The sequence below is a fragment of the Ranitomeya imitator genome, chromosome 2, assembly GCF_032444005.1.
Source record: "Ranitomeya imitator isolate aRanImi1 chromosome 2, aRanImi1.pri, whole genome shotgun sequence".
Classification (NCBI taxonomy): Eukaryota; Metazoa; Chordata; class Amphibia; order Anura; family Dendrobatidae; genus Ranitomeya; species Ranitomeya imitator.
Window position 1 is genome coordinate 394,945,940 of NC_091283.1, and position 125,654 is coordinate 395,071,593.

At 45.1% G+C, this 125,654-nt stretch overlaps 1 pseudogene; it reads left to right on the forward strand.

Moving 5' to 3' along the window:
- The first annotated feature begins 6,696 nt into the window (after positions 1–6,696).
- LOC138666665 (zinc finger protein 420-like) lies at positions 6,697–110,925 on the forward strand (annotated as a pseudogene).
- The last annotated feature ends 14,729 nt before the right edge of the window (positions 110,926–125,654 follow it).

Below are 125,654 nucleotides of genomic sequence, written 5' to 3' on the forward strand. Positions count from 1 at the left end.
GACGGCATCTATCAGATGCCATAAATTCTAAAGCCCTTTCTGCTTCAGCTGTGTCCAGACACTTTTACAATGTGCACAAAGGTACCGTATTTTTCGGACTATAAGATGCACCGGACTATAAGGCGCACCCAGGTTTTAGAGGTGGAAAATAGGGAAAAAAAATATTTGAAGCTAAAAAATGTGGTAAAATATTTAATACCATAAATGACATACTATTATATGTGGTGTTATTATATATAATAGTATGTTATTATGTTGGAAGCTGCGGGACCAGTGTGGTGTCTGTAAAGTACTATATGAAGATGCTGGAGGGTGAGTATAAGAATGGGGGCACAGGGCTTATATTTAAAGCACCACTCCAGCACTGCAAAATAACACTGGAGTGCTGCTTTAAAATCCCATGGGAGAACTATAACTCCCAGCATGTCCTGCAGATCCTATGACATGCTGGGAGTTATAGTTCACCAAAGGAGTGGCAGAGTGCTTTATTGTGTTTTGTAAAGACTAACCTCTTAAATGTGGCAGCCAGCCACACTGTGGTGAGGTTAAAGCTGGAGCGTCCCATGACTGCACACAGAGTAGTCCCTCTTTCCTTTCCACAGCACAAGTTATGAGGAAGCTGCAGATTCTAGTGGAGACTGGAGAGCCTGAAGGACCTGTGATGATGTCAGGAAGAGGGAGGGCTCTGAGCTGCCATGTGATGCTCCAGCCCGCCCACTCCTGACATCATCACAGGTCCTCCTGCACAGAACTCAGCGTCCAGCCCAGGCATGGCAGGCAGGTATGCAGCCATCTCCTCTCTCCCTTGGCCCCTGCTGCTGCCTCCTCTCCCCCAGACACACAGACCTGCCCAGCTGCTGCAGGAATCAGCGCTGGAGAAGCCATGTGTGTCCCTGCTTAAGCATTTGCTGCTCCCGGCTCACTGCCCAGCTGATAGGTGGGCGGGGAGCCGCTAATGAATATTCACTGCACTTAATCATCGGGAGCACATGGTTTCTCCAGTGCTGATTCTGGGCAGTGGGACATCCTGAAGTGGGATAAAAGTGCGATCCCACTCACTGCTGCCCCCCTCCCCACATGCTACATCCGTACCATAAGACGCACCCACACTTTCCTCCCAAATTTGGAGGAAAAAAAGTGCGTCTTATGGTCGGAAAAATACGGTAATTTAACTAGTCTTAGATTTTGTGGAATAGAAAAGGTTTACAAACCCCAGCGAGGAGGTAATTTACAGCAGAAACTTTTCAATCGGGAAACGTATTGGATGTTTATGCTTGACACATGTATTCCCTATGGTCTTAATGCTAGACATGATTTAATAAAACAATACTAATTAATGTTTAAGTAATGTTCAAGCAATGTATCTTAAGGGTATTTACTATGTCAATTTAAGTTATTTCTATGATATTCTTAACCGGTGATTACTTCTCTATACATTTATACATGCTTGTTTGCATTTTTAATTGTCTGTCCAATCAATGTCTTGTGCACACTATATATATGTTTTCATTGCACTATTAGGTAGATCATGAGTAAGACTTCATAGTTGAAACGCGTTGATCCTCCTTACTAGTTTGCCAGGTGTTTGCTATGCAAAGACTTTTTTAAAGAACGATTTATCGCTTCAGTTGTCTAATAAAGTCTCACAAAGTTTGAACCACCTCCGCCTTCAGCTGGATCATTTCTCCTCGTAGTAATGAGTTCTCTCGATTTATTTTCTGTAATGTTAAATGTGCGATCAATCGTCCAACTAGGGTATTTTCTATCCATGAGACGTTTTTTAATACTCCTTTTTTTCCGTGTTAAGTGACAACTCTTTACCTCAGTTTGTTTTAGACCTTAACCCCTTTCCGACATCGGGCGTACGTTTACGCCAATGTCGGACTCCCTCACGTTCATGTGGATTCTGGCGGTGAGCCCACATTTTTCCTGACACATGTCAGCTGTTTTGAACAGCTGACGTGCCTACAATAGCCGTGGCTGGAATCGCAGTAACCAGTAAAATGCCGCTGTCAAACTGACAGCGGCATTTAACAAGCACTTCAGTCATTCGCGCTGTAAATCCACCTTTAGTATTAGCTATCCCTCCTAGCTTTGTGTCATCAGCAAATTTAATCAGTTTACCCTCAATTCTTTCATCTAAACCATTGATAAAAATGTTGAATAATACAGGGTCCAGGACAGAGCCCTGTGGTACCCCAATTGAGACATTCTTCCAATTGGATGTGCAGCCATTTACGACAACTCTGTAGGTCCGATCACTAAGCCAGTTATGAAACCAACTAACAGTTGCTTTGTCCATTCCATACCTAGTCATTTTTTTCATTAAGGACAGTGTGAGATACTTTGTCAAATGCTTTGCTGAAGAAGATATATACTCTATCTACAGCATTTCCCTGATCCACCCAGTCAGCGATGCTGTAATATAAGGAAACTAAGTTAGTCTGACATGACTTATTAGTTACAAACCCATGCTGACTCTGGTTAATCACTTCATTCTTATCCAGTTACTGTTGTGAATTCTGCTTTTGGGTTCCCTCCAGTGGTTGTAGGTGGGAATGCAGTTGTCCCTGAGTCGCAGTCTTGGCCAGGTGTATCTGCTGATTGCAGTTCTGACTGGGATATTTGGGTGTGCAGGATTCATTAGTCCTTGCCAGTTGTCCATGATTCTGGGAGGAGTAGGTTCTCTGTCTGGTTCCTCTTGCCTTGCTGCTAATTCAGCAAAGATAAGTGTTTGTTTGTTTTCCTGTGGCCCACTTGCTGTGTGCTAATAATTTTGTGCTATTCATTTGTTTCTTGTCCAGCTTAGATTGTGTCAGTGTTTTCTCAGTCTAGTTAGATTCTCAGGAGTTGCAGATATACGCTCCACATCTTTAGTTAGATGGTGGAACTTTTTGTATCTGCTGTAGATATTTTTTGAAGGGTTTTTTACTGACCGCTTAGTATTCTGTCCTATCCTTTCCTATTTAGCTAGAAGTGGCCTCTTTTGCTAAATCCTGTTTCCTGCCTGCGTGTGTCTTTCCTCTATTACTCACAGTCAATATTTGTGGGGGGGCTGCCTATCCTTTGGGGTTCTGCTCTGAGGCAAGGTAGAATTCCTATTTCCATCTATAGGGGTATTTTTAGTCCTCCGGCTGTGTCGAGGTGTCTAGGGTTTGTTAGGCACACCCCACGGCTACTTCTAGTTGCGGTGTTAAGTTCAGGATTTGCGGTCAGTATAGGTTCCACCAACTCCAGAGAAAGTTCCATGTGGCTCCAAGGCCACCCGATCATAACAGGTACTTACATATTTAATAATTTGCTCAAAGATCTTTCCTGGTATAGAGGTCAGACTCACCAGTATATAGTTCCCTGGGTTCACCTTCTTCCCCTTTTTGAAGATAGGAACAACAGTTGCTCTTCTCCAGTCTTTTGGGATTTTTCCAGTTCTCCAAGAATTTTTAAAGATTATGGAGAGTGGTTCAAAAACGTCTTCTGCTATCTCCTTCAGTACTCTGGGGTGCAATTCCTTTGGATCTGGAGACTTGCATTAATTTATGTTAGCTAAGTGTTTCCTCACTATCTTTCTATTTATAGATATCCTGGATTCTTCTATTTCTTTAATTGGACAGTGAAGATCAGTTGATGTTGGATCACTCCAATTTTCTTTCTGAGTCCCTTAAAATCTGCCTTTCTGAAATCTAACCTTGAAGTCTGAGTCTTCACAGGTCTTCCTCCTCTAGTTATCCAAAATTCTAAAATAGCATGGTCGCTACCTCCTAGTGTCCCAGCCACTCTTACCTCCTCAACCATTCCCTCCTTGTTTATAATGATTAGATCCAAGGTAACAGATTCCCTTGTTTTCTCACCTACCTTTTGGAAGATAAAGTTATCAGCAAGAGAGAATAAGAATTAGCTTGACCTGTTAGTTTTGCCTGGGAGAGATTCCCAACAAATGTCTGGATAGTTGAAATCTCCCATAACAACTATGATTTTTTTGGAGAACTTGGCAAATATGAAGAACTGCTTAAATTTTTGCGCCAGAACCAGTGTGAAAGACTGGTGGAAAGCATGCCAAGACGCATGAAAGCTGTGATCATAGTTATTCCACAAAATATTGATTTCTGAACTCTTCCCGAGTTAAAACATTAGTATTGTTGTTTCTAAATGATTATGAACTTGTTTTCTTTGCATGATTTGAGGTCTGAAAGCACTGTTTTTTGTTTTTTTTTATTTTGACCATTTTTCTTTGTCAGAAAAAAAGTGCTGTTCCATGTACGTTGTTATATGTTACTCTGCTGCCACCCAATGGCCTTTTTACGTATGGCAGCTTGTTATTCATTAATTCTTGTGGGCATGTCTTTCACTCCAAGTTCAGGGGTCAAGTCTTCTCTTCCTCTGGCAGCCATTTCATTTTCAGTTTACTTGCTGTTGTGAGAGGACACGCTTGAACCGGGTTTAGGAAGTCATCAGTCTTTCGACCTCTTGCTGCTCACACTTGCGGTCATACTTGGTGCTACATCTTACTGTAACAGAAGAAAAAAGAAATCCAGCTCACCACAGTAACAGTCCCAGGAGGCTCGGAGCACGGAAACACTGTGTCAAGGCGTGCGGAACCAGGAGAAGAAAAAGGAATTCCAGCTCAACGAAGCGGTGAAAAGTAAAAACTAAATACTTTATTCACTTCATATAAGAAGCAGAGGATAAAACATCAGCACAATATAGGTAAAAAACACTATCTACGCATTTCAGGTGACGCAGCACCCTTAATCATGATACAGTCCATCATGATTAAGGGTGCTGCGTCACCTGAAATGCGTAGATAGTGTTTTTTACCTATATTGTGCTGATGTTTTATCCTCTGCTTCTTATATGAAGTGAATAAAGTATTTAGTTTTTACTTTTCACCGCTTCGTTGAGCTGGAATTCCTTTTTCTTCTCCTACATCTTACTGTACCTTGTCTACACCTGCATTTCTGGAGAAAGTTCGGTATTACCAGTAATACGCTGTATGTCCAGATCTACAAAATAAACAAGTCTGGATTGTACAATCCCTGGTGTGCATCATCTCTTCGGACGCTGAGCAGCATCGGTCCTGTCTGCCCTATAGCGAGGAAATACTGAAGGTACGAATCTCTCTCACAACCCTTAATAGTCAACTACACCTCCATTCGCCTCATGTGGGGACAGAACAGTCGAAAGCCTGCTTCGAAGCCTGGCCAGAATCATCCTTATATCCCTATCCATGTGCCCAAGCTCTGCCTGCTCACATACTGCAGCCCTGCTCTGCTAAGAAATCTCCTGCAGCATCACCTCAGACCGCATTGTGCAAAAAGACTCTGTATATTATACCACATCGCTGCAGATTGTCGGACTGCAGAACCCCACAATTCTCCAAAAACACCTTGGGAATCTTTTCAGGAGGTCGCTACTAAGCTGCACTGCGATTTCCAGCCCCCAATTTAAACGTTCAGTTTCTTAAAGAGACAGCGCACCTTAAATCAAAATGGCCGAAAAGGACCTTACGCAGTTCCCTAATGCTGAAACAGAGCAAATACAACCCGATACAGTCCATTATGAAGACTGGGAAGCAGAGCCCACTTCCGCAGCAGACCCAGATGCACGACCAGTACGCTCCATCAAGCCAACACTAAATGTCTTTGAGAATTACCGTTCCACAAGGGATGAGTTCAATGACCACCTGGACGACCTATGGGAATGAGTTGCCTCCCTCATGTCAAAAGTCCAACGCCACAAAGATGATGCAGCGAGTTTACAGGACACTATAAGACAGCTAGTCATGGCCCACGGCAGATACAAGAAGACTGTCCGCAAAGTATGCTGCCTTCCTAAAAGACTCCAAAATAGATGAAGCCCTATCAGAGTTAAGCAAGGCAGATTCCACAGACAGAGAAAGGGACGCCGCCGTGCAAGTCACCAAAGTTAAAGCGGAGCTTCGTATCGCCCATCTGCAAGAAACTAGATCGCACAGGTCAGCCTCATCCAAACACTCTGTTCGGTCATACAAATCATCCTGATCAAGAACTTCAGCCCTCAGTGACAGAATTCTAGAGGCCCGTTTAAACACAGAGCGGTCCAAACTAAGACGTTCATACACAGAGAAGAAAGCAGAAGCAGAGGCAGAAGCCAAAAAAGCAGAGGCTAGAGCAAAGATTCATCAAACAGAAGAAGAAGCGAAGAAAGCAGAAGCAGAGGCTCGAGCAAAGATTCTTCAAACAGAAATGGAGAAAGAAATCGCGTTAGCTGAAGTAAAAATACTCGAGCAAGCATTGAAGCAAAACTCAACCCGATTTGCCTGCCACCACAAGAAGAAGATGACCCAGTTGTTCGTACCAGCGACTACGTACAGAAACAGATACCTGCAGCGCACACCTTCCCCAGCGACGTTCAACCAAACATTGCGGAAACGTCCAAGTCAGCCCAACCTATGGTGCCAGTATCGCCCACAGCCCCTACAGAGACCCAAGACCAACGCCCCCTCAGGAGCAGTCATCACCGCAAGACGACTGCGAGGCAAACTCCTGCCTGCCTCCACAGTTCAAGCAGCAGTCATCGGAATCTCCAGAGGTTAAACCACAGCTCAACCCTGCAGCGACATCATTCTACCCAGGAACAATTCACCCTTCCACGCCACACAACTTATACGCCTGAGGGGCACCACAAGCTAATACGTTAATAAGGAGTGAAGGATTGGACATGTCCGAGTTTGCCAGGTTCATGGTGAGCAGAGAGCTAATCAGCACTAGCCTCTCAAAATTTGACGACCGTGCAGAGAACTACAGAGCCTTGAAAGCAGCCTTCAAGGATGCCATTGCTGATCTCAACCTATCTGCGGAGCAGAAGCTCGACCTCCAGGTAAAATGGTTGGGTTCCGAATCCACAAATCGTATTAAGATTCTTAGGACGGTCTATGTGGGGCAAGCTGAAGCAGGACTCGCAGCTGCCTGGCAGAGACTCGAAAGAACCTACGGCAGCGCTGAAGCCATAGAAAAGTCCCTATTCAAGAGACTGCAGAATGTTTCAAGGATCAACCTTAAGGAGGCCCACAAGCTTCTGGACTTAAGTGACCTGCTTATGGAGCTGGAACTTGCTAAAAGAGACCCTCGTCTGTCTGGACTGTGCTACCTGGACGCTGCCCATGGTGTGAACCCAATCGTCTCAATGCTGCCACATAGTCTGCAAGAGAAGTGGGCAGTGTGCGTCTCCAGGTATAAAAGGTCACATGACGTCACCTTTCCTCCATTCATTCAGTTCTGCAAATTCATTGACGAACAAGCCCAAATGAGGAACGACCCTAGCCTCGACTTCCTGGAGTCTAACACTGCAGCTCCAGCAACACCTTCATCAAGGTATGAAAGCGTAGCACATAGACGCAAGGACTCGAGGAACAGTGTAAGCGTCAGAAAGACTAACCTGCCATCACCTGCAGTACCTGCCGTTAGGCAGTACACTATTCCGTCGAGTCTTTCAATCGTGAGTGTCCCATTCACAAAATACCACACTCCCTGAACAAATGTAGAGGCTTCAGGTCAAAAACCATGCAGGAGCGCAAGAAAATCCTCAGCGAACTTGGGGTATGTTTCAAGTGCTGCGCTTCATCAGAACACATGGCCAGGGACTGTAAATCGGCCATTAAGTGTGAAGAGTGTCACAGCGACAGACACCGATCAGCCTTGCACCCAGCCTCAGCCACCAGCGATCCAGGAGTCGCAGTTACCTCTAGTCCCGCAACAAGCCATGGCGGGGAGCCACAGAATCACGCCAAGTCCACTACAGCTGTTTCCTGCTCATGCTCAGAGGTATGTGGGGAGAATCAAAGTGCTAAATGCTGTGCCTGATATGCCTAATCAGAGTTTATCCAGAAGGGCTAACAGAGAAGGCAGTAAAAATGTATGCCATCATTGATGATCAGAGCAATCGATCCCTAGCTGGACCTAAGTTCTTCGAAGCCTTTAGAATCAAGGGACCAGCAACGCCCTACACTCTGAATACTTGCTTGGGGTGCATAGAGACTATCGTCAGAAGAGCACAAGGTTTCATTGCTTCTCCTTTCAATGGAGATATAGAAATACCCCTACCTACGCGAATCGAATGCGATCAAATACCAGACCAAAGGGATGAGATCCCTACCCCGGAAACTGCCTTCCACCAACCACACTTAAGGCGCCTAGCCAGCATTATCCCACCTTTGGACACAGATGCTAAAATCCTACTTCTGCTTGGCAGAGATAATTTAAGGATACATAAGGTCCACCAACAGTGTAATGATCCTGACTATGCCCCCTACGCCCAGAGACTTGACTTGCGGTGGGTAGTCATAGGAAATGTAAGCCCTCTGTGTCTGTACTGCTACATACTTAGGCAGGTAACTGGTTCATGCAGCTTTACATGAACACCTGAGCCTTACACTATAGCTGGTCCGAATAACTAAAGCAATTGTTACCATCCACCTCTCGTGTCTCCCCTTTTCCCCATAGTTTGTAAGCTTGCGAGCAGGGCCCTCACTCCTCCTGGTATCTGTTTTGAACTGTATTTCTGTTATGCTGTAATGTCTATTGTCTGTACAAGTCCCCTCTATAATTTGTAAAGCGCTGCGGAATATGTTGGCGCTATATAAATAAAATTATTATTATTATTATTATTATGCTTGGACCAAACAGGAGTCCATTCCTTTAACATACGTACGCCGAGACGGGTGCACTACATTCTGCAAACCATGTCCTCATCACTATGAGGTGAAGGAAAAGCTTCCAGATCCTGTACAGCTGCCTGATGTTATCCCTTCTCCCTATGCAGATCACTTGGGAAGATCGGTGTTTCGTACCACTAAGGATGACAACAAAGTAGCCCCGTCTATGGAAGACAAGGAATTTGTCAGGATATTGGACAATGACTTCCTTAAGGACAAGACCCTTCCGAGCTACCAGGGTAAGGCTCCCAAACAATCGTGAACAAGCTTGTCCAGATTCAGCTCTCTCCAGTGCACACTAAGCAATAATCCGGAGATGAAAGAACACATCGTCACCTTTATGGGCAAAATATTCCATTACAACCATGCGGAGCCAGAGCCTCCCTTAAAGGAAAACGAGGAGTTCTGGTACCTACCCTCATTTGGAGTATATCACCCGAGGAAACCTAAACAAATTAGAGTTGTCTTTGATTCAAGCGCCAAACATCAAGACGTATCTCTCAATGATGTCCTGCTGACAGGTTCTAATCTGACAAACAACCTAGTAGGAGTGTTGATGAGGTTCAGGAAAGAGCCCATTGCCATCACTGCCGACATTGAACAGATGTTCCATTGTTTCATAGTCAGAGAGGACCACTGGAATTTTCTCAGGTTCCTGTGGTACAAGGGCAATGTCCCCAGCAAAGAGATGGTGGAATATCGCATGCTGGTGCATGTATTCGGGAACAACCCTACACCCGCAGTGACAGCATATGGCCTGGGTAGAACCGCACTAGAAGGAGAGTCCGAGTATGGAACAGACGCCAGAGACTTTGTAGAGAAAGACTTTTACGTAGATGATGGACTAAAATCTCTACCCACAGAAGAAGTGGCAATCGACCTACTTCAAAGGACCCAACATATGCTGTACCGAGCTAAGCTTAGACTGTACAAAATTGCTTCAAACAGCCTGGCTGTCATGAGAGCCTTTGAGTCAAGTGACCACGCACCTGGATTCAAGGACATAGACCTGGGACCAGACTGTCCGCCTATGCAGAGAAGCTTAGGCCTGAGGTGGAATCTGTCAGCCGACACCTTCAGTTTCCAAATCAACTGTGCAGACAAACCATTCACTAAACGTGGTGTCCTGTCAGTGGTAAATAGCTTATACGACCCACTGGGATTCGTAGCACCAATTACCATACAAGGTAAATCCTTTCTGAGACAGCTTTCCGAAACCGTCAAGGACTGGGATGCCCCACTACCTCCTGATAAGGAACCAAAATGGGAAACCTGGAAGCAGTCTTTGTGTGCCTTGGATAAAATCCATATACCGAGATGCTACGCCGGAATCTCACTTGCTGCTAGCACTAGGAAGGAACTCCATGTGTTCTCAAATGCATCCATGGAGGCCATTGCAGCTTTTGCCTACCTGAAGGTAACGGGATCCGACAATCAAGATCATGTTGGGTTTGTTTTCGGCAAAACTAAGTTGGCTCCCAAGCCTGACCACACTATTCGCAGGCCTGAACTCTGTGGGACTGTGCTTGCAGTAGAACTTGCAGACTTTATACAGCATGAGCTGAACACCGACATAGATGACGTGCACCTTATCACCTTACCTGTACCAACTTGTGTGAATAATCATTGTTTGGTCCGAGCTTTGCTCTTTACCATTGTTGGTTTTAACTTATTGAATAAAAGTTAATTTTTAAAAATAATTAGAGTCATAGAATCATAGAATGTTAGAGTTGGAAGGGACCTCCTGGGTCATCTGGTCCAACCCCCTGCTCAAAGCAGGATTCACTAAATCATCCCCCTTGAGATATTTGTAGACAGCTATTAAGTCTCCTCTCAGTCTTCTTTTTTGCAAGCTAAACATTCCCAAATCCTTATAAATGTTGCTCATAGGACATGGTTTGCAGACCAGTCACCATTCTGGTTGCTCTTCTCTGAACTTGCTCCAGTTTGTTGATGTATTTTTTAAAATGTGGTGCCCAAAACTGGACACAGTATTCCAGATGAGGTCTGACCAAAGAGAAGTATAGGGCAATAATGACTTCACGTGAACTATTCAACTATCACTGCAGCCCTCCACTAGTTGGGCCTATATGGCAGAGTGGCTCGACTGAAGCCTCTCCTCAATACAATAGATATGAAAGCCCGCATGGAGTTTGCTAAGAAACACATGAAGAACTCCCAGACTATGAGAAATAAGATTATCTGGTCTGATGAGACGAAGATAAACATTTTGGGTGATAATTCTAAGATGTATGTGTGGAGAAAACCAGTCACTGCTCATCACCTGCCCAATACAATTCCAACAGTGAAACATGGTGGTGGCAGCATCATGCTATGGGGGTGTTTTTCAGCTTCAGGGACAGGACGACTGGTTGCCGTTGAAGGAAACATGAATGCGGCCAAGTACAGAGATATCCTGGATGAAATCCTCTTCCAGAGTGCTCTGGACCTCAGAGTTGGCCGAAGGTTCACCTTCCAACAGGACAATGACCTTAAGCACACAGCTAAAATAACAAAATAGTGGCTTCAGAACAACTCTGTGACCATTATTGACTGGCCCAGCCACAACCCTGACCTAAATCCAATTCAGCATCTCTGGAGAGACCTTAAAATCGCTGTCTGACAACGTTCACCATCCAACCTGACGGAACTGGAGAGGATCTGCAAGGAAGAATGGCAGAGGATACCCAAATTCAGGTGTGAAAAACTTGCTGCATCATTCCCAGGAAGACTCACTAGGTCAAAAGTGTGCTTCTACTCAATACTGAGCAAAGGGTCTGAATACTTATGACCATGTGATATTTCAGTTTTTCTCTTTTAATAAATTTGCAAACATTTCTGTTTTTTTTTTTCAGTCAAGCCAGGGTGCAAAGTGTACATTAATGAGAAAAAAATGAACGTTTTTGAATTTACCAAATGGCTGCAATGAAACAAAAATTGAAAAATGTAAAGGGGCTCTGAGTACTTTCCGTACCTACGGAAGCACTTAGCTTGTTGGGTGTATGGACTAATTGGGGGTACGTTAAGTGTTCAATTTGTAGTCTTAGAGATGTAAGTGTGAGATTGACTTGTAAAGTGATGTGAACCCCTTACAGTCACCCCTATCCCGTGTCATGGTGGTAGCTAAGTGAGGGCCTGACCATGACAGTGACTATATTTTGATTGTGTGTTATACTGGGGCAGGATGGAGCTCATGACTGGATGTACTGATCATGTGAAGCCGGTAACAGCTCTTCAGATTTCTTACATAGGATCTTTATGATATTACAGTACGTCGTCATCTTCTCCCTATTCAGGTCCCTACAATATCGGATCCTCTCAGTGGAGATCTTCTATATGAGAGAATTTTCCTGACTGACCTTACAAGAATGGATAGAGACCAGGACAAGATGGCGGAGAGGATATTACACCTCACCCTAGAGATCCTCCTTCAGCTTACTGGAGAGGTGAGAGATTCTGATGACATCACATTACATCATTCTTATCTATGGGAATAACAGATGGACAGAACTGGAGAGGTGAGGACTCTGGAAATGTCTGTAGTGAGATTTATTAATGTGTCTCTCCATAACCAGAATTACACAGTAGTGAAGACCTCTAGTGAGCGCTGTCAGGACCCTGTGTCTGAGGGAAGTGGAAGACCCCCGAGAATCACAGGGCTTCCACCTCACCCCCTGATACATGAGGACATCGATGAACAAAAGATCCTAGAACTCACCTATAAGATGATTGAGCTGCTGACTGGAGAGGTGACACTGCTGGGAATGTTGTGACATTATACAGTAACGCTGTGAAGGGATCGAGGGATAACGGTATCATTGTATGTGTCAGGTTCCTATAAGGTGTCAGGATGTCACCGTCTATTTCTCCATGGACGAGTGGGAATATTTAGAAGGACACAAAGATCTCTACAATGACATTATAATGGAGGTTCCCCAGCCCTTCACATCACCAGGTAATAGTCAGGACTAAATACACACATCCTATATGTATGTGAATTAAATTCATGTATGTGTTTCCTACAGATTTAGGCCGGCGTCACACTTGCGAGTTTTACGGACGTAAGAGCGCAGAATCTACGTCCGTAAAACTCGCAAAAAATACGGCACAATTATTCTCTATGCCCCTGCCCCTATTTGCCGTATTTTACTGATCAGTATTATACGGCTTTCTACGGCCGTACAAAATCGCAGCATGCTGCGTTTGTCACCGTACTGCGCAAGAAATACGCCAATGAAAGTCTATGGAAGCGTGAAAAATACGGATTACACACGGACAAGCAGTGTGACTTGCGAGAAATACGCAGCGCTGTTAGAGAGAAAAGCCTATTCTGGCACTTGGCCACTCTCTTCCCATTCCCGTGTAGCGGTGGGATATGGGGTAATGAAGGGTTAATGCCACCTTGCTATTGTAAGGTGACATTAAGCCTAATTAATAATGGAGAGGCGTCAATTATGACACCTATCCATTATTAATCCAATTGTAGTGAAGGGTTAAATAAAACACAAACACATTATTTAAAATTATTTTAATGAAATAAAAACAATGGTTGTTGCAGTATTTTATTCAACGCCCAATCCAGTCACTGAAGACCCTCGTTCTGTGAGTAAAAAAACATAATAAACCAACAATATACTTACCCTCCGCAGATCTGTAACGTCCAACGATGTAAATCCTTCTGAAGGGGTTAAAACATTTTGCAGCAAGGAGCTGTGCTAATGCAGGCTGCTCCTCGCTGCAAAACCCCAGGGAATGAGGCTAAAAATAGATCAATGATCTATATTTAGCTTCATTTGCGGTGAGGCGCCCTCTGCTGGCTGTTCATAGATCGTGGGAAATTACCTAGAAAGCTCCCTGGCAGATGTTTTTAGCCAGGGGGGGGCCAATAACCGTGGACCCTCTCCAGGCTATTAATATCTGCCCTCAGTCACTGGCTTTACTACTCTGGCGGAGAAAATTGCGCGGGAGCCCACGCCAATTTTTTCCGCCATTTAACCCTTTATTTTAAGAGCTAGAACGGCCAAATTTTGCAGATACACACTACTGACATTAGTGTGGAATCTGCAAAAAAAATGGAGAGAAGACATGGTTTACTGTATGTAAACCATGTCTCAAATCATGTCGGGTTTTAGGAAGGAGAAGGAGAAGGAAAAAGCCGGTAATTGAATTACCGGCTTTCAAGCTGTCTAGCGCTGGAATAAATATTAATATATATACATATATGTGTCTCACTGACATATATATATATATATATACCTATTCTATGTGTACACATTTACTCTACCTATTCTACTGTAAGCTGTCAGTGTGATTTTACTGTACACCGCACTGAATTACCGGCTTTTCTCTCTAATATATGTGTCTACTGACATATATATATATATATATATAGACAGTATATATATATTTTCTTTTCTTTTTGGGACACATGGATCACTTCTATAGCGGTATGTTGGTTTTGCTAGCCTGCGAGAAAACCACGCAGTACGGATGCCATACGGATTACATACGGAGGATGCCATGCGCAAAAAACGCTGACACACCCTGCCTACGGAGGAGCTACGGACCACTTTTTTCGGGACTTTTCAGCGTATTACGGCCGTAATATACAGACCGTATTGTTTTACGCTGTGTGTGACGCCGGCCTTATACAATAAGAGAACAGCACCAGAAAGATGTTCCCATCGTCTTCTACCACAGGACTGTAAACAAGAAATTCAGAATGTTCCTCAGGATCATCAGGTAGATGGTGTAAACAAAGCTACTCATTTGGGAACAGGATCAGGTATCACTGAAATTGTTTCTATTTAAAAGTCCGGCTGGTTTATTTCGCTCCTCACAAACCACATTACAGGAAAACTTAAATACAGCGCTTGTCCGGCACAAAGTGAAACATAAAGTAAAAGCTCCATACAATAGTCCAGCTTCTTAGTGTTTTAGCAAAGGGACACAATCCTGGAGGCCTACACACCTCCAAACACAGACCATGTGTGAGACAAACCGGTCCCATTTTACAATTTGAAAAACACCCAAGAGTGGAGATATTATGAGCAGCTGTCCAGCTCAACTCTTCAGCTGCTCACATTGAACCTGGCCCTGTCATGGCTGATTAACTCCTCTTAGTACTATGTGTACTAGAGCATTACTTCATATTTACATCACAGATTACATTCACCTCTGTGATACATATCTCCCATCCACTATGTGTCCGGCAGCTAACTTACAATGGAAAGAAAGTGTCATGGAAAATCCCCTATAGTGTGTAGAAACTGTGAAAGTCTTGTCTTCAGTTTTGTTTTATACACCAGAATTATACACCAAATGGCCAATTTATTAGAGATATCTGCTCTTTCCCAACTGGAGGTTCAATGTGTGGAAATTAGGCAGCAACCCTTTCTCATCTGTAACTTATTAGTCACATGACCGTGCAGTATGAAATGATCAGTTTTCAGAATGTGAAGATTAAGTAATCTGAATTAGAGCTGAGCGACTTTTACTTTTTTAGGGTCGAGTCGGGTTTCGCGAAACCCGACTTTCTCAAAAGTCGAGTATAATCAGCCGATTATCGCGAAAAGTCAGGGATCGATTGAAACACGAAACCCAATGCAAGTCAATGGGGAAGCATAGTCGGCAGTGAGTGGAGGCCAGCAAAGCATCTACAGTGCCCATTTTAATGGCAAAAAATCCATTGTTGTTACTGAAGCTTGTCAATCTTAATTTATCTTATAATAATAGTTAGGCATTGGAAATTGGGGGTCAAAAGTTGTGGGGGGTAGGGCTGGTTCAAGTTTTTATTGGGCCCAGGAAACGTGGACTACGTCACGGCGGTGGAGCAGGGAGAGGTAAGTATTTCAACTTTGCAAGTGCTATGATCCTGAGCAAGCAGGGGGGGCCCACTCGTTGGCATTGGCACTGGCACAGGGCCCCTCAAAGTACGGCGGTGTGTTTGCATGGTGGGGTCGCCTCCCACCGGCAGCGACACTTTTGCGTACTATGAGGGTCCCACATCGCCAACGAGTATGCCCCCCCACCTGATGAAGGAACCTGCATTTTCATCTGCACCTTCCTCTTTGTCCCCGTGTAAAGTGGTATGGTATGCGGGAATAGGAACCTGACTTTCAGCAGGATCAGATTCTGGCTGTGTAGCGTGCAAGGGGAATGTAGTGGTCTGGGTCAATGTACCAGCAGACTCATCTAGCACTGGCTGGGCAATGGGCAGGATGAGGAGGAAACACAGATATATGTCCAAATAATAAAGTGGGCTAAATGCAGTTCAAAATTGGTAACAGTAGTAAACAGGCGGCACTGCTTTGTTCAGTGGAGGAGAACAGCAAGGAGCGGCAGACACCGTTAGTAGGCCCAACCAAACTTGTAGGCCAAATGCAGTTAACAATTTGTAAATATATGCCGAAAGCCTGAAGATTGAAGGTCAGCTTTGTTCAGTGGAGGAGAAAAGCAAGGAGCGGCAGACACCGTTAGTAGGCCCAAACAAACTATTAGCCCAAATGCAGTTTCATATTAAAAATATATGCCGAAAGCCTGAAGATCGAAGCTCAGGAAAACAAACCAGGAGAACACCAAGGAGCGGCAGACAACGTTAGTAAGCCCCAACCAAACTAGTAGCCCAAATGCAGTTTCTTATTAAAAATATAGGCTGAAAGCCTGAAGATCGAAGCTCAGGAAAAAATACCAGGAGAACACCAAGGAGCGGCAGACACCATTAGTAGGCCCAACCAAACTAGTAGTCCCAATGCAGTTTCCTATTAAAAATATAGGCCGAAAGCCTGAAGATCGAAGCTCAGGATAAAAAACCAGGAGAACACCAAGGAGCGGCAGATGCCGTAAGTAGGCCCAACCAAACTAGTAGCCCCAATGCAGTTTTCAAATTCCTATAGGCTGAAAACCTGACAATTGAAGCTCAGCTTTTTTCAGAGGAGGACAGCTGTATTGAGTGGCGCAGACAGACACAGGTAGTAGGCCTTAAACAAAAAAGTTGGCTCAATGCAGTTTTAAAAAAGTTACAGGGGTACAGGGGCAGCATTGGTGTGGTCAGCGGAGGACGATTGCAAAGAGGGACCGCAGACAGACGTACTAGGCCTAAAACAAAAATGTAGGCTCTATGCAGGTTTAAATAGGTTACAGGGGTACACAGGCAGCATTGGTGTGGTCAGCGGAGGACAATTGGAAGGAGGGACCGCAGACAGACTTACTAGGCCTAAAATAAAAAAGTAGGCTCGATGCAGGTTTAAATAGGTTCCAGGGGTACACAGGCAGCATTGGTGTGGTCAGCGGAGGACAATTGGAAGGAGGGACCGCAGACGGACTTACTAGGCCTAAAATAAAAAAGTAGGCTTGATGCAGGTTTAAATAGGTTACAGGGGTACACAGGCAGCATTGGTGTGGTCAGCGGAGGACAATTGGAAGGAGGGACCGCAGACAGACTTACTAGGCCTAAAATAAAAAAAGTAGGCTCGATGTAGGTTTAAATAGGTTATAGGGGTACACAGGCAGCATTTGTGTGGTCAGCGAAGGACAATTGGAAGGAGGGTCCGCAGACAGACTTACTAGGCCTAAAATAAAAAAGTATGCTGGATGCAGGTTTAAATAGGTTCCAGGGGTACACAGGCAGCATTGGTGTGGTCAGCTAAGGACAATTGGAAGGAGTGTCTGACACAGTTAGTAGGCCAAAATAATAAAGTGAGGTTAATGTCTGGCAAAAATAAAATTTCACAAATAAACAGGTGGCATACCTAGGTACAGGGGTGGGCTCCTCAGCTGACTTGCAGACAGTGGTATTTGGCGCAAAATATTGGTGTAAATGTAGGACAGGGCCCCTGAATATTTTTACTAACATCATACATGTCAACAAATTGGTATTGGCAGTGCCATTGAATGATTTAACCGCACAGACTAAACAGCGGTGAAGCAGTGAGAGATAATTTTGCAAGTGGTAGAGCACTGTTTGAGCTGGGGGGGGGAACACTCTCTTGTGGGCAGCGGTACTGGCCCAGGGCCCCTCATGTTACGACGGTGTGTCTGACGTTGGGTGCGCACCACCACCTCCAGAGACACTTCATTGTACTATGAGGGACCATGTGCCAGTGCCGTCACCCAAAAGTGGGCACACCCACCTCTTCAGCCAAATGGCACTCGCACGGATGCTTGCGCCAAGTGGTGACCACGGCCCCCTTGGGGGGAGTCAGACCGTTTAGGGAGGTGTAGAAATGGCGTATGCTGGACATACAGCAGCTGCAAATGGAGAAATTGGAGCAGTCATTAAGACCAGTCCAAAAGCAAGACCTTTTTACAGGAAAGCTAGGTGTCAGCCGGGAAAGGTGGGGCAAAATAATTAGAAATCCATGATTGGTTCATTTTAATGAAGGTTAGATCATCAACAATTTGGGTAGCCAGACAGTTCCTTTTTTTGGTCAGTATTGAACCAGCAGCACTGAATACTCTTTCTGAAAGCACACTAGCTGCTGGGCAAGCAAGCACCTGCAATGCATATTCTGCCAATTCAGGCCAGGTGTCTATTTTGGATGCTCAGTAATCAAATGGGAATGACATGTGAGGGAGAACATCGATAAGGGAGGAAAAATAGTTAGTAACCATACTGAACAAATGTTGTCTCCTGTCACTTTGAATTGATGCTGCAGTACCTGTCGTGTCTGCGGTCATTGCGAAATCACTCCACAACCTGGTCATAAAACCCCTCTGTCCAACGCCACTTCTGATTTGTGCACCTCTAACACCTCTGCCATGTTGCCCCCTGCAGCTCGTGTGAGAACCATCACCGCGGCTGTGTGCTGGGAATGCCTGAACCAAACTGTCTACAAGAGTTGCTTGTTTGGTAGCCAATATTTGCTCAAGGTTCTCATGTGGCATGATATTTTGCAATTTCCCTTTATAGCGTGGATCCAGGAGGCAGGCCAACCAGTAATCGTCATCGGTCATCATTTTGATAATGCGGGGGTCCCTTTTTAGGATACGCAAGGCATAATCCATATGGTACTGTAAAACCAGTTAGAAGGTGTACGTAAACTTGTTGTGAATTTAAATCTCCCTTTATAGATGTGTGAGACTGCTGGGAAAATCAGGCCCATTGTATTACACTACACAGTTTCAGTGTCAGAAAGTGGCCGACAGATATGCCACAAACAGGACTGACGCAGGTGCACTTAGTGGCAATAGAAATTTCCCTTTATAGGTGTGGGAGACTGCTGAGAGAATCAGGCCCACTGTATTACACTACACAGTTTCAGTGTCATAAAGTGGCTGACAGATATGCCACTAACAAGACTGACGCAGATCCACTTAGTGGCAATAGAAATTTCCCTCTGTAGGTGTGGGAGACTGCTGGGAAAATCAGGCCCACTGTATTACACTACACAGTTTTAGTGTCAGAAAGTAGCTGACAGATATGCCACAAACAGGACTGACGCAGATGCACTTAGTGGCAATAGAAATTTCCCTTTATAGGCGTGGGAGACAGCTGGGAAAATCAGGCCCACTGTATTACACTACAGAGTTTCAGTGTCAGAAAGTGACTGACAGATATGCCACAAACAGGACTGACGCAGATGCACTTAGTGGCAATAGAAATTTCCCTTTATAGGTGTGGGAGACTGCTGGGAAAATCAGGCCCACTGTATTACGCTACACAGTTTCAGTGTCAGAAAGTGGCCGACAGATATGCCACAAACAGGACTGACGCAGGTGCACTTAGTGGCAATAGAAATTTCCCTTTATAGGTGTGGGAGACTGCTGAGAGAATCAGGCCCACTGTATTACACTACACAGTTTCAGTGTCATAAAGTGGCTGACAGATATGCCACTAACAAGACTGACGCAGATCCACTTAGTGGCAATAGAAATTTCCCTCTGTAGGTGTGGGAGACTGCTGGGAAAATCAGGCCCACTGTATTACACTACACAGTTTTAGTGTCAGAAAGTAGCTGACAGATATGCCACAAACAGGACTGACGCAGATGCACTTAGTGGCAATAGAAATTTCCCTTTATAGGCGTGGGAGACAGCTGGGAAAATCAGGCCCACTGTATTACACTACAGAGTTTCAGTGTCAGAAAGTGACTGACAGATATGCCACAAACAGGACTGACGCAGATGCACTTAGTGGCAATAGAAATTTCCCTTTATAGGTGTGGGAGACTGCTGGGAAAATCAGGCCCACTGTATTACGCTACACAGTTTCAGTGTCAGAAAGTGGCCGACAGATATGCCACAAACAGGACTGACGCAGGTGCACTTAGTGGCAATAGAAATTTCCCTTTATAGGTGTGGGAGACTGCTGAGAGAATCAGGCCCACTGTATTACACTACACAGTTTCAGTGTCATAAAGTGGCTGACAGATATGCCACTAACAAGACTGACGCAGATCCACTTAGTGGCAATAGAAATTTCCCTCTGTAGGTGTGGGAGACTGCTGGGAAAATCAGGCCCACTGTATTACACTACACAGTTTTAGTGTCAGAAAGTAGCTGACAGATATGCCACAAACAGGACTGACGCAGATGCACTTAGTGGCAATAGAAATTTCCCTTTATAGGCGTGGGAGACAGCTGGGAAAATCAGGCCCACTGTATTACACTACAGAGTTTCAGTGTCAGAAAGTGACTGACAGATATGCCACAAACAGGACTGACGCAGATGCACTTAGTGGCAATAGAAATTTCCCTTTATAGGTGTGGGAGACTGCTGGGAAAATCAGGCCCACTGTATTACGCTACACAGTTTCAGTGTCAGAAAGTGGCCGACAGATATGCCACAAACAGGACTGACGCAGGTGCACTTAGTGGCAATAGAAATTTCCCTTTATAGGTGTGGGAGACTGCTGAGAGAATCAGGCCCACTGTATTACACTACACAGTTTCAGTGTCATAAAGTGGCTGACAGATATGCCACTAACAAGACTGACGCAGATCCACTTAGTGGCAATAGAAATTTCCCTCTGTAGGTGTGGGAGACTGCTGGGAAAATCAGGCCCACTGTATTACGCTACACAGTTTCAGTGTCAGAAAGTGGCCGACAGATATGCCACAAACAGGACTGACGCAGGTGCACTTAGTGGCAATAGAAATTTCCCTTTATAGGTGTGGGAGACTGCTGAGAGAATCAGGCCCACTGTATTACACTACACAGTTTCAGTGTCATAAAGTGGCTGACAGATATGCCACTAACAAGACTGACGCAGATCCACTTAGTGGCAATAGAAATTTCCCTCTGTAGGTGTGGGAGACTGCTGGGAAAATCAGGCCCACTGTATTACACTACACAGTTTTAGTGTCAGAAAGTAGCTGACAGATATGCCACAAACAGGACTGACGCAGATGCACTTAGTGGCAATAGAAATTTCCCTTTATAGGCGTGGGAGACAGCTGGGAAAATCAGGCCCACTGTATTACACTACAGAGTTTCAGTGTCAGAAAGTGACTGACAGATATGCCACAAACAGGACTGACGCAGATGCACTTAGTGGCAATAGAAATTTCCCTTTATAGGTGTGGAAGACTGCTGGGAAAATCAGGCCCACTGTATTACACTACACAGTTTCTGTGTCAGAAAGTGACTGACAGATATGCCACAAACAGGACTGACGCAGATGCACTTAGTGGCAATAGAAATTTCCCTTTATAGGTGTGGAAGACTGCTGGGAAAATCAGGCCCACTGTATTACACTACACAGTTTCAGTGTCAGAAAGTGGCTGACAGATATGCCACAAACAGGACTGACACAGATGCACTTAGTGGCAATAGAAATTTCCCTTTATAGGTGTGGAAGACTGCTGGGAAAATCAGGCCCACTGTATTAGACTACACAGTTTCTGTGTCAGAAAGTGGCTGACAGATATGCCACAAACAGGACTGACGCAGATGCACTTAGTGGCAATAGAAATTTCCCTTTATAGGTGTGGAAGACTGCTGGGAAAATCAGGCCCACTGTATTAGACTACACAGTTTCTGTGTCAGAAAGTGGCTGACAGATATGCCACAAACAGGACTGACACAGATGCACTTAGTGGCAATAGAAATTTCCCTCTATAGGTGTGGGAGACTGCTGGGAAAATCTGGCCCACTGTATTACACTACACAGCTTCAGTGGTAGACAGTGGCTAGCAGATATATATATATATATATATATATATATATATATATATATATATATATATATATATATATATATATATATATAGGGACTGTGCTATAATAACAATCTCCCTACAATGATCTCAGGACAGGTATGGCAGCCACCAGTAAAAAGGACTGTTGCACACAAAAGTGTGGACAAACAAAGAAACAAGAGAACTGTGCAGAAACAAGCAACAGGAGTTTTGCTTTCAAAAAAGCAGTTGGTTTGCACAGCGGCGTACAAACAGCAATGCAGCTATCAGGGAGCCTTATAAGCTACAGAGCTGATGCACAGAAATCTAGCCTCCACTGTCCCTGCAAAGAAAAGGTGGTGTTGGACAGTGGAAATCGCTACAGCACAAGCGGTTTGAGGGTTAATCTTCCCTCCCTAACAATATCCCTGCTCCTGACGAAGCTGCAGCAACCTCTCCCTATGCTCAGATCGGCAGAAGTAAGATGGCGGTCGGTGTGCACGCCCCTTTATAGCCCCTGTGACGCTGCTGAAAGCAAGCCAATCACTGTCATGCCCTTCTCTAAGATGGTGGGGACTGAGACCTATGTCATCACGCTGTTCACACTCTGCGTCCACCTTCATTGGCTGAGAAGTGGCACTGAACGTGTCATATGAAACGCGACTTTGGCGCGAAGATCGCCGACCGCATGGCCGATCCCACGCTGGGATCGGGTCGGGTTTCATAAAACCTGACTTTGCCAAAAGTCGGCGACTTATGAAATTGACCGATCCGTTTCGCTCAACCCTAATCTGAATTACTTCACACAAGGTCATCACTGCTAGATTATGGAGTTTTTACTTTCAATGTTGTCAAGAGTATACTGAGAATAGTGTGATAAAAGAAAAACTTCCAGTGTTATTAGATCTTATAGAGATAAGAAACTCATCAACCAAGATATCAAAAATTGTTCTGAGAATAGGTGGTGCACAGTCATTCCAATTGCAGATGAATACTAATGTGTCCAGACGCTCTCACCATTGCTTAGCACAATTGGGCTATTGCAGCAGATAAACTGATTCAGTGCCATTGTTTTCAGATGGTAAGCAAAAACCTTCACTTGGCAAAAGAAAGCTGCAGTAATCTCATAGAGCAGTGGAAAACAATCTGCTCAAATGAGATTTCTGTTGCACTGTGCTGATGGAATGGTCAGAATTTCGTGCAAGCAGCATGAATCCACGTTCCCTTCTTGTCAGGTGTCAACATTTTTGGTTGGTGGAGGTGGATTAATGGTGTGGAAAATATTGTCTAAGCACATCATGGGTCCTCTGATACCTGTGGATGAATGTTTGGATACTAGGTCTTACCCGAGTAATGTTTCCTACCAAATACATCTCTTCATGTCAGCTGTTGACTCTGCAGTTTAAGTACAATGACCTAAGTTACAAGGGTCATGTAGACATGGATTTCTTACAGTATTAGCAGGGGCTGACTGGCAAATTTTAGCCTGGGGGGCAAGTACACAGCAGTGGCCCATGAGTAGCGGCCCATCCTTAAAGGGGTTGTCGGATCTTAACCCCTCTGTGACCTTAGACGTACTATCCCGTCGAGGTGCCCTGGGCTTATCTGACCCTGGACGGGATAGTACGTCATAGCGATCGGCAGCGCTCACGGGGGGAGCGCCGCCGATCGCGGCCGGGTGTCAGCTGCTTATCGCAGCTGACATCCGGCACTATGTGCCAGGAGCGGTCACGGACCGCCCCCGGCACATTAACCCCTGGCACACCGCGATCAAACATGATCGCGATGTGCCGGCGGTGCAGGGAAGCACCGCGCAGGGAGGGGGCTCCCTGCGGGCTTCCCTGAGACCCCCGGAGCAACGCGATGTGATCGCGTTGCTGCGGGGGTCTTACCTCCCTCCCTGCCTGCTCCAGCCCCGGATCCAAGATGGCCGCGGATCCGGGTCCTGCAGGGAGGGAGGTGGCTTCACAGAGCCTGCTCAGAGCAGGCACTGTGAAGGCTGCAGCGCTGCATGTCAGATCAGTGATCTGACAGAGTGCTGTGCAAACTGTCAGATCACTGATCTGTGATGTCCCCCCCTGGGACAAAGTAAAAAAGTAAAAAAAAAATTTTCCAAATGTGTAAAAAAAAAAAAAAAATTCCAAAATAATGAAAAAAACAAACAAATATTATTCCCATAAATACATTTCTTCATCTAAATAAATAAAAAAAAACAATAAAAGTACACATATTTAGTATCGCCGCGTCCGTAACGGCCCGACCTATAAAACTGGCCCACTAGTTAACCCCTTCAGTAAACACCGTAAGAAAAAAAAAAAAAACGAGGCAAAAAACCACGCTTTATTATCATACCGCCGAACAAAAAGTGGAATAACACGCGATCAAAAAGACAGTTATAAATAACCATGGTACCGCTGAAAACGACATCTTGTCCCACAAAAAACGAGCCGCCATACAGCATCATCAGCAAAAAAATAAAAAAGTTATAGTCCTGAGAATAAAGCGATGCAAAAATAATTATTTTTTCTGTAAAATAGTTTTTATCGTATAAAAGCGCCAAAACATAAAAAAAATGATATAAATGAGGTGTCGCTGTAATCGTACTGACCCGAAGAATAAAACTGCTTTATCAATTTTACTAAACGCGGAACGGTATAAACGCCTCCCCCAATAGAAATTCATGAATAGCTGGTTTTTGGTCATTCTTCCTCACAAAAATCGGAATAAAAAGCGATCAAAAAATGTCACGTGCCCGAAAATGTTTTCAATAAAAACTTCAACTCGTCCCGCAAAAAACAAGACCTCACATTACTCTGTGGACCAAAATATGGAAAAATTATAGCTCTCAAAATGTGGTATTGCAAAAAATATTTTTTGCAATAAAAAGCGTCTTTCAGTGTGTGACGGCTGCCAATCATAAAAATCCGCTAAAAAACTCGCTATAAAAGTAAATCAAACCCACCTTCATCACCCCCTTAGTTAGGGAAAAATAAAAAAAAATGTATTTATTTCCATTTTCCCATTAGGGCTAGGGTTAGGGCTAAGGTTAGGGCTAGGGTTAGGGCTAGGGTTAGGGTTGGGGCTACAGTTACGGTTGGGGCTAAAGTTAGGGTTAGGGTTTAGATTACATTTACAGTTGGGAATAGGGTTAGGGTTAGGGCTAGGGTTAGGGTTGGGGCTACAGTTAGGGTAGGGGCTAAAGTTACGGTTAGGGTTTAGATTACATTTACGGTTGGGAATAGGGTTGGGATTAGGGTTAGAGGTGTGTCAGGGTTAGAGGTGTGGTTAGGGTTACCGTTGGAATTAGGGTTAGGGGTGCGTTTAGATTAGGGTTTCAGTTATAATTGGGGGGTTTCCACTGTTTCGGCACATCAGGGGCTCTCCAAGCACGACATGGCGTCCGATCTCAATTCCAGCCAATTCTGCGTTGAAAAAGTAAAACAGTGCTCCTTCCCTTCCGAGCTCTCCCGTGTGCCCAAACAGGGGTTTACCCCAACATATGGGGTAGCAGCGTACTCAGGACAAATAGGACAACAACTTTTGTGGTCCAATTTCTCCTGTTACCCTTGGGAAAATACAAAACTGGGGGCTAAAAAATAATTTTTGTGGGAAAACAAAAAGATATTTTATTTTCACGGCTCTGCGTTATAAACTGTAGTGAAACACTTGGGGGTTCAAAGTTCTCACAACAAATCTAGATAAGTTCATTGAGGGGTCTAGTTTCCAATATGGGGTCACTTGTGGGGGGTTTCTACTGTTTAGGTACATTAGGGGCTCTGCAAACGCAATGTGACGCCTGCAGACCAATCCATCTAAGTCTGCATTCCAAATGATGCTCCTTCCCTTCCGAGCCCTCCCATGCGCCCAAACGGTGGTTCCCCCCCACATATCGGGTATCAGCGTACTCAGGACAAATTGGACAACAACATTTAGGGTCCAATTTCTCCTGCTAACCTTGGAAAAATACAAAACTGGGGGCTAAAATATAATTTTTGTGGAAAAAAAAATATTTTTTATTTGCACGGCTCTGCGTTATAAACTGTAGTGAAATACTTGGGGGTTCAAAGCTCTCACAACACATCAAGATGAGTTCCTTAGGGGGTCTACTTTCCAAAATGGTGTCACTTGTGGGGGGTTTCTACTGTTTAGGTACATTAGGGGCTCTGCAAACGCAATGTGACGCCTGCAGACCATTCCATCTAAGTCTGCATTCCAAATGGCGCTCCTTCCCTTCCGAGCCCTCCCATGCGCCCAAACGGTGGTTCCCCCCCCACATATGGGGTATCAGCGTACTCAGGACAAATTGGACAACAACTTTTGGGGTCCAATTTCTCCTGTTACCCTAGGGAAAATACAAAACTGGGGGTTAAAAAATAATTTTTGTGGGAAAAAAATTTTGTTTTATTTTTATGGCTCTGCATTATAAACTTCTGTGAAGCCCTTGGTGGGTCAAAGTGCTCACCACACATCCAGATAAGTTCCTTAGGGGGTCTACTTTCCAAAATGGTGTCACTTGTGGGGGGTTTCAATGTTTAGGCACATCAGTGGCTCTCCAAACGCAACATGGCGTCCCATCTCAATTCCTGTCAATTTTGCATTGAAAAGTCAAACGGCGCTCCTTCCCTTCCGAGCTCTTCCATGCGCCCAAACAGTGGTTTACTGCCACATATGGGGTATCAGCATACTCAGGACAAATTGGACAACAACTTTTGAGGTCCAATTTCTTCTCTTACCCTTGGAAAAATAAAAAATTGGGGGCAAAAATATAATTTTTGTGAAAAAATATGATTTTTTATTTTTACGGTTCTGTATTATAAACTTCTGTGAAGCACTTGGTGGGTCAAAGTGCTCACCACACCTCTAGATAAGTTCCTTAGGGGGTCTATTTTCCAAAATGGTGTCACTTGTGGGGGGTTTCAATGTTTAGGCACATCAGTGGCTCTCCAAACGCAACATGGCGTCCCATCTCAATTTCTGTCAATTTTGCATTGAAAAGTCAAACGGCGCTCCTTCCCTTCCGAGCTCTCCCATGCGCCCAAACAGTGGTTTACTGCCACATATGGGGTATCAGCGTACTCAGGACAAATTGGACAACAACTTTTGGGGTCCATTTTCTCCTGTTACCCTTGGTAAAATAAAACAAATTGGAGCTGAAGTAAATTTTTTGTGTAAAAAAGTTAAATGTTCATTTTTATTTAAACATTCCAAAAATTCCTATTAAACACCTGAAGGGTTAATAAACTTCTTGAATTTGGTTTTGAGCACCTTGAGGGGTGTAGTTTTTAGAATGATGTCACACTTGGGTATTTTCTATCATATAGACCCCTCAAAATGACTTCAAATGAGATGTGGTCCCTAAAAAAAAAAATGGTGTTGTAAAAATGAGAAATTGCTGGTCAACTTTTAACCCTTATAACTCCCTAACAAAAAAAAAATTTGGTTCCAAAATTAGGCTGATGTTAAGGAGACATGTGGGAAATGTTACTTATTAAGTATTTTGTGTGACATATCTCTGTGATTTAATTGCATAAAAATTCAAAGTTTGAAAATTGCGAAATTTTCAAAATTTTCGCCAAATTTCCGTTTTTTTCACAAATAAACGCAGGTACTATCAAAGAAATTTTACCACTATCATGAAGTACAATATGTCACGAGAAAACAATGTCAGAATCACCAGGATCCGTTGAAGCGTTCCAGAGTTATAACCTCATAAAGGGACAGTGGTCAGAATTGTAAAAATTGGCCTGGTCATTGACGTGCAAACCACCCTTGGGAGTAAAGGGGTTAAGCTACATGTCTACAGTCACTATGTGTGAATCCTCATATCGTGCGCACTATGCTCTGTGAGGATTCTCCGGTGCCTGCGCCGGGAACAGGTTGTCCTGTGACGGCAAACATGCGAGAGAGAGATATATATATATATATATATAGCACACACGCACAGTCCCAATGTATAATTGACACACGCACAGCCCCACTGTATATATAGTGCACACACGCACAATCCCACTGTATAATCACACACACACACACACACACAGGGCCGGACAGGGACAAAAAAGCAGCCCTGCCACAAAAAACCCCACCAGTCCACATACTCAAACACTCCCCACCCCCAATCAGTGAATTTTGCTATACTTTGTCCTGCCCTTCAACACTCCTCTTAAAGGCGTTATTTGAAGAGCCACATGTGAATGGCGCCGAAGTGCGCATGATCGACCACAGGTCCATTTACATGGTGCTCTTTAGCCACGTAGCATATTGCCCAGCCACGTAGTTCACGTAGTATATTGCCCAGCTACGCACAGAGCCACGTAGTATACAGCACAGAGCCACGTAGTATACAGCACAGAGCCATGTAGTATACAGCACAGAGCCACGTAGTATACAGCACAGAGCCACGTAGTATACTGCCCAGCCACGTAGTATACTGCCCAGCCACGTAGTATATTGCCCAGCCACGTAGTATATTGCCCAGCCACGTAGTATACAGCACAGAGCCACGTAGTATACTGCCCAGTCACGTAGTATATTGCCCAGCCACGTAGTATATTGCCCAGTCACGTAGTATATTGCCCAGCCACGTAGTATATTGCCCAGCCACGTAGTATACAGCACAGAGCCACATAGTATACTGCCCAGTCACGTAGTATATTGCCCAGCCACGTAGTATATTGCCCAGTCACGTAGTATATTGCCCAGCCACGTAGTATATTGCCCAGCCACGTAGTATATTGCCCAGCCACGTAGTATACTGCCCAGTCACGTAGTATATTGCCCAGCCACGTAGTATATTGCCCAGCCACGTAGTATACAGCACAGAGCCACGTAGTATACTGCCCAGTTACGTAGTATACAGCACAATCACGTAGTATATTGGCCAGTCACGTAGTATACAGCACAATCACGTAGTATATTGGCCAGTCACGTAGTATGCACCATATCCCTGTTAAAAAAAAAAGAATTAAAATAAAAAATAGTTACATACTCACCTCCTGGAGCCTCCGGATCGAAGCGTCCGTTCCCCGATGCTTGGCGCGCGGTCCGGTCTGAAGATTGCATTGCGGTCTGGCGAGAACGTACGTCATCATCTCGCGAGACCGCAATGCATGCAGCGGTCACCGGGACGTCGCGCGGAGCGGAAAAGGCCGGTTCCTGATCCGGGGAGGACACCGGAGGGTGAGTATGTAACTATTTTTTATTTTTTTATTATTTTTAACATTAGATATTTTTACTATTCATGCTGCATAGGCAGCATGAATAGTAAAAATGTGGTCACACAGGGTTAATAGCAGCGTTAACCGAGTGCGTTACACCGCGGTCAATGCTGCCATTAACCCTGTGTGAGCGCTGACCGGAGGGGAGTATGCGGACGCCAAGCACTGACTGCGGGGAGGAAGGAGCGGCCATTTTCTTCCGGACTGTGGCTGTCGCTGATTGGTCGCGGCAGCTATGACAGGCAGCTGGCGAGACCAATCAGCGAATGAATAACCGTGACAGAAAGAAAGAAGGACAGACAGAAGTGACCCTTAGACAATTATATAGTTAGTATATATATATATATATATATATATATATATATATATATATATATATACACATATTTAAGACAGCATTATACTATGTTATGATGCATACATCACATAAGAGACACCGCGACTGCTGAATATATATCACATTGAAACTACTGTATATACAATATATAGTTGATACTGCGACTGATGTGTATAGTTGTAGTATTACCTATATATTGTATGTGATACTGTGACTGCTGTACATACATTATATAGGTGAAACTGATTATATATATATATATAATTGTTGTCTAAGGGTCACTTTCGTCTGTCTGTCTGTCACGGTTATTCATTCGCTGATTGGTCTCGCCAGCTGCCTGTCATGGCTGCCGCGACCAATCAGCGACGGGCACAGTCCTTACTCCCCGCAGTCAGTGCCTGTCGCCCGCATACTCCCCTCCGGTCACCGCTAACACAGGGTTAATGCCGGCAGTAACGGATCGCGTTATGCCGCGGGTAACGCACTCCGTTCCCGCTGCTATTAACCCTGTGTGTCCCCAACTTTTTACTATTGATGCTGCCAATGCGGCATCAATAGTAAATAATGTAATGTTAAAAATAATAATAAAAAAAACGGCTATACTCACCCTCCGTAGTCGCTCGCGCCGGCCGCCTTCTTCCGTTGCAGGTTCCGGTGGCAAAGATGGTATGGGAGAAGGACCTGCCCTGGCGTCACGGTCATGTGACCGCGACGTCATCACAGGTCCTGCGCTCATACCAACCCTGGGACCGGAAGCTGCCGTGGACTACAAGGGGCCCTCGGAAAGGTGAGTATATGTTTATTTTTTTAACCTGTGACAAAACTGCCTGGGCAATATACTACGTCACTGAGCAATATACTACGCGGCTCTGTGCTGTATACTACGTGGCTGGGCAATATACTACGTGGACATGCATATTCTAGAATACCCGATGAGTTAGAATCGGGCCACCATCTAGTGTGTGTGTGTGTATACATATATAAATATATACTGCGACTATACACAGCAGTGTCGCCTATATAACGTATATGCAGTAGTCTACATATTATACAGGTGATACTGCAAATGTTGGATACACATTATATAGGCGATACTGCTACTGCTGTGTATGATAGTATCACCTATATAGTGTATATACAGCAGTCTATATACATTATATAGGCAATACTGCTACTGGTGTGTATATACATTATATATAGGTGATACTGCTGTGTATATATGTACGTGTGTGTATATATACACACACACACACACACCAGTATCGCCTATCTAACGATATACAGTATATACACAGCAGTATCACCTATATAATATATATACACATCAGTAGCAGTATTGCCTATATATAGACTGCTGTATATACATTATATAGGTGATATTGTGATTATATACAGCAGTAGCAGCCAGTATCACCTATATAATGTATATATAGCAGTCTGTATCTTATATATGTGGGCAATACTGCTACTGATGTGTATATACGTTATATAGGTGATACTCCTGTGTATACAGTGGTGTGATATATACACACACACCCCCCCCACAGTGTCACCTATATAAGGTATATACGCATCAGTAGCAGAGTGTCACCTATATAAGGTATATACGCATCAGTAGCAGAGTGTCACCTATATAACATATAGACTGCTATACGTACATTACATAGGTGGTATAGTGATTATATACAGCAGTATCACCTATATAATGTATATATAGCAGTCTATACACATTATATAGGTGCAACTGCTGTATATAATCACTATACCACCTATATAATTTACGTATAGCAGTCTATATAGGCAATACTGCTACTGATGTATATATGTGATATAGATGATACTGCTGTTGTGTATACATGTACATATATATATATATATATATATATACATAAACACACCCCACAGTGTCACCTATATAAGGTATATATGCATCAGTAGCTGTCACCTATATAAGATATAGATTGTTATACATACATTATATAGGTAGTATAGTGATTATACACAGCAGTATCACCTATATAATGTATATATAGCAGTCTATACACATTATATAGGTGCAACTGCTGTATATACATAAAAAAAAATTCATCTTGGGACTCACCCAGGTCCCTGGTGAGGTCGGGAGGATGAAGGGCTGAGGTGGGATGGGTCCTGTCCAGCGTGACAGCGTCAGCGGTGAAGAGGATCCCCAGGCATTGGTGAGCAGTTTTCTCTGACGCTGGTGCAGGCCGGCCAGCGTCAGACACACACACAGTCAGGTGGAGGCGCCGGACATTTCAAATCTTTCAATGCGCGCGCGTGGTCTGATCTCCTGCATGCCCACGCTGGCACAGGCAGCAGACGAGCGCGCGCAGGACCTAGGAACGTGGCCGTGCTCGTGCACTAGCACGGCCGCCGCGGCGCTTCTCAGCGCCGGCAATGCGCGTGCACACACTCACACAGGACCTGACTTTACAAGATTTAAAGGGCCGGCTGGCGGAATGCGCTATGTATTAAAATCGCTGCCGGTCCTCCAGCGGCCCTGCCCAGCTGCTCAGGCACCGGCCCGGGGGGCATATGCATTCCTGCCACCCGGCCCAGTCCGCCCCTGAGTATTAGGGTCGTGTAACGTGGCATGGGGTGGTAACCATGGATGAGTTACTCATTTCTGATGCCCCGACACATTATATGAAGGTGGGGATTCTGCCTGGGTGTGTGGGCTTTCGCTGTGTGGGTGCTACACCCTTGCAGGCCTCATGTTACTGATGACTTTGGTTGACCACGACCAGATGGTTGACAGTGCAGTGACGGAGACCATCAGTCAAAAATAAACTTTTTACTAAATGAACATTTTGTGGACATCATATTCACACTAGATAGCGGGCACTCAACTTTATGAACGTTTCCTACACAATACAACTCATTTTCCACATGCAGTTCCAATTCCTTCCTTTTTCTCATGTGTCCTACAGTTTCACCTTTCCTCTTTACGTCACCACAACCCAGCACAGTACTATAGCCCAATAAGCAAGAGTCCTATTCTTAACCTGTGGTTCCGTGTCTTCTTTCCCTTCTAGAGAACTTTATTGCCAGTATGGCCAGTACTTAACTTCTCTGTCACTGACGCCTTGGAACTCCCGCCCAGGCCACTCTCTTCCTCTCATGTACTCTGTCCCATCTTGGCCTGTTACCTCTCGGAGTATTAAACTCTGGGCCATACTACTTGGTGTCCTTTTCCAGGACTTCTCTCAGATCAATCACTCTGTTCTTCGGGCACTTTCTTCCACTATGATTTCGCTATCCACTTTCACGGTCTTCTCTCACATTGGGGACACCACGCCATGTGGCACTACTCACTGATCAGACCTTAGGTTTGCCTTCTACTCACACTGGGCTCTATCTGATGTTCTGACAGGAAACTGTGTCTGTCCCTTCACATTAGCACCTCAAACTCTGGCCAATCTTTAATTCTAACTCTCCCTACCATCAGGCAACACACTGTACCGACATCATTAACACATATTGCAATTAACATTACACAGAATAAATTACAGTTGCTCTTAAAAGAACATCTCCTTACATTTCCTCTTTCTTTAATGATGGCCATCCAAAACCTGAAAAACACCAATACACTCTCCTGCACATAACTTATATCAGACCAGTTGAAGTCCTTTTCTTTTCCGCGAGACAGACCCAGTTTTACTTGGTTAGGACTCTGGAACCGCGTCCATTCGAGTAACTTTTTTAATTTTGTCCCTAACTTGCCACCAGGCCTTCTAGTTAAGACTGTGGAGACCTGGGTGTCGTAACCAGTGCCTTCCCCCCCTCCCATCGCTCCCGTAATGAAGCAGACACAGTCCTAGGTGGGTTGAACAGGTTGGTCACAGTTTATTAATTAAATAATCAGAGAAAGGCAATTACATATCGCAACGGGCGGCTCGCGCCGAGCTCCTGTCCGTGATCAACAGGGGAATTGGCCCAATGAGCGGTTACGACCTTTGCCCTCCTCCGCTGGTGGTGACGAATCACGATACTGCCTCTTCCTCTCACATATTTTCCAATCCGCGCATTGAATTTACTCCTTGTCCGCTCTATGGCTTTTTTTTTATCTCTTGCTCCTCTCCAAACGACACGTGGTGTTATATCCAACCACACCAGTATTATGTTCCTGAATAGACAGCTGAACCATTCCATGTCCGTTGTCATCCATTTGTACAATTCGGCCACCTTTTGTTTACCTAGGTCATTGCCACCCGCGTGTAACACCATTATCACTGGGTGTTCCGCCATCCTTGCTATGCCAACCATCTCCTTGAACACCTGTTTCCACTGGAGGCCTCTGATACCCCTCCAGTTAACTTTTATGCCCGGGAGGTAAAAATTTGTTCCTCCTGGCCGCAGTTTGGCCCTCTTTTCGGCCCAGTATACGTAGGAAACTCCTACAACCCAAACTTCAACCCCTGTAAGAGACAACATATGTTAATAAAGCAAGTCGGGTCTTATGTATCTGGTGAAGCATGCGGACTTCCAACGACCCATTCTCTGCACTTCGGCCTCTGACACTCCTGCCCTAGCTGCTTCTGTGGCCGCCCCTATCCGGAACGAATGTGTTCCGTACTCCTTTGGATTTGCGCCGTTTTTTTCCAAGTATAGCTTGAACATTGCCTGGAATTGGTACTTGGTCAGAGGGGACCCGTCTGTATGAGCGAAGAAAAATCTCCCTGTGTGTCTTATTACGGCGTATCTTTCAACAATTTCTAGCAGGCAAACTGGGCCATCTGTAGAGTTAACTAGGACCCATGTGCCCCTACCGTTGGGATCGTATTTGGATTTTCTAACCCTGATGCGCAGGGCGTCGCTGCATATAACTATGTCCTCATTAATTAGGCCTCCTTCCGACACGGGGTTTTTTTTTTTGTGACCGCAGTAGCAATTCACTAATGCGCAGTGCTCCAAAAAAGACGGTCACAAAAGCTGCCGATATGAGGGCCCCCTCGTATTGCGACGAGCGGACTGACGGGGATATCAAAATCAGGTCATGCAATAGTCTCAGAGAAATGGGGCGGCGACATTCTTGGCTTGGCTGAAGCCTTTTCCAACCCTTAATGGCTTGTTTTATGCAGAAGTACTTAGTTACATCTACCCATCCCAATAATTGAAAGAAAAATGCTAGCCCCGATAATTTCCGTCGTGCCGAGGTGCCCGATGCCCCGCCTTCCCTCATCCGTAATAGAAAATCAGTCGTCACCACGCTTCGTGCTCGGTCGCATTTATAAACTGGCCTACCCTGAATTATTGAGCCCCACTCCTCCCAAGCCTTACCATACACCTGCCAGGTAGCTGGCGAAACGGAGGCCCGAATTAAGGGCATCAATGATTGGCCACTGTGTCCCACAGGGACGGTGGACACATGGTTGCGCGCTGGGCTGCTGGATTCTGAAAGCCTGCCAATTGGAAAATAATAGTGGGTTAATGATTTTATCATCTACTTCCGCCACCATGGTGGCTCTACACCAAATATTGTTTTCAAGGCATATCAGCGCCCCTGCGCAAGAGATCGAGTATGGGCAAGGATGAAGAAGACATGTGATTTACATTCCTTGCTGTTTTTGCATTTCTTATTTGGAAACAAATGTTCATGTTTCTCAACTGATCGGCCCATATCTCCAGCGCTGCTACTACTGCAAACAGTTCCCATAGGGCTGGGTCTTGCCCCCACTTTGCTGTCGTCCATTGCTCCGGCCAATCAGATTTGCACCATTGGTTTTTATAAATTGCAGCAAAACCCACTTTTTTGTTCCACCCTATTATCAGCCCTAATTCCTTGCTTGCAATCTCTCTAGCCATGACGCACGTGTGACCGTTGTACGATTGTAAGAATGTCTGCCATACTAGCAGATCTGCTTTTAGCGAACGAGTGAGCCTAATTCTATGGCCAGGCTGAGAAGCACCTTTTGTTGCCAAAGAAAGTCTGCGCGAGAATGCTCTGCCAACCGGCATTACGCGGCAGGCGAACGTCAGTAGGTCCAATAATGCCTGCATTTGCTGTAGGGTTACCTTGTTAACTTCGCGAAAAGCCTTTCAACATTTGCTGGGTTTTTTAGTATTTTATCCTTTGGTAAGCGGAAAACCATCGAATTGATATCTATTTCGATGCCCAAGAAAGACAATACATTACATGGTTCCTCCGTTTTCTCCGGTGACAATGGCACGCCGAATTTGTGTGAGATAGATTTGAATTTTTCTAGTCGATCGGAGCAGAGTTTAGAATTTCTGGGGCCGACGAACAGGAAATCGTCGAAGTAGTGAATTAGGGATTTGCTACCGGTCTCGTACCGAACTACCCAATCTAGGAAGGTGCTGAATAGCTCGAAATAGTAACATGAGATGGAACATCCCATCGGAAGGCACATGTCGAAGTAATAGAGCTGGTCCACTTTGCAGCCCAGAAGGTGGAAACATTCGGGGTGCGCGGGTAGTAAACGGAATGACGATTATATGACGGGTTCGCTTTTTGGTATAATGCCTAACGGTAATATTTTAATGTTTTTGAAGGGAAGTGAATGAAAGGGGCCTTCTATTCTACCCAATTCTACCTCCTTTTCTATTTTTTGTCTAAGTATTTGAGGGAATTCGCGAGAATCCCATTTGCAGCTGCTGTGCCACTTTCTTATTGGGGTAGAGATTTAGCCTTGTATGGCTGACGAGTGCACCTTGACGATGGGTGTCCCCCCCGCAAGCGGAGCAATCATGTCTGAATTTGCATAACGCATGGAAACGGCAGTTTCCCTCATTGAATAACCAGCAGGCCCCGGGTTTTCGCACGACCACTGAGTTCTGACCTGCGGATGCGGCGTAATTAGTGGTCGTGGCTGAAAGCGGGGCTGCTTTTGGGGCAGCATCAGTCGCAACCATATGTCTGTTGCTTTAACTCCCCAGCCTAGATCGGGCTGTAGGGCCAGACGCCTGCGGAACTCCTCGTCATACCGCCGCCAGGCCGAACCGTCATGCGACTTGTACGAACTATATATCATGTCTTGATATATAAACAATTCGAAGCGGTGTTCCAGATGTTTCTGGCCCATAATACAGCCCAATACTGCGAAGGCCTGGAGCCACTTATTCATAGTTAAAGCGATTTTTTGATCGACTCCTATCGTAACCCCTTTCGTTAGCTTTATCCACCGTTTGTTGGTCAGCTGATAACAGCGACCATATGTCAATATAATCGTTGCTCCAGGTTTTCTGTCTAGTTTCCTGATCTATATGAGCGCCTAGCTGGCTGATCCTTAAGGCGTCGTTATGTAGATTCGGTGACTGTGGTGTTGTATTAATCACCACTTCTCCACTCGGATGTGATAGCTGTAGGATTAACTCCTTTATCGCTGAGGTTAGCTCCATTTCCTTTAATTTAACCCCTTAGTGTAACATTTCCTCGCTACCCTTGGAACACTCACCGCTGTGTGACTCTGGATGAGTGTACTCCGATCCTGGAGGAACCCCGGCTCCCGCTGATGTTGACGGGGTGATGTCACAGGACAGGGAAACTCTGGCTCCCGCTACAGCGAGGGACTGGCCGATGTGCTGGCCGATGCGCTGACTATCGTGCTTTGGAGCCTGATGACAACCACGTAGTGGCGGATTAACGGCTCTGTCTTCAGCGACTGCATGGCAGTTGTTGTGGCTGGAAGCCGCGGGGTATTGTTCTCCCCGGCCGATAGCCCTAGCATGTGCATGTGATTGAAAGGATTTGTCACATGCACGATAACTTCTATCCGGTCTCTGCGATACTTCGGACCCCTCGGATGTTGCTGATGACAGCCATCCTGAGGCCGGCGCTCTGCGTCGGCTCCTATGGGAGCTTCGTCTGCGTCGGTGACGGGAGGGGCATTTAGAGAGGTAGCGAGAATGGCGATGGGAGTTATCAGAGGAAGATTGGGAGGATGTTTGGCGTCTACGCCTTTGTCCGCTGTGCATGTTTGACTCGTGCGCTCGAGCCTGATTACAACCATGTGATGGCGGATTTACGGCTCTGTCTTGTGCGACTGGATTGCAGTTGTCGTGGCTGGAAGCCGTGGGGGATGGTTCTCCCCGGCTGATAACCCTGGAGGGTGCACGTGATTTAGGGGGGGGTTTGCTGAGTGGTTACTGGCTGAAGTCAGCCCAGACGTGCTGCTTAGAAGGGGGGTGTTAGGCGGTAACCGTACTCAAAGCCATTGCGGGATATGACAGGGCAGGGGTTAATGGGACGTCTTTATTAGGTATAAATGTGTCGGTGTTTGGTGCCATGATTAATATGTCACATTAGTCTACATTATGCAGCTGTGGAGCGCTCTGATCGGTCTGGTTGGACCGAGCATCGTGCTCCCCATCTGTCATATTGTCTCTACCGCCTATACCAATCTGGAGGCTTGGCCCGTTCTGGGCAGCAAATGAGTGCACTGCTCGGTCCGGTTTGACCGATCAGTGCGCTCTGGTCGGTGTATGAACAGCGCTCCTGCCAGCCTCCAGGCTACCCCCTGCGGGCGGCATCGATGTGCCCGTAGCGAGGGTAAAGGAGGACAGGCCAGCGCTGCTCTCACTCTCACACGGCGGGGATCGGAAGTGATGCCCGGGCTGTGCCGACCGGAGGGATGGGAGGAAGTAACGGGCATGTTGATGGGGCCCCATGCTGCTGACAGGGGGCTGGGCTGGAGGAGGTTGCTCGCACAGGCGATGCAGCGCGAGGATACTGGTGATGGGCGGAAGTGAGCGTTCCTAAGCCAGGACGCGCCGATGCCTGGGCAAAAGATGGGGACAGCGGACCGGAAGCGACAGGGGCCTGCTCGCCAGCAGAGGAACAAGCCCGGCGCGAACGCGCCCAGTGACCGGGCCTCCCGCCACAGGCAGCAGCGTCTGATGACAGCACCGAGATGCCCGCCGCGGGCCCCGCAGCGGTGCACAAAACCGCAGCACGGGTCCGGCGACTTCCAAACGCCGGCCCTCCGCCGACATGCAGACGCTCGGGAGGGTGGCCAGAGCGCAGCGAGGTATGTGGGAGCACAGGCGGCCGAGGACGGGGCTGCATGCCTAACCAGGGAGGCCGGATCTCCCGTGGGCGCTGCAGCGGACGGAGGCGAGTCCACGGACAGAGGAGGGGGTCCGGCGGCCGCACAGAGGGGGCAGCAGGAGCCCGGGAGACGCCGACCGGGGCGAGACCAGAAGAGGGAGTCAAAGGGGAGGCCAAGGAGACGTGAGGGGACACAGGAAGGTGAGCACCTAGGCCAGAAATCAGGGATCGTAACCATTGCTCACCTTCCTGTGCAGCCCTCTGCCGCAGGGCCTCAATCAGACATGGTTGCAGGGAGATCCGGGCCAGCTTCCACAAAAGCTTCCAGGTGTCCGCCCGGGAGGAAAAGAGGAAGTTCCCGGCTGGACACCTGTATTTAACCCCAGTAGGAGTGGCCGTAGGACCCCTCCCCTCTAGTGACCACTAGCCGGCTGGGGGTCTCCTAATTAGTGCATCACTAAAGGTACCTTCACACATAACGATATTGTTAACGATATCGTTGCTATTTGTGACGTAGCAACGATATCGTTAATGAAATCGTTATGTGTGACAGCGACCAACGATCAGGCCCCTGCTGGGAGATCGTTGGTCGCTGAACAAAGTCCAGAACTTTATTTCGTCGCTGGACTCCCTGGAGACATCGCTGGATCGGCGTGTGTGACACCGATCCAGCGATGTCTTCACTGGTAACCAGGGTAAACATCGGGTAACTAAGCGCAGGGCCGCGCTTAGTAACCCGATGTTTACCCTGGTTACCATGCTAAAAGTAAAAAAAAACAAACACTAGATACTTACCTACCGCTGTCTGTCCTCCAGCGCTGTGCTCTGCACTCCTCCTGTACTGGCTGTGAGCCGGAAAGCAGAGCGGTGACGTCACCGCTCTGCTTTCCGGCTCACAGACAGTACAGAAGGAGAGCAGAGAATCAGAAGCGCAGCGCTGGAGGACAGACAGCGTTAGGTAAGTATCTAGTGTTTGTTTTTTTTTACTTTTAGCATGGTATCCAGGGTAAACATCGGGTTACTAAGCGCGGCCCTGCGCTTAGTTACCCGATGTTTACCCTGGTTACCGGCATCGTTGGTCGCTGGAGAGCGGTCTGTGTGACAGCTCTCCAGCGACCAAACAGCGACGCTGCAGCGATCCGGATCGTTGTCGGTATCGCTGCAGCGTCGCTTAATGTGAAGGGGCCTTAAGGGGGGAGCGATGCTAGGGGGGAACTGGCACTGGCATCCTTTTCATGCTGCTCTCTATGTGTGCTCCCCAGTCAGAGGCGTGCACCCTATTCAGTACCGCACCTGCCATTTGGCACCTCAGAACAAAGACCCTCAATCCAAAACAACATGGCACAGTCCTTCCCATTTAGTGCAGATCTTTCTGCTGAGGGCACATCAGTCCTTAGTATGATGAGTCACTTCTCACTGATAAGTCGTGAGTCGGAATAATCAAGGAGTCCGAGATCAATAGCCAGGAAGATACGTCATAAACAGAGGGAAGAGACAGGGTCGTAGTCAGTTAACGGTTCGAGGCCAAAATACCAGGAGAGTGGATCAGAGCAAAGGGGTTAAACAGACGGATGGTCAGAACGAAGTCTAAGGTCAGGCCATAGATCAATGAAAACCAGTGTAGAACCATTCAGTGTCTGTATCGTCTCTTAATCCAGCAGGGAAATGCGCAATGAGCACAACAAAAGAAGGGGAGGAAATACACTTCTGTAGTGTTGAGCAATCTAATACTGCAATATCGGTTGTCGGACAATATTCGTGGTATCAGAGTTCCGATACTGAGTTCCGATACTTTTAGAATATCGAATACCAGAATCGGAAGTTCCCATAATGCAATGAGCCAGTTTGATTTTATTCAGCCAAAGAGGAATCCTAAGAAGTGTGGGGACATCCTGTTATGCATGTTATGCATGTTAACTAATGGCATGGCTGTGATTGGCTGCTGAAATGATGTCATGATGCACTATAATGGAGTGTGGGCGGTGCGAGGGCGGAGACTGCGTGTCTGTGTGTGCGGGTGGGGTCTGTGCGGGCCTCTTGGGGGTCTGTGCGGGCTGTCGGGGGTCTGTGCGGGCCTCTCAGGGGTCTGTGCGGGCCTCTCGGGGGTCTGTGCGGGCCCCTCAGGGGGTTTTGTGTCTGTGTGCAGGCATCGTCCGATGGGACCACAAGTCCCATCGGGCTATGCCTGCTACAGTGACAGTGATTGGCACATTAGCCAATGATGGGACAGTAGTAGTCCCATCATCCGGCTAATGTGTTGAATGTAAAAAAAAAACCACAAACATGCATATTACATACAACATACTACATACATACAACATACTACATACATACTACATACATACAACATTCTACATACATACTACATACATACAACATACTACATACATACTACGTTCAACATGCTACATACATACAACATACTACATACATACTACGTACAACATACTACATACAAACAACACACTACATGCATACTACATACATACTATGTACATACATACTACATACAACATACATACTACATACATAATACATTCATACATTACATACAATACATACCTATAGACATACAGAACATACATATAACATAGAGTACATACTCACCATCACTTGTCACTTTGATCCCCGAAGCCAGTGTCACCTGTAAAAAATGTTAAAATAGCAAACAAACAATATACTCCCTGATCCGCAGAAATCCACGAGTGTCCCACGATGATCTCCCGTGGAGAGAAGCAGCATCAGCTGATGCGACCGCTCTCTAGGAGCTCCAGGAATACAATGACGGGAGGAAGATATCCTTCCGCACTGTATTCCTCCGCCACTGTAAAAAATAGTCCCTAGTCTCACTTTTGGCACTGCTGTGTGAGAAAGTTCCCACGCAGCAATTGCCATAAAGTGAGACCAGTGAACTACAGTAACCTCTCAGTGAAGCACTGCATGAGCCATTGTCTCCTGTCAGTGTGTCACTGGAGGTCCTATAGAGCAGTGACATCACCCGATGTCACTGTTCTATAGGGGTGATCGTCGTGGGACACCCGCTATTAATTGGACCACTGCAGACAGGTAGTATACGGTTTATTATTTTACATTTTATGCAGGCGCTGAAGTATGGTAAGTATGGTTAAATTAAGAATAATAAAATACTTTTTTCTGGTTGTGTCTTTAGTTTGTTTTTATTTTTCAAAAACCTGACCTGCACATCCAAACATAGAAGTGTGAACAGGTGCTGAACCTAGAGTCGCCAACTCGTATATAGTTAAATAAATAAGGCAGCACACTGCAGCGCTAGAACATACAAACTTGAAATACGAAATTTGAACTGCATTACTGCACTAGAAATATGAAAAATGAGAGCGTTTAGCGCATAAAAATGGCCAATTTTATGTGTACCTGGTAGCCACTTTACGGCATCTCTCTTATACCAGGTCCTACGCTTGCCTTACCTCGCTGAGAATAAACGTCTACATCTGAATGGGTACATGTGAAACCTCTTCCTAGACTAAAATTCTCTCTCTCTATGGAGGGGTATTGGACCTGCTGTAATTAAAACACCTGTGGCTAGAAGGCGGAGTGCCATCTATACACCACGACTAACATGGGTGAGGTCCAGTCCTATATACTGTTGTAGGTTACACTGTTCATAGGGATTGTCTATGTGCTTTTACATACAGAAGGACTCGGTTAGTGAACTTGTGACCTCTGGTCGTATACTCTGGGTGTGATATTTGGTGCCTGTTACCTATGTCCGTTAATCACAATATTATTCAATTACGATTATGAGTTTTCTATATGTCATTTGACTATTTTATTGTTATGAGTACAAATAAATGATGGATTTTATACACCTTTAAATGGCAGTTTGGTGACTCCTTCTCTGATTATATATATATATATATATGTGCACACATTGCGGATTAGGCTTAGGAATTTCTGGTGCAGATTCTGCCTCTCCTGCCTCCGGATTTGTCACGTTTTTTGTGCGGTTCCGCAGCGTTTTTGTGTGTTTTTGCTGCGGTTTTCTTGCGGATTTGCTGCGTTTTTTTTACCCCTGCGGTTTTCTATGATGGAATGGGTACAAAAACGCTGCAGATTCACAAAAAATAAGTGACATGCTACTTCTTTTAAACCGCAGCGTTCCCGCAGCGGATTTTCCGCAAAGTGTGCACAGCATTTTTTTTTCTCATTGATTTACATTGTACTGTAAATCAATTGTGGATCTGCAGAGAATCCGCAACGTGTGCACATACCCAAATTGCACCAAAACGGCATCAAACACCGCACCAAAAACTGCATCAAAACTGCACCAAAAACTGCACCAAAACTGTATCAAAAACTGCACCAAAACCGCACCAAAAACTGCATCAGGCTGTGTGCACACGATGCAGATTTAGTGCAGATTTAGTGCAGATCTGCAGCATTTTTTTTCCACGCAGAAACGCTGCAGATCTGCACTGTGATTTACAGTACAATGTAAATCAATGTGAAAAAAAGCTGTGCACATGGTACAGAAAAATCCATGCAGAAGCGCTGCATATTTCAAAGAAGTGCATGTCACTTCCTTTGTGCGGATCTGCAGCGTTTCTGCACCCCTCCATTAATAGAAATCTGCAGTGGTAAAAACTGCAGAAAATCCGCACAAAAACGGCAGCAAATCCACAGCTGCGGATTCTGCCAGGAGATGCGGATTTTGTGCGGAAAATTCTGCACTTCTTTTCTTACGTGTGCACATAGCCTCATAACTGCACCAAAACTGCATCAAAAACCGAATCAAAAACTGCATCAAAACTGTCAAAAACTGCATCAAAACTGAATCAAAAACTGCATCATAACTGCACCAAAAACTACATCAAAAACTGCACCAAAAAACGGCATCAAAACTCCATAAAAAAACCGCACCAAAAACTGCATCAAAACTGAACCAAAAACCGTATAAAAAACTGCACCAAAACTGCATAAGGCTATGTGCACACGTATAATGGTCCACTGCAGATTTTTCTGCAGCAGATTTAATAAATCTGCAGGGCAAAAACGCTGCGTTTTTGCTGCAGATTTATCGCGGATTAACCGCAGTTTTTCTGCGGATTTCACTGCGGTTTTACAACTTCGGTTTTCTATAGGAACAGCTGTAAAACCGCTGCAGAATCCGCAGAAAGAAGTGACATGCTGTGGAATGTAAACCGCTGCATTTCCGCGTGTTTTTTTCCGCAGCATGTGCACAGCGTTATTTGTTTCCCAAATGTTTACGTTATAATGTAAACTCATGGGAAACTGCTGCGGACCCGCACCTGCGGAAACGCTGCAGATTCGCAGCGTTTTCCTCGTCGTGTGCACATTCCCTAAAAACTGCTTCAAAAACTGCATCATAACTGCATCAAAAACTGCACCAAAACTGCATCAAAAACGCATCAAAACTGCATAAAAAACCACACCACAAACTGCATCAAAACTGCACCAGTTTTTGATGCAGTTTTTGGTGCCTTTTTGATGTGTTTTTGATACAGTTTTGATGCAGTTTTTGGTGTGGTTTTTGATTCAGTTTTGATGCAGTTTTAGTGCAGTTATGATGCAGTTTTTGATGCAGTTTTTGGTGCGGTTTTTGATGTGGTTTTTCGTGCGGTTTTTGATGCAGTTTTTGGTGCAGTTTTGATGCAGTTTTTGGTGAATAATAAATAATAAACGGAAAATGTGCATGATTTGAATGGTAACATGCATGAAAAAACGGATTCGGAGGATGGATTAATCATTTCACATCTCAGTTTCATATGTTTTTCGCTGGATCTGTCGCCGTGCGTTTTTTCGGCTGACAGAAAAACCGTTCCTCTGTATGTGTTTTCCATCCGGCGGAAACAGCTTTTTTACGGATCCGGCAAAAAACGGATGAAACGTGTGGCCATCAGGCGCAATCCGGCACTAATACAACTAGGGTTGAGCGACTTTTACTTTTTTAGGGTCGAGTCAGGTTTCGCGAAATCCGACTCTCAAAAGTCGAGTCGAGTGAAATCGGCCGATTATCTCGAAAAGTCGGGGATCGACCGAAACACGAAACCCAATGCAAGTCAATGGGGAAGCATAGTCGACAGTGAGTGGAGGCCAGGAAAACACATACAGTGCCCATTTTAATGCCAAAAACATCCATTCTTGTTACTGAAACTTGTCAATCTTAATTAACCTTATAATAATAGTTAACAGACATAGGCCCACATAATAAAGTGGGCTAAATGCAGTTCCAAATTGGTAACAGGACTAACCAGGCGGCATTGCTTTGTTCAGTGGAGGACAACTGTAATGAGAGGCTGACACAGTGAGTAGGCCCAAATCAGTAAGTAGGCTAAATGCAGTTCAAAATTGGTAACAGTAGTAAACAGGCGGCACTGCTTTGTTCAGTGGAGGAGAACAGCAAGGAGTGGCAGACACCGTTAGTAGGGCCAACAAAACTAGTAGGCCAAATGCAGTGTTATATTAAAAGCAATTTAACAAGAGCCTGAAGATTGAAGCTCAGGAAAGGCAACCTGGAGAACACCTTGGAGCGGCAGACACCGTTTGTAGAACCCAACCAAACATGTAGCCCCAATGCAGTTGTTAGATTAAAAACTAATTAACGAGAGCCTGAAGATTGAAGCTCAGGAAAGGCAACCTGGAGAACACCTTGGAGCGGCAGACACTGTTAGTAGGCCCCAACCAAACTAGTAGCCCCAATGCAGTTGTTAGATTAAAACTATTTAAAGAGAGCCTCAAGATAGAAGCTCAGGAAAGGCAACCTGGAGAACACCTTGGAGCGGCAGACACCGTTTGTAGAACCCAACCAAACTTGTAGCCCCAATGCAGTTGTTAGATTAAAACTATTTAACGAGAGCCTCAAGATAGAAGCTCAGGAAAGGCAACCTGGAGAACACCTTGGAGCGGCAGACACCGTTTGTAGAACCCAACCAAACTTGTAGCCCCAATGCAGTTGTTAGATTAAAACTATTTAACGAGAGCCTGAAGATAGAAGCTTAGGAAAGGCAACCTGGAGAACACCTTGGAGCGGCAGACACCGTTTGTAGAACCCAACCAAACTTGTAGGCCTAATGCAGTGTTATATTAACAACTACTTAATGAGAGCCTGAAGATAGAACCTCAGGAAAGGCAACCTGGAGAACACCTTGGAGAGGCAGACACTGTTAGTAGGCCCCAACCAAACTAGAAGCCCCAATGCAGTTGTTAGATTAAAAACTATTTAAAGAGAGCCTCAAGATAGAAGCTCAGGAAAGGCAACCTGGAGAACACCTTGGAACGGCAGACACCGTTTGTAGAACCCAACCAAACTTGTAGCCCCAATGCAGTTGTTAGATTAAAACTATTTAACGAGAGCCTCAAGATAGAAGCTCAGGAAAGGCAACATGGAGAACACCTTGGAGCGGCAGACACCGTTTGTAGAACCCAACCAAACTTGTAGGCCTAATGCAGTGTTATATTAACAACTGCTTAATGAGAGCCTGAAGATTGAAGCTAAGGCAAGTAAACCTGGAGAACACCTTGGAGCTGCAGACATCATTTGTGGAACCCAACCAAACTTGTGGCCCCAATGCAGTTTTCTAATTCCGATAGGCTGAAAACTTGACAATTGCAGCTCAGCTTTTTTAAGAGGAGGACAGCTGTATTGAGTGGCGCAGACAGACACTGGTAGTAGGCCTTACACCACAAAGTTGGCTCCATGCAGGTTTAAAAAAGGTTACAGGGGTACACGGGCAGCATTGGTGTGGTCAGTGGAGGACAATTGTCAAGAGGGACCGCAGACAGACTTACTAGGCCTTAAATTAAAAAAGTTGGCTCGATGCAGGTTTTATTAGGTTACAGGGGTACACAGGCAGCATTGCTGTGGTCAGCAGAGGACAATTGGAATGAGGGACCGCAGACAGACTTAGTAGGCCTAAAATTAAAAAAATTGGCTCAATGCAGGTTTAATTATGTTGCAGGGGTCCACAGGCAGCATTGTTGTGGTCAGCGGAGGACAATTGGAAGGAGGGACCGCAGACAGACTTAGTAGGCCTAAAATAAAAAACATTAGGCTCAATGCAGGTTTAATTATGTTGCAGGGGTGCACACGCAGCATTGGTGTGGTCAGCGGAGGACAATTGCAAGGAGTGTCTGACACAGTTAGTACTCCAAAATAATAAATAGATGTTAATGTCTCACAAAAAAACAAAACAAAAAAAAAACAGGTGGCATACTTAGGTACAGGGGTGGGCTCCTCTGCTGACTTTCAGACATTGTTATTTGGCGCAAAGTATTTACTGGTGTAAATGCAGGACAGGGCCCCTGAATATTTTAACTAGCATCATACATGTCAACAAATTGGTATTGTCAGTGCCAGGCATTGAAGAATTTCACCGCATAGACTAAACAGTGGTGGAGCAGTGAGAGATAATTTTGCAAGTGGTAGAGCACTGTTTGAGCTAGGGGGGGCACTCTCGTGGTATGCATAAAAAAATAGAGGTACAGCAGAAGTATATAAAACTCAAGCTTTATTAAAGTATCAAATATACAAAACAAGTGATTATTAAAAGTAACGTAATTGAGACAAAACGGGTATTGAAGAGGAGCAGTTAAAAAATGGCATGTAATAGATGGTAAAAATACAATGCAAAAAGATAACATGAAAGAAATTAGAGCGTCCTTCTCTGCCTGCAGACCCATAGATATAAGATGGTGCTCTGGGGTAGTACTCCCAAATATGCACAGGATATAAGAGATAAATATACCCCTATCGTAGTCTCCCAGACATGGTAGTTATCAGAGCAAAGGCAGCGACGTTACAAATACAGTGGATAAACTGAGACATGATTGCGATCTGAGGCAGGGGGCTGCGGGCAGAGAGGGAAGAACCTCGACGCGCGTTTCACCTGGATGGCTTCGTCAGGAGGCGTGGCCATTAAAAGAGAGGCTGGGGTATATGTAGTGGATTGAGTGGGCTAATGGTCCAATCGGCGCACCGCCCAGAATGATGTGGTTACCCACGGGCCGCTGAGCGAGACGCGCGTCACAGGACATGGGCGGGAAGACAAACGTCATCTCTGCCCATCCCCATGGCAACGCGACCGACTCGCAAAGCCGCTCAGGGAACCAAAGTGCATGTCTGAGGTGCGTGCAGACCAGAAGCGGCAAGGAGGTACAAAGGGTGAATACCAGGTAAATATGCAGGAGTGAGGGTATAAAAGGTCATGGTGAACTGAACCGTTGCTCCCTTTATACAACATACGGTCCCGCACAGCTGACAGAATCGGCCGCGTATGACAGTACGGGGGCGGGAACTGGTCAATAGTCCCGCCCATAGGTGGGATAGTCCGAACAATAAACTTAAGCGCTACAGAGGATAGATAAGTGCATACATAAAGCGCCTAGATAGAGCGAAAAAGAATAAAATGTCTGGCACACTGCAGCAGATGACAGCTGCGCATGGATAACTGATATGGGACGAAAAGTAGTAATAAAGATAACTAAATAGTTGTTACAAATGCAGGTAATTAGTTAACGGAAAAAGTAATTAAAAATAAAATAATAATAAATGATCCGATTAATATCCACATGAAAAGCCCATATTGATAGAAACAGGTGTGGGCATAAGCCCACAAATACAGAAACCCTCATACCAGCTATATAAGAAAAAATACAAAAAATTGAACAATCACGTTACGCCGGACATATCAATTGGACTACTGCCGCTGTAGATGATTCCTGCGGTAGTGAATCCATAAACAAGAAAGCAGTGGAACATAACACAATAGACTCCATAAATGCAGAAGTAACAAACGTATATATAAAAATATTATTGCTGGAGATAACTTCCGTTACAATGTCGTCTGTAGTCTTTCACGAAACAGTCCGGGAAATTAGGGCGAAAAGGAATATAAATGCACCATGAATAATCCCGGTTTATAGATCAACATAATTAAAGATGGAGCATAAATCCAGGGAAAGGATTAGACTTTAAAGCATCCTCCATAGGTACCTCCCGGTGATGGACGGGATGAAAAATGAGATAAAGTGATATCTAGATCAAAATAAGATAGCAACGCAAGTTAGTATCAATCTAGAACACAAACAGATAATGATACGAAACATAAAAACAAAGAACACTAAATAGACATAAAAGATGATAATAAAATAACCCCAAGCCTAACACAATGTTAAAAGAAAGCTCAATTTTACAAAAAAGACTTGAAGCTGATGGCCTCGTTGAGGCCAGAGGGTGAGAGCGTATTTAACGTGACCATCCAACGTGTCTCTTTTTGTAGGAGTCTCTGTTTGATATTACCCCCCCTGATCCCTGTGTAGACATGATCAATCCCTCGAAAATTGAGGCCTTTAGGGCTGCTGTTATGAGCCTCAAGAAAGTGCCTGGGGATGGATTTTAGTAGGGCAGGGTCAGGACACTTCGCCGAATTGTTGATGTCTCTGATGTGCTCCTGAACACGGACTTTAAAGGATCTTGTGGTCATGCCTATATAAATCCGGTTACAGGGGCACTGGGCATAGTAGACAATGGCCTCCGTGTTGCAGGTAATATGATGTACTATCCTGTAGTTCTTGTCTCCAGCAGAGTTAGAGAATTCTTTTGTCCTGCAGATATATCTGCAGGCAGAACAATTTCCACAGGGAAAGCAGCCCCAAGGAGGACCCTTCAGGCGAGTACCGAAGGGATTACCCCTCGGGGGTACATAGTGACTATCACACAACACGTCACCCAGTGTACGGGATCTGCGCCATGTGATAAGTGGGTAGGGTGTTATGAAAGGTAATTCAGTACCACAATGGACATAGGTCAGCGCACATTCAGTGACCTGGCAATAACCCAAAAAAACAAGAACGAGCTCTGAGATGTGGGAACTCTGTTGACCGCAATCCCTAATCCTCTCCAACCACACTAAAGGCAGCCGTGGATTGCGCCTAACGCTCCCTATGCAACTCGGCACGGCCTGAGAAACTAGCTAGCCTGAAGATAGAAAATAAGCCTACCTTGCCTCAGAGAAATACCTCAAAGGAAAAGGCAGCCCCCACATATAATGACTGTGAGTTAAGATGAAAAGACAAACGTAGAGATGAAATAGATTTAGCAAAGTGAGGCCCAACTTTCTGAACAGAGCGAGGATAGGAAAGGTAACCCTACAAAAACCACGCAAAGGGGGCAAAAAGACCCTCCGTACCGAACTAACGGCACGGAGGTACACCCTCTGCGTCCCAGAGCTTCCAGCAAGCAGTAAAAAAACAAATTGACAAGCTGGACAGAAAAAAACAGCAAACAAATAGCAAAGAGGAACTAGCTATGCAGAGCAGCAGGCCACAGGAACGATCCAGGAGGAAACAGGTCCAATACTAGAACATTGACTGGAGGCCAGGATCAAAGCACTAGGTGGAGTTAAATAGAGCAGCACCTAACGACTTCACCACTTCACCTGAGGAAGGAAACTCAGAAGCCGCAGTACCACTTTCCTCCACCAACGGAAGCTCATAGAGAGAACCAGCCGAAGTACCACTTGTGACCACAGGAGGGAGCTCTGCCACAGAATTCACAACAGTACCCCCCCCTTGAGGAGGGGTCACCGAACCCTCACCAGAGCTCCCAGGACGACCAGGATGAGCCATACGAAAGGCACGAACAAGATCGGGAGCATGGACATCAGAGGCAAAGACCCAGGAATCATCTTCCTGAGCATAACCCTTCCACTTAACCAGATACTGGAGTTTCCGCCTTGAAACACGAGAATCCAAAATCTTCTCCACAATATACTCCAACTCCCCCTCCACCAAAACCGGGGCAGGAGGATCAACAGATGGAACCATAGGTGCCACGTATCTCCGCAACAATGACCTATGGAATATGTTATGTATGGAAAAAGAATCTGGAAGGGTCAGACGAAAAGACACAGGATTAAGAACCTCAGAAATCCTATATGGACCAATAAAACGAGGTTTAAACTTAGGAGAGGAAACCTTCATAGGAATATGACGAGAAGATAACCAAACCAAATCCCCAACCCGAAGTCGGGGACCCACACAGCGTCTGCGATTAGCGAAACGTTGAGCCTTCTCCTGGGACAAAGTCAAATTGTCCACTACATGAGTCCAAATCTGCTGCAACCTGTCCACCACAGTATCCACACCAGGACAGTCCGAAGACTCAACCTGCCCTGAAGAGAAACGAGGATGGAACCCAGAGTTGCAGAAAAACGGTGAAACCAAGGTAGCCGAGCTGGCCCGATTATTAAGGGCGAACTCAGCCAAAGGCAAAAAGGACACCCAGTCATCCTGATCAGCAGAAACAAAGCATCTCAGATATGTTTCCAAGGTCTGATTGGTTCGTTCAGTCTGGCCATTAGTCTGAGGATGGAAAGCCGAGGAAAAAGACAAGTCAATGCCCATCCTACCACAAAAGGCTCGCCAAAACCTCGAAACAAACTGGGAATCTCTGTCAGAAACGATATTCTCTGGAATGCCATGTAAACGAACCACATGCTGCAAAAACAATGGCACCAAATCAGAGGAGGAAGGCAATTTAGACAAGGGTACCAAATGGACCATCTTAGAGAAGCGATCACAGACCACCCAAATGACTGACATCTTTTGAGAGACGGGAAGATCTGAAATAAAATCCATAGAGATATGTGTCCAAGGCCTCTTCGGGACCGGCAAGGGCAAAAGCAACCCACTGGCACGAGAACAGCAGGGCTTAGCCCGAGCACAAATCCCACAGGACTGCACAAAAGTACGCACATCCCGCGACAGAGATGGCCACCAAAAGGATCTAGCCACTAACTCTCTGGTACCAAAGATTCCAGGATGACCAGCCAACACCGAACAATGAACCTCAGAGATAACTTTATTCGTCCACCTATCAGGGACAAACAGTTTCTCCGCTGGGCAACGATCAGGCTTATTAGCCTGAAATTTTTGCAGCACCCGCCGCAAATCAGGGGAGATGGCAGACACAATTACTCCCTCTTTGAGGATACTCGCCGGCTCAGATACACCCGGAGAGTCGGGCACAAAACTCCTAGACAGAGCATCCGCCTTCACATTTTTAGAGCCCGGAAGGTATGAAATCACAAAGTCAAAACGGGCAAAAAACAGCGACCAACGAGCTTGTCTAGGATTCAACCGCTTGGCGGACTCGAGATAAGTCAAGTTCTTATGATCAGTCAAGACCACCACGCGATGCTTAGCTCCTTCAAGCCAATGACGCCACTCCTCGAATGCCCACTTCATGGCCAGCAACTCTCGGTTGCCCACATCATAATTTCGCTCAGCAGGCGAAAACTTCCTGGTAAAGAAGGCGCATGGTTTCATCACCGAGCAATCAGAACTTCTCTGCGACAAAACAGCCCCTGCTCCAATCTCAGAAGCATCAACCTCGACCTGGAACGGAAGCGAAACATCTGGTTGACACAACACAGGGGCAGAAGAAAAACGACGCTTCAACTCTTGAAAAGCTTCCACCGCAGCAGAAGACCAATTGACCAAATCAGCACCTTTCTTGGTCAAATCGGTCAATGGTTTAGCAATACTAGAAAAATTGCAGATGAAGCGACGATAAAAATTAGCAAAGCCCAGGAACTTTTGCAGACTTTTCAGAGATGTCGGCTGAGTCCAATTATGGATGGCTTGGACCTTAACAGGGTCCATCTCGATAGTAGAAGGGGAAAAGATGAACCCCAAAAATGAAACCTTCTGAACACCAAAGAGACACTTTGATCCCTTCACATACAAAGAATTAGCACGCAGGACCTGAAACACCGTTCTGACCTGCTTCACATGAGACTTCCAATCATCCGAGAAGATCAAAATGTCATCTAAGTACACAATCAGGAATTTATCCAGGTACTCTCGGAAGATGTCATGCATAAAGGACTGAAACACTGATGGAGCATTGGCAAGTCCGAATGGCATTACTAGATACTCAAAATGGCCCTCGGGCGTATTAAATGCAGTTTTCCACTCATCGCCTCGCTTAATACGCACAAGATTATACGTACCACGAAGATCTATCTTGGTGAACCAACTAGCCCCCTTAATCCGAGCAAACAAATCAGATAACAATGGCAAGGGGTACTGAAATTTAACCGTGATCTTATTTAGAAGGCGGTAATCTATACAAGGTCTCAGTGAACCATCCTTCTTGGCTACAAAAAAGAACCCTGCTCCTAATGGCGACGATGACGGGCGAATATGCCCCTTCTCCAAAGACTCCTTCACATAACTCCGCATAGCGGCGTGCTCAGGCACAGATAAATTAAACAGTCGATCTTTTGGGAATTTACTACCAGGAATCAAATCGATAGCACAATCACAATCCCTATGCGGAGGTAGGGTATCGGACTTGGGCTCATCAAATAAATCCTGGTAATCAGACAAGAACTCAGGAACCTCAGAAGGGGTGGATGACGAAATAGTCAGAAATGGGACATCACCATGTACCCCCTGACTACCCCAGCTGGACACAGACATGGATTTCCAATCCAATACTGGATTATGGACTTGTAGCCATGGCAACCCCAAAACGACCACATCATGCAAATTATGCAACACCAGAAAGCGAATAACCTCCTGATGTGCAGGAGCCATGCACATGGTCAGCTGGGTCCAGTACTGAGGCTTATTCTTGGCCAAAGGCGTAGCATCAATTCCTCTCAATGGAATAGGACACTGCAAGGGCTCCAAGAAAAACCCACAACGCCTAGCATACTCCAAGTCCATCAAATTCAGAGCAGCGCCTGAGTCCACAAATGCCATGACAGAATACGATGACAAAGAGCAGATCAAGATAACAGACAGAAGAAATTTTGACTGTACCATACCAATGGTGGCAGACCTAGCGAACCGCTTAGTGCGCTTAGGACAATCAGAGATAGCATGAGTGGAATCACCACAGTAGAAACACAGCCCATTCAGACGTCTGTGTTCTTGCCGTTCAACTCTGGTCAAAGTCCTATCGCACTGCATAGGCTCAGGTTTAAGCTCAGGTAATACCGCCAAATGGTGCACAGATTTACGCTCGCGCAAGCGTCGACCGATCTGAATGGCCAAAGACATAGACTCATTCAGACCAGCAGGCATAGGAAATCCCACCATGACATCCTTAAGGGCTTCAGAGAGACCTTTTCTGAAAATAGCTGCGAGCGCACCTTCATTCCACTGAGTGAGTACGGACCACTTTCTAAATTTCTGACAATATACCTCTATTTCATCCTGACCCTGACACAGAGCCAGCAAATTCTTCTCTGCCTGATCCACAGAATTAGGCTCATCGTACAGCAATCTGAGCGCTAGGAAAAATGCATCGATATTACTTAATGCAGGATCTCCTGACGCAAGAGAAAATGCCCAGTCCTGAGGGTCGCCACGCAAAAAAGAAATAACGATCCTAACTTGTTGAACTGGGTCACCAGAGGAGCGAGGTTTCAAAGCCAGAAATAGTTTACAATTATTTTTGAAACTCAGAAATTTAGTTCTATCTCCAAAAAACAAATCAGGAATAGAAATTCTCGGTTCTAACATAGAATTCTGAACCACAAAGTCTTGAATACTTTGTACTCTAGCCGTGAGCTGATCCACACATGAAGACAGACCTTTAATGTCCATTGCTACACCTGTGTCCTGAACCACCCAAATGTCTAGGGGAAAAAAAAGGCAAAACACTGTGCAGAGAAAAAAAAAATAGTCTCAGAACTTCTTTTTTCCCTCTATTGAGAATCATTAGTACTTTGGGCCTCCAGTACTGTTATGAAAGGTAATTCAGTACCACAATGGACATAGAGGTCAGCGCACATACAGTGACCTGGCAATAACCCAAAAAAACAAGAACGAGCTCTGAGACGTGGGAACTCTGTTGACCGCAATCCCTAATCCTCTCCAACCACACTAAAGGCAGCCGTGGATTGCGCCTAACGCTCCCTATGCAACTCGGCACGGCCTGAGAAACTAGCTAGCCTGAAGATAGAAAATAAGCCTACCTTGCCTCAGAGAAATACCCCAAAGGAAAAGGCAGCCCCCACATATAATGACTGTGAGTTAAGATGAAAAGACAAACGTAGAGATGAAATAGATTTAGCAAAGTGAGGCCCAACTTTCTGAACAGAGCGAGGATAAGAAAGGTAACTTTGCGGTCAACACAAAACCCTACAAAAACCACGCAAAGGGGGAAAAAGACCCTCCGTACCGAACTAACGGCACGGAGGTACACCCTCTGCATCCCAGAGCTTCCAGCAAGCAGTAAAAAAACAAATTGACAAGCTGGACAGAAAAAACAGCAAACAAATAGCAAAGAGGAACTAGCTATGCAGAGCAGCAGGCCACAGGAACGATCCAGGAGGAAACAGGTCCAATACTAGAACATTGACTGGAGGCCAGGATCAAAGCACTAGGTGGAGTTAAATAGAGCAGCACCTAACGACTTCACCACATCACCTGAGGAAGGAAACTCAGAAGCCGCAGTACCACTATAGGCTGAACTGGATGGACAAATGTCTTTTTTCGGCCTTACTAACTATGTTACTATGTTACTTTCCTCCACCAACAGAAGCTCACAGAGAGAACCAGCCGAAGTACCACTTGTGACCACAGGAGGGAGCTCTGCCACAGAATTCACAACAGTAGGGAGTTATTTGGCTAGACAGATCTCTGTCCGCGAGAAGGATCGGCCAATGTCTTCTAAAAATATCGTTGATTGCCGACCAGTTTGAATTAAATTGAGTGATGTATCGTGGTGCTGAGTCGGTGCTTTTAGAAGACTTCTTTGGCCGACCTGCCAGCAGAGAGGGTCTGTCAGAATGTAAGGCACGGGAATAACCCCTTTTGATGTCTGCATACTTATAGCCTCTGTTTTTGAAACGCCGTGTGAGATCGGCCGCCTGTTAATGAAACGCGCCATCGTCAGAGCAAATGCGAAGCATCCGCAAAAATTGACCCACTGGTATGGAGCTTTTCAATTTAGGTGGATGTGACGAAGAGAAGTGGAGGAGCGCATTCGTGGAAGTGCTCTTACGGAAGACATCGGTGGTAATAAATCCTTCAGGAGTTTTTGAAATAGTCAGGTCTAAAAAGTTAACCGAATTTTGACTATATGTCCAAGTGAGTTTGATGTTTAGAGGATTAGAATTTAGGTGGCTTAGAAATGTGTCCAAACGCGACGTGGAGCCCTGCCAGATGAAGAAAATGTCATCGATATAGCGCAGCCACGAGATGACGGAGCTGTGTCCAGGTGTGTCAAGGACCGTAACCCTCTCCCACAGCCCCAGGAACAGGTTGGCATAGGAGGGCGCACAGGACGCCCCCATTGCCGTGCCCTGGAGCTGTAGGAAGGGGCGGTCCTTGAACACGAAAAAGTTATGAGTGAGTATAAATTGTAACAGCTCTAAGATGAAATTAATGAGCTCTGGTCCTAAATTAGTCATATCCAAGAAAAACTTGGCAGCCCGCATCCCGTGGCTGTGGCCTATCGACGTATACAGGGACTCCACGTCGCAGGTGACAAGCCACATGTCCTCCTTGAGCACAAGACCATCAATCCTCAGGACATCAGTCGTGTCCTGATCGAAGGACGGAACGGTCTCCACACACTTCTGAAGATAGAAGTCGATAAATTGGCACGAAGGTTCACAAATACCCCCATGCCCGAGACAATAGGTCTGCCCGGGGGGCATGCGGGGTCCTTGTGAACCTTAGGCAGGAGATAAAACGTAGGGACAATGGGAAAGTCAGGACAGAGGGCCTCTCTCATTTTGTTGGTAATTGCTGAGCACTCCACCCCTTCATCCAAGAGACTCTCGAGTTTCCGCCGGAATGTGGAAAGTGGAATAGAATCGAGTTTTTTATAATGTTCAGATTTATGAAGCTGACGGAAAGCCTCAGCCTCATAAAGTGACACCGGCCAGATCACAACATTTCCCCCTTGTCGGTCCGCTTAATCACTATGTCTTTCATAGCTCTAAGTTCTTTGATAGCTTTCCTTAAAGGGGGGGTAAGGTTATCGTGACCAACGACAGGATTCAGATTCTTCAGCTCCTCACGAACTAATTTAACAAAAATTTCCACTGAAGGGCAGGCGGACAAGGGGGGAAAGAATTGTGAACACCGGTGTAAGAATGTAGGTACTAAAGAGGAATCGTTCTGAACATTCTCGGCCTCCAGACCTTCCAGGTCAGTCAAAACCTGTAAGTCAATAGTCGACAAGGAAGGATCACGTTTGGGAGCAAAGTACTTTTGCAACACTAATTTTCTGGCGAACAATTCTAAGTCCTTAATCAGGGTAAAGCTGTCAGAGCCCTCAGTGGGCGAAAAGGAGAGACCTAAAGATAGAACCTCTGATTGAGGTTTAGTTAAGGTATGTTGAGATAGATTTATTATCTTTAAAATCTCTTGGCTTTCTTGTCTCTCGTATTGTATTGGTGTCTTTTCTTTTTGGCTGCCGGTGTGAGGGAGAATCGCGGATGAGGGCCAGGGCCTGGTCCGCCATCTATGGGAGTGGGTCCCCTGTCTAAAAAATGGTCTCCAGTCTCCACATGTTCCTTCTGAGGCTGTGGATAGGCTAGAAATTGATTGAGATCTAGATTGTTTTTTAGGTGGTTTTTGACGCCACCGATAGACTCGGTTAAGTTGGTAATCCTCTAGGTCTCGTAAATACTTTTTAGTTTTATTATTTTGAATTTCCACTTCCCACTTGGAAAGTTCCTCTTCCAGAGACAAATCAAATTTTTTGCACTCGTCACCAGAGAGATTATTTTGAATCTGTTCACGTGTCGTCTCAATCTCTTTCTCAAGAGTCTCAAGAGATCTTTTGTCAACTCCCACCAGTAACTCCAGTAAAGTCCTTGAGCACTTGGTGAGGGTTTCCTCCCACTTGGACGTGAAAGAAGAGTCCTCCACGTCTAGTGTAGGAAATAATTGCACACGCAGTCCCCTGGGGATGATATCTTTTTGTAAATAGTTTTCTAGGGCTGCCTTGTTCCACCAGATTTTTGTTCTCTTTTTGAGAAGATCCCTTATTTTCAGCTTCAAGTCTTTAAGATCATGTGTATCTCTGTCATTCGACTGCTTCTCACCAAACACCGTTCCGAGTTGTGTTACCCAGGTTTTGTCCCGCTTCTTAAAATCCATGTAACCTATGGGAGGGTCTGTAGACACAATGAAGAGTCAGAAAAAAACTAAACAATGGTGCCCTCTCGGCCAACAGGGGGCATACCTCTAGGCCTGAACATATAAACCTAAAAATACCCGCACCAGACCCATCAATAGAACCTAGATCCACAGAGTCATCAAGGAGAGGGTCATAGACCAGAGGTCTATGCATAAAAAATAGAGGTACAGCAGAAGTATATACCACTCAAGCTTTATTAAAGTATCAAATATACAAAACAAGTGATTATTAAAAGTAACGTAATTGAGACAAAACGGGTATTGAAGAGGAGCAGTTAAAAAATACTATGTACTATGAGGGACCCAGTGCCAGTGCCATCGCCCAAAAGTGGGCACACCCACCTCTTCAGAGAAACGGCACTCTCACGGGTGCTTGCGCCAAGTGGTGACCACGGCCCCGTTGGGGGAGTCAGCCCATTTAGGGAGATGTAAACATGTCGTATGCTGGACATAAAGCAGCTGCAAATAAAGAGATTGGAACAGTCAGTAAGACCAGTCCAAAAGCAAGACCTTTTTACAGGAAAGCTAGGTGTCAGCCGGGATAGGTGGGGCAAAATAATTAGAAATCCATGAGTGGTTCATTTTAATGAAGGTTAGATCATCAACATTTTGGGTAGCCAGACGAGTCCTTTTTTCGGTCAGTATTGAACCAGCATCACTGAATACTCTTTCTGATAGCACACTAGCTGCTGAGCAAGCAAGCTCCTGCAATGCATATTTGGCCAATTCAGGCCAGGTGTCTATTTTGGATGCCCAGTAATCAAATGGGAATGACAGGTGAGGGAGAACATTGATAAGGGAGGAAAAATAGTAACCATACTGGACAAATGTTGTCTCCTGTCACTTTGAATTGATGCTGCTGTACCTGTCCTGTCTGCGGTCATTACGAAATCACTCCACAACCTGGTCAGAAAACCCCTCTGTCCAACGCCACTTCTGATTTGTGCACCTCTAACACCTCTGCCATGTTGCCCCCTGCAGCTCGTGTGAGAACCATCACCGGCGCTGTGTGCTGGGAATGCCTGAATCAAACGGTCTACAAGAGTTGCTTGTTTGGTTGCCAATATTTGTTCAAGGTTCTCATGTGGCATAATATTTTGCAATTTCCCTTTATAGCGTGGATCCAGGAGGCAGGCCAACCAGTAATCATCATCGGTCATCATTTTTATAATGCGGGGGTCCCTTTTTAGGATACGCAAGGCATAATCCACCATGTGGGTCAATGTTCCAGTTGTCAATTCACTGCTTGTGCAGGGTTGAGGAGCACTTTCGGGCAAATCAGCGTCACTTGTCTCTCTCAAAAACCCTGAACCTGGCCTTGCAACGCCACCAGTTTGTATTGCCCCCTGAGAAGCTTCCTCATCCAAAAATTACTCATCCCCATCATCCTCCTCGTCCTCCTCCTCTTCGCCAGCCACCTCGTCCAGTAAACTTCCCTGACCAGACAATGGCTGACTGTCAACAACGCTTCCTCGTCCTCGGCTGCAGACGCCTGCTCCTTTATGTGCGTCAAACTTTGTATCAGCAGACGCATTAGGGGGATGCTCATGCTTATTATGGCGTTGTCTGCACTAACCAGCCGTGTGCATTCCTCAAAACACTGAAGGACTTGACACAGGTCTTGTAGCTTCGACCACTGCACACCTGACAACTCCATGTCTGCCATCCAACTGCCTGCCCGTGTATGTGTATCCTCCCACAAATACATAACAGCACGCCTCTGTTCGCACAGCCTCTGAAGCATGTGCAGTGTGGAGTTCCACCTTGTTGCAACGTCGATGATTAGGCGATGCTGGGGAAGGTTCAAAGATCGCTGATGGTTCTGCATACGGCTGAAGTGTACGGGCGAACCCCAGATAACTTTTCAGGAAGCACTGCACCACCAGGTTTAAGGTGTGAGCCTGGCAAGGAATGTGTTTCAGTTGTGAAAGGGCTATGGCAGCCATAAAATTCCTTCCGTTATCACTCACTACCTTGCCTGCCTCAAGATGTACACTGCCCAGCCATGACTGAGTTTCTTGCTGCAAGAACTCGGACAGAACTTCCGCGGTATGTCTGTTGTCGCCCAAACACTTCATTGCCAACACAGCCGGCTGACGTCACTAGCTGTTCCATAATGGGACACCTCGTGTGCAACAGTGCCTGCTGCGGATGGAGTGGTCGTGCGACTGTGGTCTGTGGACGAGCTCTCGCTTCTGCTGGAGGACGAGGAGGAGGAGGAGGGGTGGCGAACACCTACAACCAACTGTTTCCTAGACCGTGGGCTAGGCAGAACTGTCCCAATATGGCTGTCCCCTGTGGACCCTGCATCCACCACATTAACCCAGTGTGCCGTGATGGACACGTAATGCCCCTGGCCATGCCTACTGGTCCATGCATCTGTTGTCAGGTGCACCTCTCTACTCACAGATTGCCTGGGTTCTTGGACAATGCAGTCTTTTACATGCTGGTGGAGGGCTGGGATGGCTTTTCTCGAAAAGAACTGTCGACTGGGTAGCTCGTAGCGTGGTACAGCGTAGTCCATCAGGGCTTTGAAAGCTTCACTTTCAACTAACCGGTAGGGCATCATCTCTAACGAGATTAGTCTAGCCATGTGGGCGTTCAAACCCTGTGTACACGGATGAGAGGATGAGTACTTCCTTTTCCTAACGAGAGTCTCTTGTAGGGTGAGCTGGACTGGAGAGCTGCATATCGTGGAACTAGCGGGTGTACCGGTGGACATGGCAGACTGAGAGAGGGTTGGCGATGGTATTCTTGCTCTTGGTTTACATACAGTGTTTCCTACCACGAACCTGGTGATTCCCTGACTGCTTTGGCCTTGCGACGAAACCTCCACATTTGCTGCAGGTGGTGTGGTAAACGGTGGGCTTACAGTGAGGGAAGGAATGTAGCGTTGCTGACTAGCTTCATTGTGAGAGGGTGGAACAACGTTAAAGGGAACCTGTCACCTCGAAAATCGCGGGTGAGGTAAGCCCACCGGCATCAGGGGCTTATCTGCAGCATTCTGTAATGCTGTAGATAAGCCCCCTGATGTTACCTGAATGAGGAGAAAAAGACGTTATACTATACTCACCCAGGGGCGGTCCCGCTGCTGGTCAGGTCGGATGGGCGTCTCTGGTCCGATCTTCAGCCACGGCTCCGGCGCAGGCGTACTTTGCTCTGCCCTGTTGAGGGCAGACAAAGTACTGCAGTGCGCAGGCGCCGGGCCTCTGACCTTTCCGGCGCCTGCGCACTGCAGTACTATCCTCTGCCCTCCAGAGGGCAGAGCAAAGTACGCCTGCGCCGGAGCCGTGGCTGAAGATCAGAAGAGGACGTCTTGTAATGAAGATGGGAGGCGCCGCAGCGGACCAGAGACGCCCATCTGACCTGACCAGCAGCAGGACCGCCCCTGGGTGAGTATAATATAACGTCTTTTTCTCCTTTTTCAGGTAACATCGGGGGCTTATCTACAGCATTACAGAATGCTGCAGATAAGCCCCTGATGCCGGTGGGCTTATCTCACCCGTGATTTTCGGGGTGACAGGTTCCCTTTAAGGGACGTTTCGTAGTTAGTCCAGGCTTGCAAGTGCATGGTGGTTAATTGTCTACGCATGCAACTTGTATTTAGATTTTTAACATTCTGACCTCTGCTGAAGGTCCTTGAGCATTTCTTACAGATGACTTTGCGCTGATCATTTGGATCTTGTTTAAAAAAGTGCCAGACTGCACTCTTCCTACTATCGGATACCTTTTCAGGCATTGCACACTGAGCTACTTTAACCGGATGGCCACGCTGTCCTACAACTGTTTTAGGTTTTGACACACGTTTTTGGCCAGATACGGGCCTGCTAGATGGAAGCTGTTGTGATGTCGATGCCTGCTGCGGCTCCTCCTCTGCTTCAGAGCTACTGCCAGTGGCACCCTGTTCCCCCAATGGCTGCCAATCGGGGTCAACAACTGGGTCATCTATGACCTCCTCTTCTATTTCCTGTGCACCTTCCTCTGTGTCTCCGTGTAAGCCGGTGCTATAGCGTTCGTGACGGGGCTCCATAGTCTCATCAGGGTCAGATTCTGGATTAGCACACTGCGAGGGCAATGTTGTGATCTGAGTCAAAGGAACAGCATTATAATCTGGCTGTGGCTGTGCATCTGTGCACTCCATGTCCGATTCATCTTGTAATAGGCATGGCCTGTTAACAATTTCCCTTTCTAACCCAGGCACGGTATGTGTAAAGAGCTCCATGGAGTAACCGTTTGTTGCCTGACATGTTCCTGACCGGGAACATCCACTGACGATGCGCTGCTTTTAAATTTTGAACTTTCCAAAGAGGAGGCGAAAGAGCTAGAGGCAGAGTCAGCAAGGAAAGCCAAAACTTGTTCCTGCTGCTCCAGCTTTAAAAGCGGTTTTCCTACTCCCAGAAAAGGGAGCGTTCGAGGCCTTGTGTAGCCAGACGATGACGCTGGCTCAACAACTCGAGACTTAGGTGCTATATTGCTTTTCCCATGACCACCTGATGCTCCACCACCACTGCCATCATTACCAGCTGGCAATGACCGCCCACGGCCACGACCTCTTCCACCAGACTTCCTCATTCTTGGAAAAATGTAACCAAACTAACAAATGTTATATGGTACTGTAAAACCAGTTAGAAGGTGTACGCTAACTTGTGAATTTAAATCTCCCTTTATAGGTGTGTGAGACTGCAGGGGAAATCAGGCCCACTGTATTACAGTACACGGCTTCAGTGGCAGACAGTAGCTGACAGATATGCCACTAACAGGACTGACGCAGATGCACACACTGGCAATAAAAATCTCCCTTTTTTATATGGGAGACTAATGAAAAAATCTGGCCCACTGTATTACAGTATAGTTTCTGTGGAAGAAAATGACTGACAGATACCACAGACAGGACTGGCACAGATGCACAGATTTGCCAATATTAATCTCCCCTTTTTTATATGGGAGACTAGTGAATAAATCAGGCCCACTGTATGACAGTATAGTTTCTGTGGCAGAAAATGACTGACAGATACCACAGAGAGGACTGGCACAGATGCACAGATTAGGCAATATTAATCTTCCCTTTTTTATATGGGAGACTAGTGAAAAAATCAGGCCCACTGTATTACAGTATAGTTTCTGTGGCAGAAAATGACTGACAGATACCACAGACAGGACTGGCACAGATGCACAGATTTGCCAATATTAATCTCCCCTTTTTATATGGGAGACTAGTGAATAAATCAGGCCCACTGTATTACAGTATAGTTTCTGTGGCAGAAAATGACTGACAGATACCACAGACAGGACTGGCACAGATGCACAGATTAGGCAATATTAATCTCCCCTTTTTTTATATGGGAGACTAGTGAAAAAATCAGGCCCACTGTGTTACAGTATAGTTTCTGTGGCAGAAAATGACTGACAGATACCACAGACAGGACTGGCACAGATGCACAGATTTGCCAATATTAATCTCCCCTTTTTTATATGGGAGACTAGTGAATAAATCAGGCCCACTGTATTACAGTATAGTTTCTGTGGCAGAAAATGACTGACAGATACCACAGACAGGACTGGCACAGATGCACAGATTTGTTAATATTAATCTCCCCTTTTTTATATGGGAGACTAGTGAATAAATCAGGCCCACTGTATTACAGTATAGTTTCTGTGGCAGAAAATGACTGACAGATACTACAGACAGGACTGGCACAGATGCACAGATTAGGCAATATTAATCTCCCCTTTTTTATGGGAGACTAGTGAATAAATCAGGCCCACTGTATTACAGTATAGTTTCTGTGGCAGAAAATGACTGACAGATACCACAGACAGGACTGGCACAGATTAGGCAATATTAATCTCCCCCTTTTTTTTTATATGGGAGACTAGTGAAAAAATCAGGCCCACTGTGTTACAGTATAGTTTCTGTGGCAGAAAATGACTGACAGATACCACAGACAGGACTGGCACAGATGCACAGATTAGGCAATATTAATCTCCCCTTATTTTTTATATGTGAGACTAGTGAATAAATCAGGCCCACTGTATTACAGTATAGTTTCTGTGGCAGAAAATGACTGACAGATACCACAGACAGGACTGGCACAGATGCACAGATTAGGCAATATTAATCTCCCCTTTTTTATATGGGAGACTAGTGAATAAATCAGGCCCACTGTATTACAGTATAGTTTCTGTGGCAGAAAATGACTGACAGATACCACAGACAGGACTGGCACAGATGCACAGATTTGCCAATATTAATCTCCCCTTTTTTATATGGGAGACTAGTGAATAAATCAGGCCCACTGTATTACAGTATAGTTTCTGTGGCAGAAAATGACTGACAGATACCACAGACAGGACTGGCACAGATGCACAGATTTGTTAATATTAATCTCCCCTTTTTTATATGGGAGACTAGTGAATAAATCAGGCCCACTGTATTACAGTATAGTTTCTGTGGCAGAAAATGACTGACAGATACTACAGACAGGACTGGCACAGATGCACAGATTAGGCAATATTAATCTCCCCTTTTTTATGGGAGACTAGTGAATAAATCAGCCCCACTGTATTACAGTATAGTTTCTGTGGCAGAAAATGACTGACAGATACCACAGACAGGACTGGCACAGATTAGGCAATATTAATCTCCCCCTTTTTTTTATATGGGAGACTAGTGAAAAAATCAGGCCCACTGTGTTACAGTATAGTTTCTGTGGCAGAAAATGACTGACAGATACCACAGACAGGACTGGCACAGGTGCACAGATTAGGCAATATTAATCTCCCCTTATTTTTTATATGGGAGACTAGTGAATAAATCAGGCCCACTGTGTTACAGTATAGTTTCTGTGGCAGAAAATGACTGACAGATACCACAGACAGGACTGGCACAGATGCACAGATTAGGCAATATTAATCTCCCCTTTTTTATATGGGAGACTAGTGAATAAATCAGGCCCACTGTATTACAGTATAGTTTCTGTGGCAGAAAATGACTGACAGATACCACAGACAGGACTGGCACAGATGCACAGATTTGCCAATATTAATCTCCCCTTTTTTTATGGGAGACTAGTGAATAAATCAGGCCCACTGTATTACAGTATAGTTTGAGTGGCAGAAAATGACTGACAGAGATACCGCAGACAGGACTGGCGCAGATGCACTGATTGGCAATATAAATCTCCCTTTTTAGGTGTGAGACAGTGCAGAAAAATACAGGCCCACTGTTTTGCACTACACAGTTTCAGGGGCAGAAAGTGGCTTGAAGATATATATATATATAAAAAAAGGGACTGTACTACAATTACTATCTCCCTACAATAATCTCAGAAAAGTATGGCAGGCAGTAATAAAAAGGACTGCTGCACACAAAAGTGTGGACAAATAAACAAGATAGCTGTGCAAAAAGGAAGGAGCAACAGGATTTGTGCATTGAAAAAAGCAGTTGGTTTGCACTGCGGCGTACAAACAGCAATGCAGCTATCAGGGAGCCTTCTAGGGCAGCCCAATGAGCTACAGAGCTGATGAAGAAAAATCTTGCCTCCACTGTCCCTGCTAAGAAAAAGTCTTTAGAAATACCCTGGTTTAGGGAAAGAGGGGAAAAAAAAAAAAGAGACAAGTGCGGCGCTTCCTCTGAGCATAATACGTTTTTACCAACAAGTTAAAAACATTTCTTTTATTTGTAGTTATGCTCACCTTCTATCGGTAAGAAATGCACGTTGAGATTCTCAAGGAATCAATTCTTTAGGCAACTCTTCTTCGTATGTTGTATAATCCAATAAGGTGTGCAGCTCACTTTGGAGAACTATGTGTTGATCCTGCTTCAGATCCACATAGGTGGCAATTTCAAAGAGAAAAAAAAAAAAAAAAACTCCAAGTAAATGTGGCGCTAAGCACCTACGGATTTTTTGAATTCATCCACTTCAAGTGAAAAATGTTAAAAAATTCATTTATTTTCTCAAAATAAAATATATTTGTAATTTTTTTTTTTAAAAAAACAGTACAACGCGTTTCGGCTGCTATTTTTACAGTGCAGCCTTCATCAGGTAGTAAAAAAACAAAAAGAACAAACAATACAATAAGCACTATAAAAATATAGTGCTTATTGTATTGTTTGTTCTTTTTGTTTTTTTACTACCTGATGAAGGCTGCACTGTAAAAATAGCAGCCGAAACGCGTTGTACTGTTTTTTAAAAAAATTTACAAATATATTTTATTTTGAGAAAATAAATGAATTTTTTAACATTTTTCACTTGAAGTGGATGAATTCAAAAAATCCGTAGGTGCTTAGCGCCACATTTACTTGGAGTTTTTTTTTTTTTTCTCTTTGAAACCTGCTAAGAAAAGGTGGTGTTGGACAGTGGAAATCGCTACAGCACAAGCGGTTTGGGGGTTAATGTACCCTGCCTAACGCTATCCCTGCTTCTGACGAAGCGACAGCAACCTCTCCCTATTTTCAGATCAGCAGCAGCAAGATGGCGGTCGGCGTGCATGCCCCTTTATAGCCCCTGTGACGCCGCAGAAAGCAAGCCAATCACTGCCATGCCCTTCTCTAAGATGGTGGGGACCAGGACCTATGTCATCACGCTGCCCACACTCTGCGTCCACCTTCACTGGCTGAGAAATGGCGCTGAACGCATCATATAAAACGCGACTTTGGCACGAAGGTCACCGACCGTGTGGCCGACCCCACACAGGGATCGGGTCGGGTTTCATGAAACCCGACTTTGCCAAAAGTCGGTGACTTATGAAAATGACCGATCCGTTTCGCTCAACCCTAAATACAACTCTATGAGAAAATACGGATCCAGCAGAAAAAAACGGATCTTTTTTTTTCAAAACTCGCCGGATTGTGCCTGATGGCAAAAACCTGATGTGTGAAAGTAGTCAGATAGATATATGGATAGATACATCTATGTATCTATAGATATATCCATAGATAGATATATCCATAGATAGGCCGATGTTGATTAATGAACACAAAGAAAAAAACGGGGAAAAAATGGCGTGGGCTCCCGCGCAATTTTCTGCGCCAGAGGGGGAAAGCCGGGGGCCAATATTTGTAGCCTGGAAAGGGGGTAATACCCATGGCCCCTCCCAGGCTATGAATATCAGCCCGCAGCTGTCTGCGTAGCCTTTACTGTTAAAATAGGGGGACCCCCCAAAAAAATGACGTGGGGTCCCACTATATTCTATAGCCAGAAAGGCTACGCAGACAGCTGCTGATATGATAGCCTAGAGAGGGGCCATGGATATTGCCCCCCCTCCTCCGGCTACAAATACCAGTCCGCAGTTGCCCCGATACGCCAATTCCGGCACTTAGCCCCTCTCTTCCCACTTCTGAGTAGCGGTGGGATATAGGGTAATAAGGGGTTAATGTCACCTGGCTATTGTAAGGTGACATTAAGCCGGGTTAATAATGGAGAGGTGTTAATAAGACATAACATAGTAACATAGTAACATAGTTAGTAAGGCCGAAAAAAGACATTTGTCCATCCAGTTCAGCCTATATTCCATCATAATAAATACCCAGATCTACGTCCTTCTACAGAACCTAATAATTGTATGATACAATATTGTTCTGCTCCAGGAAGACATCCAGGCCTCTCTTGAACCCCTCGACTGAGTTCGCCATCACCACCTCCTCAGGCAAGCAATTCCAGATTCTCACTGCCCTAACAGTAAAGAATCCTCTTCTATGTTGGTGGAAAAACCTTCTCTCCTCCAGACGCAAAGAATGCCCCCTTGTGCCCGTCACCTTCCTTGGTATAAACAGATCCTCAGCGAGATATTTGTATTGTCCCCTTATATACTTATACATGGTTATTAGATCGCCCCTCAGTCGTCTTTTTTCTAGACTAAATAATCCTAATTTCGCTAATCTATCTGGGTATTGTAGTTCTCCCATCCCCTTTATTAATTTTGTTGCCCTCCTTTGTACTCTCTCTAGTTCCATTATATCCTTCCTGAGCACCGGTGCCCAAAACTGGACACAGTACTCCATGTGCGGTCTAACTAGGGATTTGTACAGAGGCAGTATAATGCTCTCATCATGTGTATCCAGACCTCTTTTTAAGACGCCTATCCATTATTAATCCTAGAGTAGTGAAAGAGTTAAAAACAAAATAAAGACACAGCCAGAAAAAAGTATTTTATTATTCTTAATTTCACCATACTTACCATACTTCAGCGCCTGCAAAAAACGTAAAATAATAAACCGTATACTCCCTTTCCGACGCAGTCCAATTAATAACGAGTGTCCCACGACGATCTCCCCTGTAGAACAGTGACATCGGGTGATGTCACTGCTCTATAGGACCTCCAGTGACACACTGACAGGAGACAATGGCTCCTGCAGTGCTTCACTGAGAGGTTACTGTAGTTCACTGGTCTCATTTTATGGCATTTGCTGTGTGGGAACAACTTTCTCACACAGCAGTGCCAAAAGTGAGACTAGGGACTAATTTTTACAGTGGCAGAGGAATACAGTGCGGAAGGATACCTTTTTCTCATCATTGTATTCCTGGAGCCCCTAGAGAGCGGTCGCATCAGCTGATGCTGCTGCTCTCCACGGGAGATCGTCATGGGACACTCGTGGATTTCTGCGGATCAGGGAGTATATTGTTTGTTTGTTATTTTAATATTTTTTACAGGTGACACTGGCTTCGGGGAACAAAGTGACAAGTGATGGTGAGTATGTAATCTATGTTATATGTACTGTATGTCATATGTATGTATTGTATGAATGTACTGTATGTATGTATTGTATGTCTATATGTATGCAGTATGTATGTTGTATGTTCTGTCATATGTTGTATGTACTGTCATATGTTGTATGTACTGTCATATGTTGTATGTACTGTCATATGTTGAATGTTGTATGTACTGTCATATGTTGTATGCTCTGTCATATGTTGTATGTTTTGTCATATGTTGTATGTACTGTCATATGTTGTATGTTGTGTCATATGTCGTATGTTGTATGTTCTGTCATATGTTGTATGTACTGTCATATGTTATATGCTATATGTATGTTATATGCTGTATGCTCTGTCATATGTTGTATGTACTGTCATATGTTGTATGTACTGTCATATGTTATATGTTTTACGTACTGTCATATGTTGTATGCACTGTCATATGGTGTATGCTCTGTCATATGTTGTATGTACTGTCATATGTTGTATGTTCTGTCATATGTTGTATGTACTGTCATATGTTATATGTTGAATGTTCTGTCATATGTTATATGTTGTATGTTCTGTTCTATGTTCGTGTTTTTTTTTTACATTCAACACATTAGCCAGATGATGGGACTACTACTGTCCCATTATTGGCTAATGTGTCAATCACTGTCACTGTAGCAGGCATAGTCCGATGGGACTTGTAGTCCCATCGGACGATGCCTGCACGCGCACACACCCCCAAGGACCCCCCCACAGCCCGCTGCAGACCCCTGACAGCCCCGCACAGACCCCCCACAGCCCGTCGCAGACCCCCCACAGCCCGCCGAAGACCCCCGACAGCCCGGCACAGACCCACCACAGCCCGGCACAGACCCCCCCACAGCCCGGCACAGACCCCCCACAGCCCGGCACAGACCCCCCACAGCCCAGCACAGACCTCTGCAGAGCCACGACAGCCTGGCATAGACCCACCACAGCCCACCGCAGACCCCTGACAGCCTGGCACAGACCCCCCACAGCCTGGCACAGACCCCCCACAGCCCGACACAGACCCCAGAACAGCTCGCCGTAGACCCCCCAGAGCTCGCCGCAGACCCCCGACAGCCCGCCGCAGACCCCCAACAGCCCGGCACAGAACCCCCACAGCCCAGCACAGACCCCTGACAGCCCGCCGCAGACCCCCAGCAGCCCCACAATCCCCACAGACCCTCGCGATCGTCGCACACAGACACGCACATCTTCCCCGCACACACACAGTCTCCGCCCACGCACCGCCCACACTCCGCCCACACTCCGCCCACGCACTCTTCCCCCCTCCCGTTCTGCAGCGTTTCTCAGCAAAACCGCAGATCTTTTTTAACCTACAAGGAAAGAAGGGGTTTATTTTCATTCTGATATTTGTGTCCCATTGACTTGCATTGGTTTCCGGTATCGGAATTGTCGATATCCGATATTTTTTGGGTATCGGTCCGATCCGATATTTCACCAATATCGGAAGGCATCGCTTAACACTACTCTTCTGCCATCCATGGCCATTAACATGGGGGAGTCCTAGATGCATATGGGTTCTAGAACAGCTGAACTGTGGCCTTTAAGGACCCGAAACTGTCCCAATCATTAGGTGCAACAAGCACAACATGGCCTGTTTCAGTCTCTGTCTCCATTGTCCTTCACCAACCTTCCTCTCTCTCTTGAGAAAGCAGAGACAACTGCTCTCCTTCCCTTCTTTGTGCCTGCTCCTGCTATGTTACTACCTCTAAGGCCACCAGAGTCTTGGGCATGTGAAGATGAGCCAAGGCTCCTGCCATAACCTGGACAGTAACAGACCATGGTGCCAGCTAGGCCATCCCCCTATGCTCCAGCGATGGAATAGGTTTTGTACCCCTGAACTGATTGACCTTCATGTTTCTTTCCCAGGCCCTCTCTAGTTCCAACATATGTACAGCAGTGGCCGTACCCATGCTCCCCGCACTGTGAGGTTAGAAAACAAAAGCTCAGGAAGCTGCCTGGTCTGGGAGAGTAGAATGTAAACAAACTCAGTGAAAGGAATGAAGTGAAATTCAGGAGACACTAAAGGTAGAAACCAAAAACAAAAATTATAGAGCTGTTATATATTATAATACAGCACAGATTAGCTGAAAAAAATTTGGAGTTTGGGGCCGGACAACCTCTTTAATTATGCTCCGTGCATACTTTATGGCTGCAGCCAATTGTCAATTAAGTGCTAAAAGTACCTATATATCTTTATGTTCAGCTCCTTCACACTCCCACAGAGAACGATTGCGATCATTATTAAGACAAGGAGTTGAGAAAGGAGTATTAACACACAATTTTGAAAACAAACTAATGGTAGAATATATTAAAACCATACTGTTATTTTTTTCCAAAATCCATAAATGTATAGACTATCCATCTGTACGTCCTGTAATAGCGGGATGTGGTTCAGTTACTTCTATCCCGATATTTAGACTGGTTGTTACATCCATTGGTTAAGAAAATGCCCTTGTCTATACAGGATGCAGCAATTTTGTTACAAATACTGGACCAATTTGATTGAAAAGAAGGATTCCAGCTGGCAACAATCGACATTGAGAGCCTGTACACCCACATTCCACAGGATGGCAGTATACAAGCTGTAAGACATCGATTGAAGAATAATAATACCAAGGATTAACTATTACAATTTACACTATATGTAAATCCTTATGCTTTGTTTTAGGACATAATTCTTTTCAATTTGCGGACCACTGGTATACCCAAGTAGCTAGTACCGCAATGGGTACCCCAATGGTCCCAATATTTGCAAATATATCTTTGTGGTATTTTGAAACTTGGCCATATGACCTTGGAATAAATAAAGCACAAAATAATGCACCAGTGGTGAATGCCACTCATTTTTCTTCTACTTTCATAATTTTTTAAAATATTATTTCTGCACAGTTGCGCACCACCATATCTTTCATTCTCTTTTAACCAGCATAGCATACTCCAGCGGTATATACTTGCAGCATTGCTGGTCTGCTTATCTTTTGAATTGAATGTAAAGCTGATCATACACACTAGCATTTGTCTGGATCATCTCACAATTTTCTAGCCGTAGAGACTGCTGGTTAGAATTAGGAGCCAAAAGGTTGGATTTATATGGAAAACCTGCAGCTATATGATAACTACTGCTGCAATGTCATTTATGGTCCTCATGTTAAATGATCTTTTCAGTTCTTCTAAATCATTCCACAAGACGTCTCCATCTTTTTTTGACTTTTACAATTTTGCTCTAGGGTAAAGATCTGACCCATATTGATACTACAGAGACATATGTGAGGGGTGATGAGCGGTGTAAAGAGGAGATTCCTACAGATAACTGCACAGGTGAGTGATTACAATTAAAGGCAGAGAAGTCACATATTCTACTTAGTCAATGGCTTGTAGAATTACTTTATATGTTTAATGTTGTATACAGAGCTTTACTTGTGGATTTTACATGTAAAGAATTCATTTTTCAAAATAAAAACACATTTTGACCCTGTTTTCGCCATAGTCGCTTCTGAGCTGCTGGAGAGGAGATCCTTCTGTATTCACAGGCTTGTCCATCGCAGGACACTGAGCTCAGTGAATCTCTCTAAATATTCTTTTGAAGATTTTTAGTGTTGGGAACCTTTGATACAGAACAATATAGAAGAAAATGCACTCCCTGACAGAAGTTATGTCGCTTATCCATGTTATGTAAATAAAAGCTTTTAAACTGACCTTAAAGGGAACCTGTCACCCCGTTTTTTCAAGATGAGCTACAAATACCGTTAAATAGGGGCAGAGCTGTGCCTTACATTAGTGTATTTTGTGAGCCTTTATTCCCCACCTATGCTGCTGAAATACCTTTGTAAAGTCGCCGTTTTGGGCTGTCACTCACGCTTGTCAGGTCATATGGGCGTGGTGACAGCGCTGTTTCTCCCCCAGATCTCCGTTGGTGGCGTAGTAGTGTGCGCATGTCCAACTGGAGAATCCACTGCGCAGCTTGAAGGAAAATAGCGCGATCTGCGCTATTCAGCCGTTTATCGTGGGCGCAGCCATCTTTGTGAGGCCGCGCGTGCGCAGATGGTTCTTCTCGGCTTCCCGAGGCTTCAGGAAAATGGCCGCGGGATGCCACGCGTGCGCACATGGAGATCTCGGCGGCCATTTTCCTGAAGCCGAGTTTGCATCTCGGCTGCAGGAAAATGGCCGCCGCGATCGCCATCTGCACACGCGCGGCATCCCGCAGCCATTTTCCTGAAGCCCCGGGAAGCCGAGAAGAACCATCTGCGCACGCGCGGCCTCACAAAGATGGCTGCGCCCACCGATAAACGGCTGAATAGCGCAGATCGCGCTATTTTCCTTCAAGCTGCGCAGTGGATTCACCAGTTGGACATGCGCACACCACTACGCCACCAACGGAGATCTGGGGGAGAAACAGCGCTGTCACCACGCCCATATGACCTGACCAGCGTGAGTGACAGCCCAAAACGGCGACTTTACAAAGGTATTTCGGCAGCATAGGTGGGGAATAAAGGCTCACAAAATAAACTAATGTAAAGCACAGCTCTGCCCCTATTTAACGCTATGTTTAGCTCATCTTGAAAAAACGGGGTAACAGGTTCCCTTTAAATTCATCCATTGGTTGTATAAATTATTCTTTTGAAAGCTGAAACCCTCCGAAATGTGGTTTAGGTTAAAAAAATAAATTGGCATCAATGCAGAAGTATTGATCAGTTAATGGACACAGAATGGTCAGATTTTGGCAAGACAAATGTTTTGTCACTGTAACAACCCTGCCGGCATCACTGCATGGCCTTCCATTCCCCACCTGCCTGTTACATTAACTCACTCACCCAGTGTCCTTGGCCAGTAGCCTTGAGGCCTCTGACACTTAAGGTATCCTCACCCATTGGAGGATGCCTGAGCAAACTTTTTTCCTCAGTTAGCATTTGCTACTGAGCTGCCAGGTCGTGTCTGTCTCTGTCTCTGAGGGCTGCAATTTTCAGGCCTTCATCTGTGATCTGGTTGTGTATCCGAGTCTGTTCCTGCCTGAACTCTGGTCTATGTCCGTTCCTCCTCCTTCTTTGTCATTTCCCACTCTGCTGTGTGTACCTCCGCCTTATCTCTCTGCTCTGTTCGCCACTACACTGTGGTTCTGTGCTTCTCTGCTTTGCTCACCACTACCTGTGGTTCCCTGCCTTCTGACTCTTGGCATTGCCTTCTGCGGTTCTGGCTCTTGGCATTGCTTCCTGCGGTTCTGGCTCTTGGCTCCGCCTCCAGCATCTTCGCTCCTGGCTCTGCCTCCAGCTTCTCCGATTTTGGCTCTACCTCCAGCGTCTCCGCTCTTGGCTCCGCCTCCAGCATCTCCGCTCTTGGCTCCGCCTCCAGCATCTCTGCTCTTGGCTCCGCCTCCAGCGTCTCCGCTCTTGGCTCCGCCTCCAGCATCTCCGCTCTTGGCTCCGCCTCCAGCATCTCCGCTCTTGGCTCCGCCTCCAGCGTCTCCGCCTCCAGCGTCTCTATTCTTAGCTCTGCCTTCTCCTCTGCTCTTAGCTCCGTCTTCTCCTTCCTGCTCTTACTCCGCCTCCTGTGACAGGGCCGCCATCAGGGCATTACAGCCGTGACTGGCGTAAGGGGCCCGGTGAGCAGAGGGGGCCCGCATCGGGCCCCCTCTTACCTGCTCACCGGGCCCCTACCGGCAGCCGCAGGCTGAACCGGGCCCTTAGCGGCGGCCGGCGCTGCAGCTGTACGCTATTGACATGCGGGCCCGCGCCCGCACGTCAATAGTTAACAGCCGCCAGCCGCAGCGTGCAGGTCGCCGGCGTCTGACGTCATTGTCAGTCGCCGGCGAGTGCACAGTGCAGCTGCGTGGAGAGATCAGGAGCGCGGCAGGTAAGTAGAACTTTTTTTTTTTCTATTAAGAGCGGAGAGCGGCGATCGGGGGGGGGGAGGTTTGGGCAGAAGGCAGCTGGACACAGAGGGGGCAGAAGGCAGCTGGACACAGAGGGGGCAGAAGGCAGCTGGACACAGAGGGGGCAGAAGGCAGCTGGACACAGAGGGGGCAGAAGGCAGCTGGACACAGAGGGGGCAGAAGGCAGCTGGACACGGGGGCAGAAGGCAGCTGGACACAGGGGGGCAGAAGGCAGCTGGACACAGAGGGGGCAGAAGGCAGCTGGACACAGGGGGGCAGAAGGCAGCTGGACACAGGGGGGCAGAAGGCAGCTGGACACAGAGGGGGCAGAAGGCAGCTGGACACAGGGGGGCAGTAAAGCTGGACACAGAGGGGGCAGAAGGCAGCTGGACACAGGGGGGCAGTAAAGCTGGACACAGAGGGGGCAGAAGGCAGCTGGACACAGGGGGGCAGTAAAGCTGGACACAGAGGGGGCAGAAGGCAGCTGGACACAGGGGGGCAGAAGGCAGCTGGACACAGAGGGGGCAGAAGGCAGCTGGACACAGGGGGGCAGAAGGCAGCTGGACACAGGGGGGCAGAAGGCAGCTGGACACAGAGGGGGCAGAAGGCAGCTGGACACAGGGGGGCAGTAAAGCTGGACACAGAGGGGGCAGAAGGCAGCTGGACACGGGGGCAGTAAAGCTGGACACAGAGGGGGCAGAAGGCAGCTGGACACAGGGGGGCAGAAGGCAGCTGGACACAGAGGGGGCAGAAGGCAGCTGGACACAGGGGGGCAGAAGGCAGCTGGACACAGGGGGGCAGAAGGCAGCTGGACACAGAGGGGGCAGAAGGCAGCTGGACACAGGGGGGCAGAAGGCAGCTGGACACAGAGGGGGCAGAAGGCAGCTGGACACAGGGGGGCAGAAGGCAGCTGGACACAGAGGGGGCAGAAGGCGGCTGGACACAGGGGGGCAGTAAAGCTGGACACAGGGGGGGCAGAAGGCAGCTGGACACAGAGGGGGCAGAAGGCAGCTGGACACAGGGGGGGCAGAAGGCAGCTGGACACGGGGGCAGAAGGCAGCTGGACACAGGGGGGCAGAAGGCAGCTGGACACAGAGGGGGCAGAAGGCAGCTGGACACAGGGGGGCAGAAGGCAGCTGGACACAGGGGGGCAGAAGGCAGCTGGACACGGGGGGCAGAAGGCTGGACACGGGGGCAGTAAAGCTGGACACAGGGGGGGCAGAAGGCTGGACACAGAGGGGGCAGTAAAGCTGGACACGGGGCAGTAAAGCTGGACACAGAGGGGGCAGTAAATCTGGACACAGAGGGGGCAGTAAATCTGGACACAGAGGGGGCAGTAAATCTGGACACAGAGGGGGCAGTAAATCTGGACACAGAGGGGGCAGTAAATCTGGACACAGAGGGGGCAGTAAATCTGGACACAGAGGGGGCAGTAAATCTGGACACAGAGGGGGCAGTAAATCTGGACACAGAGGGGGCAGTAAATCTGGACACAGAGGGGGCAGTAAATCTGGACACAGAGGGGGCAGTAAATCTGGACACAGAGGGGGCAGTAAATCTGGACACAGAGGGGGCAGTAAATCTGGACACAGAGGGGGCAGTAAATCTGGACACAGGGGGCAGTAAAGCTGGACACGGGGGGGGGCAGAAAGCTGGACACGGGGGGGGGCAGAAAGCTGGACACGGGGGGGGGGCAGAAAGCTGGACGGGGGGGCGGGGCAGAAAGCTGGACACGGGGGGTGGGGGGGGGGCAGAGAGCTGGACACATGGGGGGCAGAAAGCTGGACACATGGGGGGCAGAAAGCTGGACAGAGATGGGGCAGAGTGCTGGACAGAGATGGGGCAGAGTGCTGGGCAGAGTGCTGGACAGAGATGGGGCAGAGTGCTGGACAGAGATGGGGCAGAGTGCTGGACAGAGATGGGGCAGAGTGCTGGGCAGAGTGCTGGACAGAGATGGGGCAGAGTGCTGGACAGAGATGGGGCAGAGTGCTGGACAGAGATGGGGCAGAGTGCTGGACAGAGATGGGGCAGAGTGCTGGACAGAGATGGGGCAGGATTGGAAACAGATGGGGCAGGATGGATACGATGGAGACAGATGGGGCAGGATGGGGAGATCATATGGGGTAGAATGGATACTCATGAGGGCAGGATGAGAGAACATATGGCTGGAGCCTGAAATGAGACACACGGTGGCCAGGATGGCGAATATTACCATAGGGGCTAATTAAGGGATATTATTATTGCAGTGATGTATTTATTTTATTTTTTGAGTATACTGTTTTAAATGGGGGGGCGGTCCTGTTACTGTGTAGAGTGATACTATGTTGCCTTCTTCATGTGGTGTAATGTAGAAGTTGGGAAAATTAAGTAATGTGTTCTACAAGCGGAACTCGAGATAACTGTTTTATTTCCTGCAGAGACGAGTCCTGGCTGGATAAAGTGATGGCGGTCTGTGCTGGATGAAAGATGAAGGACTTCACCTAGAGACGTCACTGGTGAGTCAGTGTTACCTATACACTTACACTATACACTGTATACTATATACAGAGGTCCTGTGTACAATGTCACCAGTGATCACTGTATTATCTATACATTATATACAGAGCTCCTGTGTGTAATGTCACCAGTGATCACTGTATTACCTGTACACAGACACTGCTTACTAATTACAGATCTCCTGTGCATAATGGCACTGATGGTGATAGTATTGTGGGTTTTTTTTGTATTACTGATCAGTATTGTAGTATTCAGTCATTGTTGGTAATATGTGGTCTGGTCATGATGTGGAGGTAATATGTGGTCTGGTCATGGTGTAGCGGTATTTGTTCCTTGTATTTTATATTATTCGATCACTGTGGTGGTAATATGTCATCTGGTCATAGTGCTGTGGTATTTGTTCCTTGTATGTAGTATTATAGGTCATTTTAAAAATTGAAAAATAAATAAAAATATACCTAAATTGTATTGCATATTTTAACAAATATTTAGTAGGTTACAGTAGAGTAGGGCCCGGCCAAAAGTGTCTACCTTGTTGTGGTGGCGGCTTAAAAAATCTTTTGGCCAAAACAAAAGCTGCCGGCTATATGTGTGATCTGGTGATGGGAACTGTTAATGTGTGATAGGTGAGAAGTGGAGATTTTCCAAGAGAGAGTGGTGGGACTGTGGACAGTTCGTGGGGTGGAGCCTGGAGGCGGGGCTGGGGTGGAGCCTGGGCGGAGTTTCAAGGGGGCCCCGAAAATTTTGCCAGTATGGGGCCCCGAAATTTCTAGTGGCAGCCCTGTCCTGTGATTCTGCTTTGCATCTGCTCTTGCTCTACCTCTGTTCAGCAACTTGCTGTACAGGTCTCTACCTGTTTGTTTATACCCTCCAGTCTGAACAGGTTCTTACCTGTTTCCATACACCCACCTGTCTACCTGTTCTTTCATACACACCAACCAGACCTGTGTCTCTGCCGTTCCTACCAGAGTATCAGCCCTGTCTGCCAGAGTGCCAGCCATGCCTGTCTGCCTGCTTGTATTTCTGTCAAGCCAGTCTGCCCATCAGGGCCTCTGCCGTACCCTTCTGTCAGCCAATGTCACAGCTGTGCCTGCCTGTGTCTTATCCCCCGGTGGGATCAGCATCCAGTCAGACTCCACCCTGGATTGGTACCTGGTAGCTTCCTATTGCACAAGTCTGACCTCACCATCAGAGGCTCCAGCGAACACCTAGGAAGCTACTTCGTTACGCCCCTTCCAGGGAAGTCCGGTCTGTGGCCCAGTGGGGCCACACCCCCACGCCAGCCAGTCTGGACTCGAGCGTGACAGTTTGCTCAGGCCATGGTCCCCGCTGAGTCCCATGTGCCTTCGCTCTCGGAGCAAGAAGAACTCTTCTTGCCAGTATTGGCCTCCAAGGAAAATGCTTACCCAGTCTGAAAGCCAGTCCTTCACTGCTCCATCCCCAATTGTCACCTCTAATGAGCTGTTTGATCGACTTCAAGCCTGCGATCCTAATGACGAATTCATGTCAGCAGGTCCTCCATGCTACTATGGGGATCCAAAGCAATGTTGTGTGTTCTTGGAGCGGTGCTTGCATTATTTCAAGTGGCATACTCCCCAATTCCCCACAGACTGGTTGAAAGTAGGTTTCTTAATGACCTACCTAAGAGGAGACGCTTTGATGTGGCTCGACCCCCTCTGGGAAGCAGGGGATCCCATCATCTCGAATCTGCCGGCCTTCTGTAAAGCCTTCGATAAGCCTAGTACTGCATCTCCTGAAAGGTCTACCCCTCCAAGCTAACAGAAACAGTCCAGACGAAAGAAGCCTGTGGGTAAACCGTCAGTTCCATCCATGACCGTCCAAGACTCACCTGTTTCACAACCTGCTGAAGCAGCCACCCGAGCAAGATCCAAGAGGTCTAATAAAAGGGGGCTGGCAAATCTGCAGCCTGAATCTGGTGCTGAGATTGAAATACAGTATCCCTTTGGTTGTAAAGAACTTTCAGGTGGTCTCTGCCCTGTGAAGCCTGTACTCCAAAACCCTGGGCCAGTAGGAGAAGCTGCCCCTGGCGAGAGTACTTCCTCTCCATCAAAGTTAATGACTGTTCCTCTGCCTTCTGGGAGCTTTGGTGTGTTTAAGCCACCTGTTATAAGGAGTCGGTGTATGGTCTCCGTTCTACAGCTCCTGAACCCGGTGTGGGCGTTGTCTGATAATGGCCGAGCCCTGCTAAAGAGCAGTCAAGTCCTGCAAGGACAGCTACAGCTCCAAGTTGGAGCCTTATACACGAAGAAGTTTGTTTTCCGTATGCTGTCTGTTATGCCCATGGGTCATTCTGAGCCAAGGATTCTACCACCCGCTCTGGTCAAGAGTTCCAGTAAAGTGCTTTGTTTGAACTTACCCAGTCTTGAGAAGTGCCTGGTTCCCATGTGTCAAAGACAGTTAGCAGTGTCATCTTCTTCAGATGGTCTGCTAGTCGTCGAGCCAAGGTGTGCTGACAACACCAAAGATGGGGAAGCGGTGACTATCTCTCCACATGTCTCCAGTGACTATACCAGTAACCTGTTAGTCATCGAGTCAAGGTGTGCTGACTAGGGTTGAGCGAAACGGATCGGACAAATTCAAAAATCACCGACTTTCGGCAAAGTCGGGTTTCATGAAACCCGACCCGATCCTAGTGTGGGGTCGGCCACGAGGTCGACGATCTTCGTGCCAAAGTCGCGTTTTGTATGACGTGTTGAGCGCCGTTTTTCAGCCAATGAAGGAGGACGCAGAGTGTGGGCAGCCTGATGACATAGGTCTTGGTCCCCACCATCTTAGAGAAGGGCATGACAGTGATTGGCTAGCTTTCTGCGGCGTCACAGGGGCTATAAAGGGGTGTACACGCCGACCGCCATCTTACTTCTGCTGATCTTAGCAAAGGTAGAGGTTGCTGCAGCTTCATCAGAAGCAGGGATATAGTTAGGGAGGGAAGATTAACCCCCAAACGGCTTGTCCTGTAGCGATTTCCACTGTCCAACACCACCTTTTTTTGCAGGGACAGTGGAGGCTATATTTTTGTGCATCAGCTCTGTAGCTTATTAGGCTGCCTTATAAGGCTCCCTGGTAGCTGCATTGCTATTTGCACGCTGCTGTGCAAACCAACTGCTTTTTTAAAAGCAAAAATCCTGTTGCTCCTTTCTGCACAGTTATCTTGTTTATTTGTCCACTCCACACTTTTGTGTGCAGCAGTCATTTTTATTGCTGCCATAGTTGTCCTGAGATCATTGTAGGGAGATTAAAATTGTACTACAGTCCTTGTATTTTTTCATATATCTTCCAGCCACTTTCTGCTCCTTACATTGTGTTGTTTTATGCACAGGGCCTGAGTTTTGGTTCAGTCTCCCAAAAAAAGGGAGATTTAAAGTCTCACAAAGTGGATATACCTCAGTCCTGTTAGTTTGTAGTATATCAGCCAGCCACTTTCTGCCACTTACATTGTGTTGTTTTATGCACAGGGCCAAAGTTTTGGTTCAGTCTCCCCCCCCCCCCCAAAAAAAAAGGGAGATTTAAATTCTCACAAGGTGGATATATCTCAGTCCTGTTAGTTTGTCGTATATCAGCCAGCCACTTTCTGCCACCTACATTGTGTTGTTTTATACACAGGGCCTGAGTTTTGGTTTAGTCTCCCAAAAAAAATAGGGAGATTTAAATTCTCACAAAGTGGATATACTGTACCTCAGTCCTGTTAGTTTGTTGTATATCAGCCAGCCACTTTCAGCCACTTACATTGTGTTGTTTTATGCACAGGGCCAGAGTTTTGGTTCAGTCCCCCCCAAAAAAGGGGAGATTTAAATTCTCACAATGTGGATATACCTCAGTCCTGTTAGTTTGTCGTATATCAGCCAGCCACTTTCTGCCACTTACATTGTGTTATTTTATACACAGGGCCTGAGTTTTGGTTCAGTCTCCCCCCCAAAAAAAGGGAGATATACACCTTCTACCATGTTTTACAGTACCATATAACGGTTGTTATTTTGGTTAGATTTTCCAAAAAATGAGGAAGTCTGGTGGAAGAGCCCGTGGCCGTGGACGGTGGTTGCCAGCTGGTACTGATGGTGGTGGTGGTGGTGCATCTGGTGGTAGTGGCAAAAGCACAATAGCACCTAAGGCTGGAGTTGTTGAGCCAGCGTCATCATCTGGCTACTCAAAGCCTCGAAGGCTGCTTTATCTGGGAGTAGGAACACAGCTTTTAAAGCCGGAGCAGCAGTAAAAAGTTTTGGCTTTCCTTGCTGACAGCCTCTAGCTCTTTCGCCTCCTCTTCAGAAAGCGGAGGAGGATCATCCGCAGCAGCCATCTACATCGCAACAGCTGTCATCTGGCAGGTCCGTATCAGGCCAAAAACGTTTGTCAAAAACAAAAACAGTATTAGGACAGCGTGGCCATCCGGTGAAAGTAGCACACCGTACAATGCCTGAAAAGGTATTCCATAGTAGGAAGAGTGTAGTGTGGCAATTTTTTAACCAAGATCCGAATGATCAGTGCAAAGTTATCTGTAAGAAATGCTCAAAGACCTTTAGCAGAGGGAAGAATCTTCAAAATTTAAATACAACGTGCATGCTTAGACATTTAACCAGCATGCACTTGCAAGCCTGCAGTAACTACACTGCTTCCCTCACTGTAAGCCCACCGGTTAGGACACCACCTGCAGCAAATGTGGAGGTATCGTCGCAAGGCCAAAGCAGTCAGGGAATCACAAGGTTATTGGTAGGAAACACTGTATGTAGGCCAACATCAAGAATACCATCACCCACCCTCTCAATCCGCCATGTCCACCACCAACTCCGCTAGTTCCACCATACAGTATGCAGCTCTCCAGTCCAGCTCACCCTACAAGAGACTCTCGTTAGGAAAAGAAAGTACTCATCCTCTCATCTGCGTACACTGGGTTTGAGCCCCCACATTGCTATACTAATCTCGTTAGAGATGATGCCCTACCGGTTGGTTGAAAGCAAAGCTTTCAAAGACCTGATGGCCTACGCAGTACCACGCTATGACCTACCCAGTCAGCACTTCTTTGCAAGAAACGCCATCCCAGCCCTCCACCAGCATGTCAAAGACCGCATTGTCCATGCACTGAGGCAGTCAGTCAGTGGAAAGGTGCACCTCACAACAGATGCATGAACCAGTAGGCATGGCCAGGGACGTTACGTGTCCGTCACGGCGCACTGGGTTAATGTGGTTAATGCAGGGTCCACAGGGGACAGCCATAGTCGGACAGTTCTGCCTAGCCCACAGTCTAGGAAACAGTTGGCTGTAGGCGTTCGCCACCCCTCCTCCTCCTGCAGAAGCGAAAGCTCGTCCACAGAGCGCAGTCGCACGACCACTCAATCCGCAGCTGCCAGTGTTGCACATGAGGTGTCCCATTATCGAACAGCTAGTGGTAAGCGTCAGCAGGCTGTGTTACAAATGAAGTGTTTGGGCGAGAACAGACACACCGCGGAGTACTTGCAGCAACAAACTCAGTCATGGCTGGGCAGTGTACATCTTGAGGCAGGCAAGGTAGTCAGTGATAACGGAAGGAATTTTATGGCTGCCATAGCCCTTTCAGAACTGAAACACATACCTTGCCTGGCTCACACCTTGAACCTGGTGGTGCAGTGCTTCCTCAAAAATTATCCGGAGTTACCAGCCCTGATCCTGAAGGTGTGAAGACTTTGCTCGCACATCCGCGGGTCGCCCGTACACTCCAGCCGTATGCTGAACCATCAGCGATCGCTGAATCTTCCCCAGCACCGCCTAATAATCGACGTTGCAACAATGTGGTACTCCACACTGCACAGGGTTCAGAGGCTATGCAAACAGAGGCGTGCTGTAATTAATTTGTGGGAGGATACACATACACGGGCAGGCACTTGGATGGCAGACATGGAGTTGTCTGGTGTGCAGTGGTCGAAGCTACAAGACCTCTGTCAAGTCCTTCAGTGTTTTGAGGAATGCACACGGCTGGTAAGTGCAGACGACGCCATCATAAGCATGAGCATCCCACTAATGCGTCTGCTGATGCAAAGTTTGACGCACATTAAAGAGCAGGCGTCTGCAGCTGAGGAGGAGGAAAGCCTTGATGACAGTCAGCCATTGTCTACTCAGGGAACTCTCCTGGACGAGGTGGCGGACGAAGAGGAGGAGGATGATGAGAATGAATATTTTTGGGAGGAGGATGCTTCTCATGGGGCAATAGAAACTGGTGGAGTTGCAAGGTCAGGTACAGGGTTTTTGCGGGACACAAGTGATGTTGATTTGCAAGAAAGTGCTCCTCAACCCAGCACAAGCAGTGAATTGACACCTGGAACATTGGCCCACATGGCTGAGTATGCCTTGCGTATCCTAAAAAGGGACCCCCGCATTATCAAAATCATGACCGATGACGATTACTGGGTGGCCTGCCTCCTGGATCCACGATATAAAGGAAAATTACAAAATATCATGCCACATGAGAACCTTGAGCAAATATTGGCTACCAAACTAGCAACTCTTGTAGACTGGTTCAGGCATTCCCAGCACACAGCGGCGGTGATGGTTCTCACACGAGCCGTAGGGGGCAACATGACAGAGGTGTTAGAGGTGCACAAATCCGAAGTGGCGTTGGACAGAGGGGTTTTATTACCAGGTTGTGGAGTGATTTCGCAATGACCGCTGACACGACAGGTACTGCTGCATCGATTCAAAGTGACAGGAGACAGCATTTGTCCAGTATGGTTATGAACTACTTTTCCTCCCTTATCGATGTTCTCCCTCACAGGTCATTCCCCTTTGATTACTGGACATCCAAAATTGACACCTGGCCTGAATTGGCAGAATATGCATTACAGGAGCTCGCTTGCCCTGCTGCTAGTGTGCTATCAGAAAGATTCTGCAGTGCTGCTGGTTCAATACTGACCGAAAAAAGGACACGTCTGGCTACCCAGAATGGTGATGATCTAACCTTCATTAAAATGAACCAATCATGGATTTCAAATTATTTTGCCCCACCTTCCCCTGCTGACACGTAGCTTGCCTGAAAAATGTCTTGCTTTTGGCCTCCTCTTACTGACTTCTCCAATTCCTCCATTTGCAGCTGCTGAATGTCCACCATAGCACCATAGGCCATTTTATACCTCCCTAAATGGGCTGACTTCCCCCACAGGGCCGTGGTCACCACCTGGAGCAAGCACCCGTGCGAGTGCCGTTTGCCTGGACAGGTGGGTGGGCCCACTCTTGGGCGACGGCAGTGGCACAGGGCCCCTCATAGTGCAATGAAGTGTCTCTGACGGTGGTGGTGCACAACCAACGTCAGACACACTGTCGTAATATGAGGGGCTCTGTGCCAGTACCGCCGCCCACGAGAAAGTGTTCCCCCCCAGCTCGAACAGTGCTCTACCTCTTGCAATACTTAACCTCTCCCTGCTCCACCACTGTGTAGTCTGTGCTGTTAAATCCTTCAATGGCACTGCCAATACAAATTTGTTGAAATGATAGATGATAGTTAAAATATACAGGGGCCCTGGCCTCCATTTAGACCAGTTAATACTTTGCGCCTACTACCACTGTCTGCTACTCAGCAGAGGAGCCCAACCCTGTACCTAGTTATGCCACCCGTTTATTTATGAACAATTTTTTGGCAGACATTTAGGGTGGTTTCACACTTGCGTTTTTGTCTGCAGTGTTTTTTGCACAAAAAAAGCATGCGTTTTTTTCCCTATATTTAACATTGAAAACGCATGCGTTTTTTTGTGTACGCGTTTGGACGCGTTTTCAATCGCATGCGTTTTTTTACTGCATGCGTTCATTTTCAAAAATGCAACTTGTAGTATTTTTGAGAGGCGTTTTTTGGACACAAAAAAACGCATGCGTTTTCATGCGTTTTTTTGGGTCAAAAAACACATTGGAGTCAATGGGAACGCATCCGTTATTTTGTGCATGCGTTTGCATGCGTTAAAAATGCATGCGTTTTTTTTAAAAAAAACATAAAAACACACTGATAAACCACCCCACACCATAAAATTGATAAAGGGATCCTACCCCTAACCCTACCCCTAACCCTACCCCTAATCCCTTTAAGGGTAGGGTTAGGGGTAGGGTTAGGGTTAGGATCCCTTTAGGGTTAGGATCCCTACCCCTAACCCTAGCTCTTTCTGTTTATAGTGGGTTTTTTACTTTACTTTGATGATTGGCAGCTGTCACAAATTTATCTGCATGCGTTTAAAAAACGCAAACGCATGAAAAAGCGCATGTAAACGCGTCAAAACGCCGCGTTTTTTTCACCACATGCAAAAACGCATGCGTCAAAAAAACGCAGCGTTTGCACGCGTTTACATACGTTTTTTCACCATGCGTTTTTTTTAAACGCATGCGTTTTGAAACGCAAGTGTGAAACCAGCCTTAGCCCACTTTATTATTTGGGCCTACTAACTGTGTCTGCCACTCATTACAGTTGTCCTCCACTGAACAAAGCAATACCGCCTGTTTAGTCCTGTTATCAGTTTTGAACTGCATTTAGCCTACTTTAATATTTGGGCCTACTAACTGTGTCTGCCACTCATTACAGTTGTCCTCCACTGAACAAAGCAATGCCACCTGTTTAGTCCTGTTACCAGTTTTGAACTGCATTTAGCCTACTGTAATATTTGGGCCTAGTAACTGTGTCTGCCACTCATTACAGTTGTCCTCCACTGAACAAAGCAATGCCGCCTGTTTAGTCCTGTTACTAGTTTTGAACTGCATTTAGCCTACTTTAATATTTGGGCCTACTAACTGTGTCTGCCACTCATTACACTTGTCCTCCACTGAACAAAGCAATGCCGCCTGTTTAGTCCTGTTACCAGTTTTGAACTGCATTTAGCCTACTGTAATATAATAGGACGCCAGTCACACTGATAGGTGTGGTGCACAGTGTCTGGTATGCAGCCTATTAATGACGCCCCTTGTATTAACAGGCGGGCTGCCCAGCACTATAATATGCAGCACACAGTGACAGACGCCCCAGAAAAACCTAACCAACATAAAGAGGCCTGGCCACATCCTGCAAAAAAGGATATGATATAGTGCAAAAAAATGCATGCGTATGATAAAAACATACAGTATATGAGGTATTGGTTTAATATTTTGTCCAAAATAAAGTAAGCCCGCAACCCAACGTCAAGGGTCCCCATAATATTGCGGGTCCTATCACTAATATCAAAAACCAGCTAACATCTGTATTGATTACCCTGCAGAGTTTAGTGTCATCTGCAAATATTGAAATTCTGCTCTGAATGCCCCCTACAAGGTAATTAATAAATATGTTAAAAAGAAGAGGGCCCAGTACTGACCCCTGTGGTACCCCACTGCTAACCGCTACCCAGTCCGAGTGTGCTCCATTAATAACCACCCTTTGTTTCCTATCCCTGAGCCAGCTCTTAACCCACTTACACATATTTTCCCCTATCCCCATTATTCTCATTTTATGTATCAACCTTTTGTGTGGCACCTTATCAAAAGCTTTTGAAAAGTCCATATACACTACGTCCACTGGGTTCCCTTGGTCCAGTCCGGAACTTACCTCTTCATAGAAGCTGATCAGATTAGTCTGACATGAACGGTCCCTAGTAAATCCGTGCTGATACTGGGTCATGAGGTTATTCCTCTTCAGATACTCCAGTATAGCATCCCTTAGAATGCCCTCCAGTATTTTACTCACAGTAGAGGTTAAGCTTACTGGCCTATAATTACCGAGTTCAGTTTTTGTCCCCTTTTTGAATATTGGCACCACATTTGCTATACGCCAGTCCTGTGGTACAGACCCTGTGATTATGGAGTCTTTAAAGATTAAAAATAATAGTCTATCAATGACTGTAATTAATTCCTGCAGTACTCGGGGGTGTATCCCATCTGGGCCCGGAGATTTGTAAATTTTAGTGATTTTTAGACGTACTTCCTGCTGGGTTAAGCAGGTGACATTTAATGGGGAATTTTTATCACTAGTCATTTTGTCTGCCATGGGATTTTCTTGTGTAAATACTGATGAATAAAAGTCATTTAGCATATTGGCTTTTTCCTCATCCTCATCCACCATTTCACCCAGACTATTTTTAAGGGGGCCAACACTATCATTTTTTAGTTTCTTACTATTTACGTAGTTAAAGAATATTTTGGGATTATTTTTACTCTCTCTGGCAATGAGTCTCTCTGTCTCAATCTTTGCTGTCTTGATTTGCTTTTTACAGAATTTATTTAATTTTTTGTATTTAATGCCTCATCACTACCTACTTCCTTTATTTCTCTAAATGCTTTCTTTTTGTCACTTATTGCACCCCTTACAGCTCTATTTAGCCATATTGGTTTCCTCCTATTTCTAGTATGTTTATTCCCATACGGTGTATACTGTGCACAGGTACTATCCAGGATGCTAATAAATGTCTCACATTTTCTTTGCGTATTTTTATGTCTCAGGATATCGTCCCAGTTAATTGCACCAAGATCATCTCTCATCCGTTGGAAATTTGCCCTCCTGAAGTTTAGTGTCCTTGTAACCCCTCTACTACACATCTTATTAAAGGATCCATGAAAACTTATTATTTTGTGATCACTATTCCCCAAGTGACCCCCAACCCTTATATTTGATATGCGGTCTGGCTTGTTACCGTATATACTTGAGTATAAGCCGAGATTTTCAGCCCATTTTTTTGGGCTGAAAGTCCCCCTCTCGGCTTATACTCGAGTCATATACCCGGGTGTCAGCAGGGGAGGGGGAGCGGGGGCTGTGTAATCATACTTACCTGCTCCCAGCGCGGTCCCTGCAGTCCCTGGCTTCTCCGGCGCTGCAGCTTCTTCCTGCACTGAGCGGTCACATGGCACCGCTCATTACAGAAATGAATAGGCAGCTCCACCCCCATAGGGGAGGAGCCGCATATTCATTGCTGTAAATGATCGGTGCCATGTGACCGCTCAATTACAGGAAGAAGCTGCAGCGCCGGAGAAGCCAGGGACTGCAGGGACCGCGCCGCAGCAGGTAAGGGGAGCGCAGCGCTATATTTACCTGCTCCTCGCTCCGGCTCCGTCTGCAGCGTCCTCTAGCAATGACGCTCAGGCTAGAGGGCGCTGTGACGTAGTCAGTGCGCGCCCTCTGCTGAGCGTCAGTGCTGGAGACGGAGCCGCATAGGAGCAGGTAATTATTGAAAGCGCCGGCGTCCTGAGAAGAGAGGTGAGTATGTGATTTTTTTTTTTTTTTATGGCAGCACCAGCAGCATTCTAAGGAGCACCTATGGGGCCATAAAGGTGCAGAGCATATAAGGGGCACAGCATTATAAGGAGCACCTATGGGGCCATAAAGGTGCAGAGCATATATGGGGCACAGCATTATAAGGAGCACCTATGGGGCCATAAAGGTGCAGAGCATATATGGGGCACAGCATTATAAGGAGCACCTATGGGGCCATAAAGGTGCAGAGCATATAAGGGGCACAGCATTATAAGGAGCACCTATGGGGCCATAAAGGTGCAGAGCATATATGGGGCACAGCATTATAAGGAGCACCTATGGGGCCATAAAGGTGCAGAGCATATATGGGGCACAGCATTATAAGGAGCACCTATGGGGCCATAAAGGTGCAGAGCATATATGGGGCACAGCATTATAAGGAGCACCTATGGGGCCATAAAGGTGCAGAGCATATAAGGGGCACAGCATTATAAGGAGCACCTATGGGGCCATAAAGGTACAGAGCATATATGGGGCACAGCATTATAAGGAGCACCTATGGGGCCATAAAGGTGCAGAGCATATAAGGGGCACAGCATTATAAGGAGCACCTATGGGGCCATAAAGGTGCAGAGCATATATGGGGCACAGCATTATAAGGAGCACCTATGGGGCCATAAAGGTGCAGAGCATAAATGGGGCACAGCATTATAAGGAGCACCTATGGGGCCATAAAGGTGCAGAGCATATATGGGGCACAGCATTATAAGGAGCACCTATGGGGCCATAAAGGTGCAGAGCATATATGGGGCACAGCATTATAAGGAGCACCTATGGGGCCATAAAGGTGCAGAGCATAAATGGGGCACAGCATTATAAGGAGCACCTATGGGGCCATAAAGGTGCAGAGCATATAAGGGGCACAGGATTATAAGGAGCACCTATGGGGCCATAAAGGTGCAGAGCATATATGGGGCACAGCATTATAAGGAGCATCTATGGGGCCATAAAGGTGCAGAGCATATATGGGGCACAGCATTATAAGGAGCACCTATGGGGCCATAAAGGTGCAGAGCATAAATGGGGCACAGCATTATAAGGAACACCTACGGGGCCATAAAGGTGCAGAGCATATATGGGGCACAGCATTATAAGGAGCATTTATGGGGCCATAATCAAAGGTGCAGAGCATATATGGGGCACAGCATTATAAGGAGCACCTATGGGGCCATAAAGGTGCAGAGCATATATGGGGCACAGCATTATAAGGAGCACCTATGGGGCCATAAAGGTGCAGAGCATATATGGGGCACAGCATTATAAGGAGCACCTATGGGGCCATAAAGGTGCAGAGCATAAATGGGGCACAGCATTATAAGGAGCACCTATGGGGCCATAAAGGTGCAGAGCATATATGGGGCACAGCATTATAAGGAGCACCTATGGGGCCATAATCAAAGGTGCAGAGCATATATGGCACAGCATTATAAGGAGCATCTATGGGGCCATAATCAACGGTGCAGAGCATTCTATATAGCACAGTTGTATATGGAGCATCTATGGGGCAATAATGAACGGTATGGAGCATCTATTTTTATTTTTGAAATTCACCGGTAAATGCTGCATTTTCTACCCTAGGCTTATACTCGAGTCAATAAGTTTTCCCAGTTTTTTGTGGCAAAATTAGGGGGGTCGGCTTATACTCGGGTCGGCTTATACTCGAGTATATACGGTAGTTAATATTAGGTCTAGAAGTGTCCCCCTTCTTGTTGGGTCCTGAACCAATTGTGAAAGGTAATTTTCTCTCATAGTTGTCAAAAACAGATTACCTTTGCTGGAACTGCAGGTTTCTGTTCCCAATCTATTTCAGTGTAGTTGAAGTCCCCCATAATAATGATTTCCCCTTGAATCGCAGCTTCATCTATTTGCTTTACGAGGATATTCTCCATTGCTTCCATTATTTTTGGAGATTTATAACAAACCCCTATCAGTAATTTCTTATTTTTCCCCCTCCCCTTATCTCCACCCACAGGGACTCTACATTTTCATTAGATTCACCTATATTATCACACAGGATGGATTTTAACGACGATTTTACATATAGACACACCCCTCCCCCTCGCCTATCCATTCGGTCATTTCTGAACAGACTATAGCCCTGCAAGTTAACAGCCCAGTCATGGTTCTCATCCAGCCACGTTTCAGATATCATAATTATGCTCCAACAACATTAATTCTAATTCGTCCATTTTGTTGGCGAGACTTCTGGCATTAGTATACATGCACTTGATGTTCCTCTCTGTACCTCTATTCTTTCTTAAATTATTAACTGTTCTAACCACACACCCCATGCCACCGCCACCCCCATCTTCCTTATTTGTGCCCATGTCTCTATCTGCACTATCTTCCCCTCCTATAAAATGAATACCCTCCCCCCAATCCCTAGTTTAAACACTCCTCCAACCTTCTAGCTATTTTCTCCCCCAACACCGCTGCACCCTCCTCATTGAGGTGCAGCCCGTCCCTAGCGTAGAGCCTGTAGCCAACTGAGAAGTCGGCCCAGTTCTGCAGGAACCCTAACCCATCCTTCCTACACCAATTCTTGAGCCACTTATTAACCTCCCTAATCTCCCGTTGCCATTCTGGCGTGGCACGTGGCAGTGGAAGAGGGGATTGCTTTGGATTTTCTAACCAACAAATGTTCCTCCTGAGCAGTTGTCTTGCGGGGTCTGCCGCACCTGGGCTTGTCAAACACATCTCCAGTCTCTTCAAATCTTTTTTTAATTTTTTGTACTTGACGCTGAAACACATTAAAGGTGCCAGCCACCTCTGCAGTGGAACTGGTCTTCAGCCTCTTGATAATCCAGGCTTTGGTCGCAGGGTGGATTTTTGGTATGTTGTCAGAGCTCAAGTTGCAGTTCAAGTGAAGGTCTGGGGTGCTTGATTTCTTTTTATACACACACACTAATTAACCGATCATTTACTGAGCACAGGAGAGGATGTAAACTAGGATTGGGTGCATTATATGACCAGGCGACAAAACTTTTGTCTTGCCAAAATCTGACCATTCTGTGTCCATTAAGTGATCAATATTTCTGCATTGATGCCAATTTATTTTTTAACCTGAACCACATTTCGGAGGGTTTCAGCTTTCAAAAGAATAATTTATACAACCAATGGATGAATTTAACGTCAGGTTATAAGATTTTATTTACATAACATGGATAAGCGACATAATTTCTGTCAGGGAGTGTAGAGGACACGGGTGCTGTGACTAATGATCGTCTAAAGATTAAAATGTGCAGTTATTACAGCATAAGACATTCATTCTGCATTCAATACCAAATTGGCATCTACACCAGGCCAAATGCCAGTTCAGTATCAAAACGAACCTTTTACTATGTCTTTACTGGTTTGATGGTAATTGTCAGCAGTCCCTGAGCCCTTCATTTTTTGCCATATCGTTGTGCATCTTGTGATGTTTTTCCTTCATTGCTCTGGAAAGGAGCAGCAGCTGACAGACCATAATTCTACAAGCCTTTACAAGCGTCATGTCTGTAGATGCACAACTCCAGAAGGTGAGCTCATCCTTCACTAATCTACCCATATCTCCACCTTCTTGGGTTTACAGCACATAGGAGGCACCATGACTTTTTTTTTACCACAATTATTACTTCTGATCCAGAAGGCAGCAAAATGATTGATCAGCCAAAGGCTGCACTGTTATGTACAAGAGAATTTTCTCACTGTAAAAACCTTAATAGCATTTTTTTTTACAAACGGAATATATTGTTCTACTGTGTGATGTTACTGTGACACTAAATCCATTCTCACGGATAAGCCATGACTCGAGATAATCAAGGAATCTGAGATCAAAAGCAAGGATGGTACATCATAAACAGAGGGAAGAGACAAAGGCATAGTCAGGTAACTGTCCAAGGTCAAAATACAAGGAGAATAGCGGATCAGAAAAAAGGGTTTAAATAAATGGAGGGTCAGAACGAGGTCCAAGGTCAGGCAACGAAAGATCATCAAGCAAAACACTAGGCACATAGAAAACCAATGACACATAGCTGAAGCTACTTCTGGCAGAGGTCTGGAACTAACAGCCCAGCTAAATAGCCATGCAATAACCTGGGGCAATGAACACCTGAAGACAGCCCAGGTCCTCCCAGTCTCAGATTGGACGACTGAGTTGTTAATCAAAACAACGACAGCTCAGCACCAGACTGGACACTGAGCTGTCAAACAAAGTACTGTCAGCTTGCTTCAGCACGCCCTTGTACCAGGTTGGTTGGCTGAGCCATCAATAACTGCATCCCAGACAAACTAAAGTAAAGGTATATTTTTTGAGTAAAATGTAAATTGTTCTTTTAGTCTATAAACTTCTGGTAACATATCTCCGAATTTCCAAGCAATAAATTTAGTATTTTTTTTCTGCAAAGGAGAAATGGTCAAAATTAAAAAAAAAAAAAAAAACAGGGCTTTCAGACCTCAAATAATGCAAAGAAAACAAGTTCATAATCATTTAGAAACAACAATACTAATGTTTTAACTCAGGAAGAGTTCAGAAATCAATATTTTGTGGAATAACCATGATTTTTAATCACAGCTTTCATGTGTCTTGGCATGCTTTCCACCAGTCTTTCACACTGCTCCTGGCGCAAAAATTTAAGCAGTTCTTCTTTGTTTGATGGCTTGTGACTCTCGATTACATTCCAGAGGTTTTCAATGGGTTCAGGTCTGGAGATTTGGCTGCCCATGACAGGGTTTCGATGTGGTGGTTTCTTAATTTTTGCCAGAGCTGTATTTTGTGCAATCATAACAACCTGTACAATACAGTGAGCACATTAATTATGGTGAGCGGCAAATGGCAACACCGTGGTGGTTGAATTCTTTTTATCCATGTTTTTATAATGGTTAAAAATGTGTCATGCAGAACTTTGTTTTCTTTTCTAAAAATGGTTATATTACAGTATAACTTATGGAATCCAGACGAACCCCAATTGTGCCAGCTGAGCAACAGATCAGTTTGGAACATGAATTAATTTATTCTGTTTTAAAAGAAAGAAAAAAACAGAAACCAGGCAAACAAGACCTCAAAACACAAATGTGAACACAGCCTATATCTGTCCGCCAAAAAAAGGGAGACATGTTTTATCAGATTTGCGGATTAACCTCCTAAAAATAGGGCGATTTTTTAAATTTAATTATTTTATTTTTTTTGTTTTTTTTTCTTTTGTATTTTTCTCTTCTTATTCCAAGAACCGTAACTTTTTTTTATTTTTCCTTCAATATACTTCCGAGGGCTTGTTTTTTTGGACAAGTTGTACTTATGAATGACATAACCCATTTTATCATGTTATGTACTGGAAAGCAGGAAGAAATTCCAAGTTTGTTGCTAAAGCAGAAATAATGCAATTCCGCAATTGTTTTTTTACTTACAGCATTAATTTTACTGTAAAAATGATCTACTAATATGATTCTCCAGGTCAGTCCGATTACAGAGATACCAAAGATGCATAGTTTTTGTTTCATTTAACCCCTTCAAGACTGTTGACGTGCATGTACGTCATCAGCTGTGTCCCTGCCTTTGATGCAGGCTCACATGCGGAGGCTGCATCTTTCCCCACACTTAATGGTTGGCTTAAACTTTTTCACTGATGTACCCGTGGTTGTTAACCAGGTAACGCGCAGACAGGAAGCACGTCATTGATCCTGCCCATCAGTGCATCCATCACATGATCATGGGCTGCCGATGGGTTGCCATGACCGCTGGGGGTCTTCTGAAGACCTGTCATTACGATCCTCCTGTGCTTAACCACTGCTATGCATACCACAGGTGATCTGACAATTGGAGATTCAAGTATCCTAAAAGGGACTATTAAAAACAGTAAAAAGAAAAAAAGTTTAAAGAAAAAACCAAAAAGCGTATAGTCTTAAATCAACCCCCTTTTCCCGATTTCAAAATTAAAAAAAATACATATATTTGGTATCGCCATGTTCAGAAATGTCCAATCTACCAAAATATAAAACAAATTAATCAAATCAGTGTACGGCGTAATGGTAACGAGAAAAAAACAAAAAAACATCAGAATTATAAAAAAAATTTTTAGTCGCCGCAACATTGCAATAAAATGCAATAGCAGGAAATCAAAACATCGTATCCACCCTAAAATAGTATCAGTAAAAATGTCAGTTCAGGGGGCAAAATATAACCACATCTACACAGCCCTATGTCCCGAAAAATGAAAACATTGCAGCTTTTCGGGAAAATGGCTACAAAACGATCCTATTCTCTCACATCTTTTTTAGTCCCTCTCCCCAACTGTCACTACCTACCTAACTAAAATATTTAACCTCTTTTTTTAACGGATACTTACAGTGCCTACAAGTAGTATTCAACCCCCTGCAGATTTAGCAGGTTTAATAAGATGCAAATAAGTTAGAGCCTTCAAACTTCAAACAAGAGCAGGATTTATTAACAGATGCATAAATCTTACAAACCAAAAAGTTTTGTTGCTCAGTTAAATATTTATAAATTTTAAACATAAAAGTGTGGGTCAATTATTATTCAACCCCTAGGTTTAATATTTTGTTGAATAACCTTTGTTTGCAATTACAGCTAATAATCGTCTTTTATAAGACCTGATCAGGCCGACACAGGTCTCTGGAGTTATCTTGGCCCACTCCTCCATGCAGATCTTCTCCAAGTTATCTAGGTTCTTTGGGTGTCTCATGTGGACTTTAATCTTGAGCTCCTTCCACAAGTTTCCAATTGGGTTAAGGTCAGGAGACTGACTAGGCCACTGCAACACCTTGATTTTTTGCCTCTTGAACCAGGCCTTGGTTTTCTTGGCTGTGTGCTTTGGGTCGTTGTCTTGTTGGAAGATGGAATGACAACCCATCTTAAGATCTTTGATGGAGGAGCAGAGGTTCTTGGCAAAAATCTCCATGTAGGCCATGCTATCCATCTTCCCATGGATGCGGACCAGATGACCAGGCCCCTTGGCTGAGAAACAGCCCCACAGCATGATGCTGCCACCACCATGCTTAACTGTAGGGATGGTATTCTTGGGGTCGTATGCAGTGCCATCCAGTCTCCAAACGTCATGTGTGTGGTTGGCACCAAAGATCTCGATCTTGGTCTCATCAGACCAGAGAACCTTGAACCAGTCAGTCTCAGAGTCCTCCAAGTGATCATGAGCAAACTGTAGACGAGTCTTGACATGACGCTTTGAAAGTAAAGGTACCTTACGGGCTGGTCTGGAACGGAGACCATTGCGGTGGAGTACGTTACTTATGGTATTGACTGAAACCAATGTCCCCACTGCCATGAGATCTTCCCGGAGCTCCTTCCTTGTTGTCCTTGTGTTAGCCTTGACTCTTCGGACAAGCCTGGCCTCGGCACGGGAGGAAACTTTCAAAGGCTGTCCAGGCCGTGGAAGGCTAACAGTAGTTCCATAAGCCTTCCACTTCCGGATGATGCTCCCAACAGTGGAGACAGGTAGGCCCAACTCCTTGGAAAGGGTTTTGTACCCCTTGCCAGCCTTGTGACCCTCCACGATCTTGTCTCTGATGGCCTTGGAATGCTCCTTTGTCTTTCCCATGTTGACCATGTATGAGTGCTGTTCACAAGTTTGGGGAGGGTCTTAAATAGTCAGAAAAGGCTGAAAAAAGAGATAATTAATCCAAACATGTGAAGCTCATTGTTCTTTGTGCCTGAACTACTTCTTAATACTTTAGGGGAACCAAACAGAATTCTGGTGGGTTGAGGGGTTGAATAATAAATGACCCTCTGAAAAGACTTTTCACAATTTAAAAAAAAAATAAACAAAGAAATAACATTCTTTTTTGTTAATTCCAAATGTGTAAACCTGCTAAATCTGCAGGGGGTTGAATACTACTTGTAGGCACTGTATCTTCCTCATTCAAGCACAACATCTTAACCCCTTTACTTAAAGGAAACTCTCACCAGATCAGGAATAACACTGGTAACCTGCAGAAATGGGGTTAATCTGCAGGTTAACAGAACTTTGATGCTGTCCAGAGCCTGCGAATGCAGCGGGGAGAAAATGATCTTTTTTTTCTCCCCCAGTATTTGGTATTTAGTCAAGGGGGTCGGTGCCAGGTTAAGTCACTGCTGAGTATACCGAGCAACCTCTGTAACCACGCCCCCAGCTCTGACTGACAGCCGGCCGCAATGTAGAGCTGGGGCGCGGTTACAGCAGCCACTCTGTATACATTGACTGAACACATGGCACCCCCGCCTCCATTACTGAAACCGAATCCTGGCTGGGAAAATGAAGTTCATTTTCTCACGCTGCATGCGGGAGCCGGACCGCATATTAAAGCTATTAACTCGCAGATAAATGCCTTTTCTGCAGGTTAACAGCTTTATTCCTGGTGACGGGTTCCTTTAAAAAAACATCCCTCCACCAAAACTGCACTGCTAATTACAGACCAGGCTTTAATCTCCCCTTCTTCTCAAAACTCGAATCCTTGATACATTCTTGTCTAATCCATTATCTCTCAGATAACTATTTTTTTTAACCATTTAGAATCCAGTTTCCATTCTTTACACTCTACTGAAACGCCCCATACTAAAGTCTCTAATGATCTACTAATGACTAAATCCAAAGGTCACTGCTCCCTGCTGATTCTTCTGGGTGTCTCTGCAGCATCTGACACTGTGGACCATCAGCTCTTCCTCACTATGCTCTGCTTCATTGGCCTCAAGGAAACCATTCTCTCTTGGTTCTCCACCTACCTTTCTGACAACTTCTTTACTGTATAATTTGCCGGCTCTTCTTCCTCTAAGCTTTCACTCACTGTTGAGGTTTCTCAAGGTTCAGTCCTCTCCTCTTCTGTCTATATACTGCCCCTTTTGGACAAACTATCAGCAGATTCAGTTTCCAATACAATCTACATAATGATGACATCCAATGATACACCTCTTCTCCTGACATCACTCCCACATTATGGGACTATTATCCTCCAAAATCTAAACCTCCCACTTCCATCTCCAAAGCACCTCTTGTGCTGTGCCTGTTTTCTTGAATGTATTAGCCAAGATCATCCAATAAATACCTATCCCCCAAATTTTTAAGCATGCTTTAAAACTACATCTTTTTAGACAGGAATATAACCTCACTTCACTAATCTAACTCTTCACTGTTCCCCCTTTCTAAATTTTCCTCAAAAGATGGCCCCCCGATTCATTTTACTCCACATCCTCCGTGCACCCATTAGAACTTGGTAACTGCTGTAATACAGGGGGGTTGGTGCAGTGTGACAGATAGGCAGGGACCACGGGAAAATTCACAGCAAACGTGTTTAATGTTCACACAACTCACACAGTGCAGAGCACACGGTATCCTCCGGATCGCAGCTGGAGTGATACAACAGTCCTTACACAAGACCGGTTGTCAAGGGCGACTGCACCACTGTATCAGGCTGCGGGGTGCCAGGGGTTCGCTGCTCTTGGCTCTGTGTTAGCTCACACATGCTGGACACTGCAAAGCCACATGCTATGCTACTTGCAATCAAACACTGACACACCAAAACCCTATACTGCAGGGTTTTTAACTGGAATCTGTGGCCATGAGCCACCTGTAAGACCCTGCTTTGGGAAGCGGACCGCCCTACTACCATCCTGTAGTAGGCTTCAAAAATAAAAGCCCTTACCGGGTTTTCCTGAACATTGCCTTGGTGAAATAGCTTGACCAGGTCCACACTTACTTTTCCTTTGCCTTGTGACTCACAGGCATCCTGCTGTGAATACAAGGCACTCCAGCGGGTCTAATAGGACTCCATCCGCATCCTCCCATATGATTCCCTCAGTGCTTCACATACCCCCCCTCGATTCAAATTTGTGAGGTTGAACACTTATCACCATACAAGGGGCCTGTGATAGAGCATCTGCATTTCCCTGCGATTTCTCCACCCGATGTTCAACGGTGAAATAAAAGTTCTGCAGGGATAGAAACCTTCTGGTGACCCGAGCTTTCCTCTCCTTGGCATTCCTCATCCATACCAAGGGTGAATGATCTGTCACCAAATGAAACAGTCAACTGAGTAAATAATAGCATAGGGAGTTCAAGGCCCACTTAATGGCAAGGCACTCCTCCTCCACTACACTATAATTTTTTCTGCCGGGGTGGGTTTCCCACATAGGTAAGTGTCTGGATGTTCCTCTCTGTTCATCTCCTGTAACAAGACCGCTCCTACGCCCATGTTAAAGCCATCCGTCTGTACGATGAAGCGTTTCTGGAAGTAGGGGCTAATGAGGATGGGCTGTCCGCACAGCGCCACCTTCATAGATTGGTACGCTTCCTCCGCCTGGAGGTTCCACCAAACCATGACCAACTTCTTTTCCTCGAGCTTCCCAAGAAACGCTCTCACCTGTTTGGTGATCACAGGTCGGGGCCAGTTCTGAATGGCCTCAATTTTATTTATTTGGGGTTTGATAACCCCACGGCCTATCAAATATCACAAATACCGGGCTTCCTTGACACCGATGTACACCGATATGCGCAACAGTTTTATCTTGAGGAGCCTGCACAGTTCCTTCGTCACCTTGGACATGAAAGAAGTCCCCTGATCAGTGAGGATCTCCTTCGGTAGCCCAAGGCGACAGAACATGGCAAACAACTCCCAGGAGGTAAGCTTAGCAAGGTGTGCCAAAGCGGAATGGCCTCTGGGTACCGGGTGGCGTAGTCTACGACTACGATTATGTGTTGGTGGCCCTGGGTGGATTTTGCAATTTGCCCTACCAGATCCATAGCAATCCACTCAAAATGTACCTCTATAATGGGCAGAGAGCAGTTTGTGGTGGGTGAGGTTAGTTGGCACTGCGAACACATATCACAGTACCTCTGGACCTCAGCGAAGACCCCTTACCAAAAAAAAGCTGCAGTATGAGCTCCTGTGTCTTTTTGGCCCCCAAATGCCCTCCCAGCATATGGGTGTGAGCCATGTTGATCACCACCTGATGGTAGGGATGGGGCACTACCAGTTGCTCTACCACCTCATCCCGGATTTTATCAACCCTGTATAATAACTCCTGGTTGATCGCTGTACGTGGGAACACCGTCTCAGCACCTGATTGCTGAGCCACCCCATTTACCTTGATTACTCTTCCCCGTGCTTGGGTTAGAGTGGGATCCTGGAGCTGAGCTGTCCCAAACTTACCAGGGGACATTTCCAGCTCGGAGATGGGTGGGGTCTCCTCGACCTTTCCTGCCAATTCCTCTAGGGGAAACCTATCGGATTTACACTCTGTCCCTAGGTTGGCCACCCCAGCGGCATGTATCCCTGACTCGGGATCTTCAGGTTCCGCAACTGGAATAACATTTACCCTGGGAGGGTTAACCCTGGTCTCCCACAGGGACCAGAACAGAGGCAAGTTTCTTACCAACACAGTCTCATATGGAAGGGTCTTCACCATTCCCATCACGTTTTATTTCTCCACATGGTGTGGAAAACGTAACCTCTGCGGTTGGGTACTCTAGGAGTTCCCCATGTATACACATCACCCCCACTTTCCATCCATTGGGGTTGTCCCCAGCAATAAGAGACCCATGGACCCAAGTCACTAAGCTTACCGAGTCCAAGAGAGCCTCCATTTGGTACCTGTTGACGAGTACCTGGCACAGTTGGGGTTTGCTGCCGTCAGTGCCTGTAGATGCGGTGCAGATGTGCTGGGTGTACATAGATACTCGGTGAGTATACCCGCGGTCCATGGGTTCAGCTTTTAGGGGGCAGTTGGCAACGTCAACACTTAATAGCTGCTGCATGACTGGACCTTGGTGCTGACTTAGTGGAAACGAGACTTCTGTCACCCTCACTCCGGATTACCCCCTCAGTACGGGCTCGGTTCTGATTAGCCCCACCAGATGATTCTGGACCTTTCCTAGGCTCCTGGGTTGGCGGGGCCAGTCATGAGATCTGAAGTGGAGCAGTGTCCCGTATAAAGTCCTGAGTGGCTGTATACCACTCAACCAATCCAACCACCTGGCCCAGAGACCCGAGTCCCCTTGCCCCACCCAACGCTGTATGGCTGCTGGCAGAGCCCTCACTAGCGAGTCATCCACCACCCTCTCTACCATCTGGAAGGGAGTTAAGGTCTCAGGCTGGAGCCATTTTTTCACCAGCTGCAGCAAATCATATGACTGAGACCTGGCAGGATGAGACTCCACAAAAGACCATTGGAATACCCGTTGTGCACATACATATGTGTTAACCCCCAGTCTGGCAAGGATCTCACCTTTCAATTTACCATAGTCCAGGGCATCGTCCCGACTGAGGTGCAGGTAGGCTTTCTGGGCATCTCCTGTCAGGAAGGGGGCCACCACTTCAGCCCACTGGGAACATGCCAAGCTTTCCCGCTGTGCGGTGCACTCAAAGACTGTGAGGAATGCCTCCATGTCATACTCAGGACCCATCTTCCTCAGCATTGACCGGTCTTTGTACCGTGCCTCCGAACGGACCATTGTCGTTAGGGAGGATGTCTCACGAAGAGCCGCAATCTATTACAAGATCAAATTGTTAGTTTGCTGCTGCTGCTGTAGTTGCTGCTGCTGAAACTCCTGCAACTTCTGCTGTTGCGCTTGAGAGACTGCCAATGGTCTTAGTATTTCCTCCATCTTGTCTGTAGTCTTGGGCTGCAGATTTGGAGGACTGATCACAGACATGCAGCACGCTTTCGGGTATACCTTAGTTCATAATACCCACATTCTCCAACCATGTAATGCAGCGGGGTTGGTGCAGTGTGACAGATAGGCAGGGACCACAAGAAAGTTCACAGCAAACATGTTTAATGTCCACACAAATCACACAGTGCACAGCACACCGTTATCTCCGGATTGTAGCTGGAGCTTCACAACAGTCCATACACAAGACCGGTTGCCGAGGGCGAGTGCACCACCATATCACGCAGCGGGGTGCCAGGTGTTTGCTGCTCTTGGCTCTGTTAGCTCACACATGCTGGACATACTGGGTTACCTGTAAGTCCCGGCTTGAAGGAAGCGGACCACCCCACTACCATCCTGTAGTCCACTTAAAAAATAAAAGCCCTCACCAGGTTTTCCTGAACATTGCCTTGGTCAAATATCTTGACCAGGTCCACACTTACTTTTACTAGGCCTTGTGACTCACAGGCATTCTGTGAATACAAGGCACTCCAGTGGGTCTAATAGGACTCCGTCCGCATCCTGGGGGATATATATGGACCCTCGCATATGATCCCCCTCACTGCCTCACACAGCACAGATACTGACTGATGACCTGATCCTGCAGCTTTATATCATAACTCCTACTTATTATAATGATGGCTGGAGCATACATGACGAGTGCTTTTTATCTAATGTGTCCTGCTTTCCCTCTATATTCCTATAGACTGTAGCTTGTGATCAGGGCCATAAATCCTCCTGTAACTGTTGAACTATGCATTACTTTGTACTGTCCTTATTGTTTGTACATGTAACCCTTAATTGCAAAGTGCTGTGAAATATGTTGGGACCATATAAATATTATTATAGGTTCACCTGTTCACCCTGCCAGTAATCCTCCTCTGCCCATCCTGGTCAGGGACAGTCTTGAGTGCGAGGTATAACAGATCCTTGACTCTCAGTTTCTGAGATCACTTTAATATTTCGTTCATTGAAAGGATTATGTACCAGATGACAAATCATGGGTGTCAGCTACTAACATTAAGGATGACAACCTGATCAAAAGATTCCACCGATCCTTTCCAGATCAGCCTTTCCCTGAGGGATTCTGACAGCTGACACCCGGCACCCAGGGCCAGGAGCAGTTCCACACCACTTCTGGCACTTTAACCCCCTAAATGCTGTGATCGAACACAGCAGTTTAAAGGGAGAATTTCACTGCTGTGAATTTGAACTGCGTTGAACTTGCCTCTGCACCCCAAGAATTTTTCTCACGGTGTTGAGGTAACTAACCGCAGTTCATTTGCCGGCTGGGAATGCAACCTCCGTGACCAGCAGTAACCTTGAAGACATCATTGCTAGTCACTGACACTGCGCTCACAGCAGCTCATTCACCAGTGGTTCTCAGCCTGGATGGTCGCATCTTGGCACCGTCCAGGTTGAAAACTATCTATCTCCAGACATGGATGGCAGCGTGGAACAGAATGACGGACAGGTGAGGGATATTGTTGTTTTTCATTTTTGTTTTATTGCAGAAGACGAGGGATTCAGTAGAATTAGTTCTTAGGTGAGTATAACTGTGTTTATTTTTAAATAAAAATGGAAAAGTATGCTTTATTTCTAATAAAGGACTTTATAATTGTTTTGTCTTTATTTACCATATAACTATAGGATTAGTATTGGATAGGTGTCTTATCGTTGATAAAAAGCATGACAAACACCCAATGTTTGGGGGCCAAGCAATAACAATTGTTCGGTGTCCGTGCCTGAACAGTAGGTGTTTGGTACAGATGCCTAAATTTACTGTTCGGATTCGCTCATCTCTGATTTAAGGGTATAAGAATTTAAAGTTTGAAAATTGCTAAATGTTTGCTAAATTTCATTTTTTTTAACAAAAAAACTCAAGTTATATTGAAGAATTGTTACCACTATCATGAAGTACAATATGTCACAAAAAAAAACTCAGAATCAGTGGGCTCTGTTGAAGCATTCCAGAGTTATTACCTCATAAAGTAACACTGGTCAGAATTGTAAAAATTGGCCTGGTCATCAACGACGGGGGGGGGGGGGGGGGGGGGAAAGGTACAGGGGCTAATGTCAAAACTTCGGGTAACATTTACCACGCATATTAGGATGCTTTTTTATCTTTATTGTACCTTTTTTTGTTTTTCGGATAGTTATTTTAAATTTAAAAATAAAAGTTAAATTTTAATACCATTTTTGCTATATTTGATTTAACTTTGAAGTGGGCATTCACGTATGTCAATCCCAGCTGATGAACAGTTATTATCTGACTTGCTTCTGTGAAACTTGTGTGCCTTGCTATTCTCCCAGTGGACGTTCCTGATGTTTGACCTCAGCTGGCTTTTTTACCATTCTTCTTTTTTGACACTTTTTTCATTTCATCGACCTCTTGGTTCTGCCCTGGCTACCCGACCATTCTCTTGCCTCTAATTCGCTTTTCTTGATAGTAGCTTTTCCAAGAAAGCAATCCAGCTGACTCAATTTTGAAACCAGGTCCCTGTACAGGTGTAAAGGGATGAAGGCCGTAGTTCCTCTGGAATATGCCAGACAGAGTAGCTTGCACCAAGTCAGTCCTAGGTAGTTTTTTTTAGTCTGGGGCACGGCCGGACTGGGACTAAAATTCAGCCCTGGCATTTGAAGTCATACAGGCCCACTTGTCACATGGTGACTGTATAATATCTTTGTACACTTGTAGGTTACAAGAAGTGAGGGGAGTGTAACACGACTATATAACATATAATCACAGCTGTATCCAGCATTATAGCTCAGTCCCCATAAAATGTAATACAGCACAGCCACCATAGAATGTAATACAGCCAGCCCCCATAGAATGTAATACAGCACAGCCCCCATAGAATGTAATACAGCACAGCCCCCATAGAATGTAATACAGCACAGCCCCCATAGAATGTAATACAGCACAGCCCTCATAGAATGTAATGCATCACAGCCCCCATAGAATGAAATGCAGCCAGCCCTCATAGAACGTAATGCAGCCAGCCCCCATAGAATGTAATACAGCACAGCCCCCATAGAATGTAATGCAGCACAGCCCCCATAGAATGTAATACAGCACAGCCCCATAGAATGCAATGCAGCCCCCCCCATAGCCCCACAATCCAGTTATCACTCATTGATATATATATATATATATATATAAAATTAAAAAAAACCACTGTACTCACCTTTCCTCTTGCCCCGCGCTGCTCCTGGCTCCGGTCTCAGCAGCTGCAGTCTGCCCGCCCGACACACAGCAGGTGCGCGATGATATGACGTCATCGTGCATCCACAGTGCCAGAGGAAGAGCGGGGAATGATGGGAGAGGGAGCGACAGCAGACGCTCTCTCCTCCATCATTGCATTCAACTGTACCGGCGTCTATGATGCCGGTATCGTTGAATGCGGGGCGGGGAGTGTGCCGACAGCAGGGGGAGTGTGCCGACAGAGGCATACTTGAGCGGCCCACTACTGCCACCGGCCCTTCTGGCATTTGCCAGAACTGCCCGATGGCCAGTCCGGCCCTGGTCTGGGGCCTCAGAGACATACCAGTGTGTAGATGAACATGAACAGTGCTTGTACCAATCAGAGAGTGCATGAAATGGAAGCACCCTAATAAAACTGATTAGAGGCCTCTTTATGAGTCTCTTCTGAATATATAACTGTAGATGATTGATGACAAGCACAAAACCTACAGAGAAGATGTCTACAACAGAAAAGTTAAAATTTGAAAGAGCACAACCTGGTGGCCTGACACCATAAACTATCCACCCTTCTTTTGTGATTTACTGCCTTAGTCTGTCGATAATGGAATTATATTACAATTTGTATGGAAGTGATATAAATATATAAGAAAGAAATAATATAATTCAAATGCAATGTTATTTAAAAATAATAAAATCAGTTTTATTCTTGGCAGATGAGTTTACGAGGACCTCCGAGGGACATCTGATATTTTCAAATTTTGCAGCTGACAATTGTATTAGCACACCAGATACATGTGAAGAACAAGTAATTTTCACAGATACAGCTAAAGCTCATCAAAGAAAATATCCATCATCTGATCCTTTTGAAAATGTCTTCTCTTCTGCTTCATCAAAGATAAATATGCAAAATGAAAGTCAAAGAAGTGCTTTTAAAAATGAAATGGCTTACATAGGGGAGAAATCATTTTCATATTCAGAATGTAGAAAAGATTACAGTAGTAAATCAAGCCCTGCTAAACATCAGATACTTCACACAGGGGAGAAGCCGTATTCATGTTTAGAATGTGAGAAATCTTTTACAGAAAAATCATATCTAATTAAACATCAGAGAATTCATACAGGGGTAAAGCCATTTTTATGCTCAGAATGTGGGAAATGTTTTAATTGGAAAGCAAGTCTTGTTACCCATCTGAGAATTCACACAAGAAATAAGCCATTTTCATGTTCAGAATGTGGGAAACATTTCCGTGTGAAAGAGAAACTTGAAATACATGAGAAAATTCACACAGGAGAGAAGCCATTTTCATGTTCTATATGTGGCAAATCATTTAACCCTTGTCAGGCTGCATAATTTTACAACCTTAACAGGCTGCATAGGTACAATTGTACCTTCACATATACCTCCACTGTGGGAAGACTTTACTTGGTTTCAGAAACTAAAGTTCATTCAGCTACAAATGTTATGCTGATATCTATTGTTCAGTGTTGTTACTGGTCACTTATGTTGCTGTCAATTAAGTTAATTCAAACTGGGAGTGGCTTCTACTTGTCTTCCTGCCTCCCTCCTCTCATTAGCCATTTTGCTGTTCATCTCATTGCTGTGAGCACACATTTCTAGGCTTGTGAAGTCTTCAATTTCTTGGAAACGAAGGTAGGAAAGTCTCACAGCATCTAACAGCCAGTTATACCTTTATTCTCATTATGTGGGGACAGAACAGTCAAATTGTCTTTCAGCCTGGACTTGGCTTACATATATTTTGTATGAAACTTATCACTATAGGTATAATTTTTATACGAAAAATGGATAATAATTAGTATCTACATATTGTTTTACGATGTTTTATTTATATTCAGCACAAAATACGAAGCCAAAATTCATCTAGCAAGTCATCATGAGTGATAGTAATGCTGGATCTAGTTTCCGCCATAATCCAAGAAAACGTGTTTGCAGGTTAGTATAATTTTGTGAAAAGCCAATAATGTAGTATTTCGGAAAATTATTTATTTTACATTTTTTCATATTTACAGATTTACGTCTGACGAAATAATGCGAATGCTAGAAGAATCTGATTCTGAGCATGAGGATGAACCATATGTTCCATCTGATGATGAAAACTATGTACCACAAGTGGATGTTACTGAAGAAGATTCAGACATTGAACAAGAAATGGTCATAGAGCATGAAAATGAATACGAATCAGACGAAAGTGTTGAGGATGATTCTGTGCCTCAAAGTGCAGGCGACATTTGGACTGCTAAGGATGAAACTCAATGGTGCAGTAATCCATTGCCAAATCCACAAACAAAATCTCGTAATGTCCTACGACAAAGAGGTGGCCCTGCAGCAATCAGCAACCTATATACAGCAAAAGAGCTATTCAAGTCCATCATGACTCCCGAGATGTGTGACATCATATTACGGGAAACGAATCGAAAGGCCAAGAGAGTTTGTGATGCTTACAACAACGAACTGGTACAACGTTTTCCTGATTCTTCCAAACGGCCACCACAAAAAACATTCAAGCAATTTACTGAAACTGAACTTCATGCATTTTTGGGCATACTGATTGCTGCTGGTGTGCACAGAGCCAACAAAGAGAATCTGGAGGAAATGTGGAATGTTGCTGCTCTGCCTCTTATACGTGCAGCCATGTCTCGTGACCGCTTCAAGATGATACTCAGATTTATCAGGTTTGACAACGAAAATACACGTGCAGAACGTGTGCAAACAGATAAAGCTGCACCAATACGGGACATCTGGACAATGCTGAACAGTAATCTGGAGAGAGCCTACAAGCCATATCATTGTATCACCGTCGACGAGCAATTATTTCCATTTAGAGGTCATACTAAATTTACCCAGAATATACCTTCAAAACCAGCTAAATATGGCATAAAGATTTTCTGGGCTTGTGACTCATCAAATGCCTACCCTTTACAAGGTCAGCTCTACACTGGGAAACCAACTGATGGTCCTCGACAAGTAAACATTGGAGAACGAACAGTATTGGACCTAGTGAGCTCGTATAAAGGCTCTGGAAGAAATGTCACCACCGATAACTTCTTTACAACCATGGAACTAGCTAAGGTATTGAACTCCTGGAACATGACACTAGTTGGTACAGTGAGAAAAAACAAAAGGTTCCTACCTAACAACATGCAGCCTGCCAAAGAAAGGCCTGTATACTTGACAAATTTTGCCTACAATCATGATGCAACAGTCTGTTCATATGTACCAAAGAAGAACAAATCAGTCGTGCTTCTATCATCTATGCACATGACGGGAGAAGTTGAAGAGACACTAGCAGCCAAGCCAGAGATAATAAAATACTACAACATAACAAAAGGTGGCGTTGATGTTATGGATAAAATGTTGGGAGAGTACACTGTGAAACGACGAACATCACGTTGGACTTTGGCATTTTTCTACAATATGATTGATGTCAGTGGGTTAGCATCCTACATCATCTACAGAGAACACAATCCAAGCTTCAGGGCAAAGGATCAACGAAGAAAGTTCCTGAAAGATCTCGCAAATCAGCTGTGTATGATTGCAATTGAAGATCGTAGTACAAACAAAATGATAATGAGAAACCATTTTCTTCGAGGTGCAGTAGAAATGGTGCTTGGACGATGCATTGTGGTAGCATCGCAGCCAGCAGCTGGCCCCAAAATACCTCATGGTAGTCGTGGACCCTCCCCTGTTGTTGGTAGTTGCTATGTCTGCAGAGACCTGAGGCGAAAACAACGCAAGACTAGAAAGTCTTGTGTGGTTTGTGTGAAACCCATTTGCGATGAACACTCTGTAGCAAAGCCAACATGCATTACTTGCAAAGAAAATCAATAAAAAAAAGTTTCTTACATTTTCTTTTATAATGTAAATGAACAGTTTTTTACTTGTTTATAATAGTTAAATAGCATTATCATTAAAAAAAAATTTATGCTTTTTCCCTTGCATTATCTTCATTCAAAATATATGAGGTACATTTGTACCTATGCAGCTTGTTATGGATGCAAAAAGATCTCGACCCCTTATCTCGGAAGCGGGTGGAGATATTTTATTGAAATTTGGCCAATATATTCTGGACCAAAAATGTAGAGATGTCACGAAATTTCAGCCCTCTACGTCTTTTCAAAAAAAAGTTATTGCAATTTTAAAACGGAATAGTTACAATTGTACCTATTCAGCCGGATAAGGGTTAAAAAGCAATCAGTTTTAACAGGACATGAGAACATTCACACAATTATGAAGATATTTACATGCTCAGAATGTGGGAAATGTTTTATAGACAAATCACATCTTGTTGAACATCAGAGAAATCACACAGGGAAAAAAACATTTTCATGTCCCCAATGTGCAAAATGTTACAATCGTAAATCAAGCCTTGTTACACATCAGAGAAGTCACACAGGGGAGAAGCCATATTCATGCTCAGAATGTGGGAAATGTTTTAATTGGAAAGAATGTCTTGTTAGACATCTGAGAATTCACACAGGGGAGAAACCATTTTCATGTTCAGAATGTGGGAAACGTTATAGAACGAAAGACGAACTTGTAATACATCAGAGAAGTCACACAGGGGAAAGACCATATCCATGCTCAGAATGTGGGAAATATTTTACCTGCAGAACAATACTTGTTGCCCATCTGAGAATTCACAGAGATAAGCCATTTTCATGTTCAGAATGTGGGAAACGTTATAGTGTGAAAGCCAACCTTGAAACACATCAGAGAATTCACACAGGAGAGAAGCCATTTTCATGCTCCAAATGTGGGAAATCATTTAAACAGTAATCCGTTTTAACACTACATGAGAAAATTCACACTAGGGAAAAGCCATATTCAAGTTCAGAATCTGGAAAAGATTATAGTGAGAAATCTAAACTTAGAATGCATCAGGGAAGTCACACAAAAGAGAAGCCGTTTGTCTGTTCAGAATGTGGGAAATGTTTTAAACGAAAGGCAAGTCGAGTTGCACATCAGAGAATTCACACAGGGGAGAAGCCATTTGTCTGTTCAGAGTGTGGAAAATGTTTTAATCAGAATGCAAATCTTGTTAGACATAAGTTAACTCACACAGGGAAGAAACCATTTTCATGTTCAGAATGTGGGAAAAATTTCATTAGGAAATCAAGACTTGTTGAACATCAGAGAAGTCACACAGGGCAAAAAACATTTTCATGTTCAGAATGTGGGAAAGGTTTTAGGGATAAACAAGAACTTTCTATTCATCAAAGAACTCACACAAGGCAAAAGCCATTTTCATGTTCAAATTGCAGAAAATGTTTTAATCGGAATTCAAATCTTATCACACATCAGAGAACTCACACAGGGGAGAAACCGTTTTTATGTTCAAATTGTGGGAAAGGTTTTAATCAGAAAGCATATCTTGTCAGCCATCAGAAAACTCACACAGGAAAGTAGCTTTTTTATTTGTTTAATTGTTTTATTGACAACATGTACTAGAAAAACATATAAGTTACATGTCACTCGTCTACAAAAGAAAGGGAAAGCAATTCAGAGCACTAAATGATTATTAGAAAATTTATACAATTATCAATGTCCATTTGTTATTAAAAACTAATAAGTATAGAATAATACACCTGTATTTGAACAAAGTATGTTTTTCACATTTCAACAACTACAGTATAAAATTGTTGTCTGTTGATGCTTTCTTCCATCCTATTTGACATTGACTATGGAGAGATGATGTTATACATGATCAGTTGCCAAGGTAACCATTCAATGCACCGCTTGTCTCATCCAATTAAAAGCGTCACCTATAGGTGAGACCAGGGGCATGCATAGATATCCTGAGTGGTGATGAGTGAGCATGCTCGTGTCCTAATCGAGTATTTTCGGTGTACTTGAAAAAAATCCTAACAGGCAATCCCTGCATGTGTTGCGTCTGTCGAACAGCCACAAGACATGCAGCCGCGGTGAGTCAAGCATTTTTTCGAGCATGCTGAAAACACTCGATTAAGAACGAGTGTTCTCAGAAAACACCTTATCCGAGCACGTTCGCTCACCACTAATCCTGAAGTGTAAAAGGAAAAGTCTGAATTGAAAATTCTTTTAAACAATTTGTTTAGGGATGAAACAATTTTAGCATGGTCAAGAGTATAATTCACAACTTTTAATGTTGGAAAGAGATAAATATACTGTGTCTTGCATACAAAAATAGTGATGCCCCTTGGGCTACGTTCCCACGATGACCTTTTAGTGCATTTTAGACAAGTCTATCAAGGTGGATGGGATTTATAGAATTCTCATGACCACTGTGCTTTTTTAACACCACAAAACTCTGTGATGCATTTTTCAAATCTGTAGCATGTCAAATTCTTTTGCGGGCACACTGAGTTTTCTGAGGTGAATTTCCCCATAGGGTTGAATTAGGTGCAGAGATTCAGCAGTTAAAAAATGCATATGCGTCTTAAATACTTTTCCGCAGCAGAAACTTATCAAAAACACATGTAATCCTCACAAGTATGTCAATAAAGTATTGTCAAAATAAAAACTCAGGAAGTATCAAAAACAAAGCAGATTTATTTAAAACATGACACAGCAAACAGACAAAAAAATGCAATAAAAACGCATGTTAACCCCTCTGTGACCTTAGACGTACTATCCCGTCGAGGTGCCCTGGGCTTATCTGACCCTGGACGGGATAGTACGTCATAGCCGATCGGCCGCGCTCACGGGGGGAGCGCGGCCGATCGCGGCCGGGTGTCAGCTGCTTATCGCAGCTGACATCCGGCACTATGTGCCAGGAGCGGTCACGGACCGCCCCCGGCACATTAACCCCTGGCACACCGCGATCAAAGATGATCGCGATGTGCCGGCGGTGCAGGGAAGCACCGCGCAGGGAGGGGGCTCCCTGCGGGCTTCCCTGAGCCCCCCGCAGCAACGCGATGTGATCGCGTTGCTGCGAGGGTCTCCTCACCTCCCTCCCTGCTCGAGCCCCGGATCCAAGATGGCCGCGGATCCGGGTCCTGCAGGGAGGGAGGTGGCTTCACAGAGCCTGCTTAGAGCAGGCACTGTGAAGGCTGCAGCGCTGCATGTCAGATCAGTGATCTGACAGAGTGCTGTGCAAACTGTCAGATCACTGATCTGTGATGTCCCCCCCTGGGACAAAGTAAAAAAGTAAAAAAAAATTTTTCCAAATGTGTAAAAAAAATAAAAAAAAATATTCCAAAATAATGAAAAAAAAAAAAAATATTATTCCCATAAATACATTTCTTCATCTAAATAAAAAAAAAAAACCAATAAAAGTACACATATTTAGTATCGCCGCGTCCGTAACGACCCGACCCATAAAACTGTCCCACTAGTTAACCCCTTCAGTAAACACCGTAAGAAAAAAAAAAAAAAAACGAGGCAAAAAACAACGCTTTATTATCATACCGCCGAACAAAAAGTGGAATAACACGCGATCAAAAGGACAGATATAAATAATCATGGTACCGCTGAAAGCGTCATATTGTCCCGCAAAAAAAGAGCCGCCATACAGCATCATCAGCAAAAAAATATAAAAGTTATAGTCCTGAGAATAAAGCGATGCAAAAATAATTATTTTTTCTGTAAAATAGTTTTTATCGTATAAAAGCACCAAACCATAAAAAAATGATATAAATGAGGTATCGCTGTAATCGTACTGACCCGAAGAATAAAACTGATTTATCAATTTTACCAAACGCGGAACGGTATAAACGCCTCCCCCAATAGAAATTCATGAATAGCTGGCTTTTGGTCATTCTTCCTCACAAAAATCGGAATAAAAAGCGATAAAAAAATGTCACGTGCCCAAAAATGTTTTCAATAAAAACGTCAACTCGTCCCGCAAAAAACAAGACCTCACATGACTCTGTGGACCAAAATATGGAAAAATTATAGCTCTCAAAATGTGGTATTGCAAAAAATATTTTTTGCAATAAAAAGGGTCTTTCAGTGTGTGACGGCTGCCAATCATAAAAATCCGCTAAAAAACTCGCTATAAAAGTAAATCAAACCCCCCTTCATCACCCCCTTAGTTAGGGAAAAATAAAAAAAAATGTATTTATTTCCATTTTCCCATTAGGGCTAGGGTTAGGGCTAGGGTTAGGGCTAGGGCTAGGGTTAGGGCTAGGGTTAAGGCTAGGGTTAGGGCTAGGGTTAGGGTTAGGGTTAGGGTTAGGGCTAGGGTTAGGGCTAGGGTTAGGGCTAGGGTTAGGGTTAGGGCTAGGGTTAGGGCTAGGGTTAGGGCTAAAGGTTAGGGTTAGGGTTGGGGCTACAGTTAGGGTTGGGGCTAAAGTTAGGGTTAGGGTTTAGATTACATTTACAGTTGGGAATAGGGTTGGGATTAGGGTTAGGGGTGTGTCAGGGTTAGAGGTGTGGTTAGGGTTACCGTTGGAATTAGGGTTAGGGGTGTGTTTAGATTAGGGTTTCAGTTATAATTGGGGGGTTTCCACTGTTTCGGCACATCAGGGGCTCTCCAAACACGACATGGCGTCCGATCTCAATTCCAGCCAATTCTGCGTTGAAAAAGTAAAACAGTGCTCCTTCCCTTCCGAGCTCTCCTGTGTGCCCAAACAGGGGTTTACCCCAACATATGGGGTATCAGCGTACTCAGGACAAATTGGACAACAACTTTTGTGGACCAATTTCTCCTGTTACCCTTGGGAAAATACAAAACTGGGGGCTAAAAAATAATTTTTGTGGGAAAACAAAAAGATTTTTTATTTTCACGGCTCTGCGTTATAAACTGTAGTGAAACACTTGGGGGTTCAAAGTTCTCACAACACATCTAGATAAGTTCATTGAGGGGTCTAGTTTCCAATATGGGGTCACTTGTGGGGGGTTTCTACTGTTTAGGTACATTAGGGGCTCTGCAAATGCAATGTGACGCCTGCAGACCAATCCATCTAAGTCTGCATTCCAAATGATGCTCCTTCCCTTCCGAGCCCTCCCATGCGCCCAAACGGTGGTTCCCCCCCACATATCGGGTATCAGCGTACTCAGGACAAATTGGACAACAACATTTAGGGTCCAATTTCTCCTGCTAACCTTGGAAAAATACAAAACTGGGGGCTAAAATATAATTTTTGTGGAAAAAAAAATATTTTTTATTTGCATGGCTCTGCGTTATAAACTGTAGTGAAATACTTGGGGGTTCAAAGCTCTCACAACACATCAAGATGAGTTCCTTAGGGGGTCTACTTTCCAAAATGGTGTCACTTGTGGGGGGTTTCTACTGTTTAGGTACATTAGGGGCTCTGCAAACGCAATGTGACGCCTGCAGACCATTCCATCTAAGTCTGCATTCCAAATGGCGCTCCTTCCCTTCCGAACCCTCCCATGCGCCCAAACGGTGGTTCCCCCCCACATATGGGGTATCAGCGTACTCAGGACAAATTGGACAACAACTTTTGGGGTCCAATTTCTCCTGTTACCCTAGGGAAAATACAAAACTGGGGGCTAAAAAATAATTTTTGTGGGAAAAAAATTTTGTTTTATTTTTATGGCTCTGCATTATAAACTTCTGTGAAGCCCTTGGTGGGTCAAAGTGCTCACCACACATCCAGATAAGTTCCTTAGGGGGTCTACTTTCCAAAATGGTGTCACTTGTGGGGGGTTTCAATGTTTAGGCACATCAGTGGCTCTCCAAACGCAACATGGCGTCCCATCTCAATTCCTGTCAATTTTGCATTGAAAAGTCAAACGGCGCTCCTTCCCTTCCGAGCTCTCCCATGCGCCCAAACAGTGGTTTACTGCCACATATGGGGTATCAGCGTACTCGGGACAAATTGGACAACAACTTTTGAGGTCCAATTTCTTCTCTTACCCTTGGAAAAATAAAAAATTGGGGGCAAAAATATAATTTTTGTGAAAAAATATGATTTTTTATTTTTACGGTTCTGCATTATAAACTTCTGTGAAGCACTTGGTGGGTCAAAGTGCTCACCACACCTCTAGATAAGTTCCTTAGGGGGTCTACTTTCCAAAATGGTGTCACTTGTGGGGGGTTTCAATGTTTAGGCACATCAGTGGCTCTCCAAACGCAACATGGCGTCCCATCTCAATTTCTGTCAATTTTGCATTGAAAAGTCAAACTGCGCTCCTTCCCTTCCGAGCTCTCCCATGTGCCCAAACAGTGGTTTACTGCCACATATGGGGTATCAGCGTACTCAGGACAAATTGGACAACAACTTTTGAGGTCCAATTTCTTCTCTTACCCTTGGAAAAATAAAAAATTGGGGGCAAAAATATAATTTTTGTGAAAAAATATGATTTTTTATTTTTACGGTTCTGCATTATAAACTTCTGTGAAGCACTTGGTGGGTCAAAGTGCTCACCACACATCCAGATAAGTTCCTTAGGGGGTCTACTTTCCAAAATGGTGTCACTTGTGGGGGGTTTCAATGTTTAGGCACATCAATGGCTCTCCAAACGCAACATGGCGTCCCATCTCAATTCCTGTCAATTTTGCATTGAAAAGTCAAATAGCGCTCCTTCCCTTCCGAGCTCTCCCATGCGCCCAAACAGTGGTTTACTGCCACATATGGGGTATCAGCGTACTCAGGACAAATTGGACAACAACTTTTTGGGTCCAATTTCTCCTGTTACCCTTGGTAAAATAAAACAAATTGGAGCTGAAGTAAATTTTTTGTGTAAAAAAGTTAAATGTTCATTTTTATTTAAACATTCCAAAAATTCCTATTAAACACCTGAAGGGTTAATAAACTTCTTGAATGTGGTTTTGAGCACCTTGAGGGGTGCAGTTTTTAGAATGGTGTCATACTTGGGCATTTTCTATCATATAGACCCCTCAAAATGACTTCAAATGAGACGTGGTCCCTAAAAAAAAATGGTGTTGTAAAAATGAGAAATTGCTGGTCAACTTTTAACCCTTATAACTCCCTAACAAAAAAAAAATTGGTTCCAAAATTATGCTGATGTAAAGGAGACATGTGGGAAATGTTACTTATTAAGTATTTTGTGTGACATATCTCTGTGATTTAATTGCATAAAAATTCAAAGTTTGAAAATTGCGAAATTTTCAAAATTTTCGCCAAATTTCCGTTTTTTTCACAAATAAACGCAGGTACTATCAAAGAAATTTTACCACTATCATGAAGTACAATATGTCACGAGAAAACAATGTCAGAATCACCAGGATCCGTTGAAGCGTTTCGGAGTTATAACCTCATAAAGGGACAGTGGTCAGAATTGTAAAAATTGGCCTGGTCATTAACGTGCAAACCACCCTTGGGGGTAAAGGGGTTAAAAAAAAGTCACACAAAAACGCAATGAAAAAACAAAAGTAACCTAATTTAAATAATAGTTTCAGAAATGGTGCTGAAATTCTGCAACATCAAAAATGCACCAAAAGCTCACTGTTGGACATAACCTTGTGTACTACCCACTATAATACACGTTCCATGGCATCCACCTAGTATAAAACCCCAATGATAGCTCCCCACAAAGTATGGTGCCCCCACATCGTATAATGTCACCACAATTTCATGTACACATTTTACTCCTTCGTTACCCCTCACATGGACAGTATGATGCCTTCATTGTGCATTCCCCTACACAATGATACCCCCTCAGTTCTACCACACAGTATGATGCTCCTCATAGTGCCCCTCACACACACACACATGATGATGCCCTCACAGTGCCCTCAATTTATTTTGCAGTCAACACAGTTCTCACAATACATGGTAAGGCTGCCACAGTGTCCCCAATACAGCATGATGTCCACAATATGTTTCCTAATTCAGTATGAGGCCACTATTGGGCTCCCCAATCTATAATATAATGCTGGATGCGTCCTTCTGTCTGAATCCTCTGTAGACTGGTTCTGGGAACTGTGGTGAAATAAGAAGAAAGCATCCAGAGTTCATAGGTGACAGGGAGGAGGATGAGGATGTAGAGTGTGGCGTCAGAGATTGCAGTATGCATAGGCGCTGACCACATACAGCGATCTGAGGCATCATGAAGACATACTGCGATCTCCGGTGCACACAGTGTCTTCAACAAAATAGCGCTGGATAGTGCAATATGCGCACGCGCTGACTCAGGTGCCATTTTATTTGAATTATGCAGATGATGCGCTGCAGGGGCAAGGTGTGTAGGATTGTTTATTTTTTGTATGTATGTACAGTACAGACCAAAAGTTTGGACACACCTCATTTAAAGATTTTTCTGTATTTTCATGACTATGAAAATTGTACATTCACACTGAAGGCATCAAAACTGTGAATTAACACATGTGGAATTATATACTTAACAAAAAAGTGTGAAACAACTGAAAATATGACTTATATTCTAGGTTTTTAAAAGTAGCCACCTTTTGCTCTGATGACTGCTTTGCACACTCTTGGCATTATCTTGATTGAGCTTCAAGAGGTAGTCACTTCACAGGTGTGCCCTGTCAGGTTTAATAAGTGGGATTTCTTGCCTTATAAATGGCGTTGGGACCATCAGTTGTGTTGTACAGAAGTCTGGTGGATACACAGCTGATAGTCCTACTGAATAGACTGTTAGAATTTGTATTATGGCAAGAAAAAAGCAGCTAAGTAAAGAAAAACAAGTGGCCATCATTACTTTAAGAAATGAAGGTCAGTCAGTCTGAAAAATTGGGCAAACTTTGAAAGTGACCCCAAGTGCAGTGGCAACCATCAAGCGCTCCAAAGAAACTGGCTCACATGAGGACCGCCCCAGGAAAGGAAGACCAAGAGTCACCTCTGCTTCTGAGGATAAGTTTATCCGAGTCACCAGCCTGAGAAATTGCAGGTTAACAACAGCTCAGATTAGAAACCAGGTCAATGCCACACAGAGTTCTAGCAGGAGACATATCTCTACAACAACTGTTTTTTTTTTTTTGTCATTTCTATGGTAGCTGACTGACTCAGCACTCCTCCCATCACCATGTGGTTTTTAATTGCATCTCATCACACTTGGTCCCGGCCAACCCATACATATAGGTAGGCTTTGCTGAACAGAGGTGTCCACATTCACCAAGGCATACAGACATTGGCCTTTGGCAAGTGTTCACATTTGGACAGGGGGGTCAGGGACCCATCAGTTATATGAGACCACCTTGACGACGGTTGATGGGCTCACACTATTTGATTATATCAAATTCTGTGCAAAGCGTCTCTTAAATATTTTTCTAATGTTCAAAAGCCATTTTGCTATTCATATTTCATATATTTCAGATTAGACATGCTTTTGCACAATAGAGTGCAACCTTTTTTGTATATATATATATATATATATGTATATATATATATATATACAGAAAACATAGTTACATGCGGAGGTGCATGTGTCAGGGAAGTACCGTATTTTCTGGTGTATAAGACGACTGGGCGTATAAGACGACCCCCAACTTTTCCATATAAAATATGGGATTTGGGATATACCCACCGTATAAGACGGGGGTCATCTTATGCGCCCAGTCATCTTATACGGCGTGTGGTTCCCAGGTTCTGGAGGAGAGGAGACTCTCCTTCAGGCCCTGGGATCCATATTCATGTAAAAAATAAAGAATAAAAAATATGGATATACTCACCCCTCCGACGGACCCTGGCTCTCAGCGCTGCAAGCGTCTGCCTCCGTTCCTAAGAATGCAGTGAGTGAAGGACCTTCGATGACATCGCGGTCAGGTGAGCGGTCATGTCCAGTAAGTCGGAATAGGATCTCTAGAGTGAGGTGTAATAAACTCTCGGCCACCTTATCCCTATCCGTATCCATCCTTGACTGGCAAATCAGGAAAATTATTTTATATAGAAAATCTCTACTGGTAACTTGCAATATTGTAGGGACCTGAATTGGCCTTCACTTATCCTTCGCAAATGATGTTGAATGAGGCTGACTATATAGGTCCACGTCACTCTACAGCTCAAACTCACACTTGCCCCTCACTCAGGTTACAGATTGAGCACATTGACGCACCCCCAACCGTTCCCACACCAAACATGCTCAAAGCTGACACCACATATTAAAAGGGAGACAAGTCCCAATTCAACTTAGAGACAGTTGTTTTCAATCAATGAGATGACAATTAGGTGTGAGTGAGGGACCAGTGTTATTTAAAAAACAGATGTCTATCAGTCTTCACAATACATATTTGTGGAAGTGCATCATATTGTGACATGAATATAGGATATTTCTCAGAAGAGTTGTTGAGCTTCATCAGGTTTTGGAAAGTTACTAAACTATATTTATCAACTTTGGACTTCACCAATCTGAAGTTAGAAAGGCTATGCATGAAAGAGGATATTCCAGACAATTTTACCCTACTCTGAAGTGGTCAATCAACAAAGATCACCCCAAAAAACAAGGTTAACAACAGTTGATCATAAAGAGACCCAAGGTAACCTCTAAGCACCTAAAGGTCTCTCTCACAATAGCTAATGATAATGATCATGAGCCCACTATGAAGAGGACTGTGAATAACAATGGTGTGCATAGTGTTACACCCGGTCCAGCTCCTGTACCTTCCCAGGGTCCCCATCGGGACTCCTGCTCTGTGCCGGCTCCACGCACTCTGGATACAGCTTCTTCTCTCTCAGCTGCTTCCTGGCACGCAGCCAGCAGGTTCCCGAGCAGAGTACTTAGGTCGCGCTTGCGCTCACTCCCAGTCTCTTAAAGAAACAGCGTGCATTTTCCAAAAGTACTTCTGACCAATGGTGTGTTAGTGATCACTATTTCTAGCCCCTCCACCATAGGGAGGGTGCCGGAGCAACAAGTATCCACTGTTGCTTACATCCGGTTCCTGTCTGCATGTGCTCCTGTTTCTGAAGTTCTTTTGCTAGTACTCCGCTTATACTGTCTGTTTCCACAGATCATCAGCTACCTGTTACCCGGCTATCCTGGACGACGACTGTTCAATATACGCAATCCGTCTTCCGCTAACCCTGCTTGTCTGTCTATTCCGCTGGGAAAGCTGCCACGAGTCCAGGGTCTAACTGGAGGTAGCACCCGTGTCCTCCAGGCATTCCATTCTGACCCTGTTTGAGGGGACATACTACGGGTGTCTGGGGCTCATGTAGTCACGCCCCCTTTGGAGCCCCCCGGACCATGGTCCCGAGGTTCCACATTAAACTTCAATAAAAACGAATGTGAACTTCATCTTCTGTGCCTCTGTTTCCATTCGTTACACATGGTAATTCAGGACAACTAGGAGAAAGCCACTGCTTTCTATAAGAACATTGCTGCCCATCTGTAGTTTGTTAAAGATCTGGACAAGCCAAAAGGCTATTGGAAAAATGTTTTATAGACAGATGTGACCAAAATAGAGCTTTTTGGTTTAAATGAGAAGTGTTTTTCTGCATCTAGGCCAGGATGAATGTCCGGCAATAGCATAGCTACCGGGGGGCAGAGGTGGCCGTCGCCCTGGGCCCTGTGCTCTGAAGGGGTCCTCTCGAAGCTACACTACTGTAACTATTGGCATGCACAGCACAATTACACTTTGTGGCACTGTGAGGCCCCTGAGCAGGAGGGGGCCCGGTGCCAGCAGTGGCCCCTCACTCCATCATTGCTAGTGCAACTGTATCGGCTAGATGCCGATATAGTTGACCGCAATAATGAGAGTGGCAGCAGTACGCTCCCTCTCCCATCATCCCCCTCTCAGTGTCTGATGTCACTGATGCAGACAGCATCACTACTCGGCACCGGCTGTCCTGATATAGGCGGGAGCTCGGAGCAGAGGAGGAGAGGTGAGTATTGCATTTATTTATTTTTTTATTGGGGCGCATTATATTACATAGAGTCTGCCTATGGGGGGTGCATTATACTATAGAGTCTCCCTATGGGGGTGCATTATACTATAGAGTCTGCCTATGGGGTGCATTATACTATAGTCTGCCTATGGGGAATATATTATACAATATAGAGTCTGCCTATTGGGGGTGCATTATATAATATAAAGTCTCCCTTTTGGGGGTGCATTATACTATAGATTCTGCCTATTTGGGGTGCATTATACAATATAAAGTCTCCCTATGGGGAGTGCATTATACAATAAGAGTCTGGTATGGGAAGTGCATTATACTATATAGAGTCTCCCTATGGGAGGTGCATTATACAGTACTATAAAGTTTGCCTATGGGAGGTACATTATTGTTATGAACTGGTGGTTTAGGAGCAACATGGGACGAGCTCTGAAGGAGGTGGTACCTGTACTGACCGCAGTCCCTAAGCTCAACACAACACTAGAAGTAGCCGTGGGATGCTCCTGTCACTCCCTAGGCACCTCGTCACAGCCTGAGAACTAACTACCCCTAAAGATAGAAACAGGAAAACTATCTTGCCTCAGAGAAAATCCCCAAAGGATAGATAGCCCCCCACAAGTAATGACTGTGAGTGGAGAGGGAAAAGACATACACAGAATGAAACCAGGATGTAGCACAGGAGGCCAGTCTAGCTAGATAGATAAGACAGGATAGATTACTGTGCGGTCAGTATTAAAAACTACAAAAATCCACACAGAGTTTACAAAAATCTCCACACCTGACTAAAGGTGTGGAGGGTAAATCTGCTTCCCAGAGCTTCTAGCTTAACTGAATTAATCAATACTAACAAGCTGGACAAAACATAGAATGCACAGAACGAATAAGTCCACAACATGTGGACAGAAAAGAGCAAAGCAAGGACTTAACTTTGCAGGACTGGTCAGGATATCAGGGAAATCCAAGAGAGATGTGAATCCAACCAGGAACCATAGACAAGTGGCACTGGCTGAAGGGAAAAGCCAGGCATAAATAGCCGAGCAGAAAGACAATCAGTGGAAGCAGCTGCAGACTGCTAAATCCAAGGAGCAGCCATACCACTTAAAATCACCGGAGGGAGTCCAAGAGCAGAACTCACAAAAGTGCCACTTACAACCACTGGAGGGAGCCCAAGAGCGGAATTCACAACACATTATACAATGTAGAGTCTGCCTATGAGGAGTGCATTATACTATATGGAGACCTATTGGGAGTACATTATACTATATGGAGGCCTATGGGGAGTGCATTATACTAAAGGAATATCTGGTGCATTATACTATATGGAGGCTATTTAGGGGGCCATCATACAGTGTGGAGATTATAGTGAGGGGGGCCATCATACAGTTTGGAAGAAATCAAACAGTTTGGAGGCTACTAAGGGGTCAGTGTACTGTGTGGGGGTACTATACAGTGAGGGGGGCATTATACTGTGTAAAAAACAACATCATACTGTGTATAGGGGATCTGTACAGGGGGGAGACTCGGGACATTATTAAATGTAAAGTGGGCACTTATTGTTATAGGGGAGCCCAGGTTACTGTGACTGTTAAAGAGGCACACAGAGAGCATTATTACCTTCTAGGAGACAAAATGTGAGCACTGGCTTCTAGGGCACTTGCACACAGCGTTACTATATTCTATAGTGTTGCTTTAGAATTTAGAGGGCACAGAGAACCACACAGCAGGTGCAGTAATAGGGACACATACGTCAGCAGCGGCTCAGTATTGTTGTATCAGCAGGATAATGAGTTTGTGCAGGTTGGAAATAGACCCATTGGGAACAGTGCTGAAAACATGAGATGTGAAATGTGTCTTTGTTGTATTCTTTGCAGCATAGTCATGGCTGGAAGAAGTTGTCATGTCCGTCTGGGCCAGAGGGAGAAGATGGGAAAAGTGAACGATTCCATTAGAAAGAACGTCCTCTGTAATTCACCATCTATAACTGCACTGTAACCTCCTATATGTTCAGTAGGACTGGTATCTACCCTGACAGTATGGCAGTAATATCAATGTTGGTCTTTGTATAAGAGATTATTTTCAGTAACAGAGTGGACATCTGCTGAGGTTCTCCTACTTCCACTATTAGGTTGCGTCACCCAGTTGTAATCAAGGCTACCTGGTTAGGAGCCCACTCAGAAGTTTCGCCCTCCCTGACCAAAACCCTAGATACACCTCTGAATTGTTCGGGGTTAGCTTCGTGCCACCTCTGTGATTGCATAGGGCATCGTCTGCCAGACTAATGTGGAGAATGACTGATAGGTGTCAGCAGGTACGGACTGGGGATGAAATTCAGCCCTGGCATTTGAAATCACACAGGCCCATGGTGTCCCTGTCCCCAATAACTAGATGGGATATATTACTAATATTGCCCCGGATGGAGGAAAGGAAGAATTACTACAAGACCAATATTTCTAATTATACCCACGGCATGCTGAGGTTACGGAGTGACCGGCTTTGTGCTCCGTCACAACTGTTAACAGTATGGGTGTCTTGAGAACATTGATTCTGTTAACAAAGTAGCACACAAGGCAGCCCACAACCAGACCGGCCCTTCTGGCATTTGCCAGAATTGCCAAATGGCTTGCTGCCATCACACTACAGTAATATCTTTTTCTCGCTGTTCCTTGCTCTGATCCTCCACCTTTCACCTTTGTCTTATCAGTTTGTGGATTTACTGTGGGGAAGTTGTAGTAGGGACCAGTAAAGAAGATAAGATTCGACAGTGAGGTGCAGACTTTGGATGGCTCTTTTTCACACTTTCCTTGTCTTGGATGTTCCTGGCTCCTCTTGCACTGACCTTATTATCTCCCCCACTGTGAGAGGACAGAACCGAAAGATTTCAGAGTTAATTCACTGTATGTTACTTATAACCTGGGAGCCAAGAGGCTGAATAATAGCTCGATTATGTTTGCAAAAGATTTCAGCAATGCAAATGATGGGGACTACAGTCAGGGGAGTCACAGCATGACCCCTCCAGCCAGGGCTTCCATAGATGAGAGCCCCAGAAGTAGTATAGGTATTGTTATATCAGTCACTATAGATTCAGTTTTATTCTGTCATATAATTCCCTGCTTTACAACATACACTCCCCTATAGATGAGGGACCTCTGTCTCTTTCCAGTCTGAGCCTGCTGGTTCATGAATACAATGACAGAAATACAGTAACCCCTGACCCTCACATAGAACCATAGTGGCCTCTTTACAGAGGCTGATCCCGACCCTTAGAGGGGTGATTTCAAGTTTGAAAATTATCAAGTATGCGTGGGATATGGGAGAATTTCCTGATCGCTGGGGGTCCAAACAATATCACTCTTGAATTAGGGTTGCCACCCAGCAAGTCCTGTATTTTGCATGTACCAAGCCATAGCTGCATGTACGAAGCGTAAAGGAAATTGATGGCCTATCCCTAGGACAGGTCTTCAATATTAAATTGTGGTCTGATAGCTGTTACCAGTTCCTGCGGCACCTAGAAGTGAAAAGTATATGGATTCAGAACATCAAAGCTGCAGATCATATTCACAGCAATGGTAGACACTATTACATTGAAGATGCAAACATGCAAACCTGTATAATAACATAAGTTTTGGGGCAATAAATGTTTTATTTTACTTACAATTGAAACTAGAAGTTTACATACACTATATAAAAGGACACATATGAAGCAGTGTTTCAGGTGTGTATTAAAATAGATCCACAGGTGTGTCTCTAATTAACTCCAATGTTACCAAAAAAATAGAAGCTTCCAAACATATAACTTCATGATATGGGCAGTCCAGAACTGTTTAAAGGAATAATAATCTCAGTGTATGTAACCTTTTGATTTTGTATTAAGTAATAAAAATGCCATAAAACATTCTCTCTCATTATTCTGACATTTGGCAAATATTAATAATTATGGTAATCCTAGATGACCTAAAATGGGAAAGGTTTATTCTGATTTCGTGTCAGATATTGAGAAAAACCTGCAGATGTGTCTTTTTATATAGTGTATGTAAACTTCTGGTTTCAACTGTATTTTACAATTTTGTAATCACCCCACACATTTTGTCAATGTCACCAGAAGGCTATCTAATGCTGCGGCTTAGTGCTTGTTCTCTCTAATAAATCGTTTCTTTTTATTTCATTAGTATATATCTACTTATTATTATGTTGATTTATAAGACTTACATATTTCTATGGAGACTTATTATCGCGCCCCTTCTATATTACAAACCTCTTGATTAGCTGCTCTGGTGTGAAAGTGGCTTCTCCCTGCCTGATTTTATATTCATTTTTAATGCTTTGCTCTTAGCACACAGGGTGCGCTCGCCCTGGAATTGCAATGTCCTAGTCTCCTTGGTGTGGTGATGCATTCTCTCTGTGAAATTCTGATCCTCTCCTCCCCATGATGCACCTGAACGTTGAACCTGGAAGCACTTGAGACGTTCCACTTGAGCGCCAGCACCATACCCAGCTGCCGCATTACATGTATAACTGTTTCTTCAGCCATTTAGCATCTGTGTTAACAAAAAAACACTCCTATTTTACTCATTATTACAGCCCCCTCTGAGGAAACTAAACGGGAAACGTGCATCAGTGACACCTCTGGCGTTACTGCATGGTCAAAGGATTCATTCCTGTGTCTGTTACACAGCCTCGTTGTATATACAATGTCTTGCGAACGTATTCACCTCCTTGGCTTTTTACCTATTTTGTTACATTACAACCTGTGTTTAAACGTTTTTTTAAATCTGCAAGGAGTTTGTATGTTCACCCCTTGTTTGTCTGGGTTTCCTCAAGGTACTCCGGTTTCCTCCCACATTCCAAAAAAACCCATACTGTTAGGGAATTTAGATTGTGAGCCCCTCGGGGACAGCGATGATAATGTGTGCAAACTGTAAGGCGCTGCGGAATATGTTAAAAATAAAGATTATTATTATTAAATCTGATTTGTGTGTAATGTATCAGCACAAATAGTCTAAGTTGGTGAAGTGAAGTGAGAAAAATAGAAGCATAAAGTACATTTATGAAAGAAAAAAGTAGCCTCCGGGCGAATCATTACGTAATGGTAGAGAAAACTTTAAAGTTTATTGTTTCTATAAAATCTTCGCGGATCCAGCAATACCAACGCGTTCCTGCTAACGCGCCATGCACCCTTACACTATGAGTAAGGCTTGTTAGCAAAAACGCGATAGTTTTGTCTGCACTAGAGGATCCGCCAAGATTTTCTAGAAAGAATAAACTTGAAGTTTTATCTACCATTACTTACTGCTCCACTGGAGGATACTTTTTCCTTTCCTGTTTGCTGCACCTGGAGTCGGCCCTGCTCCTTGTGAAGGCTCAATCCTTATCTTTGCTGCAGTGTGAGTGGTGAGCTGACTCTCCTCTCCTCCCTTACCCTGTTTGGAAATTCAATTTATGGGATCAAAAAACTAAAAATTGGCATGGGCATATGTTTTTACCCCTTCTGCTATGAAGCACCTAAACATTTATCATGCAAGCTATTACCTTTATAAGTCACATGCTTACGGAGAAGTCCACCTATGTGCATTCTAAGTGTCACATGGACTGTCAGTATAAACACACCTTGTCTAAAAGGTCACATAGGCTGCAACACCATTGAGCAAGAGGCACCAATAACCAAACAACACCATGAAGACCAAGGAGATCTCCAAACAAGTCAGGGACAAAATTGTTGAGAAGTGCAAGTCATGGTTGGGTTTTAAAAAAATATCCCAATTTCTAAGCACCATCAAATCAAAAGAACATGGTACCACATCAAACCTGCCATGATAGGACTGCTCATCAGAACTCTCAGCCCGGGTAAGGAGGGCATTAATCAGAGAGGCAGCACAGAGACCAAAGGTAACCCTGAAGGAGTTGCAGAGTTCCCAATCAGAGACTAGAGTATCTGTTCATACGAGCACAAACAATAAGCCGTATGCTCCATAGAGGAGGCATCTAGGGAAGAGTGTGTAGAAAAAAGCTTTGACTTGCACACAAAAATTGTAAGGCTCGTTTTCAGTTTGCCAAAAGACATGTGGGACACTGTAAATATATGGAGGAAGGTGCTGTGATCAGATAAGACCAAAATTAAACTTTTTAGCTACCAAGGTAAACGCTATGTCTGGCGCCAAACCAACACAACTCATCACTCCAAGAACACCATCAGCTGCAGCAGCTGC